This window comes from Varroa destructor, unplaced genomic scaffold, assembly GCF_002443255.2.
Source record: "Varroa destructor unplaced genomic scaffold, Vdes_3.0 BEIS01000006.1, whole genome shotgun sequence".
NCBI classification, from domain to species: Eukaryota; Metazoa; Arthropoda; class Arachnida; order Mesostigmata; family Varroidae; genus Varroa; species Varroa destructor.
Genome location: NW_019211459.1, coordinates 31,490,433 through 31,634,611, shown reverse-complemented (window position 1 = coordinate 31,634,611; position 144,179 = coordinate 31,490,433). Strand labels below are relative to the sequence as shown.

General features: G+C 41.4%; 4 protein-coding genes and 4 long non-coding RNA genes across 16 annotated transcripts; 1 reads left to right on the top strand and 7 right to left on the bottom strand.

Moving 5' to 3' along the window:
- Positions 1-10,180: 10,180 nt before the first annotated feature.
- LOC147755125 (uncharacterized) lies at positions 10,181-14,088 on the bottom strand. The gene is made up of 2 exons (XR_015330437.1): positions 12,834-14,088; positions 10,181-12,450 (listed from the first exon to the last, which is right to left on the bottom strand). It is a non-coding gene; the product is annotated as an uncharacterized LOC147755125 (long non-coding RNA).
- A 21,761-nt stretch (positions 14,089-35,849) lies between these two features.
- LOC111253306 (solute carrier family 25 member 35-like) lies at positions 35,850-46,681 on the bottom strand. Of its 2 annotated transcripts, none has more exons than XM_022812520.2 (5): positions 45,843-46,681; positions 42,222-42,506; positions 38,804-38,973; positions 38,145-38,284; positions 35,850-36,548 (listed from the first exon to the last, which is right to left on the bottom strand). In XM_022812520.2, the coding sequence occupies exons 1-5, from the start codon at positions 45,999-46,001 to the stop codon at positions 36,358-36,360; spliced, it is 945 nt and encodes a 314-aa protein (XP_022668255.1). In that variant the 5' UTR covers positions 46,002-46,681; the 3' UTR covers positions 35,850-36,357. The 2 variants fall into 2 exon arrangements, with proteins under 2 accessions (XP_022668255.1, XP_022668256.1); XM_022812521.2 differs by having other exon boundaries at positions 35,850-36,224.
- Positions 46,682-67,366: 20,685 nt separating this feature from the next.
- LOC111252964 (uncharacterized) lies at positions 67,367-76,453 on the bottom strand. 6 transcript variants are annotated; one of them, XR_015330005.1, is made up of 5 exons: positions 76,078-76,448; positions 74,015-75,899; positions 72,524-73,454; positions 71,528-71,620; positions 67,367-69,152 (listed from the first exon to the last, which is right to left on the bottom strand). It is a non-coding gene; the product is annotated as an uncharacterized LOC111252964 (long non-coding RNA). The 6 variants fall into 6 exon arrangements; XR_015330006.1 differs by having other exon boundaries at positions 67,367-67,716; XR_015330004.1 differs by having other exon boundaries at positions 71,528-73,454; positions 76,078-76,453.
- Positions 76,454-77,803: 1,350 nt separating this feature from the next.
- LOC147755124 (uncharacterized) lies at positions 77,804-79,686 on the top strand. The gene is made up of 2 exons (XR_015330120.1): positions 77,804-78,800; positions 79,438-79,686. It is a non-coding gene; the product is annotated as an uncharacterized LOC147755124 (long non-coding RNA).
- An 891-nt stretch (positions 79,687-80,577) lies between these two features.
- Positions 80,578-89,427, bottom strand: LOC111253421 (uncharacterized). 3 transcript variants are annotated; one of them, XR_002674646.2, is made up of 6 exons: positions 89,294-89,397; positions 88,765-89,030; positions 85,307-85,384; positions 84,390-85,206; positions 83,397-83,478; positions 80,578-82,900 (listed from the first exon to the last, which is right to left on the bottom strand). It is a non-coding gene; the product is annotated as an uncharacterized LOC111253421 (long non-coding RNA). The 3 variants fall into 3 exon arrangements; XR_002674644.2 differs by lacking the exon at positions 88,765-89,030 and having other exon boundaries at positions 89,294-89,427; XR_015330118.1 differs by lacking the exons at positions 88,765-89,030; positions 89,294-89,397 and adding an exon at positions 88,449-88,755.
- A 5,663-nt stretch (positions 89,428-95,090) lies between these two features.
- LOC111253255 (uncharacterized) lies at positions 95,091-106,931 on the bottom strand. Its single transcript, XM_022812401.2, has 10 exons — positions 106,107-106,931; positions 104,040-104,198; positions 103,271-103,578; positions 102,771-102,879; positions 102,118-102,267; positions 100,718-100,813; positions 100,238-100,363; positions 98,785-98,904; positions 98,396-98,509; positions 95,091-98,197 (listed from the first exon to the last, which is right to left on the bottom strand). The coding sequence occupies exons 1-10, from the start codon at positions 106,338-106,340 to the stop codon at positions 97,784-97,786; spliced, it is 1,830 nt and encodes a 609-aa protein (XP_022668136.1). The 5' UTR covers positions 106,341-106,931; the 3' UTR covers positions 95,091-97,783.
- A 1,800-nt stretch (positions 106,932-108,731) lies between these two features.
- Positions 108,732-111,814, bottom strand: LOC111253220 (muscle LIM protein 1-like). The gene is made up of 3 exons (XM_022812335.2): positions 111,655-111,814; positions 110,658-110,871; positions 108,732-109,835 (listed from the first exon to the last, which is right to left on the bottom strand). Exons 2-3 carry the CDS (start codon positions 110,869-110,871, stop codon positions 109,678-109,680), a joined length of 372 nt encoding a protein of 123 aa, XP_022668070.1. The 5' UTR covers positions 111,655-111,814; the 3' UTR covers positions 108,732-109,677.
- A 4,597-nt stretch (positions 111,815-116,411) lies between these two features.
- On the bottom strand, positions 116,412-126,973 carry peb (zinc finger protein pebbled). Its single transcript, XM_022812230.2, has 5 exons — positions 126,838-126,973; positions 124,441-124,752; positions 123,078-124,198; positions 121,701-122,933; positions 116,412-121,588 (listed from the first exon to the last, which is right to left on the bottom strand). The coding sequence occupies exons 1-5, from the start codon at positions 126,938-126,940 to the stop codon at positions 120,869-120,871; spliced, it is 3,489 nt and encodes a 1,162-aa protein (XP_022667965.1). The 5' UTR covers positions 126,941-126,973; the 3' UTR covers positions 116,412-120,868.
- Between the last annotated feature and the right edge of the window lie 17,206 nt (positions 126,974-144,179).

Sequence of the window (144,179 nt, the reverse complement as noted above, 5' to 3'; positions counted from 1 at the left end):
ATTATAATATAATAAACAGCTTGATGCTCTATCGACCAGAATGCTAAGCGATCGTAAATATGTTAAAATACTCGAAAATTTAGACTTTCTTGAAAATACGTAGAGTTTGTGGCATCGTATGCTAGCCAGTGACGACAATGAATTTCTACAAAGATTTTCTCAATAAGATATGATAGCGTATTTAAAAAAAAGGTCTTTTTTATGAAATATGAAATCAGTCAGAGCCGCTTCTGTTGCTTTCCTAAAATGAAAAAATATTATAGTTATAGAAAAAAGAATTGCACTGATTTAGTCGTAAATTTTCTGAAGTTTGTAACGCAATAGGCTAGGACGCTAATTAACGAACTTCAGGTCAAGGTTGTTAAGTGGCACAAAGTTAGAAAACAGTTTGTATCCCTGTCACTAAGAGGATCAGCTTTCTTGGTATCCAGTAATTTGCTGCATCAAAGTATTAGGCAGGCTATTATTATTCGCAAAGCAAAATTAGAAACAAATACGGGAAAGGGATATGCGGGGCCTCTAACTACTATTCAGATCCATACGACGATATGTTTAGTTAGAACGTAAAAAAGCAATAAACTTTAAGTAATTAGTTGGCTTGCGTCATTAACTAACTTAGATATAAGGTTTATACAGCAGTCGATAATGTCAGCGTGTTTTTTTTTTCTCGTAACAAAGTTACCTCGTATTTTTCGCCTAGTTCGAAATAGTGCTATATGCTTATTTTGAAATTCCTATTCAAGAAGCGCCTTCTACTGTCCTATAGCTGGCCTAATAGCTGGTATACAATTAGCGACTGCTGTCGTGGTTTGTTAAAATTTACCAAATGTCTCATTTTTCAGCAGTGCTTATAATAATCAAACAGACACTATATTCACTCGACTGTGTATACGGACGAACAAGCAGACAGCTTTGGTACTAACGCCAAGGCGCAAAGCTGTTTCTGGCGTAAACAATGCCGGTGGTTGTAGCTAACTGTAACTGAAACTATTGCCGCGATCCGTTCGACAGTAGTGTTCGGATCTGAAATAAGCTACAAACAATTCACTGTGATTTATTTATTAGTTATGCGCAACAACTATGGATAAGTTTCCGTAGATTGCAGCCTCCCAGCAGCGATTCCTGGAATCAGCCGAACGTCGCTGGCGAGGGCCCTACGCTGAATCTGCCCTAGCTAATTAAACCGCTGCTTATAAACGTCGGCTGTCTGCATTAAGAGATCAAGTCTGCTGTTGTTCTATACAGATCCACTTTAATTATCGAGTATTGTCGTAGTTCGTTCATACGTTTATACGTTCTTCATATGCTAGTAGGTTTTTTTTTCAGTAGAAAAGCTGCTAGGCAGGAATTGCGTACATAAGGCTAGTTCAGCCGCAAGAGGTGCGGTAATATCTTCTTATTAGAAAACGTATTCTTGTCCGACGGCGTAACTGCTAAGCAAACTGTTTCTACGAATACTTCGGACCATTTAGGAAGCCTTTTTTTAGTGACCAGCGATTGTTTAGAGGTCATAGCGCGACCCTTTCATTTTACGCAGGATATACGGTAGGTACGATACATTGGACGCACGAAAAGGTTACGGATCAAGGGGAAAACAGAAACTGCAGAGAAAAACAATCACAAGCTGTACAGTCGTAAGTTACTGCAACGGCACACTGCTGTTTCAACGGTTTTAAAGACGTAACTCTGAATGTGATTGATCGCATTCGTGGCACGAAATGCTGAGCGGGGGAATGGAGGTATATTATACGAACGTTGCCAGGTCATCCGGTTGATTCATTTAAAGAAATAAACACTGGTGAATCTAATTGACGTGGACTTTTTCGTTGTACATCGGGGCCTGTTTACATGTTCCCTTTTTTTATTTATGTGCGCCTGCTAGTGAACTTCGTTTCTCTCCCTTTGCATATGATTGCGGTCTTTGGCTGTGTATGTAAAGTTTTGCTTACGCATTACACTATATGCGCCAATAAGACGGTTGGTGTCCTTAAAGTGTTGTTTTGGATGATCTTGGGTGAACTCGGCTTCATCTTCAAGTTTAAGGACAAATGTTGACTCTTAGCGATGCGCATACGTTACCAGGGCTGCGACGTTTCCTACAAGGATTAGCGATGTGATGTACATACCCGGGTCTATAAAGTGCATTAACTCTCAGATTGGGCCATGGATATCATTTGGTAAAGGCATGCTTGCTGTGTGCCTAGGTTTATAGGCGAGAATAGAGGGACATTTAGTTAATGCCTTCAGATAACGCCCTGTGTAATGATGACACGCATAGTGGTAATTGGCAGTAGCGGGACTGGGTCGTAAAAGTACTTAAGTGGACGCTTTAATTGGTAATTATAAGACACTAAGACGGATCGACTTGTTTCGGCCGGTTAGAAAACGCAAGCTAGTATAGGCTGTAGCCGAGCGTCAGCGTATTGCACTAGACGCTAACGGATCTTTTATTTAATCCACGTTTCCTATGTAATAGATAGCCAGCTTTAGTGAAAGCCATTTTGCCTATCGTTTCTCGACGGTCTGCGCAGGGAGCAAGCAACAATATGCATAAGAAGTATACAGGGCCAGTCATCGCTGCAAAGCGCCGTCCAGTGGCGTTCATTCAAATAGAACAACTAGATCTTCAGAAAGATCACTCTCTTACGACGACAGGCTGATTGAGAGGCAAGGATATTTTGACATTGCCCTTCTTAGCCTTCATTGATTTGCGACCGAGCATGTGGCCAGTGTGGCTGATAAAAATGGAAGGCTAAAGCTATTGGGTGAACGCTTACTACCGCTATACAACTGTAGCTAGAGGTAAATATTTAGCATTGCTAGATTGGTGAGCTAGATATGCTGCGGTTTCAGTTGGCTATATTTACACGAAGGACGATATATTCACAAAAAATCCATTTGTATTATTATATTACTGCATGCTATTGAAGACTGATATATTTCGTCATACTGTGTTATTAGTATGACGAAATACATCAGTCATACATATTAATATATAATAAGGCAGAACGTATGCAACGGGCTAAAATACTATTTTTTTAGTACAGTTTCTGATCGAAATCAGCCTGCCTACTGATCCGCCTTGCATCAAGTCGCCTCGATACGTACCTCTGTGGATGAAACTTTGCGTTTTGCGGATCAACCAACAGTTGCTTTTAGAAAATCGAATTAGAATAGTACAATTAATGTAGAGGATATTAAAGAAGAAAGAAAAAAAAAAGCAGCTAATATGAGGAAGAGTCAACACAATTCCTGTTGCTTAGGGTGACGAGAAAACGCCAGGAATATAAGATAATTATTTCGAACCCAATATGTTTCTATATGAATATAATAGCAGAATATCTCCGCTGGTTAAATGCGACTTGCTTCAAAAATGATGCCGCAAAAATCTCGGAAGCAAGCGCGCAAAAGGTCGAGAAAGGTAAGGACATCGCGTTAGATACAAAATGTAATTCTAGGATCCCGAAAGGTCTACCACAGAACGATCGGTCTTTCACATCTAGCAAAAGGAAGTGGGGCTTGAGGAGATCATTTTTGCATTCACCATGATCTATAATACTCGAAGCAGCTGCAGAACCGAGTGACAGCTTAACGGAAGCATTAGGCTGGCTACAAATGCTCGCTGAAAAAATAATCATGTATTTTGAAAAAATCCAAACGACTCTGCTTGTATAAAAGTGTCTTTCGGCCATCTTTGTAACTCGGTGGTGCTATGAGTGATGATACGCTTCATGCCATTCCATAAAGTTAACTGCAACCGATCTCAAATGATTATTTGTTTAGCCCGTTTAGATAATCATAGAAACGAAACGAAGAATCGACTGGGAGACAAAAGGGGTTTGAAGTCATTCATCATAAGGTGCGGTCATTGTTAGAGGAAAACCGCCCCTACTTCACGAAGAGTATGTTTGTAACGTAACGACCAACCAAATTTTTTCATACTGGTATTATATTAAATGGTTTCGTGCTCAGTATATAAATACCCTGTTAGTTGGCAAAATCTTGCTAGCCCCTATGTTATTACAAACTGGATTGTGTTTGTAGCTTTATCATCGTAAGTGCTAAATGATAAAGGATGTAAGGGAGAAAATAGTTTATAATGGCGCCACTTTTAAATTAACAAATATAACACAGGTTAGATAATGATAGTATCTATAAAATTTCAAGTATAATGCTTAAATACGCCACGGACGTAACGTCTAATAAATATATATATATATATATATATATATATAAACACATATGTAAACATGGGAACTTCGATTTACAGGGGGAGTTAAAAGAACTTATACCTACACGAACAGATGCACGGGTGTATAGGCGTACCGTTGATGAATGTCTACCTCAATTCAATTTCGGTCAGGTTGTATAGTTTACATGTGTACCTTGTAAATAGTTCCTTCTAAATTTTTCCTTGCACTGGCCACTTCGTATTTACTCAGAGTCCAATTCGACGTACACTTTATTGGAATACATAGAAAATGTATGAATAGAAATACCGAAATCTTTCCGAAGCCGTGCCTTATGAAATGGGACCAGACAGCGTGCGTCATCAAAGATCAGAACTTGGATTTTAGAATGTTCTCGCTGCTAACGTGAGCGTTTGAAGAAGGCCGCAGAATGAGCCGGTGTTGAAAGCAGGTATCTCCTCGAATGACACCTAATGGGTAGTTTATTTCTATCAATAGCTGAACTGTAACCTAGAACAAAAAGAATTGCCATGAGTCTATCTTGAATGAAGTTACGCGGCCCCAAGCTGTCGTAACGTTTGAGCTGAGCTAGTGACAGTTACTCAAGTTTAATTCCTAGATAGTCACCAGGGGGTTAACACTTTAGAAGTTGTCAAAAACTGCACAACTTAAATCATATTATTTTATTTGCACAATCTTATTTTAGTCAGTTTACCATTAGGTCACACTTTAGCAAACTGAGCTAGACATTGTCGCCCTAAAATAACCTCAAAGTCACCGTTACTCAATCGCCTTACTGATCTGCATTAATCATCATAAATGCTCTGCATAGGCTCCATCTCGCGGGCTTGATGGGAACCGCGATTTCCATAATATATGTTTGCTATAGCTTTTACGAATTGAGCGGAACCTCAGCTCGTCGGTTTTCTCGGCCGGTTCACAACTCGGCCACACCGATATCCCTTGTGAATATTAATTATTTTTGTAGCCCAAAATCCAGCTCTTCTCAGGCTGTGCGGTCCTTACCTAGACATCCCACTGCTCGATCGTAAACTAAACTTTTCATCCGTTGGAAAACTCTACTGACGTTACCTTGTACCTAAGCACTTAGCCCTAATTACGGGGTAGATTTTCTATAGACGTCGAAATTTAAAATCTAACATATTAGTAAATTATTCCTAGGGTGCCGCTTCCGTAAGATTTTAGACTTCAATTTACTATCAGCCGAGTATTTTGAGCTACGTAGCAAGTGAAAAGGACGGAAACCCCCTATTACCCCTTCTAAGTCACGTTATATGTCTGCGAGGCGAACGTGGAGAGCGCTCCGGCTAAATAGGTTTAACCACTGGTTCTAGTGAGTCATATGAACTACAATCACTGGCCAAATGAACCTATGTTCGAATAACGGGAGTAATATATAGACGGGTACGCTCTGCGACCAGGGATGCAAGCGGCAAAACGTTCTTAATTTGCATACGCACGGATATATCAAAAGGACATCATAACAGATCCTTGGTATTCTATTTTAGTATTCTGCTTTTATCAAATGGACCTACCAAATTATTTGCCGTATTCAATTTTCAAGACTGTGCACATCAGACTGTTTCACAATTGCTTCGATATAGGAACGCTGCATGATGCCGTAACTTAGATTTAGTTTGGCCAAACTCGACGACAATTTTTCTTTATCTAACTTGAAGTGACTTTCTGTACTAGCAGAAGGAACTTACCCCTTGACTTGGCTGTTGAGTAATGAGATATCAGGCCATCAATACGATGTGTTAAAAAAAAGTATCGAATATGAGACTAAATTATGTGATTTCGAGTAGTTCGTGATAGACTTTAAGTAAAACACTCATTGTCGGTATGAACTGTGAAAAATTTAAATAGGACAATATGAATTTTTATTACGCCAATGTTTATTAATTAGTTCTGTTTCTACTCGCAATACTGGATACTTGTAAATATCTGAAGGCAGATAGGAGTGCACATAATGAGGAGTTCCATTAGGTGTCCGTGGTCCAATTGTCCATTAAGGGGCCATTTAATCCCTGATTCAATTAACGCTGAATGTAATTACCAATCGTGATATGTAAATCACTCCCAAGTAAACGACTTTGAATGGCCCAAAAGTAACTCAAAGTCTACGATAGAGAAGTCCTAATAGGACTTCTCCTTTTTGTTAGTTGTTTTTAACAGGGTTTCGACACTCACGATATGCGTTGTTGCGACACTGGTGTATGACACATTTCTCGTACAACAGGAACATTGAAGGAGATACTGAATATTTTACGTTAATCAGTGCTCGTAGCATTTATAAGAAAACTGATTGCTTCAATAATCGAATGGAAATCTCTATAAACACAAATGATGACAACGATGGATTAGGAGTAATGCGTGTCTTGAAACATTCGATGCGGTAGGATACACCGGGATTTTCAATTATCTGCAATCCCCACGGCATATCGTTTACAATTGTTCATCAAACTAGAAGTTATCATCCAACAAACAATCTCGCTCACAGTAAACATGACTGTAAAAGTTCGACTGGATGTGGTCCTATCATAGCCACATCCCGCTCAAGTTGAATTCGTCAAAGTTTATCCAATGCAGACAAGTACTGTTATGTAACCTTATAGAACCTAGTTCCTCGAATCAGGCAAGTGCAAACGAAAGCAACGCCTTAGAAAGCCAAGGGTTTTGTCCGCTACGTCGCGAAAACGAGTAAATTAAGAAGACTGCAATAATGTGCTAAACGGTTCCTGATAGTATCCTGACGAGGTTCAGCCTGATCAGGCCCATAATAGCCACATATATATATTTGTATATACACAGAGGTTAGCCATATTCTCGTTGAGCAATTGAAATTTCTTACGCTAGTTTAAGAAAAACTGTAACATTCTATGGTTTTATTAGACATTACAATTTTGATCATTTTCCGGTAACATAAATCAGCTTACCTTGAGAGGTCAGCTTATTTAGCTTTTAGGCTCGTCAGAAACAGGAAGACCAAGAACCCGTGAAGAAAAAAAATGCCTGATGTCAGGGTAACACATTCGTTGGGCCGCACCTTGCAGTTTACGTGTCCTTTCAGCTGTTTTTCGCTGAAGTGCTTTAAGACACAAGGTTCAGTAAATTTTCGAGCCTAACTCCATAGTAGATTTTTAAAGGGTAATTCGAGTACCGTGTTCGGTGAGACTTGATATAAATATTTGCCAAATTTTATTTTCTATTGGTACGTAGTTTGAGAGCAATTTAGCGTTTTTTTTTTTTAATCAAAAGTATATACTATATCTATATTCGGAATATTACACCGTTACCGAAGTTACCATCAGAAACGAAGATGTCCAATGAATCGAAATTAACTTGGCCAATGATCGCAACATTTTCCTTAATTATGCATTGTTAAAAGAGTCGTCCTCTTGCGACTCCAACTGGTGGGACAAGGCTCCAAAGGTCAAACTTTTCCTCCTACAACATTAAAAAATGGCAGTTGAATTAACTTGGCCTCATTTCCTTTTTCTGCCTTCATCGTCTGTGAACAATTGGCGCGTGATTTGTGAGTAGTTGCTTTTAAACAAACATTACCACCATAAAGACCAGTAGAATCACTCGGACTTACGGAGGGAAGTGTCTTAGAATATCAGCCGCTTTGCCACGTAGGGGAACGTTGCCATTGTGAACCCCCATTTCCGCTTTTGTCGTATCGCTGTATGCCACTTCGATATGGATTACAAGGTAATTTTTTAAGCTTTCGAGGATATGACGCAAAAAGTCTCATTACGAGTAGCCCAACGACTTTGTAATAGGCCCTCCATGAAGCCCACTCGCAGCAAAGCTGGTTTCTGTCTCCTTGATGTCACACGTTTAACGTACACTTATTGAGGGATATGTACACAACGACATGTACCGTTTATATTTATCATATTGTTGATTATATGTACTCCGTATAGATGATAATAGTGTGAACGTAAATATGGAGTAATTCAAAGACTAATCCTTTCGATTTTTTGACAGGACTTCTTTTTCTATTCTCCTTGCAGAAGAGTACAAAAAAAATCTGATAATCTATGGTGGCTTGTTACACAAGTAGCTGAGACTGCCCTTGATTTCAAAGAAAATCCGTTAAAATCTTTTGCGATTCAACTTTTCCCACGATTATAAGTAGACCTAAGAGACCAGGCGATGCGAGTAAAAACAAAAAATGTCTTTTAGCATTCGCAGAACCCTACCTAAATTTCAACTGCATATGCTAAGGATATACGAAGGCACCCATTGAGAAAAAGACCTCATCGAGCCTCAAAGTACAAAGTTTTTGTAAATAAAACAGGAAGAAGATATTGCCGAAAGAAACCGCCTGCAAAACGGTTTCGCGGCAAATAGGGAGGCAAAAGGCGAACAGAAGAAAAGGCTCAAGCGTACACACAAAGTACAGTTGTAGAATGTGAACGTGTTAGCTTTAAAGGTCTAACCCTGTGAAACCACTCAATATTACCGAAATATATACAATACAAGAACTTTATCTATATGTATCTTGGTATTGGCTTATAACCACAGGCGTTCTGCTAATTATACTTGGAAAGCACGAACGTTTAAAGAAGATCTGAAGCAGTCCAACAATTTAAACCGAAGTTATTGCCAAAACGTGTTTGAGATTTTATGATTTAGCAAAGCATATGACCCCCATTTCTCGTCGAAAATCATATTCATACTGAGATTTGGTAATTCTCCTTTCAAGTTAGTCTCGAATAGGCCACTGTTTATGGAGTACAGTAAAAAACAATGAGACATTTTCTATAATAAACACTTCGACATTATTTCCAAAACTTTTCGGTAATTTTTGAGCTGCGCTTGATGGCAAGGTCAAATCGACCTCCAGTACAAGTTCTTGCGACATTCAAGTTATAACTAAATTATTCAATCAAAAGACGATCGGCGAGACTGCGCTGAATTTTAGATTATTCATAAACATGATATATATATATATATATATATATATATTTTTTTTTTACTATAGTTTCCACTGAATATTAAAAGACCTGAATAAATTGGCCACAACTCTATAGATCATCTCGGATCAAAGAGAGCTTTTATGAGCAATATATAAAAATGCACTTCATGTTCTCTTAAATCTGAGTCCGAGAGAAAGGTAATAGCTAATCCAGTTAGTTTTTATAAAACCATAAAACTCGAGATTTGTTCCAGCGTTAAGTGTTTTTAGAGAATTTTTAGGATAATTTTAAAAAATGCTTTTCGTTAGCAATAGTCGGTCGTAGCGGTGTGAGAATTCGTCGTCGTCCTCTATTTCAACAACAAATAGCTACATTCGCGTTCACGGACGATGGCGGCAACGAGAATGATGGCAAGTGCGTTGTCGATTGAAAACGTTGGTAGACTTTCGAAAAATCCTCTGTACGTGTTGAAAATATTTAGTTTTACGCTTCTGAAGCTGAAAGGATTTTACCTAGGAGAACAATAATGCCTCTGGCGAGCGGATCGAGATATGTATGTATAGCTGAAGTAGAGGCCAGCACAGTCTCGTCGAGTGAATCAAGTCAGACGGCGGAATAGTGCTGAAGGACACCCCATACTTTACTCAGCTCTCCTAGACACCCGTTTACGTTTTGCACGCTCGCGCGAAACAAGCGTCTCCTAACAGCTCTTGATTTTTTTGAGACTTGCATATAGGAATATAAAACAAAGCTCCAAGTGTGTATACTCGCCTTAGAGATGAACGAAGCATCACAAGACTCTACAAAAAGGGAGAGTCCATAGATAGAAGGCCTATATTTTCTTTCACTTGTCTCCATTCTTCCTTTTTCTAGAGAATCGGAGAAAAAAAAACGTTGCAGCGAAGCGTAACGATCGATTTAATCAAATGGTGTCTTTTCGACATCATGAAGGAGCGAATATTTGTCGTTAGTACATTTTTATATCAGGCGTTGTTTTTAGCAAACGCAGATAAATTTGCAGATAAACTGAACGGCAAATGCTAACACAGAGAAGGTAATTTTATTTTTTTTTTTTTTAAGTTTTGAATGTGCTTCCGAACATGAAGCATGACAAAGCAATTGGCTGCAAAATGTTTGTTGACACTTTTTTCTATTTTCAATAAAGCGGTAATAAATTACTCAGTGAGCATTTCTGGAAGGTTATGGTCAATATAAAATGTTGTTGTTGTTATTTGATCCAGACTTGTGCCTTTTTTTGTTCATGATATTATTGGCCGTCCGACTTCGCTATGGCTCAGAACGACAGAGTCAAGCAAAGGATAACGTTGCACCGCCCACCTTTGTATATCCTGCTGCTGTATTTTTGCTCCTTTTTTTGATTTACTCTTTGTTGCTTTTCCCCCCATGTCGCTATTCGTCGTAGCGTGTCGAAGTCATTCTCCCTTCTTTGTTATGTCAGCCTTTTCGATATCTTTCTATGTCCTAAAGCGGTCCTCCTGCTTGACGCTTTCCGATGTTGGGAACGAGACTCGAGTGTGGATCTCTGATAGACCAACCTAGAGCCTCGCTGAGAGCAGTTGCTAAATTGATTTGAGGCTCTCCTCTTTCGATCGTCTTGGGCTCCAACACGATTGCGATCTGTGTCCTTTCGAGCTTTTGTCTGCCCGATACGATTTATTTCTGTCTACCTCACAAGTAAGTCGACTCGAATATTGCCCTACCGCTGGCAAACAGCGCATGTCTACCACAACACTGTTACAATGACTAGTTTTCGTACACTGCCTAAATGCGCCACCTTCCGAGGTTCTGAAGATTTCTGTAGACGAACCGCTGACAGCAACGGTTGCCCCAACTGCTACACTAGGTACAGTAACCTCTCGCTTCATCGACGCTGCGTGAATTGCGCACTGTGATAAGGGCAGCAGGCCATTGTGTGCCATTAAGAGAGAAGCGCAAGGATAGAAGGACTTAGAAGAAGGGAGTTGTGTTGGGTGGCAGCTGCAATTCACAGTCAATGATTTCGGGTCTCGTTTCCTTTCCGAATCTTTGGCGCTCCGGGCGCGCTGTTTCCGTGCTTGCAGAGAGCCGACAGTGTGATAGGGGTCGAAGACCCAACGTGGATAAGCCTACTGGCATCTTTCGTTCTCTACCCTACGTCGTGGCCGCCAACGTCAACGTTTCTATCGTGCTTAGTCTCCAGTGGATGATGCCAGCTAGCTGTCTGTTCTAACGATGGCTGTAGTCATGGTGACGACAGCGTAAGTGAAGTGCTTTGTCTTTTGCTGCCTAACTGTCACTTCCGGCGGTGTGAATTTTACTTCCGCGTGACTGACAGCAAACGGAGGTTCCTGCAGGAAACCTTTTTTCGAGGGCGCTTCTTGGGGGGGGGGACAGTCAATGCTTGTCCGTGGGTCGTTTCTCTTACCGGCCCAGAGGCGCCAAAAGAATGTATTTTTTTCGCCGTTTGGAAGATAAAGTGTGGTGGGCAAAAGGGAACTTAAAAAGGGGTCGCTCAGATTGTCTCGTCAACATCGCGATTCGTCTTGATTAGATTGTCATCGATGTTCAACCGAATGTCGTTGAATGCCAGCTGCCTGAACTCAAGCAGGCAGCAGTAGTGTCCGGCAGTATTGGCAGTCCGGCATTCGATGAAGCAGACCCCACTTCTTTCTGTAGAGAAGAAAAGCCTCCACTCAGTAGTGGGAACACCGAGGGGATTCGATATTGATGTTGATCTTATCAGACACTCCTTGAAAATACCAGACCCGCGATAATATCATACTTAGCCAATGGTCATCATTATAAACTCTGATAGCGATGGTATTATACTATATTATGGTACCAAGGCAGTGGTAAAAGACCAAAGTGGGCACTAGTCTAAATGGCCAGAGATTGTAGAAGTGAATCGCCTGATCGAATTGGGCCTTAACAGTATTAAATTACCGGTTTTCAGAATATAGAGCAGAGAAATGAAAGATCGTGTAGATACCGAATCTGATCTGATAATAATTGGCTAGTAGACTTGGAGAGGTTTAAACGCGTTGAATTCAGATTAATTTGTATGCACCCAACGGAGCAGGTTTAGCATGTTTAGAACACCTTTTGATGGACTAGATGATTCAATTAAAGTTGATCACCATCAGTCAGCGACCATAAAAGCGTTTTCTACATGCTTCAGTTAGGAAGATATCTTAGGTAAACGTCTGCATGCGGCGCAAAGATAGTATTTGCTGATAGACAACGACACTCTGCCGATTTCTCTTGGAGTGATTACGCCTCACCACTCTCTCAGTATAGCTGGAAGCCTCCTGTTACGAACAAACAAGAATTCCTTGTTAGTTTCCGGTTCTGGGTTGCGAGACCCGTATACACTGCCCATTTACTTGTGTGGGAACAAGGCGGCAATTCTGTTGACATGTTCGATTAAGTGAAACCATTTGCTGGGCCATATTTATGTCTGACATAAACATTAGATGTATATATATATATATATATGTTCCCGGTCGATTTAAATCAGATATATTGAAATGCTTTTTACCGCAAAGGGGTATCATCACTTGGGTTCAACTCTATACTATGCATAAAGTTATAAAACTGAAATGGTTGTTGGTACTTTGTTACAATTCGGTAATTTGCGATTTACAGCATAACGTCGTATAGATTATCTCTTGATGAAACTTCTATAGCTGACCTGTTTACTAAAAATAGGAATATTGGAGACACATCGCACACATCGTCCGTGACAGGAGTACGCCAGTACCTAAGGTAGTACTTAGGAACGGTGCCGGACCTACACGCTAGAACCATTTAGTTAGAGCCTTAGCAGCGCTGTGTAGAGTTAGCCAAAAAGTGAACTCGCAATAATGGAATGTATAGGGCTTCATAAAGGAGATGTTATAGGCCATGTGCCTCTTTCACTTTACACATCTTGTGTTGCACAGATCGACGACGCAGCTTAAGCAGACAACTTAAATGAAAGTTTCTGTTAGCTTTTCTTAACACCCCGACCTATCTAGAACAAAAAAAACACAATCAAGTGATCTATTAGTGACGATTGCATAACAAAATGTTAATGAGTAGAGAGAAAAACATTCAACTATAATCATGTGCCTATTTTTATTTTTTCGAAACCCAGTAACATCCCGTCACGAAGTAGAGCATTATGGTACACGATATCTCCAATAACACATACGAGGAATTGTAAACTGCGTTTGAAAAACACATTTACACAACAGCAGCAGCATTACTATCAGTCAACAATGAATTGTTTAGGCCATCGATACTTGTCCTAACACATCATCAAATATGGTTCGGATGAATAGTTGGGAAATGATAGGTTTCCTGATGAAAATTCAAGTGAATGGTCAATCAGACGACGTTGATCAGGAAGACTACGGATAGAACTGCCACTATAAGTTGGACGTGTATAAATAGCATTAGTGAGAAAGTTTCTTCTAAGTATAGCCTTAATACGTTGAATGCTCTATGGTACAATAAACTGTAGCTACGCAGACATTAGATATGCAAATGCTCTCATTGCACATAAGGATATCTACCCGGACGACAACTTCAAAGAAATACAACAAGCCTTATTTTAAATAGCTCTGCCCTGCTGGTTACGTAGATAAAATTTTAGATTATAGAAATATATGCCGCCTCCAGCTCCCTACCCCTGGGCCTGATCTTCACGGTGTAACGACCAGTACTATATAGCTCCATCATAGCCGACCTCTTTTGTAAAAAAATTTAGTGACGACGTCGCGCTGCGTCAGTCTAAAGCCGCAATCTGATCAAAAATGTAGATGCCGGTATTGCTAACGATTACTACTTCCCCCTCTATCACACACAAGCTCTCTCTCTCTCTCTTTCTATATATATATAATTGTTATTATGTCATGCAATAGTTATTTTTTTTGTCATATCTATGTCAAGAATAAATGTCTGTGGACTGCGTAAGTATTTCAACATATGACTAACCTTAAAAGCGAAAGAGGTATGATTTATACTAAGGTTCACATGGCCTTTGGTTCGGTAGACACGGACGCATTGGCACTGCATTATCGCTGCGATCAAATCCATACTAAAGTATCACTTTAGAAGCTTATTTCTCAACTTTGTCCTTTACTTCTGCACAGTTTGTCTTCTAGTGCCGCCTGCACGGATAGGAAGAGGCGTAACTTAGCAATACAAGATATGAGCTATAATTTTAGCGCAAGAGGATTTTTGTTTAAGCTTTCCGCGTCACCAGCACGGGACGGTGTGGCAGGTAACTCTATACATGGCTTCACAGAGAATCGTTAGGTGAAATAGGTCAAGCTAAACAAACTGTCTGTTACACGCACCAAAATCTGAAGTTCATAGTGACTCACTATGTTCGGCCATCCAGAGCGTGAATAGCCATTCGGATAATAAAAACAGCTACCTTTAGCTCTAAACGATTGAAGTGAGCATCAGCAAAGACTATTTAATACTGGCTATATCTTTTCAGCCATAATCATTTACGCCAGTTACAATCATTGCCAGATGGGAAATAACGACGGGGACAAACGTAGATCTCAGTGTAGATCTTATGATTTATTCCTGCTCGGAACACTGCTACTGACGCAGTCGGACAAAGTCTGAGCAGTTTCGCAAGCGTAATATCGTTTAGGCAAAGACCTTACGGAGTTGAAGACGAAACGGGTAAATATACAGACAGCGAAGTTACCGAAGTTCGTTATATCAACGAGTTTATCGAAATTTCCAAAAATAGCATAGGGATACTAAATACGAAAATTTTTACTCGCTAGAATTAACCGATAATAACAGATGACGGTTGATAAGAATATAGAATATCCTGGTTATTTTTTAACTCGGTTTTGTTTGCACGAAGTTCAATGGCATTGGTTAGTTTTTACAACGCTTATCCGTCTTCTCCCAAAGTTTTTATATTAAGTAAGAAGGCATGAAAAATAATTCTGGGGATAAAACGTATACACATTTATTTTGACGGTATTTTCTATTAAAAGAAAAACACCCGTAATTCTATAAGAAGTTGCATTTGTCATAAACACTCAGCGAGTCAATAGAGATAAGCAAAAGTTTTAATAAAGATCAAAGTTATAATAAAAAGTGCTTGTTTTAAAAAGCCAATGAAAGCTTGTGCAAAAATCGAATTATTCCGCCACCAATGGCTCAATGGGGAGCTCACCCCTTAAGTTTATCGTATGGATATTCGATGGTATTTAAGTTTGCAGATCTTTTTGGTTTGAACATTGCAACAGAACTGGCCATTTTTTTACTCTCTGGGCAGTAATATTAACGCTAGTAATGCAATTACAGCCCTTAGCGAGTATACTGGGGGTACTTATATATCACAAAGATCCTACATCATACATCGTGTGCATGACGAATAGACGTATCGTGCACTAGTTAGCCCTGCTGGTTCAATATGCTTAATTCAAGTACATCAACTTGCACTTTCTCTTCATAACTTAATTCTACTTTTATAACTTCTACACTCAACGGCAGCGAGCTAAAAGGTTATCCCAACTATTATCTATCGATTGATTATGAGAATGTTTTTTTTTTTCTATGTTATTTCGTTACAATTGCCGCCTATTAAACATGTCTGGTCCCTTCCTCAGTATCGTTGTATGCTGGTTTACAATGAACAGGTCGCAATGTTTCGCGAGCCTAAAACCTTGGATTGTTTTGGCTATGACTAACGTATGGAACTCCTTCCACACGCGAAAGTCACCTCGTGAACAGCTGTCATTAATTCAGTTCCTATTTATAAGCTGGATTTTATTTAGGTTCATTTGAGGCGTGCCTGTTGTCTTGAACCCTTTTAGGAGAACAATACCTGGCTTGATTTCTCTTTTTTTTTTTTTTTTTTATATAATTCCCTTCCTCGATCTGGTATACCAATACTAATACCATTAAAACTGCTCGAGCCGTTGCGGACGATGCGCGTGCACTCGCTAAGATCAATAAATATTTTGTGGCCCCAAATCTCAAATAAATGAACTCGATCACGTACATAGGTTGTCTTTAAACGTCTCTAAAGTCATAGTGATATTACATGGTCCATATTTCTGATTTATTATTACTCTGAGATCGACCTTCGCAGTGCGAAAGAGTTTTGCTCAATGCTCTACTTCAGCCTAAACTATTCTCTACTTAAAGGTGTACTAGTTCTACCTTACAAATTCTTCATGACGCATGCAAATCTTTATTTGTGTTTAGCATATCTCGCTGAATTACGGTGGGGTGGGGGTGGGGGGAGAACAGGACAACTATTCTTCCACATGGGCGCCCGCGGGGAATGATATCTTGTATAGAATATTCAGTATCTATTAGTAGGCGTCAGCACTATTCCTTTCCTGATATCCAGCGTCCTAAATGCAGGTTCTCTCTTATAGCATTTTATAATATAACGTTGATAAATGTGAGCCTCCTGCCCACTTTCCTAAGTCTAGGACAAATAGTATTTTGCGATTCATAAATTATAGGCAAGTAACGTCTGCGAGAATATGCCGAAACTTCCAGTTATTCCGCATTCGGAACTTCCAGGCCGAATCGCTGAGTCGTATTGAGAAAGCTACTCTTTATTCAAAGCAATTCCCCTTTCCGTTTCTCTTATGGTTCAATTGGTTCGGTACTTAGCCTAGTTCATCACTTTATACCAGCGTTAACACAGATGTCGATAAATGTAATGGCTTCAGACGCCATGCCTTAGACAATCTGCATATCGATCCATATCTCCCTATTGTATCTATATTAACAGAGAAAATTGTACGAAGCGAGGCTAAGAAACTATGGAGATTCCTCTAGAGCGACTGATTCATGCTAAATTTAGATGGTCGTACTGTATGGGTAATGAGGGTAAGAAACACCTTTAAACGGATCGTTATCCCCAAGGCGCCGTACGCCCTACGAACATACAGCTAAAGTAACGATTTTTCCAATGCTTATAATTATTGTTTCTGGATTGCTTCGGTGCGATAGTAGTTTGAAACACTGTAAAAGAACATACGAAGCAGCACTAAGCTGTTCCAAAACCTATTATTAGGCTTTTCTGAACCTTCTTAGACAAAACGGCTTCCTTAGGTAAGGTTGTTGAGTTCGCTTGAAATGGCTGAGTTACTTATGATTGTTTAGTTGTATGCCTACCGTTACATAATGTACTACACTATAACATCTAACTTTTCCAAGTCGACATATACAGGTCTACGATCTGTAACTGCCAAAAGTTTGAAGTTGAATTCTTGAAAGGTAATTCTGTTAGTGTTGTTATTTATGGCTCTTAAACGCTGTACAGATGAATAACCTGTGGTAATCGTACAACACGATCCAAGTATAACGTATAATTTGGATGGATACTACATAACCCCTGGGTGCTGCTCTGGAAAATTTAAACGCAGATTTGAACAGTGAAAATTTGTAAGTCGAGATTTAGCACCCATTCCGGGCCTTACAAGGATTAATCGAAACAAACGGATCTCCATTGTCAGAGTCGTTCCACGAATGCACAGTCTGCTCAGCCCGTTTTATCGACTGGGAAACGCCTACATCCATATATTACATACGTACGCAGTATCCTATAATACTCTCTTTTCGGTCTCGTATCCTGAACTGACGCACCCTTCACAACATTAGTAGACATTATTTCATAGATTCTATTTCAATGCACTTCCTGATATTGTATAATAATACGAGAATATCTTGAGCATGTTTTACCTCCTAACATCACTAATGAGTATCGTTGTTCTAAGACGTCTTTCTGGAATTAAAGCCATCTACTGGAACCTACTGAGCTGACGACTACAACGGTATAGTACTATTGAAGTAAGCAACCTACTATTTGCCGCTTCTTACTCGTAGCCGATATTATTCATATATATCTGTAATCTTGCCGATACAGCAGACGACGCCTTCGGGTTACCCTGAATAGGGGTTTGCCAAGATGACACTATTGTTGATTGGTCGCGAAAGGTGAGTTGACTTAGGGTGGAAGGCGTGAGATGTGAGGTGAAAATATAGGTCCAAATTGCTTTTTCTTCACGTTGATATAACAGCCACAAACAGGATCGTTGAACCGCCAAAGTACTCGTAACATTTTCACCGTCATCGCTTCATTGTGTGGGTACGTTATACAAAACCAGGTATTATATCAGAGCTCTGGCAAAACGGAGTGAAACGAGCCGGAACAGAAAAAGATGGAGACAGATCTCGCGGCTAGAAGCCGTTGAGATAGAACAAGGCAGATACGAGCTGTGTAAGAGAGGGGCTTCTGCAACCGCCTGCCGTACGTTGCAGTGTGCGGAAGTGGGTGTCGAACACCGCGGTTGGTAAATGCGGGCCCGGGGGGCACAATCTCAGCCACGGAGCATGTCTCGACCACCGTGCTAGCCTTGGTTGACTGTAGGCTCGCTTGATCGGTTCGGTTGGGCCTTACTTAGCCTTGCCTTTGGCGTCGGCATCAATTCTGTATGCTGAATGGTTCCGTGTGTGTATGTTCCACCAGTCACCGGTCCTTTAACCATCCTTCCGGTAAGTAGCATCCAATCATCGCAAATCCCTAGTGGCCTTTGGATCGCAAATGTATCCCTTAGCCAGGTAACGAGCCGGCAGCCTGCACATCTTCCAGCATGACCCGCGTTTTCTCACCAGTCAACTAATCCTCGTGGCGATTCTCCCTTCTCCTCGTCGCTTGCTGGCGTCAGTTGTACTGGGTTACACGCGAGAGACGGTATGAGCACAATTCTATTCCATCGTGGTCCCTCTTTCACTACTCAGTCCTAGTTACTCACCCGTAGCTTTGAAAACCCAGGCTTTTCTGCAGAACTCATTAGAGAGAAGGGGGTATAGAAGATCTTTGCGGCTCGGGCAGTCCTTTCTGCAATTGTAGCCTCCGCCGCACTGATCCATCGAGCCATAGCCTAGACGCGCACGGCCTTTGAGACGGTGATATGACCCGCCAAAGCCTGTAAGTCACCTTAGTGGTCCAAGCGAAACTGTGTCTCTGTCGCTCGCTGTCATTTCTATCGGTTTCGGACCAATAGGAATTTGAGTGTGAAGATACATCGTTTTTGCTGCCCTCGGCTTCATTGACACATATTGTATTTCTTACGTCCCATGCCGCATGGCGTACACACTTGCGTAGGAGTATAACCCGCATCGACGCGGCGATGGTCGCAACGACGACATCAACGCCAAATAGGCACAATAACTAGCTACCTTCCATATTGTCAAAAGTATAAAATTCTAGTATAATCGATCTGCAGTACTAAATTGCTGTAAACGGCAATAGGATGGAAAAATATGCACTAGTCTGTCCGCCTCCCTATGGATCTGTCTACTTTTAAAGGCTAACAATTCACTGGCTTCTTGTTATATAAGACACCATCGATCAAATGTATGTTCTTTTTTTTTGCACAGATATGTTGCAAATCAGTTGGAAGGTGCCTGTCTAGTGTTCGTTCTCTGTATGAGCATGTAAAATTAGATTAAAGAACGACAAGTCGTCGTTTGGCACCTGGACAAATACACTAAAACCCTCCTAGCACCCCCTCCCCGCTACTTCTAGAACAGTTCAAAGTCGAAAGTGGAATTAACACTATATACTGTGGAAAGAATAGTTGATACCTACGATCTGAGATTTCCATTAAGCGTACGAATAAATGGTGGGCGATATAGATACATGCTTTATCCGTTCTATTCTAGAGAATCGTCTACATTGATTGGCGAAACCACTGCTCCTAAAATCCGCATAGCTCATTTGAGACAGCGTTGAATAGGGTTAGTTGAAAAATACGTCATCCCAACTGGCTTTTGCTTTTAGTAAGCTGGGCGGCCTTTACTGTATTTGAACAAATGTAATAATGATAGCAGAGCGTAAATGATGTCATCTTTTATCTGCTATTTTTCTCACGCTGTTATCGTATTCTACTGGTGGCAGAAAAGGCCGGGTCCTACTTTCAATCCTGTACATAATACTAATGAACGCAGTAGTTGTATTAGAGAATTTAGCAAAGCTTGTTAGAGTAAACATTGTTAATGCTTCAGACTTGTTTTGAAAAAGGTGGACCTCAGACATCTTTGACAACGAAAGCGTTTATCAAAAAAAGAAGTTTCAGCATACTTTCTATGAAAAAAACGAATGCCGACGTTAGTCTTCAGCTTCGTGGTATTACCAAATAGGGAATACGAAAAATTCACGATTAAAAGTTAGTAAACTTCAGTGGCGTAGACGCGCGATCCCTAAATCTATTTTCCCGCCTTTTCTCAACTGTCAAACGCAGCAAATACCCCCTAGTTTCCATTCAGTGACGTACCGTAGCTACCCTGCTAGTGTCGCATAGAACCATGCTTTGAGAGCATTAGCACCAGTTTTTTCATTTATGTGTCCTCGATCAAACAAAGGAGTGGCTGGAGCAGCAACACGAGAGAGCAGGAAGCTTTGCCTGTTTGCTTCCCGGCGTGTCTTGACTGTCGGGCTGTATATGTACATGTATTTTAGTTATTGGTTTGCCAGGCTGCTGACCGGGTAGCGTAGCGCGTTGGCCAATAGAGGGCAACGCTTTGTGCAAGAAGAAAGAACAACAGAGCGCCCTCGCACTCTCGTCTTTTTCTGGGAGACTCAGTCAAATTGCCGCTTGCTCATTCTCGGCTTAAGGGGTTCGTCAGGCGTATGTAGCAACGGTAGTAGCCAGTAAGTAGGGGAGGCGAGAAGAAGGACGAGCTGAGAGGAGGTTCAATTTAACCCCACAAGGCGAATGGTAAACGACCGGAGGAGAGACAAACAACCGTGAGAGAGAACGGAAACAAGGGCAGCGAGGCAAAGCAAACTGAAGGCAGCTTTCTTTTACTGTATGGTCTAGCGGCCGTGCGACGGCCAGCTCGATAAGCGAAATCCCACTTCAGACAAACGACTTCGAAAGGTCGAAGAAGCTGCCGTGCTTTTGCTGCTACCGTTGCTGCAATTACAGCCATCGCCGCCGCAGGCGGACTCTGCTCTCGACGAGCCACCAGGGAGGCTTTCGGCAGTCAGCCGCTCGCTGGCCAATACCTTAATACTTCTGCTTTTGGCTGGTCCTGCCGTCCCCAAGATTCTCTGTTCCTGTCGAATCTCGCTTTCTGCTTTACCCCTGAAACATCCGCTCATCCCAACTTGCGCGTTCCTTGGCTCCGTTTTCTCGGCTTTTGCTACTTTCCCGCCCGCCATCGGCGCCGCCGCCGCCGCCGCCGTCATCTTGTCGTCTTACTAGGAGGCACCGACGACCACCGCTACGACCGTTACTGTTCGCTCGTATATTATGATTTGGCAAGATGACGTTTCCTCGAAGGACAGTCGCTTTGTCGCTTGGTCATCGCAACTACCCAAGCATCAGCAGTTCGTAGATAGCTTGATTCGTTGGTTGCTCGCTCGGGGGCAGGTGTACAGAGTGTGGGGCGCCTGGACACCAAAAGGCCAAGCCAAGATCCAAAGGGAGCCAGCCTGGCCATTTAACGAGATCGGAAAACCTCCAGATCCCTCGGTTACTTTAGACAGCAGTGGACAGAACAGATGCTCCTGCGGAGCTTCGGTGCTTTTCCTATAATTCGACGTTCATTGGCATCGCTTACTGCGTTGACATCGCTCGTCTCTTGACGGTAGCAGTGACCTGTGCCCGAAAGAGACAAAGAACAAGTGGGTAGCAAACTAAAGGAATGCGATTGGGGAGACATTATAGACATGTATGCTCCATTTCGGTGTCTTTGTGCATTATGTTGTATGGACGCGCGTAACGTGGCGTTCCTCAGGGAGTAGCCATGACAACGGCCACGAAGTGAGCGAGGCGCGAACGAACAACCGAACGCACGCACATCGATCTCAATTAAAAGAAAGATTCGCCGTATCGCTGCGTGTTGTCAAATCTTTACCCCCTTTGCTCGACTCTCATAGGCCTATAGTACGACCAGATGTAATTAGCAGAATACTTAGTATACCTATCTGATGACTCGAGCGGAGCCAAAATGCGTCCCGTTGACGGCCGAACCGAGGTGGGCCAAATGCGCAGATTTACAGGCCCCTTAGGAGCTTCTAGATAAACGAATAGACCGGAGATTTTTCCTAGTCATGGACAAGCACGGCCGTCACTGTGTTTTGCGGTAGGTTCGCTGGACGCTGCCAAGGTTGTTGACGACTCAAGAGCGTGCTCCAATTTTCTCCTTATCCTTGCCTATCTGCTACCTTCAACATCGAAACATAGCATTAAGCAAGTCACAATTTATCTCGAGGCAGGCCAATGCAGCCAGAGACCTGAAGGACAAAATCGACAATACATCTTTCATTTTTGTTTGGAATATTCATAAATCACATATAAGTACGTGTATCGGTGGACAAGTATAGATGATGATAAATATTTGCTAGTAATTGAAGTTTCAGATCGGCCTGTGGCTAGCTGAATGAAGAACGTCCTAATGAAGGATCGAAGACCACTCGAAAGCAGCACGTACATGAAAAATTCTAGGTAAAAAATAATGTTAAATAGGTAAAATTTGTCTGTAAGCTACGTTCATTAACATCCTACTCATACATATAGATCTATTGGTTCCCAGTGCTGTAGTAGAAACGCTCGTCATGCTTCATTACGTTTTAGAATTCTAATGTTTTTCTTAGCAATTTATACTTTTGATTTAGCACGCTACTTAGAACGTTTGCAATTCGCGGCTGTTGAGTGCGGGAACAACTTCTTTTCATATAAACAAGTATATTATTACGTTCACTATAGCAAAAAAATAAAAAAAAAAAAAAAAAACATAGGCTGAAATGGTCAGGAGATCAAGACATTTCACATAGAATACGTTATTTGATTTTGTGGAGGTCGACGGCCCCCGTATTTGAAAACAAATTGCATGCACTAATGTTTACTGGTGATATTCAATTAATCAATGGTAAAATACTGCATAGCCAAACAGTAGATCGGTGAACATTATTTCGATTTATCGAGTATAAACTACGGCAAAGGTTCATCTGTTGGTAACAAGCCACAACTGGAGCCCATTGGCAGCGGCAGAAAAGGACATCGTTCCCACACAGCAAGATTGCCAGGTAATTTTTCTTCGACTAGTAGATATGACTGAGAAGGCTCCTGGACGAATGCGCTCGACCCTTGAGTGTTTAGGACACTCTTGTGCAATATGAAATTCTGCAATAGGAAGATAGTTGCTTTGTTTTCCTGTTACAGAACAGTGTTCAATGCCATAAAAACAGGTCCATATTCTATTCAACTGATCGAGTGGAAAAGAGGGCAAGCAACGAATTCCTAGTGTCAATCTCAACAATCGTCTGTGGCGCTTAGTAGTCTGCTGGCTAATAGGGTGTAGCCGAGTACATCTAGGGATTTTCCGAGACGAAGCCAAATATATGGAAACGACATGTTGGGTAAGCGGCTCATAGGAACAAACTCGCTACCCAGCTTCTTGTACATCAGTAGCATCGTGTCGTCCTTGACGTAAAACGATTTCGCCTTGACAACAGACCAAATCGAAGCCTAGCTACCATGATCGTATTAAGCACACAATTATCATACTAGCAACTAGTAAACGCTACACTTGGTTGGGATCGATGGAAGTTTACCTAGTACGGGCAGACTAAGTGGTTGCCATGATGGCGCAGTGTGGTTGCCTACGATATTTAAGCACGTCTGGAATGGCCCTTAAGTACATCTGGAAAACCAAGCGTAGACATACTTTGTCCCCTGCTGTAATTTTCTACAGGATCGAACGTAGACGTAAGGAAAAAGCAGGCTAAACAAGACCGGCATATTGTAACGTAGGTGGCGTCCATAGCTCCATGAAACGATCAACTCAAGTGTTCGTTAGCATAGTACGTTCTTTGTGATATAGACGCCAGAATTCGCAACTTACTTACGCAGTCGATGATTGAACTTACAATAGGGAAAAGGAAAGCAGGCGAGTTTTTTTTGACGTATTTGAAAAAAAAAAATTATCCGTAACTACGATAACCTGTTGGCTTTGAACTTCATGGAATCGTTGTAATTACATGTTTTTATTACTCCTTATCAATTACTTAGCTTGGTCCTGTTGACGAATGGACAATTTGTTGTCAGTCGATATTGCGCGACGACAACAGATTATGTATAAAATGATTATTTTTAAAGTAACCCTGTTCAGTCTGCTGTTTGCGTGCGTTTGTTTCTCTATCGCCGCTTTTTTTGTTCGTTCACTTTTTTGAGTTATGTTTAGAATTAGGACTCGGCGAAATTTTTTGAACGGAACACAACAGGCTTATCAGCGTCCGAAACGAAACCAGCCCCAATAGCAGATAGTAGCATGTTGCAAGCGTTTGCTCGCCGATTCAGTAGCACTCGAAAATAGCGTCTAGCTATTATCCGATAACGATTTCCTCTCCAGGTTCTCGTTCCTTGCTTCTAGCCGTATCGTTCGTCCACTCCAAAAGTCCCACTTCTTCGAACATGTTACAATAGAGGTAAACTGGTTTGCTTTTTCTGTGACTGCTGTGGCCAAACTAACGAAAAATGCTAGTATGGCATGTTGGATGGTCGTGGGGGTATGGTGGTTTTAAATAATTACGGCGGTACGGAAAACCCCGACGGAACTTAAGGCACAATATGTGTAAATACCTGTGTTCTATAAACACCGTATATCCTCTGCGGCAAACCCATTACCAATGAAACCGAGCAGGATGAATTCGCGCCTGGTGACCTCCATTGGGTATTACAGCATTAGAGGATCAGCGGTATTGATAACGACAAAACGGTAACGTATTTCCTAGGTGTATTGGCTGGAACGGACGAATCGCGAAAAAAGAAACCAGCAAGCTGAAAAGCTACGTTCGAACGCTGACCTGTCGTCGGAATATGATCGGACGCCGACCTCGATATCCTGCGGACACTGCGATAAACTATAGTTTCACATTAAAGCTATAATATGCGTTTACTTATCAAAACTTCTATAACCACGGTTTGAACCTACATTACTTTGTCGGCAAAAGCGGAAAAAGAGAGCGGAACGTAAAGCTAAATTGAGCAAATGTTCTCAGGGCCCGCCACAGTACCACGCCAGTTAACTTATTTTAAAGGGCTTGTAATCTTATCAAGCAGACAGCGGGCGATGGTAGTGCATACAACAAAACACTTAATCGGATTTTCTCAGTCTTCAGTCAGCACCTTTTCAGTGAAGCTTTACCAAACGTTAACAAATGCCGGGGAGGCTAGTTTTAACTTGGCGACCTCTGTCAGTTCCACAAAAGTTCTGTCGTACCTATTCTCCTACACGATCACGTTACTGAGCTAAGCAACTTAGTCTATATACAGAAACAGGCATTATATAATACGTTTTCCTAGCGAGCGTTTCTCTCTATTCCTACGTCAATGTTCAATCATGCGGTAGGTAAAATGTTTCAAAATGTCTTTTATGGGCCATTTCGTAAATGCATTAATAAGCATCCCTGTTCTACAGTACAAAAGTTAAGGCCTTATCGATGAGCTTGTCAGCCAATCGATTCGAGTTCCTCAATCCACTGCCTGCAAATATAATAACTAAAAATGAAACGGCACAGCCTCTCGTGTATTGGACGCGACACAATGGGTAGTTTGCGCCACGCGTGATTTAGCTGTCCCGTTGTCGCATGAAGCGATCGAACTAGCCGCTTATATCTGACCGACCGTTTATATGCTGTCATTCTTGTACAATGATACGCAAGGATGGTTCGTGTAGACTAGCCACAGCGGAATCTATGACGTGCTGGGTCGTCTATAGTTTTCACGTCCTTCTTTGTGATAGAAACAGTGGATCCTAGGCAAAGAGACCAACTTTCCGTCGCGTCCTGCTTTCACTTCCCAATGCTTTCTTCTTCCGTCCTCGCGTTACAAGGCAGCCAGACCGTTGGAGCAACGCATGTACCTAGTACCTAGTAGCGGTACCTAGTCGCGGAACGGCGGCGCGGGGGGCTACGTTTCGCAAAAGGGGTTCTTGCGCCCTCTTTCCAAATTGCCGTAGCATTGTCTTGAGCGGTTTACTCACCTGGAAAGAGCGGCCCGCAAATGGTTCCACCCAAAGGTATAAATGACGGGAAGGCTAACGAACGACACAAACGGAGATGGACGCTGTACGTATTTCTGGTAGAGACTAGCGGGCTAGCTTTTATAATGTTCGAGGATTGTGGAATGGGTTTTCGACTGATGGATGACGGGGGCAGGAGAGCGACTGAAAGGGAAGTAATGCAAGGGGAACACAGTTAGTCCTGCCGGAGGTAGTAGTAATGGTGTACAGCCGGAGTGGAGGTGGGGTTCATGGCTCGCTTCATCAATCAGTGACAAAGGATGCTACGCCGAGTCAAGGCGGTGTCCAAGGTCACGCAGAGAGGCGAAAAACGACGGAGACGTTGGCGCTAGGGACGGAGGTGGCTGGCCTGGCCACCGCAGAGAGTGCCTTAGTGAGAAGTGAGTTCCTTTATGTCATTGCAGGCGCCGCCGTGGCTCTTTCCTTCGATTTCGCTTAAACTGTTCACCTGGATCCAAAGGAAGAAGGAGACAACGGCTAAAATGAAAAGCAAGCAGCGGCAGTAAGGGAAGCGGCTGAGGCACACCGCTTCCAACTTTACACAGAGCGACGTGAACCAGGAACAAAATAGCTAGGTCCAAAGGTCTGACCTGACGACCAGCTAGTCATCATCATCATCGTCAACAAGCGGCGGCGGCGGCGGCAGCAACAACAACAACAGCAGCAGCAGCAGCAGCAGGCTTTGACTCGAGGCTTTTTTATGCCGTTGCCTAAAGTCTACTCCTGTGTACTTGCTTTTTTGTTATCGTGCCATACACAAAGGATGGAGGAGTCGAACATCCAAGATGAAATGATGATAATCACTGTCATCATCACCGTGATAGTGCTGATGATGGAATTTCTCAGTTTCGTCGCAAACCACAAGAACTACTCGACACATCGGAGGGGCTGGGGATAGCGGAAAAGAAACGTCTTCGTCCACTTTATATTAGCGTCGGCATAACCCTTCCAGGGCTGCGCTGACGACAATGCAAAGAAATGCTGAGATTGATAGTAGATCACGATAATGGTATGATTAATGATAGGCGGCGGCTGCAGAGGCATGCCGGTGTACGTAGTATATGATGTCCTTCGACCCTCATTTTGGTAGAAAGCATGGCCTATCTCGATCCAGTTAACTGCCGCGTAGAAAGAAACAATATATTTGAGCACTACCAAACGCCATGTGTTGTGTAGTTAGCGCAAGCTGACTCTATATTGCGAGTTTTATGTCCGTCAGATGGTTGGCTCTCAGCACGAGGCAAAGTGTATCTATGCCGGGGTTCGAACCTAGACCACAATGTGTCCCTAAGATTAGCAGGCAAACGCGTTACTCATTAAGCTATTACTTTATAAAGAAAACTTCTATAAAAAGATTCCTGTATTGGGAAGCTAATACTTGCGAGCACATTAATGGTAAGAGACCTTAAAATACTGATCGCTCAGGGGTTAATCAACATCGCTAGCGCTAGAGTTACCTATATAAATAGCGGTCCAATAGAATCCTGTGAGCAGAAATTACCTGTTTATTTCCTAGTTGAAACAATTTAATGGCATTTGAGTTTGCAGACTCAGGTTTCCTTTTCTGAACATCGTTCTCAGAAGTCAGAGATGCGCTAAGGAACCAGGTTCGCCCGCAATAAAGGATCTCATGCAGAAGAGCGATAATTCTTCGAATGTATATATCTACACACATGTGTTGCACCACTGTGAAATTGAATTTACTCCGATATCTACTCTTTAGTAGCCAAAACAGGCATCCCAAAATGAATCCACCTATTTATCCAAATATCTAATTATACTATTTACATTATTTAATCCAAATATTTCACCATCTTTAAAGAAATATATTTTAGTTCTTATGAATTCTTTACTATTTTGTTCATCCTTATCATAAGGTTATCTAACGCATTCCATAAGCTCTACGTAAATTATTTATGGTAAATAGGCTTATTTATTAAAAATTATTATATAGCTATTATTATAAAATAGGATAAAATTCTTTATGACAGGCAAATTTTGATAGTAAGCTCGATAATATTTCCCATAATATTTCTTCATTTTATCTATATAGTACTGTGGACTTTATAATAGACAAGGAAGCAAAATAAGCATCCAGGATTCATAAAGAGCCTTACATCTTGCCATTATTCCATTTATTATACCATTCCTCTACAATACCAAACAAACCTTTGACATTTACTTGTTCTTACTTTTTAAAGTAAATATATGTATATAGAGTTCCCTTCTAAACTACCAAACTTTCGTTAATCTCTTAGGATTGCACAAGTTTCTAAATTTCTATGTCTTGCAAATGCCTATAGCGTTTAAAAACGATATAAGTTCGTGCACGCAGTCAGGGGTTTTAAGCTTATCAAGCTTCTTTTGTAAACTTAAACTTGTGGTAAATTTAAAAATACTTTTTTCATGCCTTACTGAGACGATTCCTGTATAGTTAACGGACACTCCACTCATTGCAGGAGTGTCAATAAACTTTACATTAAGTATCAAACAGACCTAGGCACAGTATACGTAGACAAATAATATATTCAGTGTGTTCTACTGATAATAGAAATTAACCAAGTGTTTACAACGCGCGGATATAAATATATCTATGTTTTTATTTGCTGACACACAATCCTGTCCTTACTACCACTTGCCGTATATTTAAGTTTGTAAACATACAACCTTAGCATTAATCCAATAGTAATGGCAGTAACGTTACTGTTCTCCTTGGATGTGGCTTAACCGATTGGGCACCCGGCAACCCAAAAAGATGGGCCTGCTTGCCTCCAGGCCGACATCGCCGTTACATCATACAGGTAACCCTATCTGTGCAGTATGATCCCACAGCGCTCGTTGCTAGTTCTCACTGCTCCTAAATATGTCGTCCACAAGAAGATGCAACGGCTGCCCCGGAGCCAGGGTTGACTACGGCGCTGGACCTATCATCGTAGTACCACCTATCGCTTGCCGCATGGGGCATAGATGATGCTGCCAGCCTTCAGCCAATTCATCTTTTGGCCCCTATTTCAGTCGAAATAACTGGTCGACAGTGTGAGAGGAAACTCGCGATTGAAGCAAATAAAGGAACACGTCTTATGCATAATAAGCCCACACTCTTCCAATAACAGTTTAACTACACTCTTTACTAATTATTATATGCTTGCAAGAATTGGGATTCTGCCGCTGCCATATAATAATCGTCCTTTACTTTTTCGTTCATAAAGTAAAAAAATGGTCATCATATACAAGAACTGGGGTCTGTCAGCGGCCGGTCATATGACTGCCCGTATATGTAAGTCGTCTAGATCGTTCAACCGCTCGCCGTAGGGAATCATCCACTGGCACTAAATAATCCTCACAGATGACTTCCTCATCGAGGTTTCGTATGCGAGAAACAGGGGCAGAAAGCAAGTACAGAAATATGGCCGCTATTTCACTGAATTAGCGGAATCTCTTATATTCTGTTATACTACAGAGTAGAAAATTCATACGTTAATAATATATATCTTGATTTTAGTGAGTCAAAATTTACGCTGCTTCAGAGAGATAACGTGCAGTATATATAATACGCGCGCTTCTGGGTCAATTAAGATGAGCAGTTACTATTAAACAACTACGGATACGGGTCTTATTTTATTAAACGATAACGATTATATTCCAAAATTGTGACCTGTAGCTATCCCAGCTACGATGAGCTATGGGTTGATGTACCTTACCTTGTAAGTTAAAAAGTTCATTGAGCCGTTCAAAGTCATTAGCAATGAAGGTCCAAAGCCTATATTGGTCAGATAAAGCATCCATAGAAAGTGTTGTATAGAGATAGTTTCCGCTGGACATCGAGAGACGAGGGTCGTTTCCTAAATGAATCGCTTAACCCGTGCCTATTGAAGAGCGGACTTAATGATGCACGATCCCAAAAAGGTAAGTCTCACCCCCAATGCACAATTCCTGAGTAGGGTAAGTTGAAATCTTCAAAGCGGTATCAGATGTCATTTATCAAAGAGACGAACAACAAGTTAAGAGGTTAATTAACTGAAGTAGCTTCTAAGTAGTTATTATTTTAACTTTCATGTAATGAATAGTGCGTTGTAGTTTGTGAAGGCCATTTTCCATATCGCAATTAGTGTAAATAATATTGTAATCGAGGAATATCTATTATTCCACGAAATCCTAATTTTTTCTTGAAGTCGACAGATTTCAGACGAGGGTAAAAAAAGTTTTTCAAAAGGCAAAAAAGGGATTTCACAACAGGCTATAACTTAACTGCAACATTATAATTGCTTTCATGCGCACAAGAACTTTATGACGAAAGAGAACAAAAACAAACGCGACGTTGCGACAATAATGATGGCAATCTATGGGTAACAGTCGAAAGAGCATCTGCCCGGGATTACGACGGGTGGCGCCTTTTACAAGCAACTGTCGTTGAAATTTTACGGCAATAGCAACACCACAAGTAGAGACATTATTGCGAGCCATATAGCACCGTATCTACCACGTGCGCTGTTGTTGTTGTTGTTGTTGCCACCACCGCGAACTTCCTGTGTAATCTTTTCGAGTCTATACATACGCGTATAGCCGTATAACAAATGGTAACTAGCCACGGCTCATCTCGCTCTTTTTACACTAGCCTCTAAGATCTCGTAGAGACGAAGCGAGGCGCATCATCCCGTAGTTGATGCTCGAGAAGGCGCTACCGCCGTCGACATGGGCGGCCCGCCTGGGGCGGCCACCAAGCTATCGCTACTACGTCGACGCCGTGTTGCCTCTACAACAAGATGAAGGGGGCAGAGGAGCAAAGATCTCTTTCAACAAAAGGATGGCTGTAAAAGGAATAAGAAAGGGAAAAAATGAATAAAAATGGCTGTATCCTTTCCTGCTTATTCTCTCTGGCTGAAGGAACGCGATGCAGGGGTGAAGGCAGATGTGTGAGAAGGAAGCAAAGCACTGAAAATAGGCTAAAGCAAGCTTAGACCAAACATACATGAAGCAGTAGGTTGTGACCCACGATGCTGCAGAATATGATAAACTTGCGAGTCGAGAAACTGCTGGATGCGTAAATTGGGCCAAAAAGGGGATAGCGGGCAAACGACGACGAAATTACTGCAACTGGGAAAGTACTAGGGCTCGACCCGGGTTTGACGCAGTGAGAAACGAATAAGTTTCAATGTATTGCCAGCGCCTGAAAAATTACGGACGCAGCGTGGCAGACAGCTAGGCCAATTGGTAGTACGAATACTCCACGGGCGAAGAACGCCTTGAAAGATTAAGCCAGACGGGGGGATGCTATGAAGCTTACAGTCTGAATCACCGGTTTAGAATGGAGTACAAGGAAAAGAAAACAGTCAATAAACTCGAAATGCTGCAGTGTACTTGTTATAGAGGAACCTTGCGTGATAGTCCTTCCAGAATAAGGCTAAACAGTCTAGCCAGGCGCCTGGTTAGTTGACGCCGTGTTCTGTGTATAGTCCATTAAGGTAACACGCGCAGATCATTAGAATGGGTATCAATATAAACCGAAACGCCTCGTATACAAGTTACTACTTTGTAACGTGTAAGGAAAGAAATAATGCCGTTTTTATTCTCCTCAGCTTTCTACGTATCCGAACGAGGGTATAAATGAACTATGTAAAGGCTACCCGGTAAAAGGCACGCACAGCGAGGCGCGTAAAAGATCGCTGTCCGCACGTTATTTCAGAGGACATTTTTGTTGAAACCAGCAGACTATTCAGCTGTATTAATAGCTCTGTCGTATGACTTCGAATCAACAGTATGGCACACTAAGGCAGAGAAAGAGAACATTATTCTGGTCGAATAGCGTTGAAAAGAAGATTACTTAAACTTCAGTTGTTTAAACTCCCAAAAACTCTGAGGTATTTTAAGGCGTAAAGTCTGCTCCATCCTGTTCAATCATAGTCGTGTCTACGGTTGAAGCGGTACTGCAATGCGCCTTGTCGATGGACGGCCTTTGCAACTCGAATGATTTAGGTAGTCGTCAAATTTCTTTTCCTCTATTATAGACGCTCTAGGGGGTATGTAAAATATATTCAACATCTTAAACATTAAGCAATAAAAGAGGTCTGTGTTTTGCAGCATTGACGATTTGTTCCGCTTAGATGGTTGAAGGCCCATAACATGATACTGCGATATAAGGCTCAAATGTACGAAGGGGTTGGATTGTTAAGCAGAATGATATGCAATACCTGTGCCCGATATTGCACTAATAATTTATCAATTGAAGTATCTGCTAGCAGCGTGAATGTATCACTTAGCCCGTTGAGCCCAATGAGCTCAATTCCTGGCCTTGGTTCTGGGCATCCTGAGCATGTCGGACTACCTCTGTGAACCCGACCGCCAATTGTGTCTATAATTTAGACATTAAACTACATAAACGATTACGTGGTAGCGGAATTGTGGATGAGGAATGTCTCCTGGCTTCCGTACCTGTGTACCTTTCAATTCAAATACCGCTTAGCACTATCTACAAAAAAAAAGTTTCGGTATGACCAAGTGGCAGTATTTCGAAGGACCTGAAGGAGTGAGTAATTAGATACAAGCGTTTTGCAGGGGCAGATTGGCAATAGGAAGCACAATACTACAAATGTGTCAATGTCCTGTTTGGGACCTAGACTACCCCATTAATCTAAGTTTGACGAGTTTCATCATAGCAACTAAATGCTGCCTATTCTCGCTCGAAGTTCCTCGGTTCAAACACGCAAGAACATATATGACCCAATGCAGGTATTGGACAGGCATATTAATGAACTATGGTTTATCAACATTTTGTAACTGAACCAGTACGCTTTTGATCCAACTCAGCGCCTTGCTACAATTTAGTGCAGGCCCTATAAAGCAATATGATTATACCTAGAAGAAGCAAAGGGATTAGAGTGATGACACGTGTATTGCCGGATACCAAATAATACGTTTACGGAATACAAAACGGGCCTGTTCTGTAAAGCGATACACGAATTCAACGAAGAATTGAAGAGTGACCAGATACCTTCATTCAGAAGTGTTCATGGTGCGTTTAGGAAAATTAATGGGAGCTGTTTGTTGAACGGATATGCGTTAATCCGCTACTCCTAGTACCAGACAAGGGCCGGTTGTTTCTAGAGCAGAACAACAAACAGCAGTTGATCGTTCTTCAATCAGAGCAAAGGTAACCTATTAAGGATTTTCTTCTATGCTAATAAATGTTCAGTTTCAGCATGTTTTTATGCAACGGCTACTTGTCATGTAGCGGCAATAACACTCCAATATTGAAATACTATCCACCGCTAGACCAGAGTAAGCTAACAGAGTGCTCGGGTCGAGAGGTGTGGGCGATTGAGCTACCGTGCCCATCGCGCCGCAGTTGGCGAGATAAAAACATAGCAAGACGCCATGGCTGATAGTGGTGGTAACAGGGGGTGGTTGAGTAAAAAGGTCTCTTACAGGGAAGACGCCGTGGCGTTGCTGGCGACAGGAACAACAATGAAGACTGCGTGCGACCTTAAGGGCATGCAAGGCGATCTGTTTATTCGAGTGTTGCCCATTGAATCTCTGAAATTTTCTAGCCTTATATTAACTCATCGGAGTACACGTGCTTGTGACTTTGAAAATATTACGCAATGTCTTGTTTTTATCAAATAAATACTACTAGAAGCACTAATGAGACTTTAGCCGAAATTTTTCTAAAGTATATATATCTGTGCAAAGTTTTGTCGGTTAGGTTCACAGAGTAAACATGTGGTGATTTTTTAGCTTTGGTGAAAAAAAATCAAACATGTGTTTATCTAGAAATAAAATATATTTGATCCTTATATAAAACAGAAAAACTTAGGTAAAAGGTATAGGAGCTATTGTGAAGCGACCTATACAGTGATTAAGGGAAAGATAATATCATTTTTACACAAAGTAAAGCCACGACCTGCCCGGCCGATATCTATAGGAGTATATTATAGCGGTAAAAGACTACATTATTCATCATTCCCGCTTACTCTGCACTATTTCAGAGTCTTTCCGCCATGAAACGCTTGAATCGATAGACGAAGTGACTGAGTGAATTGTGGATGTTAGAAAATCGTAAGTAAGCAATATATTATCGAAGTATTCGATCAATCGTATTATATACCACCCATAGCAGCAGAAGCTTATAACAATAAGCGGTTGCGCGTATCGTTTTGGCGTTTCTGTAGTTGGGGTGCCGTAGCTTTGAAGCTATCCGTCACGAAAATTTCTATGAAATATAACAAAGCTACACTCCTTTGAGAGATATAATAAAGCTTTTGCACCAAGTCCGCAAACTGAAGAAGACCGAACGATCTATTTTTCCTACAATTTACCGATTGTGTTTTAACGCAGCTGTTACTGGACCATGTTGCCCCCAAAGCTCTACAGTTGCTTTGGAAAACAATCGATCGGATTCGAAATCTACGAAACGACAGTCCATCTGAGCTAAGGCCCTGGACAAAGCTTTGTACAACTAGAAAGAAAGGAAGTTGACATTTTTCGTGTTTACGTCCAGTTTAAGCTGTCAGGCATCATTTGAGACGGCCGGCTCCTTGTACAAAATGAAGTGCATCTCCGAACGTAAAATAAGCGCTACGTAGCGTTTCACGCTGATCGTTAAGCCGAAACGATAATGTCAAACAGTTTGATGCGATGGTTTCACTCGAACAAATACTTCCGCACCACTACCAGCGTGCATGGTCTGATGCGTAAGTATTTAGATAGCAATGTAAAAAACAGCTCAAACATAGTATAGGTCGGTAACCATCTTGCGACTGACGACGTGCTTAGGTAATCGTAGATACTCATCTGTTCGTGTGCGCCGATAAATACTGAAAGCATCATGGCGGGCCATTCGTCTGAAATTTTTGCCGCTTTCTTACGATACGTTGGCCGTGTAGCGGTGTCGATCCGTCCTGAGCTGTTGTTGTAAATTTAGCTTCACTAACTTCTACACTACGGGACCATATCAATGCAGCGGCTTGACGCTCAACCACAACGTCTCCTTCGGTAAATGTGAACATACCAATGAAGTCTATTAAAAATTCGTCGCTTACTGTGCTTTCCTCTGTCGATACCCTCGGCTTATAAGCGCTCCTATTACGACGGCGCCGTATCCGGTTTGTTCTCTCGTGAGGTGCTGTGAAGCTGACGTCCCAGAAAAGACTGACGACACATATACGGTGAACTACCGTCCACTATCCCCACTAGTACCCGGCTGCCCGCATAATTTAAAAATAATTGCATCAATCTCGGCGGCAATGAAAAGTTTCGCCATTGCATTAGTTGAAATATTATGAAAAAACTAAGCATTTGCCATGCAACGAAGACTATTAAAGCTTCGAATAAAGTTTATACAAAGTAGATGCGTGGAACCAGAGAAGCCATTAGAGAAGTTCAAATAGAAACAAGCTACATACAGCTATGATGCTTTTGAGCAAAGAAAGACCATTTAAACTGTTAGTCTATAAAGGCAACCTATATTGGGAATACAGTGAATCATCCTTCAAACGTAGATGAAGAGTTCAATCGACGTTTGGAAAAACTTCCTACCATTCCACTACCTATCCACCTACCATCCACTACCTATCCACCTACCATCCACTAACTACCTACCTACCTACCTATCCATTGTTGAAAAAACGACCCAAGACTATATGTCAAAAATGGACGATTCATTCCTTTTTATTTCATATAATATACATTCATTGATAAGACTTGGCTCTTTGTAAATACTTCCCGAAAAATTACAGCCTTGAATGAAGTGTTGATTTCCCAATGAGCCAAATAGAGGCTTATCTCTTTGAGCTGCGTTTTAATCGTACCGTTGGCTTTCTATTAACCATTACCAAAAATAGGTAGCTTGTTACCGAAGTGCAAAACCGAAGATAGATCATTTTGTAAAACGCCTTGGTATTGTAGCAGTTTGAGTGTGATAACCGCTATTGTCGAGAGGCGAGTTCGGTGGGTGAAAGTGAAGTCGTCATAGGTCCTAGCGTAGGAGCATATGTCTGGGTCAGCCATGCACGTTCTGTTTCGACACATGATCACGAATTCGGTCAGTCGGCCTAGGCTCTGTATGGCGATAGATAACGCGCTGCAGTAGTTATTTGCGAACAGGTCGTATCGTGTTAGGAAGAAATTCTTTCTGTTTCTAACTGGTCTCACTGATAACCAAAATCGATGACATAGTCGCGTGAGTTGAGTCTTTCGTGACGAACGTGTTTAACTTCGTCCCACGATACAAGAGTAATCGTGGAAGTTAGTAGAACGTACAGGAAAGTACCTGTGCTGCCTTTCCAGAGACCGCTAAAGCCCTCATTATGAATTATTTGACGTGCGCAATCCCATATACCTGAACATCAAATCAATATGGCCGCGTATAATATTGATAGAAGGCTTACACCAAGTAATCTATCCAATTAACTATCTAGTTGATTGTAGAGTGTGTATATGAAATCAGACATGGCGAACACTTGCGTGCGTCATCCTTATACTCTCATTCGTTAGTAGTAAAGGTACATAGTAGTTACGGAAGAACCCAGGAAAGCGATACATTTACTATACGCTAGGGAGCACCAGCCCTTCAGGGCCCTAATCGAGCTCTGAGGCGTCAAATTGTCATAGATTATTTTCCTCGTTTTGAAACACAGCGCTATACAAGTATTCCAGAAAGAAAAAAAAACTATTACATACCTTCTAAGCCATGAAATTTCGTGTATTTCGAGATTGGGTATGCAGGCTACAAATACAAATTTTAGTTAGCTTTTAAATTTACTGAATCGTTCAATATAAGGTGGCAGGATCAATAATCTCGGATTTCAGGATGGTGCTATTTTATAGTGACGCAATATTATGCCACGCTTTCCTTTGTTTCTGAGACTCCCTGGTAGCCTTGAGAATGTGATGCCATTCGCTTGGATATTGTCATTTGGGCTTTTAGTGGGCGAGTTACAGCAGACGATAGAGAAGGAGGGAAATACGAGGCCCATTTTACAACAGAGACGGCGGTGACAGTTCGCCCCACATGCATTATATTCGATGAAGGCTCTACTTCTTCGATGTAGCTACTACTACGCAACTCGAGAAGGGAAATCTTGTGGAGTCTTATACGAAGCTCCTCGTAAAGGGGAATGACAAAGTGTTGAGAGGTTTGATAGAGGCCAAATGAGCCCAAGACACACGGACGATAGTTCTCCCATTTGGTGTGCATAAATATTCCACACTTATTAGTTTCGGTCAAATAAATAAGCTAAATAGGCGCCGCTTGAGTTAAACGAGGGCCAAAAACGTATTTTGTACGAATACGAATTGTAATTTGTGAAGAAAAAATAGGTCCTCTACGATAATCGCGGACGGTCACAGCGTGGGTCGGTGCCGCTGAACCGGCGGGGCTAGAGTTACCATAGTTCATGATGTTCATTTAATTACGTAATACAGGTTTTAACCACTAGTGCTAGACGTTTATTAATTAGGGCTAAAATGTATTATCAACGACTGGAAGAGATGATAAACTTCACTCTAAACAGTCAGGGCAGACGATTTACACAACAACGTTCGACGTCAAAAATCACAGCCGCGCTCATCAGGCACTACCTTTGCAGGCTATCATTTTTTGTTTTTTTTTTTTGCAAAAGCTCGTTAAGTTCTGCAAATCTCAATCTAATATCAAAAAACTGTCTTTAGAGACTTCATCGACTCGTACAGAAACAGAGCTAGGCTTGTGAAAAAACTTCAATGACTAGCCTTCGTTGTATTGTCCTTTATACTAAATGATTTAATATGTGAAAGTTTATTGAAAAGTTTAAAATAGGTCATGCCAGAGGTAGAATTTTCTCTCTACAAAGCTCATTATGAACTTTAGTCGTCAATTATGTGACAAGCCATGCTTTGATTTGCTGTTGTTTTTACTGATTTAAGTAAAAATATTTATAACTAATAGTTGTCCTACCTTTGTAGTAGGCGCCCCGACCATTGTGTTGAATTGGTTGCACGTAAATACGCGCCCGTATCAGGTCTAAAGACGCAATAATTGGTGAGGTAATCAATGACGATACGAAGGCCGCAAGTAGCGTATTAAACAGTAAATATCTGACAATTAGAACAAGAGAAACGTACAGGTATATGTCTCATGTTCGTTGATCCACGATCCAGTGAAATCACCAGAACAATCAGCATAAATCTTTGACTTTCAGGAGCCAACTAAAAGAGTCCTGTTTTTTCTCGCTAAAAAAAATCATCATAAAGACTAACTTGAGCTCAATTGTTTCACTTGTCAATTTGTTCAACATGTCGGTAGTAGTATTGTCTGCTATAAAAAAAAATCGATTCCTGACTACTAGCTTCAAATTGACTTGAAATAAAAACAAAAATGCCTTTATGTTGCTAAATGATGGGTTATAGAGTTATTTTTATAAGTATTTGAAAAAAACTCGTCACAAAAGTTCGCTTTCACATGTCGTATATAGACTCTATGCTTGAACTACATTGTAATGTTTCAACCCAACAATGCACCTTTTATGGTGAAAGGACCTACGGAAATCCAGTGATGAACAGCACATAATTATACAATTTAGGCATCGTATGGTCTAGCCATACTTTCAGCGTTACCTTTCATTGTAGTCGACCGACAGAAAAAGTAGATCTTTCATCCCGACATAGGTGCTAAGTTGGAGCGATGAACCCACGGCGATTCGAAGCACATTTGAAACAGTGCCTCGCCAGAGGCCTACTCGTAGGCGATGTGTTCCATAGATATCCCGAAGGGCATGCATTGTTCCCTAGAGGAAAGTTTATTCAAGAGTTCCGTAAACCTGCGTAATGTTTGCCTAGGCATCAAGATAATACATAGAGTTAGATCTGCACGCGTCTGCTGTCATACCGTCTAACGGCCGTTTCGGGCTCAAAATCCGCAACACAAGACTCGGATATGTATATATAGTATCTATTTACAGATCATTCTTTGAAAACGCGAAGACACAATTCCTTGAACTCGAAACTGCTTTAGTAACTGATTAGTTGGGTATCTCAAGCAAGTGCATGTTATCAAACATAGTATCCGCAAAAAATTTACCGCCTAATAGCCTGTAATGTCAAGTTAATCCTTAATAATTTTCTTTTCTAAATAAGCTGTGAGAGATGGAATTATGAGAATGATTATCAACCTTAAACGAGCAGGCCATATGTCACTTACCTTACAAGGCATTAGCAAACACATTTGAATTTACTATGGAGCATGTCAACTTTGAGACCTGCAATGGAATGAAACTGGCCTTCCTGAGCTGACTACCTGCAAGGCCGCCATTCCTATTGGACCGTAGACGGGAACCTATATGCCTCGCAGTTAACGTTTCTTAGTTATGACACACAACACCTGATTTTCGACCTAGCGTCTCAATAATGGTATACGTAAAGCGGTGTTTTTCCAATACATAACAGCTAGGAACCGAAAAAGGACAAACCTTTATTATCCTAAATACCTATGGCTATATATCCATTACGCAAATGCCTCAAACTTGTAAGCGAACTTCTATATCTATAAATAATCGCGGCGTCTTGGCTGGCTGAACCAAACAAACCGCCATGGCCCTATAGACCAAGGTAGGATCCACTATTTTCAGGATAATTGCGCACAGAAGGAACACGCCACTAATTTTTTCGCCGTGCTCTATGCTTGGCTGCAGCACTAGGTCCTGCTTGTGGGCCCTCTGTTCGACACGAGTCGAGTGCTACACAGGATATCTATACTGTTGTGGATAGACGTGGCTAGTACTCGGTTCACAAAGATATCATTAGTAAACTTCGGGGAACTAGTAAAGCGAAAAACAGGCATCGGGCAGCCCATAACGTCTGCTAACAAACATCTGTGTCGCACTTGTTCAAATGGTTGTACCATTTTTGTAGGACTTAATTGTTTGACTTATAAGTCATCACCCCAGTCAGCCCAATTGCCGATCCACGAAGCATTTTTATGCCGAAAAAGGACTAGTGTAAAAAGCGTTCTACGCTGTCGACTATTTTTAGCTAGACGTGTGCCGCTCTGTATATGCGTGTGTGTGGCACCGATATCCGGCGGTGAGACACGCTATTGTAAGCATACGCAGCGTGCAAGCTGCTGTCAACGGATTTGATCAGAGCATAAGGATTTTTGCCTAAAATCGTCTCTACGATTACAATGTACAACTATAATGAATGTTAAGACGCACCCTGGAAATCGTGATTGTTCCTCGAAAAATCAGTTCACACCGGGTTATTCTCAGCTGGCCATCTCTGGACCATTTGCCTATTTTGGCCCAGCCAGTAAGCCTTCTAGACAACAAATTTCGCTTACGGAATCTCATTGTACGACACACTAATACAATCATAAAAAGTAACGTAACAAGTTATAAGTATGTATTCCTGAACCACAGCTGGACATCTGTTCATCCGGCGGATGTTTCCTATACCGAGACTTAGAGAAATTTTACATTTTTTTTTAGGGGAGATAAGCCTTTCTTGTTAGCTTCTAACTAAATGTTAGGTTGTTTTTGAACTGATCAGTATACACTTTACTAGAAAACCGCTAGTGGATGGGGTGTCAGGGAACATAGTAGTAGTAAAGGCCAAGTTTTTTAAATATCTGTTCTTATGAATCAACTACGCTCAGTCTTCAGACGAACCGAACGGACTACTCAAAGCATTTTGTGACAATTTTCAAAGTATTCAGCCACAATATAGTTGATGCTATCTATTCGGGTTAGTGACAGGTTGGCAATACAACCCTTAACCCATTCACTAGTATGCGCACTAAATACGCAAAAATACAATCCTAGTCTGAAGGAAACGTCAGCAGATTTTAAAGGATATCTTGCGAGCGGGTCAGGAAATCCGACCTAAGATAGAGCCTGCTCATAGGACCTGAAATTCTCAACCTCGATTATAGGTTAAGGCAAAAATAGATGTTTGTAATGAGCGGACAGGAAATGCACAGGTATTAAGTACATATGGCGTGTCGGCTGTGCACTTAGATTGATCCACACAAACGATGCTATAAAAGTACGACTTACGAACAAGCCGCTCTGCGGTGTACGCTACAGGGGTAAAATGATCAAATAATATCCACTAATGAAATGGGCCGAGTCCTTCGAAGGGAGGCCGTTTATGAATTTTTCCGACCCGCAAATAAAGTTGCTTTGATTTAGGCTTACGGTCTGAAAAACAAGCGGTCGCAGGAAATGCCCCATTACGAGAACTAGTTGTTCCGTCAAATAAATCATGTATATAGCGGACAGTTTATTTTGGCAGCATAATGCCACCCATACGGCATCTGGCATAAACGGTCCGTGAAAACGCTGAGTGATGACAAAAGCCGCGTCCAAGCATATAAATGCACCGCAGCCATATATGAAATAAGCTAAACAAATTCAATGATGAGCAATTCAGTTAAAACAAACCGTTAACGAAACATTTCGTACTTCTAAAGCTACAGTGAAATGTGGAAATTATAGGTAACAAATACGAAGCAAATTACGGCTTCATCTCTTGGCTCCATCTGCCATCAAGCATTGGTCCAGACGGCTCGCTTCTAGTACAGGCGTAAGTGTTCCCGCTTTCAGACCTAGACCACTCCATGTACCAAGACGAAGGTTGATTTGACTCAATTTGTCCGGTTCATGGGCACCTGTGTCATTGAAGAGCGTTGTTCAGTTTGTTTTAGGATTATACACTCAGAGAAGCTACAATCGTCTCTATCGAACAACGGTCGATAGGCCTATCCAAGGTTTTAGGGTATTGATGTATATATATATATATATATATATATATGTGTACACTCTGCGTCAGCTTTCTTCTATAACTAAATGAGAAACTAATTTCCAATATTCCGGCTGAGCTAATTTGCCCTGTTACATAACCCAAAACTAGACTTTCGGGCGTGAAATCGAATGATCGGCTGTGTAACATGTCTAGTCTTGAGCAGCGATAATAATAGTTCTAATAATGTATATTCCGCTCCCAAAAAAAGCGATTGTTGTGGGGTTCAGGTCCGTACTGTGTAGTTTCGCTGGTAGCCGACCGCAATCTTGCTGGCAGACCGTATCATCATGAGGCTTTTAACCATAAACAGGGGGCTGGCGATAAAGGCGCTTATTGCTCCACACGCAGCCCCAGATAGTGCTGACAGCGGTATCGATGATTCCATGTTTTCGTTCCTAGTTAAACCCAAATCTTCGATGGATTGGAAAAGTCCAAGACGGAGGCCCTGTGAGATCAGCTGATACCCTGCGGCTGGAAAAATACCCCGATATATCGCACGTATTCCGTCATACTTGATCACCTGGAAAGAGATGTAGAGAAATTGAAGGACACATTTTACTTTTTGATATTATTCTCCAATTTGTATAGGAGTCTTGAACTGTTGCGCTAATTGTTTTGAGATCTGGGTCCCACGTAGATTTCGCGCACGGACCTATGGCAGACGGTGTGATTTAGTTGACTGGAAAGAAGCGTCTTATGGAAAAGAGGCGTCGACCTGTGCCTATTTAACGCTAAGCTACCCGTCAATCTTTGTTATGATCGTTAATATAAAGCTATCGTTGTCACATGGTCACAGTAAAGAGTATCGACTGGTTCGCATTGCTTTGCGGTGATGAAGAATAGAAGCAGGTCAAACATATCCTAGTAAATAATAAGCGGAAAGTATTTCTCCATTCATTTCCCAAAACATCTCCAAACAGCAGAATTATTTTTGCCAATCTGTATCTAAAGAAAATTCAATAAAAAATAAAATAAATTTAAAAAAAAAAAATCTTATTAGCGTGTTTGTAAAACTCTATGGTGTTGAATTTCTAATGAAAACAATTTTCTATTGATTCTACCTGTTCAACAAATGACGCAATGAAACAATCTATAGGTTGAATTCTTTATTCAAAACTATATTGTATCAGAGAGGCAAATAGCTATAGCAGTAATCCTTGAGGAACATACTTCGGAGCTGAATTCTATAGTAGAAACGTTCGAAGTAGACTTATGTGAAGAGATTCTTCTCACGGTTGTAGTATTTGACAAAACGCGTAATTCACAAATAATATAGCCAATCCGCCGCTGTCACGACCTTCGAGAGTTTCGTACCACGAATCACACGAGCTTTTAGAGCAAGAGTTACTTTTTGAACTTACGCGTATACATGGTCAATCCGCTCTCGATCGGTAACATTGATTCAAAAGTACTGAAAGTTCATTCCAGTCGTTCCCAACTTTTAGAACTAAGAATAAGCCCAATGCGTTTTTCCACCATAACAAACAGAACAAAATTTTCAGTTTTCAGAGATGCTCATCCGAAAATGTGTCGGCCAGAGCGACAGTGTATAGCGCTTAAGTGCTAACTTACAACATGAGTAGCTATCAAAAATAGACTGCTAAATTTGGCCAGCTGTGCAAATGCGTATGCGCTCAGGTTGTACTTTTGACATTTGCCTCTGGTGTTCCTTTAGAAATAGGCAGAATTAGGAACAACAAAAAAGCCCCGCTCGCAGATGATTTATTATTTTTACGGATGCACGAAAAGCCTTCGTATTCGGAACGCAGGCCTACTATAAACAACTAGTTTGTAATTTTGGCCGTCGTTTATAACTTTACAATTAAGTTGATATTTTTAAATAACGTATATTTTCCAGCGAGTTTCTAGCGGGGTATCTGGTGATAGAACGAAACAATTTTGCACTTTAAGTATTAATGCAATGTCACCTAACACGCGAAGTTGTTACTTGTGAAACTAGGTAACATCGAATGCTCAAAGCAGGACAAGATCGGCCAGTTCAACGGTATACCATCTACGAATCGGTGCGGATTGAATCTGCCTTGTGGAAAAGTTAACAGTGGTACAATATGAAGACTAATCAGATGAAGTTACATTAAATGATGCGCTGGTGCATTTCAAGGAATTCTATCAGCACGGACTTTTCGTACAAAGATTCGTTTGAGGTACGCTTAAAAAACACTCTAGATAGGGATGATCACACAGGCCCTATCCTCTCATGTGGTTCTGGTCAGAGATCTAGCGAGCATCGTTTAGTAAGACCTCATTGGGACAATGCGACAAAAGCGACCAATAGGCCAACTGTTAGCGCAAGGCTGACACAGATATCAGGCCAGGACATTGTCGCACTGCTGGTGATTTGCTACTAGAATAGAGACGCATCGTCAGCTAACGAGATGAAGATTTACCTAAAGAGTCGAATCAGCGTGAGCAGGTTAGGATCGATATACAGATGTGTGCGACAAAACGAATTCCTTTCGTAATTGCCGGTGCTACAGGTTTGATTCTATGAATGAATAAACAGAATACCGAAACCAGATTTAAACTGTCTTTAGCAGGTGCTTGAACATTGTTTGTATGGGATTTTTATACGGCGCATTCAATTCGGCCAGGAACTGACGCAAAACGACAGGATAATCTTAATAAAGTAATAAACTGCGATCGAAGAACGAAATAATTAACGTGGACGATTGAGACAACAGCTGCAAGGTAACGGGGTGGGTAAAGTGTGACAGTAAAAGAGCGGACTCAGGACATTTATTAATCGTCGCAAAGTAGCAAAATCAATGGGGAACGTATCCGAATACGCCGTTGTCGCCGCAGCGTGGACGCCTGAACCCATCTCTGAAAGCACCAGATGTTACTGGTTCATTGCGAGTGAAACTGGGTAACACGATAACTGCAATAAAGTAACTATAATATGTATTCGACTAAAGGAAACTGGGCACACAATTATAAAAGGACGACAATAGTCACTGCAGCCCGGTGATGAGAGCCATAGGACTATTGCGATTAACTTCCATGAAAATTCGTATCGATAAGATCCGGATCAGAATTTAAATCATTAGTCGGAGTCGACTTGTTGTATCGCTTCCGATACACATGTCAGAAAGTGAGTAAGGTGCCTGACTCCAGTTGTTCATACTCTTTGACGAATCTCCGAACGCAGCGGGTGCGGGTTCTCATCGTCTATATTCACTGATTCACAGGCGTCGTTTCTACAATGTGGCGTAGTTGTGGCAACGTTTATTGTACTCGGCCTCGAGGTGACCGAGCAGAAGTATATGTACTTAATTAGCAGGTCCCTTAGGCGACAAGGATGCTGGATTTGTGAATTTTTACTGATAGTTCGCTAACCAGTCACTAAAACCTACCGAGTTATTTGACATCGTACATTGAGCGCACGCGGTTCGATTGAAGGGGCTCTTGGACAGAGCCCAGTTCATTTCATCTGTTTTTGCCTGTCGCGCGCTTTTGCAGGGCTTGACCTTGAAATAAGTAAATTTTAGAGCCTTCGTAAAGAGACTTACGTAATTCTTGATATTAGGTAGTGGGTCGCAAAAGCTTTCGGCAGTTTTCTATATTTATTTCGATTAGCTCCCTGAGTAGAATCGTCCGTGATCCTTTTGCCATCATAAAAAAAACTTTGCAAGCTTCGGCCGCTGGAAAATAGGCACAAGTTGAGTTGAACAGACAGTCGGAAAGCGAAACGGATAGGACTGGTCTGTTTTCAATAATCTTACGTACGGGCGTACATTGCTAAAGAACACCTATCTCTGTTTCGGATTTATTTATTCATCCATATTAATATCATCAGTGAATCACAGCTACGATTTTATCCAATCGCGCAACTTACTTGTGTTATAGCGTGTGGTACACTGCGGTAATATACTTTGTATTGACCCCTTCTCTTGAGTTCACCTTGCATTTGAATCCGTATCTTGACAACATCAACCGGATGCACTACTACCGTAGCGATAATCGACGCGCAGGAGCCAATAACAATATCTGCCATTGTGTTTGTCTACATTATCTCAGTAGGCTCTCACGTTTGATTAACATAGCAATATTCAATTTATAGCAGAAGGGCCATTTCGACCGATGATTTAATGCTAGTTGCAAGTTAAATAAGTTAATGAAAAACTAATCAACTTCCGCCATGTTTTCTAACCATGTCGCACTTGTTGCACACACGATCATCACATCGTTAACACCAATTTGATTAACTCCATTCAAATATTCCCTTTGTGAGGGCCTAGTTAGCTGCCGAGAGCAGTGATAAAAGCACGGGGCAATTTTACTTCTCCACCGATGGCCATCCTTAACCGGCCGTTGTCTAGCTTCGCTGTTGTTCGTACAAATCTCTAAGCAAACGGCCATTTAAGCGTCGACCGTGTAACTGGAGGAAAGTTCATACTCATAGAACAAAACAATACTGTTATGGCAAGCTAGTGAACCAAAAAGCATACGCTCTAGAGAACGCGTCTAGAACGCCGATCAGCGTCCTATCCAGCGGCGCTGCCGGCTTTCTACTGGCTAACTGCTAACACAGCTGACGCGGCTTGCAGCTACATCGGCGGCCCGAAGTAGATCTCATCCTGCCAGACAAACTTAAGGGCTAAGGACCTTGTCGTGCACGGCGGGCACATCCGCGTTCAGTGCACAGGGCATCGGCCATATTACGGACTACAGTGCTCGTCCCTAGCCCGAGTAGCAGCCGGTGAGCTCGACAGCAAGCGACTGTGCAATGGCCAGGCGATCAATGAAGGCGCTAATGGCCATAAACTATTGTGGCGCTCAACGGTTGCTTTAGCGCTGTGTCTTTTTACCTATCCCGTTTTATATCTTACCGTGACTTCTTTGTTTTCATTCGCAGTAGAATCGTCGTAGGGCGAGGTAAGACTCTAAAAGTGACCTGTAGCAGGACGTTTATGGAAACTTTGTGAGAGGACCTTTACCTAGTGCCGAAGCGCTGTCCTTTACACCTAGAGCCAAGGTTGGCCGACGATCTATTTGGTGGGTTGACAGCAGTCGAAAATTAGTTTAATAACAAGATTCATATGTGTCCAATTCAACCTGCAGCTTTGTTTAAGACAGAAAACCAATTCATTCTTAGCAGTACCACATATAGATAGCTAAGGGCCATACGGGCTTTCAATCGAAATTTAAGGTATACATTATTACTGTGAAGATAAAGGCAAAATTAAAATAACAATGAAAAATGTCAACGACTATCGAACGTTACCATATAATACACGCACAGAATAACATGACAGCATACAAGATTAGGCTATTTCGGAACTGACTGAAATAATTCTAGCTTTTGTCGTCCACACGCGCCCACCCAATGATCGATAAGTGTGGACGCTGAGATAAAAACCAGGAAAAGTAAAAACCGACACAGCCACCCCGCGTCCAAAAGCTATCCAAAACAGACTGTATGGCTTTATCTACGGTATAGTAATTTTTACTGCTACACAATTGATACATACCTATTAGTTATGTGCGGACAATTCGTCATTTCACCAACATATCTCTTATAAAATTTGCGATATCGGCTTATGATACAACCCTTATAGAATGCAACATGTCAACTTTGAAGCCCTTCTTTAGACACCGTTTGATCTCAGTGGGGGCGTACTAATTGACGGACTGATACAATAACTATTGTGGTTCAATGATCGTCAGAAAGACGTCTATCAGTACGATGACATACATATCACTCAACAAATCATACATATATATGCACTACACATTGTAGCTTTCAGGTCGAATTAGTGATGGGGGGCAACAGTGAAATAGGATTGTGACGAACCCATTTTGCAACAGGTCGCTAATTGAGGTTCATGCTCCTAGCAGCTAGTCCCCTTAATACGACTTCCGTGATTGTTAACAGCATTTTTATATGCTACGAGAGCGGGGACGGATATATTAGTTGGCGGCTAACGCCACTCCGCGTACTATTTTCTTCTTGTTTTTGTGTATGTTATTTTTTCCGTTTTTTCATTTTTCGTATTTTTTTGTTTAATACAATAGTGCGGTGATCGCTCTGCTTAACAGTAAGGTATAACCGCGCCTCAAAATAGTATTTTACCTCTATATACTTGAAGTATGCCACTCGAATTCCCTTCGACTCTGAGATATATTCTCAAACAAGCATCAATGGTTTTTTTTACGATAATAGCTAAAATGTCCCATAGTAACCACTATCGGGATATAAAGACCGACCCACAAACAGATGTGTCCCGTTTATGTTGTGTTTGCTTTGCACAGGAAAAAACAAGGCTGGAAGTTCAGACGCATTTTAAATTAATGTTTAACTTGACCAAGCCAAGTTACACCATGGGAAGGAAAATTGATATTTTTTTCCACTTCGTTTTTTTCTGACCCTTACAGATATGCAGTATGATGTTGAATAGGTCCAATAAATGAAGAAAAAAAACGTAATGGTTTATGGCAGTATTTCACCCTGTAGGTCAATATAAATAAAGAAGAAATAAAGAATTACTGCTTTGGTAAAAGAACCATAAAGTGTGCTTGTTTTGACGTTAGAAGGAACGACATAGTAGACGTCTAGCTTAGCTGACTTATATTACGAGCTATTAATACCATGTTTTCCAATACTTCATTGTGATTCCTGTCGAAACCGTAGCATCTTAACTAGTCTAAAAATGCTTTCCGGAATTGTTTATAAAAAAATATATAAACGAAATGTTATTTTGTAATAGCCTTTTACATGTGACACACACATAAACATGTGGGCGCGCACACCTACGCATTGACATCTCGCCAAGGTGTCAGTACCTCTCCTTGGCAAACTGTCTATCCAGATTTTGCCTTATGACGCCTCATCTCGTCCACTTGCCTTGTCATTTCTCAATCGGGTCCTCCGTCTAGTCGAGTTATATTGATGACGCAGTCGGGGCGTATACGGTCGCCGTTTGCCATGCAGCCTCCTGTATTTAGACATATTAATAAGCGACAGTCTGGTTATAACCGCGACGCTAGCCTTGCCGCCTTTTTGAAGCTTTACGACGACCGTTCTCCTTTCTTTACCTCGCCTCCTGTTTCTTTCGCACTCGCCGCCGTTTTACCGTTATCCGATTCTCGCGCTCTGCTGCTTGGCCTTTGTGCGAATTGTGCTTGTATCCCTGCCCTTTCGTACGTTGCTAGATGCGCTAGGGCGTCCTAATACTGCTTTTTCCACGCACCTCGTTTCGTCTTCCAACACTCGTCGCTATGATTTTCGCTGAACATATGCTATTGTACGTGGTGCCTGAAACTTTCTGGTTGTATTTGTCTGCCTGTGTGCATATGTCTGTTTTTCTCTTTGGGGCCTCACCCGGCCCAGGGCTGCGAAAAGACGTGTCTCGAAATTTAAAACGCATGCACATGTGCTCCTTATGCTGCTGTTAAGGAAGTTATACAGCAGCGCGATAGTGGATAGTATTATAATATTGCCACCATCAACAGTAGCAGGAAGGACAGTGGCGGCAGACGTGCGCTGGGCTGTTGTTAAGGTAAAAAAACCCAAGATGAACGTAAATGGACGCTAGCATCACACGTGATGCCAGCCTACGCTAGGAACATGCATTTGCTGTCGTTGCGGTAATGGGCTTGCTTTTTTTCGCTTTTTGCCATTACTTGTAATAGGAACTATAATTTGATAAGATCATGTACCAGTATTCTTTGCCCCTGCACGCCCACATACACGTACGCCACATATACAGACACACGCACATACACATTTATATGTATATATATATATATATATATATATATATGTATGTAGCTATACACATGTGGCGACCGGAAATGATCGCAGCCATGACATGTGGATGTGTATCTCAACACGGGGTTTCATTTTAACTTAGAGAAGTTAAAACGATTCTTTAGTTCTTGCTCAAACGACTAATTAGATGTCATTAGAAAAGTACAATTTAAGAAGAAGAAGAATGAACTGAAAGCCAGCTTGCATAATGTTAGTTGAGTGATAGATACTTGATGTACATACATTTCCTGTGATAGAAACATTTAAATATTTATTTAGTGCTATTTGAGCCATTCAGAGCTGTATCATTCTATAATTTTTGTTATTGTTATTCTTATTGGCGGGGATTTTTAACTTCAAATCTACTGTAATTAAAAGTACGAGTTAGTAGAAGCCTGTTTGCTTCTCTCCGATACAGGTCCGCCATATAACATTAGAAACCTTTTTCCACATTGGGAAAGTAAATAGTGCTACATCACCTCATTATATAGATCGTTTCTGCTAGCCAATAACAATAAAATTGTGTCTTACATAAATCCTTTGTAGAAGAACTAACAAAAAAACACCGCCTACGTTGTCATGCCCAACAAGTGTACTCCTATGGAATACAGGAGGTAACATTGCAATAAGTTAAGTCTGGCTGTACTCTGTTCCACGTAAAAGTGGGGAATATTTTGTTTCCGTTTATCCTTCTGCTACAACTGTTTCCATAGTCGTTCCTCGTTTTCTTCTAGGAAGCTTCGAAGTTTTCCGAGACTTGGTTTCTTAGGCTGCTTACGGACTTCCGCCTGCGCATCATTTTGGCAACGTCTTTTCGTCCTTTTACAACCCCGCAACGTTCCATATAGCTAGCCCTAGTCACTTTGCAAGCCTCTCGCTGAAAAAAGCTCGGACTAAAAAGAAGCTCGGTTGGTGCGCGCAGATGTGAAACCAGCAAATCCTCAAGTCTCTCGTCGCATACGGAAGCACAATCAACTTTTCACTGCTCCCTCAATTTAGTCGACATCCAGCACGAAGGTATAGCTATACGAAACTGCAGCAGGGGCTGGTTCGGAGGCACAAGCCACCGCTTGGTCGTCAGAGCGAAAAAAATTGTGGACGATGGGTGGACGACTGCACGTATGAGCGACGACGTAAAGACAGACTGTGTTGGGTAACGAACGCAGTGAAAGAGGAACGATGTAGTATGAAGGCGTGCAACTATGCTAAGGCGTTGCGGGACATTTACCTCTAGCTGGTCTCCCACTTGGTACCCCCGCGTGCGATGCTGCTTCATCCGCTCAGTCTTTTCGATTCTTACCTTCCTTACTTTCGGCTCTTTGGGAGAGTGTACGAACCGCTTAAGGAAGGCAACTTTTTCATTTGTGTTAAAAGTCGGACGACTCTCAGCAGCTGATCAGTCGCTAGCAAGCTGAAGGACTAACTGTTGTGAAAGCTAAAGGATGTGGACACTTATCACACAGATACACACAGAAGGACAGACACTTGTATACAGAAGGACGCACGTATTGCTAGACAAGAAGACGGACCCTGATAGAAATAACCGCTAAGCAAACCACAGTGGTGGGATTTGCAAAACGATTTAGACCGTCTGCCCACAAGTTTTTGTCGACTCTGCTCCTTCCGCAACGTCATGCATGCATGAAAAAAGCACCCCAATATGTTTTTATGTGGGTACCGGGAGCCATCTTCGTGATGGCGCATGTCTCCATAGCAAAAACTTTTGCGGAGGGAAAGAAAACCAGCGTTCTAAAGGATTCGTTCTCACCTTGGTTTCATACTTTTATCCCATGAAGGTCTTCTTTACTTCTGTACAGCACTTTGTTTATGTTTTATACGCCTTTTTGCGTGCGTGACGCCCAACATCTTCAAATACCCTACCTTGCTAACACTTGTACGCTTGAGGGGGTTTTAAATGTAACGTGTGATTTACGAAATTGTATTATACCTGTTGTTAGTTTTCAAAGCACCAAATCGATTGTACGATGAAATATGCAGTTTTCTGACACGTTGAAGATCAAGTCTTGAGACAGTCTTAATACTGTGAACACTAGTGTGGTGCTAAGCCCCGTATTAGGGCGAGATTCCGGCGAGGGCATTTATTTGCCTGAAGGAATATATTTTAACGAGAACTCGCCCGCCTCTGACAAATCCGTTATAATTACAGCATAAACGTTTCGAGCAGAAGTTTATTTTTTCTAAATAATTATACATCGACTACACAGATCACTTTCGCAAAAACAAACGTCACCTATCACCGTATACAGCCTCGTATATAGTCGTTTTCGATGTAGTGCTCCGAAAAAATGTTTGGGTTATTACATGGAGAACTATATGTAAACTAGCAAATCAGAGGTAGAACTGGCTTTAGTGTAGACAAAAAAAAATGAGGTAAAGGCATGGTCACTGTTTTATGCTAGAAAACTATCGTCGTCATCTTGTACATTTAGCCGTTATGTAGAGTTGATGCGCGTCCCCTGTCATTGGCGTCGTCTGCTGCAACTCATCAGCTTCGACAAGATATAACGAACAGCATAACTAGATGTTCGCGTCAATGTCTTTGACCAGCGTTGTAGCAGCGGCTATTGACGCCGTCGCCATTTCAACTAACAGTGCATATCCAAGTGAATCTCATTTTCTCCCGTCAGTTAAGGGTGCCAATATGCTGATTCGTTCTTTGTAAAAGCTGAGTACGCACCATAAGTCGCCACCAGCAACGCAGAGGGCCATTGCGTTATGATGCGCGTAGTAAATTACAATCCGGAAGCACAGCAACCGCTCGCGTTTCACCTAGTGTTATTCTAAAATAATGGTATGGGAAAGAGCAATGGAAAGATTAACTGCGTAACAGAAGTGGGCTAAGAGTCCAACGAGCTACTCTGTGTCCATCGGATGACCAGCAGGCTCGTCCGGATGGCGTCCCATTTGCGCGATGTCCTTAACCTCGACAATAGTGGGCGGCATCAACAGGAGACGCTCAACAGGCGCCAGCCAGAAAAGGGAAAATCACCCGCTGGAAGCGCATAGGATGGTGAACGAGCGTGAATAAAAGAAACCAAGGTTCAGGGAGGGCGTGGAAAATTTCCTTCTTCGTTGTAAGCCTTTGTTGCCTTGCCCTTCCGTTCCTCGCTTTCATCCTCGCATTTCTCTAAAGTCTTCATCTTGGCCTTCCTGTTCGCTTATTAATGCCGCGGTTGAATACATCTGTGGGCGTCTGTTTTTATGAAACAGCCGAACAGGCTCTAACTCTACCCACCGTTGCATACGTAGTGAGAGACCGTTTTTTTCTCTGTAGCACATAGAAGCCTTGATGTAGCTTAACGCTGTTACTGCGCTATTGTAAGGACCACGTGCTGAGAAAAACGTGCGACTCCCACTTCTTGCGCGGTCTCTGACATTATAATGCTGTTACTGCCGCTGCTACTGCCGTGGCTAAATTTGATGCGAGCCGCTATCATCAGTGGTTTCGTGAAAGCGGTTGGTAGGGCGGGGCAGAGTGGATTGTTGATCGTCGACATGTTGTTGCTGCAGTGACTTCGTTGAAGATATATAGAACGAGTAAGCCAAAGCGAACGTGAGTTCAGCGGGTGGATAGTGGGTGCAGGGCCCCATATCGCTAAACTCTGTTCGACAAGTTAGGCGAGCAGGCGGGTGGGCGGGCGGGCGGAAGATAGTGGCAGTAGCACAACGCCCATCTTTCTTTCGTTTTCTTTTTCCTCTGCTTTTTCTCCGTTCTCCTGAAGAGAAAGACTTGAATCGCAGATGGAGCCAGCTGCTGCCCCACCAGCGCTTGCCGTTGCTTCGGACCTTGCCGCAAAAATTGCGCAGAGCACGCCCAGGTGCACCAGCCGCTTCCCTATTTGATCCATCGCTGTTGTTGTTGCCGCCAGAACTAAACAACGCCAAACGGCGACTGGTCGGAAGAACGGAACAGTGCGGGCGTTCGGCTTGCGAATGCAACGTTGTGTGAGGAAGATCTTGTTCGCTCGTTTTGCTTCATACAGCCCTTGTTTTTCAGTCTCTCCTGAATCTAAGCGTTCATACGGTGCAGCAGGACGCGTGGCCTGCTGCAAAGAGAGCGTAGAATTTACCACTGATATTGGATATGGAGGAAAGCAGTCTGAAAAGAGGTGCAAGCCAAATCAAATCGATCACAACAATCAACTGATCGCCTACCTATTCGTAGTGGAAAGTTGAATTTAAAGGAAAAACGCCAATGAGAACGAGATCGCCGATGTAAAATGAAGTTAAAAACACTACGGGTTCACGCCAATAAATTTAACAAGAGTCTAATAGCAACAAACAGTATTAGTAATTTTGTCATTAACAATATTCCTCGTATTACCGTTTCTAAAACTATCTTTAACTCTACTTTCCCTCAGACTTGAATCGTATGCGCCGTCGCTTTGCTTGAATGCCTTTTTAATGCATTGGCTATCATGGTATAGGATTTTGGATTATGCCGTGTTGCAAGACTTGCTAAAGCCAAATCTAACGTATATATGCGATCGTTTGATTATGGAAAAACGAAGTGACCGATTGTGGCTAAAATAGCATCACGTTTTTCAGTTAAAACTTATGGCACTTCCGAATTTCCTTCTAGCAGACCCTATCTTCGACAATGGTACTTGCTAACAAAGTGAGTGAGAAAAATCGCCAAAAGCTCGAATAGTTCTCGCAGTAGCGTTAGTGATGGTGAGTAACTAAATATTCAACCGTGGTCTACTGGCCTGGTTATCATTATCTACTTACACCGTCATAAATATATGTGTGAGTGTATGTGCATATATATGCCGCCTGCTTTTCTGTTATACTAGTTTGCCTGGACCGCACTAGCCGCATTCACTTTTTTCTTTACTTAAGCATAGCTTTTGCTCCTTGCTGTCGTCCGGCCAACTAGGCCCATCCTGGCTTGTCCAGGCGGCAGCCACGTCCTTTATTCTAGAAAATGGGCACGCAAAAAGTTTAGCGGCATCCATCCAGCAGGCCAAGCAGGAAGGCACGCAGCTACATAGCTGTCCCGATGCGTCGCAGTCTCTTCCGTCGACCGACCGACCAACCGATCGATCGATCGACCGACCGACCGACCGGACTGGCAAACAGCCAGTTTTCTAGGCGGTTTACGGCAGCACTATACCGCTTAGTATAGTAGTTCATAGTGAGTGACACGATGACGATGTACGGATACGAGAGGCCGAAACGAACTGGGGAAAAGAAGTGAGAAAGTAAGCGCGGTAACGACAGCAGTCGCACCAAGATTATTTTTTCGTTGTGAGCTCGAAAGTAAAAAATGGAAAGTGGGCGAAAAAGCTAGGGCAGCAAAGGTTCTCCTCGAACTTGGCCCAGCACCGCTTTTCGTCCGGGTATCGTTTGAAGGAACCATGACGACAAGCGAGGCCTTTGCTGGTACACTTCGTGCTCTTTGCGCCTATGTGTTCCGCCATCTTTTGTTCTTGTTTATCCGTCATCGTTGTTCGCGGATAATCATATCGGCAAGAGCAGTAGACTTGTAGCTATGCAAGACCAACCCACATCACCTGCCCCTGCGTCTTTTAACCGTAAGCCTCGGTTAATTTTTACGGGCAGTGGTTATGAGCCCCATAAGGACGCCGGGGATGCGGCGACGGCTGCCGTTGGCGTGAGCCACGCTTATATAAGTTGAAGCTATGCATTGCTCATGGTTACCATGCTCTACAGCGATCTAATGGAAGACTTTCGAGGACATGGGCGCGCCTTGGCTGTGCAATGAGACTTAGGGTGACGCCACACGAGGAATGGGTGTCAAGGCATCATCCCGGTTTATTTTTTTGCTAAATCCTATCATCACTACTACCACTAGGAAAATCGCATCATGGTCATGACTGGGTTCGTCCGTCTAGTTGTTACTCATCGAACCTTAGACAGCTGATATTGGCAAAAATCAGAGTTAGTTTTGTGAGTTGCGTGGAATCGCTGGCTGCCTGTCTATCCGAACAGAACATGGAACGGGGGACGAGCGAATGAACAAGTATGGCCGCCGTTTGTCTTGTACGGACAGTTCCAGCCCAGCTCAGCGTTGCCACCGTCTGCAGCGATCCGTGAAATGTCTACTTGTCTGTAGCGTAGACTGCACAAGCAGCGGTAGCTTGGCAGCAGGTTGTGCCCTCGCTTCTCGTACTGTAGGGACGGGGGGCGAGAGAAGGTACTGGCTGCGTGGAAAAAAAATTTGCCTATATCTAACTCGATAGATCATAGTGCAGCAGAAAGAGCAGAGAAGCGCCATATCTGCCATAGGCACCGACGAACCGAACCACTATCTCGATCGTCGACACTCCATATGCTCTTGGCCCGCACTCTCTATGCACCCGCTGGCAGTTTATTAGAACGAAGATTATGAGCAGACTCGTCGTTTGCGCGAAACGAGATACACTGGAGACATGTATGGTATGCACTCTGCTTATGAAACAGCGAAAATATACCACGGAAAGAAAATGCTGTTTGGACGCTGACATATTGGTACCTCGATAAACTCAGTTATTAATCTGAGGGAGCAAAGTTACGGACCTTATAATTAGCATAGTATTTTCTTTTACTCAAGTAGATGAATCAGAAATTGCTTTTAAATTCACTGTCTCTATTATTACTTAACTTCACCTAAGTACGCACTTTAAGATGTGATTATATATTTATTATGTTCATATATACATAACACGTAATTTCTTTGTGAAATTTTGATTATTAATTGTAGTAAGTTTCTAAGTAAGAGTATAGTTACGGCAATTTTGTTCCATAGAATAATGGCGTGAAGCCTCCTTTTAATATTGCTAGGTCGTTTTTACTACCTTGATGAGATCTCCTTTTATCAGCAGATCCTCAGGGTAGTAATAGATAAATTGCCTTGCGATATAAGACTCATTAAACACTGTGATTTCTGGCCAAGGAAATCTACCCAAAGACCGAACGGATGTCGAAGGCCATCTTTTGCTTACCATAGTTCTGCCAATTCTGAGTGCACGTAATTTTCGAAGTTTTCATTTTTATCAAGAAGGGAATCATTTTTGAGGGACGCAATTTGAAGCAAATTTGCAATCCATAATTTCTACGTAATTTTATAATTAATGTTTATATGTAAACACAATTGGTTAACGGGCTGCAAATTTTGGACACCAGGTACTATAAGGCTTATGATTTTTCATATTTACAAATTTCTTCAAATGCATAGTTTTTTTTTTATAGGTTGAAAGATTCAAAGCTATTTTTCGTGCCTATTTGAATTTGCCGCTGTAAATTCCAAATCACCTATGGAAGCGAAATTTAAATAAATGCGCGATAAAATTATAGTTAAGCGTTTACATGATTGGTATGCAAGATGTGGTTTGCTGATGGCGCGTATTTCAAATGCCAAATTGCCCTGAGGCTAACTGCTTGGAACGGCATGTATTAGATAAGTAATAGCTATTTTTGTTTACCCTTTTCCTTTTGTGCTTTTTTTTTATAGCCAGATTTTCTAGACTGTCGGAAAGCTCTTTCTTTTTTCGCTCTGCAAAGCTACCGTTTCCGTTCTGATTTCATTGTTAGCTCGAATTTCAAAATGGGTCCGTCAAACGGAACATAAAATGAAAAAACAGCATTTTCATTCATCATTCGTCAAGGTCGAAACAACCCGGGATAAATATGGCGTGTACGATGAGGTCTTTACAGCTGAGGGGCATATTCAAAAATAGCTTGATGATTTGAGACATTTTTCATTTAAATTTGTTCAGGACAAACCACTATAAAGTAGTCGCGAAGGCGCATTACTGTGACGCAGGTTTACGTTGTTTAGTTATAGTATTTTCTATAGTATAGCTATAGTAGAAAAAATACCTTGAGTGTGCCTCGAACGGTGTTTTTTTTTTGTTACCCTTTTCTATTTCTAATTTGAGCCTGAAGCATAAAGAGCCTGAACTGGGTAGCCTGGCGAAAGAAATTATAGCCAGTAAAAGAAATCATCTACCAATGAGTTTAATGTCATATGTATGAGCTCACCTGACATTATTGTCCTTTGGGAAAGCTCAGCCTAGTGATCGTTAGGCAAACAGGATTAGGACGAGGAAAATGGAAAAATGTCTGACGTCGCTGTTTCACGTGTGGCAACGTAAAATTACTCGTTGAAGCTATGCATTGCTCATGGTTACCATACTCTACAGCGGTCTAATGGAAGACTTTCGAGGACATTGGGGAATTTAAGCTCCTTGGCAAAAATTTACCTGTTGCATCTTTTTTCTTAAAAAAGCAAAATTTATGTTAACTTAAAATACCCATTTACATGTCGAAATTATGCATTTCAATGTCGCTTACTCATAGACAACAGCGAGTGTTTAACATTTAGCTAGGTTGACCTAGAGCTAAGGAAAAACTCTAAAGCACTTTGTCTTTTTTTAGTGTAGTGTACATCGTATAACAGAATCAAGCTGAAAACAATACGCCGTTTGGTAGAAGAACACTGACTTTTAAATTTGGCATGCACACAAAGATTGAATTACGCTCTACTAAGAAGATTCGCTGTGCAATGTAATGCTCCGTGTGGTCATGGCTGGGCATGAATATTCTCATATGGGTAAACATATAGCACGCTTCGTTGCCCTTCGGCGGCTAGAACTGCAGTCATCGTGTACACATCTGCCTAGTCACAATGACATTGGATAATTGATAGATCTCCTCGAATACCATCTATCAACTTCTGTTAAATTAGTAAATTCAGTCTCTTTTAACCGCACGTCGTGGCAAAACTTCAAGGTCTTATACCCGTGCCAGCTCAGAGTCGACGGGAGACTTGTCGCGGAAGTGCTCTTGAAATTAGAGTAATTCATTGTTTTAACCCAGCTTTTACCAGGAAGGGACGAGCTAACGTAGGAACAGAAGCTTTATAACGGACGCAATCTCAGTTTACGCAACATCCTGAATCAAGTTTGGTACTTCTCAGACAGCAAATCTATCAACTTTCTAAGAACCCTTGGAACTATTAGCGCTAGGCTTTTTCACTGAGAAGCTTGATCTTTGTTTGCGATACACAGTAATGGTTGATAGTAGGCAGCAGATGTACGGATAAGGCATCTGAAAAAAAAACACCTATCAGCCGCCATTTTCGCTGTCAGGGCGTACACATAACCTGACCTTAGGTGGTTTTTTTAGGCGATTTTTCCTCGTTTACATCTACGATGTGGAGAAAGTAGCGACGAGCTTTTCACTGTATTGTCAGACCACATTGTTATCTTACATGCGGTCTGTACATACCCATAGCAAGGTTTTTTAACCTTGTAATAATAATAACCAATTGCTAACTATTTTCACGTGTCTTCCCTGTGCTCATCGACACGAACTAGACTGTTAATTTTAAGTCAGAAAATTTCCGATCTATTTTTTCAAAATGAGCAGCCTTTATCAGAGATAATCGGTGAATACCATTATGATCCTCAGGGTTTCGATCATTGGACGTCTGTACACTTATTTTGGCTTTACTTAGGGCAGATCTACAACAAGCTCTCGATCTATAACAATCGCCTTTGTGGCATAACTGGTCGGTGTCCCTCTGCTCGTATTTGCTGAATGAAAACTTTTCAGGTATTTCGCTTCCTGAAGGGGGGTATTCGAAACCATAACAACTAGCTAACGATGTGCGGGCCGATGATTTTTATTGAGACGCACACAGTTTTGTGTGTGTATATAAATATATCTGCCCTTGGTTGTTCTCGCGGATCCTCCCGACCCGGGACGCTGCAAATGCAATCGCTCGGTGTCCTCATGGCAGTCTAGCGCTCTTATTTTTGCAGTGCCCCAGGGCTCCTTTGAGGGGCCTGGCAGGCTTTCTAGGCCATGCTACTCGGCTCGACACTTTTGCCAAGAGACTAAAGTGCGTAGTCGTCCGACCACAAGCCAATGCCAGAGCCACATCATACAGACTATATGAGCTTATTACATCCTTGCGCATTAATGCGCAGCAAGACAGTATACAAACGCCTATATATGTGCGCTTGTGTGCGTTATTTCTCTCTATCTATGCGAAGAATGTAGTAACTTCTTTGTTCTCATTTTCGCACGATACATTTTGTTTGTCTCTGCAGCGCCTTCGGCCTTCGATCATCTCAAGGACAATGGGTCGATGGCGAGATATCTAAAGCCTAAAGATCCGTATAGTGTTCTGGAAGTAATCTAACGGTACGAAAAATCCGTGAAGAAAGCATGATACCGCAAGATACCTACTTCTAAGATACCTACCCTTCTACTGATACCTGAAAGGAGTCCGCTACTTGTTACTATGGTCAATATATGGATAATTCATATTTGCAAAAAATACTTGTCTAGATGCCTCTAGATTTGTGATTTTTACTAATTATACAGAACTTTAAATGCAAGCAGTGATTCGTTTGAACAAAAACTTATGGACTGCTGCAACGCGAAGCGAGGTCCGTGTGAGTTGGACTTCTAACCCGTTTTCCGATATTTAGATGATACTGCTTGCAGACATGGATATGTTATGTTGAAACCACGGTTTCAAAACGATGTGTTAACCTGTGTAATTTATTTAGCACTTAGCTATCAGCAATAAAGGCAGATGTATTCACACAGAAAAAGTTCACTGTAGAGGAGTGGTTCCAGACCATTGAGGAAAGATGGTCTCCATGGCCATCCTGGTAGCCCCATCAACCCCAAGTGGTTTCCACGCGTCTGCAGATGGCCTATGCAAGATTTTCTTGATATTTGTCTCGAATTAGTTTGTGCGCTCGTGACTATGATCTGTAGTGACCGGTGTAATTAATTAAGACATTTTCATACAGACCGTTCTATAGATAATTGTACATTCCTCAAAGCTTGTCGTATAAAGTCACCGAAAAACGTTTAAAATTTCAATTTTCAAAAGAAAATCAATAATCCAAACAGCTTATAATCATGCAATTCGAATACACTAATGATACATTTAATGGCATTTGGCATATTATAAGTCGTGGCGGTCCCTATAATTAAGGCATCGTAAATCAGTCATTGTAACAGGTGTAGTCAATCTGGATAAGCCTATTGTTATAGCTGATAAATTTCTACCGTGTAGTTAGGTAACCTCAGGCGACACTGTTGATACCTTTTGAATATTTCCTTCGATGACAAAAATTAACTAAGTAGAGGATAAACATTCGACAAAATGAATCACGGAATTTAACGAAAGCCTATTCTTTACTCCATTTCGCTCGAACAGAAAGTGTCCTTTTTGAGAAGGATCTCAGCGGAATGCGACGGGTATCGCCAGAACATGTTAGCATCGCCATTGTACGGAGCCAGCAAGAAGATGTCGGTCTGTAACAATGCTGGTTACTAGCCTACGCCCAGACAAGGCCAGGGATTGTCACAGATGTGTCTAAGAGGCGCCTGCGTCAGGAGGCAGTGCTGACAGAAATATGCGCTACAGGCGGACGAGGCCCAGCCGACACCTCATAGTCGTCCATTGTGCTCACGCGGCGAAGCCAATCAATCCAGCGAGATGATGTTTTGGCCTTGCACGTCTCAGTTGGACCACAGCCTGAGGCATCGCTCATAGGGAACACGAATAAGACCACAGCTGTGTGGCATAAAAAGATGTTGGCGAAAAGCAGAAGCTCGCTATCCAGCTGACTCAATAAACTTCGTTATATTCCCGTATACCTTACTTGCTCTCCTGTTATTCCCAGAGGTACATATGTGAAAAATCTGGGGGGGGGGGAAGGGGGCATTACATGTTTGTGCACTTCCATCATGTTAAGGTATCAGTAGTACGTATGCTGTAGTATTGTTACAGGGATAAGAAGTACAACGCCAGTGTTAGGCACTTTCTATGAATAAAGTGATAAAGTTTAGAAAATGGAAGAATTACATTTGTATGTATATACGTACATAATTTGTTATTTTAATAAAGTAGTGGCCTTTTGGGATTAAATTAGGACGAAATGTGAAAAAATTCATTTCTATGATGCCAGTTTGCGAATTTATAATATATTTGGGAGCAAATGACAATTGATGCAGGGAGCTAGCGCTGTTTTTATAAGAAAGAAAAAACCAAAGTTTTGACCGCAAAGCTCAATGGTTTTTATGCTAAAAACTCAGAGCTCTGAGACACAATGCAGGATTCGATGAAACTAAAGATGGTTTCAGCATCTTTACGTACCTTGAATGCTCTTTTCAGAATGTTGGCCATAGCCAGCTATGCAGCCTTGGATTTTTTGGGACTTGAATTGGAATTTTTTGACACGTCCTTCTAACACCATAACCAGGGAAAAAGGAGAAATCTGCATTGGGAGACACAGAAACCTTAGAGTGGGACTAAAAAATGTGCCTGCAATACGTTTAACTTAAACTTTCGCTTGTATTACTCTTCATTTAAGTGTTATTCGTTAATAACAGGAAATGTATATTCATGATAACGATACCTGAAAATAGAATGTGATGAGCTCAGTGGAGTCTCTAGAAAAAAAGAACGCTATTGATATAACGAGATTAGGGTAAGAATGCGAAAAGTAACTATTTAGGGAATTGGAAATCACAGACATCACTGTATGGATTCAATATCCATTGTATATTTCAAAAAGAAAGACATATGGGTATCCTTATTTATTAGCAAACATGATCCTAAAATTTTGTGTTGTTGTGTGCCAAGAGTAAAGGTACATTTGTATCAGAAATGCTATATAAAGTTGTTAGACTTACCTGGATGACACAGAAGGACATCTATTTACTGATACCAACGAAAAATCTTTTTGAGGATGATGTTTATAAAAAGATGTCTTTAAGCGAACAGATGCATCTTACTACAATGCGTAGTCGCACATACACGTGTTTAGCTAAACACCGTTGAATATTTATACGACGGTATCTATTTGTCCTGCAAGCCTAACAGAGGACAAACTGTGAGCCCGAGCGTGAGTTCCATTTTTGGAACAATGCATCTTGCGTTAGGTCGGCCAAGAGACACTTCTAAAATCGATCTTATATTGATTGCTGCAGAACTCGATCGACATTGATTCGATCTATTGTACATACTAATATAATTATACAGAACTGTACTACACAACCCGTGTAAATAAATAATGAATCTTTTGTACTGTCGAAGCACACTCAGACATATTCTGCCATCCAAGAATGTTAATGATTGAATAACACAGCCTTTGTCTACGTAAGACCTGAATCGTTATACCGAATTATAAGGACAAATTGTAGTTATATAGAAAGGCCTAACATGATCAAGATTCGTTTGAGTTCTTGTTATGTCTGAATGGACCTATAATGCCTAGAAGAACCTAGAATATTAGAGAAAGGCAAGTTAAATGGAAATATGCTTTGTTTTTTTTTAACACTTCCTGGCGTATTTTAACGATAAACAATGGAGAATTTTCTGTCTTTAAGTAAGAGGAACCATGTGGCCTTGTGGTCGATGCTTGAGGGAACATGATGGTAATACGGTAGTCATATTTTTCTGGAAAATGCAGGTAACCGGCAAGTCGTATTGGCCATAGATGTAAGTAGTAGAAGTTGTGTTATATGAAAGTGAGGTTCTGCTGGCACTCTGTGGAGAGTAAAGCAATATGCCTCACTTATTTATGATTAGGTAGCTTATTCTGATGGCGAGGCGCACTTTCGTTTCAAGGTGGTCTCTCAGGGAATAGCGGGCGGGTGTTTGCTATGATCTTGAGGTTATCAGAACACTTCGATGCTCCATTACAGGAGAGAAACACGGCAAAATAAGCAGAAAAAAAAAGCGCTAGTTACCCATTCGTACCTCTGCTGACGTTGATAAACTAAAGGAAGTATTCCGTTTTGAATCAATTATTATCTCTCTCCGGTGGTACAGAATCTGGTAAAAAGTAGCAAAATCTTTGACTGTTTATCGTCGATGTTATTCATCGAAAATGCCGACAAAATATACATGAAAGCCTATAGACTATCAAAAAGTGCGGCCATATATGCAGACAAACGAGAAAAAATGGGGTTTATTATATGTTTAATTTCCGTATATTGCATTAGTAATAATCATGGCTGATACTAATAGCAGCAAATCCTAGGACGGACGGTTTGGCCGAGATTAAATTTCACGAAACCTAAACGAAAATTTCAACTTTTGGTACACAGATCACTGCCCGCTTCAACAATGGTCTGCAAACGAATTGTGCTTGCTCTCGTGCCATCTCTCTTTTAGCAGAGGCATAATGAGAAAATGATGCGGTTAGTAACAAACGGAGTGAAGGTTATAGAAATATAGATTTGGTAGTACCGTTTCGGCTTACAAGCGGTAAAAGCGCATGCGTCGAATTTCGGTACCAGACACAGTGATGGGCTGGTAATCCTATCATTTAACGATACGTCAACTCGATATCAATATATCATCAAATGCCGGGACCAATCATCATTTGGGTCGAAATTCACAAAATGAAATTTTCTGAAAATCTGTAAAAATTTCGCATACTTGTCGAGGTTACCTTAACAATTGGCTTACTGTGCTTCACAGCTGTGCATATGCCTAACGTTGTGATACGGAGTAAATACTGTTTTCCGCCATATGGATATAGGGCAGATAACGAGAGCAGAACCTTTATATTCAAAGGGATCATCATAAAGAAAAATCCGTTGCATCGTGAAATCTGTATACACGTTCATAGCCGTAACTGGCCGCAAATTGTTCCTAGAACGGATTAACCGTGTATAGTGTTCAATTAGGTTAGCCGGTTCTATACATGTATGTTTGTATCTTCAAATAAAGATGCCTGTAGGCGGGGTTCTTCTACGTTCTTTTGCTCGGAAAGGCGACAGCTATTATTATTTATTAAAATTATTTATAAAATTGACCAGCATAGAAGTAATGCGGGATCAAAGTAGAATACGATCCCAGTCGACGCAGTCCCCCTAGCCGACAAAGTGGCTTGACTCATCCATCTTTAAATAGATAGGTTTGTCAGAAAGTTGTTGGCTATTTCTTCGATAACATTGCCAAGCAAATATTTTTGCTACGTTATAAAATAATATTATTAGGCTAAATATACACTACTTTGATCGATCACCTTTTGGTATAATCCTATCACTGTTGAGAAATCTGTAATTTCTGGGCGAAAAATGGTGACGAGTGATTTTTATACATTTTCATAGAAACGGAATGAACATTATTAAAGGAATTTTGCAGAAATGGAAACATGTGACAGTTTGATGATGCATGATCCGACCTATACGGAAGATGCGTTAAAATTTATTATCCATGTTGTCTTTAATTTTTGCCAGGTCCGTTGCGACGCGTGAAAGAAGACAAACTTTTAAAATATGCTCACAAAGTTTTCCCCGCACCTGACGTAGTCGACGAGGAGACTTATGCCTAACCTCTAGTTTCGAGTTTACAGTACACCCTTCCTTCTGTCCCCGGAAGCGTAGGTCCTGGTTCAACTCTAGTCCACATTCTTGCTTGGGGGCCTCAGATGACCTTCAGGATTATAGTCGAATTACAATCCGAATTTTATTCTTCGGCTTTCATTTTAAAACAGTTTGTTGAGGAATAAGACCCGTTTGATGGTCGATTCAAAGAGTAAATTATAAAAGTGGCTAACGCACCGCGGAAATTTACCGATTTGCCCGATGAACCTCTTATCCTTTGCAAATCACTTCTCGGGGTTGTATGGGTTAAAGGATACGATACAACGTGCAGTACCCCTTTTACCGCAGCATGAGAAAAGGGGATCTCAATACAACGCGAAATCTTTCAGCAAGACTTTACGGTCCAGGAACTGTGCGATGACAAAGCCTCCGACCCAGATAGAGTCTGCAACGAGCATCTGAAATGCGCCGTCATCCTGGCACCGTTCTAGACGACACCATTTATTAAATGTTTACATGCTCGTACGCTCCCAGCCCAATGGTGAGATGCTACCGTTTTAGTGATCCCTAAAGGAAAGAACGACCCAACTGTGCTCTCATTATGACGGGGAATAGCGAGCAAAAAAGGTTTTATTATAAACAGCTCTAGCTTGGACTAAGAGACTGAAACAGCTACTTAGAAAGCGTACACGTCATCTCAGTGAGCCACATGGGTTCCGAAGGGAACGCTCCACAAAAACAGCGCGCAGGACTCTAACGCCCGACGTCAAGACAGTACTGGTCACGCCGCATAATCCGCTATACGTGCTATTCGTCGACCTCAAAATAGCCTTCGGCTCGGCGCCCAGGAACAAAATCATGCTTACGCTGACCAAAATAGCTGTCCCTATGGATGTGCTCAACCACCTCGCTGCTATTTTACAAAAGAAAAGAATAGCAATTGGCGACAGAGTGGCCAAACCCCCGTCCTTTACACAGATAATCGGCCTGGCTTAGGGAAACAACTTAAGCCCACCCTTATTCAGCCTCAGTAACCAGGCAAAAAGGTTGAGGAAACCGGTCGAAATCATTTTGTATGCAAAGGATTAAGTGATATATGGTTCGAACGGAAGCCAAATGCAGCAAGCCCTGCTCTATGCGTCGGTGACAGATTTGGGACTGATCGTAAAACTGATCGAGATGGAAATTGATAAAGTTTAGAAGACGAGGAAAAACAGCGACCACTGACAGATACCGTGTACCCCTTGATCTCACCAGATCGTTTCTTGCCGGTTCCGAGTTTCCCTACACAGGTCACCGAAAGATGCAGGAAAGGCTGTGTTGGCTGGCTGGGCGATAAGACCATCTTGTCGCTTGTCCTCACACTAGTTCTAAGCTCCGATCGCAGCAACGTATGGGATATGTGTTGAGAAGATCTTACTGTAAAAATGTCGAAGCAAACTGCAACAGAGACTCCTTTTCTCGAAGAAAGCACTGAGACTATACATAGTGAGCCGAAATTGTCTTGCGTACGCCTTAGCCGACTTGTCGTTGTTGTTCGAGAGCGTACGTCATCGCTTTGAGCTTTCAGTAAACGAAGCCTTTAAGACGAACCTTAGGAATTGCGAGTCAAAAACAAGGAGATTGATAAAGGTTTCTTTGCCTCGAGTGCAATAGGGAACAATACATGGAAGGAGACGAACCGGTTGAACTTACAGCTTGTCATTCGCTTGGCCGTACATTGATTTCACACGAGACTCAGCAGGTAAGCAGGTTTCCACAAGGCTGACATTACATTCAGATACCTTAGATGAGGGGGAAATTGCGACAGATATTATGTCACCCGTTACCCCTCACCATCTGGCAAAACATCCGACAAATCCAATTTTATAAACTCAACGAAGCTCGTGTAACCCACATAACGCGTACTCTTTTAAATAGTTCTGTATACTCTCACTAATATTGGGACATTATGTGGTTGACCTGTGCTTACTAGTGCTTTGTGAAGTTTTTCACTACTAAAAGCAGAGGTAAACAAATAAAATGCGATTGAAAATTTTCTGCTAGGTAGCTAAAAATGCATGTAATCTGGTTATGTTATAGTGGGAGATTAGCTTCATAAATTTTCTGCTACCTAGTTCCGGTCGATTTTTTAATGGCTTGTTGTAATCTTGTTAGTTGTTGACAGTAGACAGGCACAAATCGATCGTTTTGACAAGGGGCAGCAACTCATAACGCACGAACCCTATCCAATATCACCAAATACGTAACATCGCCTTCTTTGGCGTCAGTCGGACTTTGATACAGATGATGGAACACTTCCTTTATTATTATTTTTTTAAATTTACGCATCATGATCGTATGTGATCCACTTTTCATCATAGCGGTTAACCGCTTCGGAAATAAATTTGTTTCATTGTATTCCTGTTGAGCTTTATCCAAATATATAAAAAATGTTTGATAATAAATGTTTAGTTCCGTATCGACGCCATAGCTATCTACGAGTCCAGATTTCCTATCGAAATTTCCAGAACGAAAGGGGCCGAACCATCCTTGAGCTGTTTCTCTCGAAAGCTCACCATGACCACAGATAACGCAGTTTTTTTTACGGGCTTGAACATCTTGCGCCTTTATCTTAGTCTACCTAAAAACAAACAGAATAAATTGTTATATATCGTGAATTTTTCTCATCTTTTTGTATTACGAGCTTAAATGAAGGCACTCCAACAGTGTTAACACACCTACTCCTGTCAAATATCAGGGGATGCTAACGACAACGCAACCCACACGACCTGAGATATGACCTTAATGAGATGTTTAACTATGGAAAGGCGGTCAGTGACTTTTTGACGACCTATTAAATACTAGCCGTCAAAATATACAATTAGAAACAAGTGACATCGTTGTTCACATCCTGAATTTAAAGTTGTCCCAGCAGCATGGCTCATTTGCTTAACTTAGCGTTCGTGGCCACTGTAGAACGCCCTCAATAGAGCACGAACTTCATGATATTGACATAATTCAACGAGAACCGTAAACAACATTGACATAAAATATTTAATTAGTCTGCACCTACAAACGGGGGTACGGTAACGGCGTCGTCTGATATAGAATTGGGAACTGTATGGTGCCAAAACGAATGTTTACGCACACCCAGGCAATTCAATTATATATATTATACTATATAAATTCGGTAGATGTCGAAGAATCTTCCGCTTGCATAGTCTAGACTGAACATAAGATAAATTTGTAAAAAAAAAAAGGTAAAAATATAGAAGACTCAATGCCGTACGCGCCATACTAGTGCAACACTAGACAGATAGCATCATGTTATTAACCTTAACGTTAAACATGTGTAGGTATAGGTCCACTAAACAGTGAGACAGCTAAAGATAGTTCATCCATTTAATGTGCATATAACTGGTTAGTAATTAACAGTACGATAAAAAAAAAAAGTAAATTTCTTGCTTGAAGTTTCTGCGGCCAGCTCTAGCCCAACGAAGTCTAGGAATTCTAACTGCTTTCGGTGTTTTTTTTGTTACTGCCTCGTTGTGACAGCAACAGGAATTCACTGGATTCCCACCCATGCATTTTTGCCCACATACGTTGTTCATGAACTGAAGATTCTTATTCTGTTTCTATTCCCTATTCTGCTAGTCCGCAGCTGAATAGCTTCAGTGAAAAAAAAGACGAACTGCGAAGTTCCCGTAAAAGCGGAGCCACGCAGACGTTTGCTGTACGACTGTGTACTGCGGACGCTCGCCGCACGCACGCACGCACGATTCCATTAGATCTTCTAGCAGAAGGCAGCCCCTTTGCGTGTTTGACTGTTGCCGGCCGCTGCATCTAAGTCCTGATCCGGGCTTGACAAGCACGACTGTTGCTTCCGCCTTTGCCGCAGTGTATTATGACACTGATGATGATGGTGGTGGCGTTGTTGTGCATGCGTATGTTGTCCTTCGCGAGCGGCTGCGAACGGCTTTCACGAACAGGGTGGCGAGTGATGGCTGAGGGAAGGGGTCGTTTGTATAGTATGACCCCACTGCTGGCATTAGTACTTCGAAGGGTGTTGCTCCTGCCCTAATTAAATATGCAAGCGGTGTTATTCTCTGATTAAATCACTTCTCACGTCGTCTTCACCAGGAAAATTCCATCGTCCGACTTATGAGAAAAGGTTCATTACGAAGATTTGCAGGCTGTGGATTTGCTTACATGATACTACATCGCTTAATTACTATTTCAGCTCATGGTTGAACTATGTTAAAATGCTATGCCGCTGAGCGTCTCAAAATTCAAGTGTGTACAGAAAGATGGGCATCATCGCGCCATTCGTAAATAACGAAGTGCCACTTCTTTATGCTTCGAGATTTCAGTAGCATTTGAAGAGACGGCGAGAAGGCAAACAGACTTCAACATAGCACAATTTCCTAGTATTCTCTCTCGTCGTTATGTAGGCTATAATCGTCTGCTTTGGACTAATAGCAAACATGCTGATGCACGTGGATATTATTGCTTGCAAAGTAATGGCGTATGTGGAAGATCACTGTGCGTATACTACTTGCACGGGCTCTAGCATAGCCTCATTTAACCATATCTGTAGTTCTCATATTTTCAATTAGTCCGACAGCTGTATCTTGGGTCGAGAATTTGAATTTGGACATAATACAGGACGAGAAATGGTGGAATTACGATGAAAACAAATTTTTGCCGCTAAGTGGTTTCAGTTACAAAGGTCCAATACTGAAAATACGAATTCATGTACTCGTTTTACTAACTGTTTCACTAACTTATGACTTAATAAAGAAAATCAGTTGGATAGGTACAAAGAGTATGACTCATAAAATTTGTTTTGTAATAAGGTTACGAATTAGTGACCAACTTTCGCCGGCAGGGTGTTGTTCCTCAGTTATTGTTTACCAGTTACAGGTTAGTCAGAATATAAGATGGTTGTGGTTTCAGCCACTTGATCACAAATTGAACTATATCTTAGAACTGGCAGCAAGCCTTTTATGGTATAAGTCTCTGGGAGCATTGTTATCAACAAGTAATATCACAAAATACCTTCTGCATCCCTGCAAAAACATCTATTTTGCCGCGTATTGCAATCCGATAGACGCATGCTCCGCTAAGATACATTGAAACGGGCAGATTATAAAAGAAAATTTGTTTTACAAATATTAAGGATTATAATATTGGACTATTCGCGCACACAGTTCTCAATAGGTTTCTGTCACTAGAATGGACATGAATACGTTAAGGGCATTACTTCAGAGAGATTCTTCTCAGCTTGCCTAGGTTTCCAACATCAGCGCCGAACGGGTTTATTACTGATAGAGTGAAAGTGACGAAAATACCATAAGAAAATAATCGATGTCCTTAAGCCTTCTCGTTTGCAGGAGACTGCCATTAGGTGACGTACCTATCACGCTGAGTCAAGTTCACAAGGCGACTTGTGCAAACAAAGACCTATGACTGACTACAATTTGCTATTAGATATACCGTATTGTAATTAAGAGGTTCGGCTTGAAAGCATTATCTTTTTTTCGGTCGAATAAACCGGCGTATACTTTTAGGCTCAGACTTATTTATAAAATACGAGAAAAGCCGTCTTTATTTCATCATCTAACATTCAAGCAATGAGACAGACCTTCAATGGTCGTTTTGACGAAGACTAAGTCCTTGATCCATCACATACCGACGGGTTTTATAATATTTAAGGAATTTTTGCTTTATAGATGTTTTATTTTTATCAACTGGGCAGTATGGTCAGTCAGGGTTTGAAAAGTGATATAAAAGCTGTGACTTAATGATCGGGCTTTAAGACAGCCTATTAGCAGACATGGTCGAAACTGCCGAGCTATTTTCCGTCTGCACGAGTATTATGTCGGTCATAAACACTCTGCCCCAACGGTTGTGTTATTTAGAGACACTTGAAAAGCCATCAGGCTTGAAAGGCTCGCCAAGCTGAGGGTTAACAAGAAGGAAAGATGCATCGCTGTCGAGCACGCAATACTGACATATTGCTAACTGTCGCTTGTATTTGGCCTAAAACTCGTAGCTATCCTTCATAGAACCTGGTATTCACAAATGGCAGCCTGAAGCTTGTTAATCTAATTTTCTCATACGCATAAGCTACCATCTGTAAACAGTTTACGTGTGGACTTAAATCTACTGCACTTCCAGCCAGAAAATGTTTGCTAAAGTGAACAAAATCTTCTATCATGTTTTGTATATGTGCGTGGTGTATCCTATGCAGCGACTTCATTGAATTACCACCGCCGGGTCGTTTGATGGAATCGATTTCGGCCTGCAACTTCATGTGGCGCCACCTCTACCACCATTGTCCTTAATGACTATTAGTCATCAGTTCATACAGTTCAACGTTTTACATTTCATTGTATGTTGTGTTGTATTTTACATTACTAGCTAAACTAACAATAATAAGCCTGACTCACAAGGCCTTGAATGAATGCACGAACGGTGTAGGACGTGATATCTGGAAATGCTCTCACGATAGGCACAAGTGTAGTACAGTGATCCAGTAGCAACTGATGGCAATACGAAAAATAAGCAAATGTTCATAATGAAAACAAGTCTTTAACAGCTAATAATGTTAAGGTAATACCTCTAAATACACCATCACCAAGTTAAGAGTATCGAATAAGTGTTACGATGAAGTGCTTGCGCAAAGTCAATCTTCACACGCTGCCAGCCTTCAGCCTTCAGAATTACGTTCAGATTGTTGCCGACCTTACCGCCGAGGAATATATTATAAAATACGGGTTTCCTCGAGTGTTTTCTACAAAACGTGTTCTGGTTCTGGGTCATTTTTAATAGCTTAATAACTCAGTTAGGGCTTTTCGCATTTTTCTATTGAGTATGTAGAAAGAAGTGTTACCCATTCTTGAGATACGCTGTACATGTAGTTTTTTAATTAATTAATATTAGTCGCAAGTTACAAGGCGATACTTTTTTACAGAAAAATTTACATGTTTATAGGCATGCTGTACCGCACAGCGATTAATTGATATTTATGGACACACGCATAAAAAAAAATGGAAAAAGTAAAATCATGACTATAAAGAACTCCGGATTGGTCGTGCCCACCCCACCTGGATGATGACAAAAAGCCCCCCACACACACATGTATGAAATTAGCCTACATTTCTGCCCGTAAACTTATTCTTGTGCATAATCGGTACCGCACATACACGGCAGATACGAGCCAACTTGAATCCGCTCGTTCTCCTTACTTAATATAAAGCGAGTTCAAATCTACTGAGTCCGATTTCCGAACCTTAACTTGTTACAGTTATGATATCACCCTATAAGTTAAACTTGTTGGGTCCACTTTGCTGTCTTACTACAGTGTTCCGGTTGCACTTTTTTCCATCAACTTCTCCTTCGGTAAGTTCGCTCGTTTATGCCATTGGCGTGTTAGAGCAACTTACCTTAGTAATACGGTTATCTCGCTGCTAGCGTCCAATTTTATTGATCCTGTGATCCTGTAATACCGTGTCAAGTGTCCCGCTCTTCTGCATCACTTGCTCCGTGCTTGCATTGCAAATAAGCAATGCATGTCTTATCGTTAGCCTGATACCCTTCTATGACGCTTCTGCTACCTCAAGGTGAGAAGTAAGTGAATCTTTAAAATTCTATCCAATTATAAGTTGTTTGACATACCTATTGATTAAGGAACAATTTTTTTTCTCTCCCATTAAGCCAAACCTGGACCTAAAAATATGCAACACTATTAGAATTAAATTTCGAAATGACCGCACATACATTTTTACTTAAGATAACAAATTTGTTGATCCTGTAATATGGCGGCTAAAGATTATAGGCCAATGAAAACAAAACACGAATATGTCAGTGAAATAATCAGAATAGCCGTTCTGCGCACCGAAGCGCAACGCATCTATGATGGAGGCTACGTGCGATAATTTGAAATGTTTTTACAAAAATTTACTATCTCAAATAGGGAAAACAGAAAATGTGTACCACAACAGGTATCTGAGGGCTATTCGAAATACATGAGCGTAATGCGTTTCGCTTCCTGCTCAAAGTTTCAAGCTGTACTTTGAGCCTTGTACATGTAACCTGCCCGGTGACAAATAAGTGAGTTAACGGAACTTATCTTTGGAGGACGCATCGGACTTTGGTAGTAACTCAGACAGCGAAGTTTCTTTCTATTGAGATATGAATCGCCACTTGACCATATGGGTAGCGCTTAAAAAACCGCGATTCGTAGCAATATGTGTACTCAGAAGTTATCAAACCCATTGATCTGAGGCGCGTTATTCTATATTGTTGTAAAGACTTTTAATGTGTCCCTCGAAAGAACATACTGACGGGTTCCAAGGCACATGTTTATAAGGGCTTCTGAAAGGTAGAAAAATGGAAATAAGCCAAAACGTTATTGTATCTGAATACTATATTACTTGTTTCAACGGTTTGATAATGAAATATTGAAGGGTGCCATGTAACCACGGGTCCCGAATGGTGTCGTCGTAAACAATAGCACATTAATTTAGGGGGTATTAGAATGGAAAGCTGTTGTTAAAGCAGCTATTACCAGAGCCGATTTGTTTAGAGCTTCGTACCTCACACCAAATAGTAACGAGCATTTGCATTAATGCTTTCCTTTCATCTAATTCGCTATAACAGACTAAAAAAATTTTATGATTATATTTACATTGGGTGATCGATTATTTTTACCTTGGCAATGAAAATGACGTTATTTAAACTTGCGATATTGTTCAACCTAATTGGCCATAATTGGCCCAAACAGAACCACGATAGGACTCGAGTGCTTAGGACCCTGCGCATGATCAGATGTCAGCTCATTCTTAAGTGGCCGATCTGCAAGACGCCAACAGTAATCACTCTTGTCTGGTTTACCCAGCTATAATGACGAAGCACATAATCTATAATTTATTTACCTTTTTGTCAAATAAAAGTCCAGCAGTCCTTTTGAAGATCGTACGCATCACTCTGTGCACGTCGGAGTTCGTTGAGCAAGGCTATGCTCAGCAGCTTTACCTCTTTCCATGTTTCGGTCAGGAGTATCACCAGCTTTACCTAAACTGCCCTGAAGATCTAGACAGAGACTAGTACATCGTCGACTCAAAGGATGTCGAATGCAAGGTTGGTATTTTATGAGTTCGATAACTCTCACTGCATTCTACAGATAAGGACAATTGCTAAAAGTACGCATTTTTCTGTGAATCGGATAAAAAAAAATACGCATCTATGTCTTTTATACTTACTTAAGAACAGTCCTTCTTTGTTTTTTCAATGACCTCGAAACAATTGTCTTATTTTTTAAATGATTCATTAACGCTGGACCGTGGTGCACTGACAACGATTGTACTCGGGCACAGGTATACCAAGTATACGGAATATGTCGACGGCAGAAAGGGGTAGTTATGAAAGTGCATACATTCAGAACTTTAAATGATAATACTGTTGTCTTCAACATAGATCTATTAAACATAAACTTTGGATTACCTGAAATTACTGATGAATGCGATACAATCCAAAAATCCTCGGCTCGGTGTAAATTTCGCTGAACGTCCGTGAGAATTTTTTTAACAGTTTGTATCAAATAGGATGCAACGCGCTTGAACGACCTACCCAAACCATTACGGATATTATAACCTAGGTCGTATTTAGAACCACGGGCTACGGGAGTCAATTTTATGACGCAAATCGATATCTAACATTTTGCATAGTCAAGTATATTCTATGAATTGAGTTGTCATTTTAAAGTCGTCACCTTCAATTGAAATGGTACAAATATCTAGGTTCAGCGTTTGTAATATCCTAATCTAAAAAGAGGGTAGTGTATCAAAAAACTATGACTGTGGCTCACTTTATGCATAATTTAGCCTATATCGCGTACGTTAAAGTGTTAATTTTGTGTAAACTTTCTGTTTTCCGCCACATCATTCAAAATATAGGACGTTTTACGGCAGATTATTTTCCAGTGTAAAGTAGGTTTAGGGCGAAAATCTGAAATTGTAAAATCCTTGCCTCGAATCTTCTAGGGGCATGTGCGTATCGGAGATTTTTATACCGTTGTATTTTCAGATTTGACGTATAAATTATGGTTATTACGATTTTAGTCCTTCTAGAAGAACCATCGGTTTTTATGCGGAACGTATTCGATAGCGACGTTTCCGGAAAAAGTAATAATATTTGGTTTCAAAGGCTTATAATTTCTTTATGAGGTTAACATTGACTGCAGGAGAATCTACAAATAAATGCTGAGTTTAGACAAAGGAAAAGCATTCGAAATTTTTCAACAAGGACGAAAACTTTTCGATGCCGATATATCTGCAGGGCGTCATCTCTATGCCATTTCTGCCAATCTATTATTGTATATCCGGAGTGGAGAGCATAATCATTATTTTTTCTCGTTCTTTGTTGACCATCGGCCTAAAGTGGTTCACAACTTCCAGCTTTTGGAATCATTGGTGTTCTGTTAGCCTCATAGTTGCGCAATGTTTCATGGCTAAAACATTAGTACACCGTAAGCTGAAAATAAAAACGCTAAGTCATTTTAAACAATCATTGAATTTCTGTTGAAAATATAGCTAGAGACGTTATCGTTTTGAGTCCGCGCCATACTCACCTTGCCACTGCAGCAGCCGAACTCCTACCTCAATGTTCCTATCCCTTGAAACTGAAGTAGCCTATACCTTTCGAAGTAGAGAAGAAAAGGCGATCAGACAGGAACAGAAGTCGATAGAAAATTTATCAGAACAAACGATGCTATCCGATGGTTAGGTTCCTCCATGGCTTCAATTTTCGACCTTTCGCAAACTGAAATTTTGTAAATGAAAAGCGATGAAAGCGATACGAAGCGTATTCGCCTTAATCAAACAGCGAAAGACTCTAAACTTGCTTGTTCAGCGTTAGCCAGGTAGCCAGAGCAGTCTATAAAAAGTGGACAGGTTTTTCCTGTCGACCTCATTAGGGACAACAACCATTGATTACTTACTCATTAGTTGACGGATGCGTTTAATGGCATGGTGGTGTCAGACAAGTTCGATCTCTGACAATATTGAAATTGAATATTTCGTTATGCAACAAATGTATTTGGCTATTTCGGACATATTGGCGTCGAATGTTTTCGAACTCCTTGCCAAAAATGAATCTTTAGTACTTCTTCTACGAGGCGTCTATGTAAAGCTTTAGCAATCGAACAGATTTCCATCGAAATTTGCATTAACTCTTTTTATATCATATTCTGTTGCAGACGATCAGACTATTTATCTTGGACGAAACACAATTAATTTTAATGCGTGCATCTATAAACTGAGCTGTCTGCTATGTAATTGATAATTATTTATCACTGAATCACGAATCTGTTAGACACTGAGTTACTCCATCATAAGCACGACGGAGCGGTACTTCGAAAATTTAGTGGACAAGTGTGAAGCTTTTTCGACTCCCCGACATGTACAGTTAATTGTTATATATATATATATATATATATAAATTAAAATAGTCTGGGTAAATATTATTATATATACTTTTCAAACATGTTCAAGGACACATATACATATAGTCTATGTTTAACGTTTGACGTTTAAACCGCTTGCGTCATAAAATTGTGGATTATCAATCATAGCTTTGTTATCTACAATGGCTGTAAAATTGATCGAATTTAAATGGAGAAAGAGAAAAGTGCAGTCTACCTTACAGTGGTTTAACGCAGAAAGTTGTACTCTAGGACTCGGTTAACAATTAACATAACATTTTTATTCTAGTCGAAATGTCCATCCGATTGCCCATTCTCGTAGGCCGTACCGAGTCACGACAACTTCACAACGGGCTTACAGGCATTTTTCTAGTATATATTTTCTTATAGCCTTTAAAACACCTCGTTGTAGCCATATCGATAACACAAACACTCGCCAGCTTTTTTACAAATGAATATGCTCGCATAGATCGGCAACGAACTGAGTCAAGGGTCAATAGCCTTAAAGCTATGACCTAGAGATCTAAAAATTCGCTTCATAAAATACAGAAAATCTAACTACAGGAAAGTGTCTCAATTTATTCATTTCGCCTTAGGCTGAGTGACGTTTCTCCTCCGCATGCTTACACAACCTGGCGACGTAACAGATGAGCTTTCGTGGGTCTATTCTGGTCGTAAATTCACTTCTTTTTTTTTTTTGCAGAACTTCATTAGTGCGCCTGTTTTATCCGGGTTGGGGACGGTTCTGGATTGAGTGCCTTATGGTCGCTTAGATACGCTAACTTTTCTGCTTTCGTTGCATTTAGCGAAGCTGAAGATGGTAGCACTCGGCGCGATAGATAATACGATTTCAAGAATTTAGCCAATCGGCCAAAAACTCTTTTGTGGCTAGATGTAGAATACTACTGGGACTTTTGTGTTAAAAGCTTCGGCAGGATAAAATGAAGAAACCAATATTTCCGCGGCAAGAGAAGACTGTTTAATCTACCAGTTCGGATGAAGTCCGACGGAGGATGACCCTGTTACACCCTCATATGAGATTTTATAACTAAGGTAATTGGTCGATGGCAATCTCAAGTCACTTTATTGTTTTACCATTACCTGTTTGACAAGACTATATATTACCGTGAAAAAGAGTGCATCTAGCCTCAAGGATCGTACAACTTAGACAAGCCAATACGGGTTCATGATCTGGATTAAGCAACAAAGCTACTCCGGCATAATTTTTCTCCGACAGGTGAACCTTCTCTAACTCGTTGCAGAATATAATATGGCTCTAAACAAACAGACTCGAAGGCGATACTTGTAGAAGAATGCAAATATCGTCTTTTTTTTTATTATATTGCAAAAATTCTTTCTAATATTTTATGCCACCCGAATGTATAGCACGTACCTAGAGCCAAAATGAACGTTCGTTTTCACCGATAAATTTTACCACTTGTGCACCATAAAACTTCGCTATAATCACCGATGCTATAACTTATTCGGAAGTATGCAATCAACAATTGAGCCGGTAATGCTTCTCTTATGTAGTAGCATTTCTGACCGCCGACGGGATACAAAGCCCTGAGGCAAGCTACATAGCATGTGGTGGTCTGATCAACAACCTATTTCTTCCGGAAATCGATGTCAACAACAAAGCTAAAGCTGCGGTTGACATTTTGTTGAGTCGTTCACCGATGAACGGTGGAATTATTCTACTGAACCCCTATAATAACTAGATGTGCAAACGGTGTAAGCCCGTAGTTGGTTGCAGATAGCAAGAAGAACGACGCCACAAGTGATTAGGCTTAAACAACATCACACTCGTTAATGCTTAGGCTATAACTTGAACATGATTTTCCAAGCCTCAGCTAGCTCAAGAGAATCATCTTTATTCTAACCGAACTGTGGCGTGTGCGTTACGCAATAACAGCAAGAACAAGTGGGCGCAGCAACGAATTGCTGCGCGTCCGTGAACTTCCGGTTCGTGGACCATAGGCAAGTAACCTCAATTGGTGTCGGTATTGAAAGGCCAGCAATAGTAGCAACAATGGCAGTCAAGGACGGCAGTTTTGGAATTTCGCTCGCCGGTTATAAGGCTCGATCGTACGCCGTACCGGGATATTAAAAGAAGGTTATAGCCGGCTGCGAGCAAGAGGCGGTAACACCGAATGAGTGAAGTGATAACCGTTTGGGTAGACCTCGGTCGTCGGTAACAATGGGTCAAGTATTTGTTGAAGAACTGCCAATATGTAGAAGTGAGTAGTTAAGCTTCGACACTGAATTGGTCGTCATCTAGGTCGCCAGGACATCTGCAATGTTGTTTTCCGAATATTTCCGACGCCGCGGGCGTTCCTAGTGGCAAGGCCTGGCATACATGCGGACGCGTAATGTAATGATTATATAAGCAATGAATATCTATGCATTTGGCGGCTACAAGGTGTACATATATATAGTCTCGCATAGGGCTGCCATGTAAAGAAACTTCGGGTCGATGACTTAGTTTTTTCATGATATGTTTTGGCTAAGAAGAAAATACGATAGAGGATAAGTTAAGTTAAATACTTCGACGCTCTGAAAGAACTTACATATCATATTCGTCTAAATACAATTGGCAGTATACTTTTTGATTTGGAATACACACTACACGGCCTGGATTATTTCGACTAAGCAGGCCATAAAGGAGAATCTATTAAAAACCTTGTTTATTTACCCACATCGTGTAATATCTATGTGTTACTGGTGGGAGATGACGTAACGATTTTTAGCTTCTTTCAACTAAAAGATTAATTGAACAAGCCACCCACAAAGATATTTAAATTACTAAATCACACTCATTCAATTTAAAATTACTAAATATCTAATATCCGGATGCTATTCTTGAAAAATCTTCAGGAAGAATCACGTAAATCGATTGGACATCGACTTTTCACCACGCCCCATCGAAAATCACATGATGATGGTTTGCGCTCTGGCAAGCGACGATTCATTCACTCTGCCTCTCCTTTTTTTTGAGGTTACTAATGATATGACCATAGTCTCAATGGTCGAACGCACGGGCTCCTTTCGAGAATTCGAAAGAAGTCTTCGATGGCACAATAGTTCGCTGAAATAAAAACAATTGTGACCGATTCATTTAAATAACACTTTGCTAATTACATACTTCTTTTTGATCCTGGACTTTGTTGACGCCTAAGCGACAGGGTGGGCCGGAGCCGTGGAGCACAATGCTTTTCCTCATGCACATTAGTTGTTTCTAGAGGTGCTACCCTTCTCCACCCCCCACCCCCCACCCCCGCCCGCACCATGGATATCGGCCAACCGCCCCGTAAAACTGAATCCTTTTAACCATCTCCAATGGTACGACTATTATTGCCCTCTTTCGAGTATGACTACTGCCCAAAACACGTTTCGGTCGCATTAGCGAAGTTCCTTAGAAGAGAGAAGAGTACTTTCGAATGTAATCATGCATAGTCACAAGGTATTACTGATTATCTTCATTTTTAGGCTAGTGAGCGAAAATTTGTTAATGCTTTTTTATTTGGCCCGGAGTGAACAGCACACGATTCCGCTAGTAAAACAAGCAAAACAGTAGGGCGTCGTTTTAAATATCAATTGTTCGTTGTTGCCGCATCTCGTGTCTGTATGTTTGTGTTTTACATATTCAAGGATGTATACATACATATCCAGGGACATAGTTACTTCGCCTTCGAAGGGCATATAAAAATGGACGCAACACGATAATCACTAATTGATTGATAACATGATAGCCGAACAAGCCGTACCAACTGTGATTATCGTTGATTGCAAAAAGGAAAACTTTGTTTATCAATCTGTCTTGTCTGGCCCATTAGGTGGGAAGCTTGACTCAGATAGTTGAATTCTTAATACATGGATAATCAAAATGGATAAATGTGAACTTTATAAGAACTGGAACATTTTCTAAAAAAAATTACGAATTCCTCTTCCTATATGTTGAAGAATAACAGGGCAGTGTGCACATAGTAAACCCAAAAAAATGAGTAGAAGGAAGAATTTTGATGAAAGATGTTTAGAGTAACTCAGAGGCCAAACACGTATGCTTTTTTATTACTTACTTAAATTTGACATAAATCAATTGAAGCTATACTAAATATATAACATTTCATAGTATCAGTAAGTCGTGTAAGTTGTCTGCTCAATGGAAGAAATGAACAGTGCCGTTAGAAGGCTGAAGAACATTCATCAGAACTTACTAGCTGTTATCTGTTTAGGGACAGATGGTCTTGAGCCAACACTGCAGAATTTGTGCATACACTATGTGCGAAAGTCTTTCATTTGTCCCATTTCTAAACAGAACATTCAAAGGTCGCACAGAGGCTCATACGAAGCGTGGTCGCATGTTTATCTCTTACGCTCTCCTTAGCTTCTCTGACGCTCACACAGAAGTCTCCATGTTACACGGAAAGCACACAAGTTTCAGGCTGAGTTCCTTCGTTTGTATTACGACTGGAGCACAGAGTCGTGTTTTTTCAATAGATTTAACACACATCTCAGACACAAACAGTGCAACATCCGCCTGCTAAGCGGATTAGGTATTTTTATCTCTACGAATATCGTCCTGATGCTAGCTTATTTACTGTTATAAAAAAATATCGTTTAAGACTTTGAAAATAACAAAATGCACTATAGTCGACGTTCGGACCCATTGGAAATGGATACTGATATTACCTGCAGCAGTTATTTCACGGAATTATTAATTTTCGCTTATATAGTAAATTTTGCCCTTAAATTTAGAAACAAATCAAATAAACGAACATTAATTGTTTTAATAGCTAAAGAGTAACTAGGAAAAGTTAATCCCACTGTTGATGCTCCTCTCTGGAATTACACCGCTTACTTGTTTTTCACCGCCTGCACGATATCAATAAACTTGTTTGCTTTAGTGCATAAGGTTTTAGTAACAAGGCATATTTATTCATCACCATCTTCGTCAAATAAATATATTATCGTCACTTTATGTCCTACTCGACACGTACACGCGCTCTTTCGTTAACGTTCACAAATATTCCTCTTCTAGAATTTTCCTTTGCTTTATTCAAAGTATACTCATACGTACACGTATTCATTCGTGACAGTTGCCAGATAAGACGTGCAGGCCAGTCACAATTGCCGTGCAAATCTTCTCCATTCAAAAGTTCCTTGTGTTCCTGATTGCACCTGTCTGTATGGGTTTGTATGGCGTATTTTAGACGGTCGTCGGCATCCAATCGTTAAAAGGAACCGCCAGAAGAGCGAGTGTCTTGGTAAAGCTTACGAGGCAACAGCGATACTTCTTGTCAGACTAAACTTTTCAAGTTGTTCGTAGGAGCGCATTGCCCTTTTCTCACATTCATACATACGTACAAATACTCAAAATGCTATACTCTGGCTGCTGTACCGGAGGTTTTGAGGAGACGATGCCCCATTCCACTCTTCACCCTCAGTCCTGCTACATCGGGACGATACTATTTCTTGCCCAAGAAAAAAGCTCCATTGTTCCTTCTTCGCTCGAAGCAACGAAGCCCCCACTCGTTTGACTGCAGCCGCTGTCCCATACCGCCACTCATCGACAAAGCAACGGTCAAGCGGTTACCGGCTTCTCCCTGAAGGACAAGCGGTGCCTCCGGTAGGTAGCCACAACAACACAATGAATGAGCCACCAAAAGGTTTTTCCTGTTCTATCTCTTTCAAACACCGTCCGCCTCCACGGCAAACCTAGTGTCTTTCCATTGCAGCTGCCGAAAGAAGAGTTGTACAATACTAGAGAAGTAATTGCGGATCCGGCGGCACCGAGCAGAAGCAGTTCGGTTACTTGGCGTACTGCAGACTGCTGACACCAGGAGTGGTTGGATGGCAAGCAGATTCGTTCACTGGCCAGCTGTGTGTATATTGGTACCGTTCGTTATTTTTTACTCTATCTTACTAGCTGTGGTGCTGTTTCAATTTGATCAAAAGGATTCAAGGAAAATGCCCCCTTAACCTCAGCAGCACCGCCTTTACCTCTTTGGCTTCCGAAGCCCTAAGCGGCAAGCACCCGCAGACTATACACGAACATGTGCAGCCGTACAGATTGACCCAACCAGGACGGCGTGAGGAACGTCTCTTCAAAGGATCTTCATTGAAACGCTTAGTAATTGGATCAACGCTCGACAGAGGAAGCGAAGCAGGCAGGCTGGGATCTTTGAGGCTGAAGGGGAGAACTCCGCACGTAGCTGCTGGAACAACGTGCGGGTGGTTGGTGGCAAAGTAATTGTCTGCGAGGAACTATTCGCTTGCTTGCGTGAAGTCGCGGTCCCTCATCCTCGGTCCAATATTCAGACGCCACAGCGGAAGCCAGCTGTAAATTTTGTTAGAATAACAAATATGAATAAACAGAATGCTCCTCTACAAGCTGAAAGGAGTACCTTTTCATACAGATTATCAACGTCTATGTTGTGCAATCTGGCTACAATAAAGGAGAAGTGTTATTCCTCGCATAAGCAGAGATGATGGAAGTGCTTAAGAAAGCACGCCATACTGAACATAGAGTAACGGCGATCCTTCTATCACTACTTAATCGTGTATCCTATTCCTGGTTTTCCTGAATCGTAAATATCTGTCTATTCTGGCTTTCTGTAATTGTGTTCTAGCAGATCGGGGTGAAGCAGGCGCCATCGCACCAACAAATCATCATTGGGGGTGGATACTGGCTAACTTCAGTAAGACTTAAAAGTTAAAGGCAGCATAAGTGCTTTCTATGAAAAAAATTATGGTTTTAAAGAAACATACTTTATATACTTTAGGTAAACTGACTGACTTTGACTTTAAAAGAAATCGTAAACTTGAATACCTACCTACTGGTACTTACAGACGTTGTCTCGAAAAGGGCATAGACTTCAGTGCCAATAATTTAGCTGAAGTTAACGCGTTTCCCCCCTAAATTGGATACATAAAATCAATAAATCGATTGGCGATGAAAAAAGATTTAATAAGTAACGGATGTATACTAGTTACTGTTCCTAGAATCGACATTTTCTTGTAAACAAAACATTAAAGAGCTATTATGCCTTTCACTCTTTAATTGGACTGAATTTACGTAAACTGGCTTAAAATCTCAATAACAATTGAATATTTAGTTTTTTTAGATGAGCAATCGCGGATGGCCCCGGTAAGATCAAAATTGTCTTGATCAGGCTTAACCAAAAAGTTGTTTTTTTCAAAAATAGAATGGTTGTAGGTAGACACCTTTAAAAAGTGTCTACATATATATAAAAAAAGCCATATGCTTCACATTATCGTGAGCGTCATATACCAAGCCTACAATAGGTTTTGATATGAAAATGTTACGTACATGATCGCTTTTCTTTTTATGAGTTAATGTTTTAGATTTTTTAGGGCACTACTGAAAACAACGTCATAATTCGATAATTGCTCTGATAGGACTGAACGGGCTGGTGGCGTACGGTATGAGGCATATCTCGGTTTTCGAAATTGGCAGTAGCTGAAGTCGGCGGATTTTACACATTTTAAAATAAACGAATGGACTTTTGTACAAAATGATCCGTGCCAATTCAGATACAGGTTAAACCAACTAAACTCAAGAGCATTATTTTTTTGTGAAAAGTAGGATTTTACGTAGTTGGAGATTAGCTAACAAATCAGACAAGTAAAGAAGGACAATAACAATACATTTTGTTCGATACACACAAAAGCAAACAGAACGTGAACGTTATATTGGATTATAACGCATGTCACGTCTTCTTATTTGAATGGACAGGACATTTCAGCAGGTATCATTAAGGTGAAAAAGGTTTTCCTATTGTATCAGTTTTACACATAGGCCGTACCTGTTCTATACTTAGTCCTATTATCCAGCTACCTGCTGGAGTCGTGAACCAAGCTGTTCACTAGATTGCTGCGGGGTGTTTAGGAAGGGTTCTAGTTTTAGCAATGATATGGAGGCGGGGCCTGTAGTGTGTGTGCGATGAGGCTAGTTGGGTATTAATGGACTGTTTGATGGTTCAAACGCTGAATTGAATTAGTCAGTTTCCAGTGAACACGGTTTCACCAGCAGTAAAACTGGCTTTGGTTTTGCAGATGTAAATGCTTTACGTCCTCACTTCAATTCATCTAAGTCTATTAGTTGCAGTCCAAGGAAAGGCGTGGGGGCAAGTCGAGGAACAAGTCGCCCTATCGTGGCTCCGATTGGAGAGTAGACTGCTATGACCCACGGGCACAAGAAGGCTGTGTCCAGGCAACAGGAAACGCGAAGATAAGACGAAACGCGGCACATGGTTGGCCTTCTCTGCTTTTGTGCCGTTCATGCTGCTTTAGGGGATCGTTGTATGGGGTTTGTTACTAGGGGCTTCTAGAAATCGAAGAAAGCTGTCAGTTTCTCTATTCGCGGCGCCTGTTTTCCCATCAAATATCGGGAGTTTCCGGCGGCGCGGATCGTCCTCTACCCACGCTCTTCCGGTCAGCGGGTGCATCTTCCTTACCAAAAGAAGTCTCCATCGAATTTATACAATTTTTCGTCAATTATACTCTGTTTTGTCCTTGACCAAATGGGGGCTGTGGTCTTGTCGGGCGTCTCCACATACACGCATTACGAAAGCATCCGGTATGTGGCCAACATTACCAGCAGTCGATATCACAAGACGGAAGCTGCAAGTGACAAGGAAGAGAACAGAAGCGTCGGTACGCTGTTATCAGAGAAGAACGCGTGAAATGGAGCATGTTTTGGATATTGGTGCTTGTCACTCACCTCTCGAGGTTGTAGGCAGGAGAACAAGACTAGAGTTGGAACTATCTGTATGTTCCTTCCGTTCGATAAACAGTAACTCTGGAGGTAACAGAGAAAGGTATAACTGTTAGCCAACGCACTTTAGAGGAGTTTGACTGGGTACACGAAGCCCCTCAGGCAAGGCTCTAGAAATATTATATTTCTTGAGTTTCACTCAATCAGAATAAAAGCTGTGAGGCATAGACAACTTTCACACACTCAAGGTTAGCGAAACGTGTCAAATATTTTGCCAATGATATTATACCTGATGTTGCTTCAGATATTATAGATTATAACTACAGTTAATTAGACTCATCATGAGTCAGAAAACATACGTCGGCGCAATGGCTCGTTGACAGAAAAGCTAGGAATAGCACATTTAAAGTTCACCGTCGATAGGTACGCATAGGTATGCACCGTGGGCCTAAACAAAGTTCATAAAACGCATGATACACATTTCCGTCGGGGATTACATCGAAGCTAGAGAATTTGTAGGGTAAATAAAAATAAGTCACCGACTCTGCGAAATTACTACGGCTATAGAGGCAATACTGTCCAGTTCTGGCCAACTATATTGAATTATTATACGTTTATTCAAAACGCAGAAGTGCAGAAACTGAGCTGCTTGGAATTTCTTCCTATTCAGGTGAAGATTTTGAAATCGTAGAGTTTTCGTAGTAACCTCACAAGACATAAACAATATATATCCTGCAGAATGCACTTATGCGATCTGAAACTTTTTTCTTTTAGATTTTACAATGGAGGGATTAACTTATCAAAAAGCCAAAATTGACAAGTTATAAACGCTGATGTAGATGGAAAACTAAGAAAGCAGCGTCACGTTTGAGAAAGTCTACCACGTAACGACAGTATCGTGCATAGAAATGTAACTCAAGCCTTTATTTTATTGCACGCTGGAGGTATGCGTTTAGCTTTTTTATCACCGATACAAACCAGTTCACCTTCTTTAAACCGCTAACGGCCAATTCGAATACATAACACTCACATATATTTGTTGAGTTACTCCCTTTGTTGATCCTTACATACTTACGCGAAAATGAGCTGTATGAGTAAAATCTGTTAACCTCGTTGCAAATGTAAACATTGTCAACGGAGGCAATCTATCAATAGAGCGCTAATTCAAGGTTGTAAGACGACCTAACCTTTGGACCTTTTTGGCTTGGGCCGGTTGATTGCTAGGGACGCTTATAAATCTATGCATACATAAAATACACAGACTTACAAAGCCAATTCAAACGCCTTCTAAGGCTCTTGTCTGTAATGGCGGCTGACCACTGCATCATTTGCATTGAGATTTATTTTACTTGTGATTCAACTCACCTAGATACATTAACGTATAAACGTAGCTTTTGTGGTACACGGCTGGTTACGAACATTTGAAATCTGTCCATCGGAATTTATATATCAAGGCCGCAGTTAGTATTATGATTCTTACTGAGTGTGCAGGGAATAAGTTAATTTGATTTAAGTCGTACCTAATGAGAAGTTTCAGTATAGCTTGTTGTTACAAAGCTATAATGCTGCAGACAATGGTCCTCCATAGGCACTGAAACTTGGTTCGATCCTGAACAATAGCTGTAGGTTGTGTTTCAGACCTGGGCATCGAATAGTGGCCATTTTCCAGATATAATCCATTTTTATAGACCACCAATGAAATGTGTTGCATGTAAACCTTCAATATGCAACGAGGCATATATAACCACCATGTGCAAAAAACACCATATATCATTATAACTGCCAGAAGAGGGCCTGTAGGTGAAAACCTGCACTAGAAGCAGATTAAAGGGAATCGGGGGGATGTATAGAGTGTACTCTTTTTTCGAGCACGATGATGACCGAAAATGACGAAAAAAGGAACCTAACGTTTTGTCAAACAGAAATAGGGATTTAAGAATAATAGTACCGTCGTAAAAAATCTGTACATTCGAACTGATGTGGATTTTCTCCTCTATTATCTATTTCTATAATCTTTAAAAACTTTGTCCGTTGGCAATCTGTTCTGTCACATTAGTACTGCTGAGTACAAACAAAAAAAAAAAACGTCCTGTCCTATTTGTTTAGTATATAGTATTCCACAATAGACTTCAGCGGATCGCTATCTAAGTTTACAACGGAAAAAAACACCCAGTTCTCATTGCTAGCACCTTCCTATTCAATGTCTTACAATAGGTACAGCACTGGCATGATCCCATCCATCGATCTCGTCCAAGTGATTGGACCCCGATTGTTATTGACGTCTTTTCTAAACCACAATAGAAAAAGTTGCATGGATTGAAATTTAGATTATTGAACAGAAATAACTCCACGAATGAACCGTAACAATTTTAATATTTTTGACATATCTCAAAAAAAAAACAACTGTAGAAATTATTTTTTCTTAATGCTACAGGATTTTGTAATTGTAAAAACTTCTCGAAAGCGTGTCTATTTAAGTTCGTTTAGTCAAACTGTACAGGATACATTTTTTTTTTTTTTTTTTTTGTCTATATTCATGTAACTTATGTTTCGAGTTTGTATGTCGTTGGCAAGACTGGAAGCAGCAACCGCTGGTCTCTGTGGTCTCCCTTAAAAGGAGTCTTGTATCCTGAAAGCGGTACCAGATCATGACAATAGACAGATCCGTATATGCCACTGACGGCTTTCACACATCTGGCTAGGAGATCGTAACGATCAAAGCTGCTCAGAATCTGCGGAGATTCGAAGTTGGCGTGCTGCCCAAGGTTAGCCCACAGCCCTCAAAAGCTATTCAATAATAAGTAAAAAAAAAAAACTGATAAATACTGTCTACTACTAGTCATCAATACAACTGGACACACCTAACTGCTACGAAAAAAGCATCGATAGCTTACTAAAACGTAATACTCATCTGCATAGACGACAGACAAGTGCTCATCCAGAAAACAAACGTACCATTTCGATCGATTTAGTCAAAACTGAAAGCACTTACTAACTTAGTTCTAAAACGGAAGCTCTGAAAATTCAAAGCGATGGTCATTACCTTGTACTACGGCACTAAGAAAACGCGTATTTTTATCTATGACGCTTAATATATTACGACAGCTGCACACGGCAAACAATTAATTGTACAAAAGCATTGCCCTACCAGCGAAAATCACAGATGAAGGGTTGTTCTTCTTGAAGCGACACGCAAGTATCGCTTAGCCACTCTCTCCTTTAAAATAGAGAACGAGGAGCTCGTCAAACCTGGCAGAATCGTCTGAATGGCATCGCGAGAACACCGCGTGTTCACGACGGTAGGAACATATCTAGCACCAGCCTCATACAATCAGGTATTGACAACTGTTCGTCGCTTTGTTACACTGTTGTCAAGCCGGACTAACCTCCATGGACACTTTCTTTCATAATCTACACTGTAATCAATCAATTATTATAAGTATATATGATGAATAAATACGTACACAAACGTACAAGCGTATAGCGAATTGCTATAAAGTGTTCATTCCTGTCACTCGACAACAAAACTAAACCAGTCTGCTTTATTGCCATGGCAACGATAAATTGGCTGGCTAGATGGAGACGTTGGTAAACCGATTCATCGAATGCTTGGGTCACTGGACGACGTCGCTAGAATTGGCGTTTGATGAACCCCGACCGGAGAAATGGATCGATGTATGGGGATTGCGGCTGAGCGACCGCCCAGAGAACACCGAAAGCACGGAAATACCTGCAAAGGATATCCTGAGTATGATTCGACTCGCGTACATGGGAAATGACTGCGTGGGATGAATTCGGGCACGAACTACACGAGTGTTTCCTTTCAGAGGAAGCCGACTTGCCTGAATCGTTATTTGCCGCTACAGGAGAAACGAGGAGACGCTTGTGTGTGCTACACGAGAATTGCTACATGAGTTGGAGATCAATTGCGAATTTAGTATTTTCCTGGCTAACGTTCGAAAAGCTGCAAACTACTCGGCTAGTTTCGCTAACCTTGTCGCAGTGGCAGAAGTCAATTATGCTGAAATAGTTCGATTGGTGTGAAACGGCAGGCCAAAGAAGTTCGACACTTGCTCCCGGAAGTTCACCCAGCAAAGAGAAAACACCCGTCGCTGTTCCAAGAAAAGGCGTAATGCTCGGCGTTTGCAGGTTGCATTTGTCAAGACGCGACAAAACAGATGCGTGGCAGGCCTCAACTTCGTTGATATTGTGAGACTCGAAGACCGCACTGCGGGTTTGCCAGCCCATACGTGCACCACCAAAAATACCCCTCTTAGGGCTTTAATGAAGGCGCAAAGCTAGCCAGTCTTTGGTGGGCAGCGGATTGATTTGCCTTTCTGAAAGGATGGGCGGTCAATGCGTTCATTCTCAACGATATCATACTCTGTCGGACCAATTCTAGATGATATGACGAAAATCTAGTTTTTCGGCCATAAGTTGTTAGTGATTAGTTAACAGGTTTTAGAGAGCCATATTGGGAAGCTAATCTCGAGCCATCTGCGAGTAAGCAAAATTTCTATGTTCTGTTTCAATTAACCTTGATAGATGATAGGGAAGATGAATTGTTCTTGAAAATAGATGGATAAAAAAAGTCTCAAATGTCAAAAAGAACGAAAAAAAATATTATTGCGATTACGGCATATACCATCCAACATATCCGCCAAACGATAAATGAAGATTGCTGCATTAGGATTAATGCCAATATGGCATTTTCTTAATGGGGATTTTCACTGTTGCCTATGTAAAATAGGTAAAAGTCCTCTCTATGAATACCGAAAGTAAATGTAGCTTTAGAAATTTGCAACATCATTTGGACTATGTTTCACCTCAAAGTCGACTCCTGCAGGTCTTTCTTGGTTTGGTCTAATAACGGCTATTCTTATGTGTCATTCATTGGCAGTGGCATTTTAGAAACGAATTTATCAGACGTCAAGCGTAAATAAACCTACGTAAAATTCAATGTGTACAGGATAGACTTTGGCAATAACAAAGAAAAATTGTACTTGCTGCGTGATTTAAATATATTTGTGAAGTGGGCCATCCATTTTTGGACTGTGAGTAGCCCAGCTTCTAGGATAAGACATAGCACGGGACAAAAAAAGCCGGTCGGTAGTATTCTTGATGTTTGTGAAGCCCAGCACATTTATGCCTATTTTGCGACAAAGTGCGTGCGTGGCGTACAGCATGGCCTTGTATATGTGTGATAGTTATTGACACAACACTCCGCCTTTCATTTCTGTGCTTACTCATTGCGAAGCTTTCTCTTTTTGGCACGGAGACCGTAGGCCTATTCGGGCCTTACTAGGGTTTTGGCAATGCTGGTGGCCTAAAATGCTTACTAAGCTTACCGGCAGAGATGTCTCCTTTCTACTGGAAGCTATTATCTCGCAGGGGCTTTACTGAAGCAGCCCACCGCCTCCCCACGAGATTCATCAGCTATCTAGCTCTTGTTTCTCCGTTGTGTTTATACGGACTATTCCTTTCGGGTTCCTTCCTTAAAGGCCTAAGAAGAGAAGAGCGTTCGGCAACTCCTCTAACGGCAACGATCAGTTTCTGTTCCCTCTCTGTCCAGCCCATGACGGTGAGCACTGTCTCACTGTATTTGTCCATCCAGTCGGCAGGGTTCCTTTCACGGTATCATCATGGCTCGTTCGCTAGCTGACTTTCTCCCTCACTGTCTGTGTAGTTCTGGGTCTCGTTCGCTAGCTTGTTGACGTATCTTTTGCCCACTGTCGGCAACCCATGCTCAAGCCACAAGCCCGCTTGCTGCTCGCTGCTTGTTGTTGTGACAGAAGAAAAAGAAGTAGAAGCTGGCTCATCCGATGCGCTGGAACGGTAAGCGAACAAGCCAGACTAACGAGCCAGGCCGCCCTTACGCTTTGCCAGGCTATGCGTCTCACGTACGCGCGTCGTACCGTTCACCTGCCGACATCTTCTCCTGCTGCTACCAGCATCAGTGCCTCTTTTCCGTGCCAGCGCTCTTCACATCATCTTCCTTCTGGTTTTTCTCGCAAACTTCCCCCGCATTTCCCGTCCAAACGTGGACTTACCCCTGGCGCTCGGTTGCCCCTGGATAACATTTGCTTTTACTCCTACGTCTGAAGCATCACATCTGAGAGGAGCACACTGGCTACTGTATACTACACGACGGAAAAGCCGACAGCAAACAAAAAGTGCCGCCGCATATATTATGTTGACAGCCATTGAGCATAGTGAGCTATATATAAGCTTATATATCGCCTTAGGGCGTTGTGAGCATTTTATAAAAATAAGTGAATATGTCTTTTTTGCTGACGGGGTGATGCCCCCTGGTTAAGGATACGTAGTCAGACATGTGAGCTAATCTCCACATTAAGATATATTGTGGAATGCATACACGTTTCGATATTGCTATAAGCAATGGTCTATAATAGATTATACCTAACTTTCAAATATATCATTAAAATCTATAAACTACATATATACAGCTACAAAAGTTGTTTCCATTGAGCAAAGCCTATTGAACAAAGACTCGAAATTCACGTTTCATTCAATAGGTCCTATGTCTATCATAAGAAAATATTCGTATGGAGATTTACCTTACAATATATTTAGCAGCTCGATCGATATTTGGACGCGCCAAAAGAAGTGTAGACCGTGGAAACAAATGGACCGGCAACTATTTCCAGTCATCCAGCGCCAAAACAAAACTGATTTTTAAAACATATGTACGCTCAGGCTCTCACTGTTGGTGAGATATTCAGAAAGGTCAAAGAACAAAAGTAAGAATAGCGGCTAATCCGGGTGGTACCGTCAGGCGTTGCTATAATTCAAAAGAATAGAGCGTTACTATAGTTTTTTTTGTTTTTTCTCAGAAAACTCGGCGGAGACGGAATTAGGCTGCACCGAAGCTCAGAACACTCCTTTTCATCTTAAAGACCCTGCCATTTCAGGATTTTTCTGCCATCTCTCCTGCTCTTTTCCCTCAGAGTTTCACTTCTCCCATCTTGGAGTCGAAGAATTTCTACGTTCAGAAGCAAGCAACGTAACCCCTTATATAGATCCCCATGCTACGGGGACGCTTCAGAAGTGCGGCGTTAGGTTCCTGCTGTCGGATGGCGTTGCTCTTGCCGTTCCGGTAGCTGGTGGCGGTACCATCCAACTGCAAATTTACCACTCTCACTTCATCGCCTCCAAGTCGCGCGCCATCGGAAATATCAGACAGAAAGCGGGGGCATATGGGGGACAGAGGCTGCTGGCACCACCTATTCAGCACCACTTACACTAGCACCGCCACCATCAGCAATAGTAGTTGTAGTAGTAGTCAGCGGCTGAGGCTCCCGGAAAGAGTAGGCGGCAGCAACCGAGGCAATGTCGGCGAATCTTTGGGTGAGCGGGCGTTTGTTCGTCCGAACGCAACGATCCAATGCTCAGCGTTCGGAGTAAACGGACGGGAAAAACGAAATAAAGAACCGAAGAGAGGTGTAGCTATCCAGCGGAAAAGAGATGGAGAATAAGAAAGAAGAACAACTAACCGAACACCGCGAAAAGCGACGCGCACAAGAATTCATTTAAGATCTGCGATAATGATGATGATGATGATGATTGCATAGCTGACGGGAAAGGCCATGGAGGATTGGAAAATGGGGCTGCGATGCCACGAGGGCAGGAAGATGAGTCGCAGTGACGACGAAATAGGGCGAGATAGAGAGCAAGGCAGCGTGCGACCTCAGGAGAACTTGGATTGGCACTTGACTGTGGGGTGGGAAAGAGCCTGAACACGTGTAGATGGTGGAATGGAAAGGCTGGACAAGTAGAAGCGCTGCCAAGGCGTTTTATGATGATTTCCGCCAACGAAACGACTCGATCTGCCTGAGGCTGGATCCATTAGCGCCAGCCACGGGCGCGCCTACCCTAGTAACGGGGCGAAAGACAGCCAGTGAGAGAAAGGCGTGGAGACGCATCAGAGATGTGCGTTTGCACCGCAGAACGCGCTCTGCGACGATCGCTAGTGATGATCCAACCAAGAAAGTCTTCGTCGTTCTCGATTAGGATTTAGCCACACCTTTCCAAATCAAAAACTTTTAAAGGACCTTCACTGGAACTCGATAAGATCTAAGATTGCGAGTATCCTGCGGCGACGACGACGATAGCGGCCACAAATGACCCTCGCGACGGCTTGTTCTGGATTTGATTTAGCTTGCTACTCAGTGGTCTCTCACTCCAATGAGTGATACGCTCCTCTATGTACTTCTTAAACAGGCAAAAGAACACACAGAATAGCGCTCCTGTGACTGATAATACTATTATAATGTTATTAACTTATATATAACAGTAAAAAATAATTAACAGAGTATTTGATGGGATTATATCCGATTGAACAAGAACGGCCTCAATATGTATTCAGTATGTAGGCACTAAAAAATGAGTTAATCCCAAAAATAAGTCCGTAAATGATGATAGATAGTAGTAATACGTAATAAAGAGCCTAAATATTCGCTCCTAATACGGTATGTTTCATTGCCATCAAAACATAACTAGAATTCGGCCGACTTTATTATAAGAAAAAACCTATAGACTATTGAAACCAATTACGGCTACGTCTGCGAAGTTTCGGTCGTATTGAAAGAAAAATTAGCTAAAAATATATCTTTGCTGTGGAATTCCTAATTCTCTTTTTAAATCTTTGATGTACATTTCTCAATATCTAGTTGAAATCTAAACAAATTTTAAAAACAGCTTTTTTTTTTGTCAAATCATGTGACTTATAGCGTAGACTTCTAAGGGCCATTACATGGTGAGCGTCGACTCCTTGATGAAGTCCACTCTGAGGCTTTAGTTGGAGTTAATATTTCTCATGAGCTGTGAATCAGATCTACGAAAGCCATTCTCAATCGAATTCAACCATGTCTATTCTGCTTAGGTCCAAATAATAATAATAATAATAATAATAATAAATCCAAATAATCTGATAACGCTAGTTGCTCTTTCGCTAAAAAATATGGTTTCAGATACCCCGCAATTGTTGTCTTCTCCATGTGAATGAGGGAAAAGCAGGTTCTTGCCAAAATATTAATGATTGGCCTTCTCTACGCCATTCTTCTATTAGTTTATTGAAAAAATTGAAGATTAGTTATGACACTATGCTTCAATGGACGGTGAAATGATACCTAGCGCTCTAATCTTCCGTAGGATTTTAATGCTTTTTGAAAAGTAGTGAGCACTCCAGGGCTTCCAGCTTGTGTTCTCCCTGACACAAGACGACCGTGTCCCATTTGAGCCTTATACTGAAAACAACGGGTTCCAAGGTGGTCAGAATCATCGATTTTTAGCTCTTTTAATTCGTTGTATTGCCCCGTTCTCGAAGCGTACACAACCTGCAGGACTTATCACCCAGAAACACTTACAGCCAAGCGTGGACTCAGCAATTACATTTTGCCGAAGTAGAAAGTTAAAATTAACGCAATAATTATAGAGCTACCGCTCAAAAAGCATCCCAGTATCTTAGACCCAAGATCTTTAAATAAATGTACAGCTCAAGTGGTATTAGCTTATTTTATTTGCAGGTCCAAAGGAAGATCGGAGCATAATATTTAATGATAGTCCTAATCGTTACCTATGATAGTATAGAATAAATTTGCTTAAAGAACGTAAAGGCTTTAAAAGTTTTATGTCTGGTAGGATAGGTATCGCTGTAGACCGCAGAGTTGCCCTGGACCTAGATTTCAAACCTAGATTGTTTTACTGATGGTCTGATGACTCAAACGCACTGTTATGGATCATCCAGCGTGACTTGATTTCACAACAGGCATTACATAATTCACAAGCCGAACTTCCAACAAGTCTTTATTATAATAAAATGCATTAGCTAATAAATACATTCTCATTGTTTAAGGTAACTTAATTCATTTACTAAATTTTATTTATGGTTCTTAAATCTTGTAGGCTTTTGATGAATTTGATGGTTTAGACCAGTGCCTAAAAGCAGGACATCTCCTATAGACAATACTTATTTATGGTACCTTATTTTGTTTGCATTATTTAGTCGTCGTGATATCCGTTTAACTGATTAATCGACGACTGGTTGCAAACCGAATTTCCTAGGGTTATGCGTTGAGCCAACAAAACGGCAGCCATAATAGTAGTAATAATAATAATGACCGACGTAAATATTTATAGAGTGATATTGTTGTACATTCCGTCATCTGTGGCTAATCTAACGTTTTTGTCTAAAATGAAAGCTGAAGATGAACTCCATGCACGTTCAGGGTGTTTTTTTTTTCCTAAACATATTTGTCATAGTGAAATACACGGATTCACTTATTCACACAGTTGCAATGGTTACAAATAATAATAATAATAATCATCATCATCATCATCATCACTTGTGTGATAGCTGCAATATAACAGTTTGTTTTTCCTTTTTTTTTCCTATTAATATACTGACACGCACCGTTTCGGCATCTATAGTGGTAACTATGTCACTATTGGCGTGGCAACTTTCTCTGACGTGCAAATCAGTTCTCAATTCCAATTCTTTCTTGTTTAATTTTCAACTAAGTTATCATGTTGCGGTCGTATTTTACCAGTTATTTGTTATAGCTGATATCTCTAATTTTCTTGATATGATAATAACGAAATTATGAAATATTTGATCTCTTAATTCTTTACAGGTAAAGATAACTAAGTATTCTGGAATTTCGATTTCGTAGTTACGCCATGCTTAGGATGGAGGCGAAACTCTTAACAATAACCTCATACCGGTTCGGATCCTGAGTCAACATGACCAATTGCTGTACAGATCCGGAGAAACTAAAATCTGACCTTACTGGGCCGATGTTCAAGGAAAATTTTCTTAAATCTAGCTGTTCATATTACTTATAAGAACACGAAATAAATAAGTGGCTTGGTGCAGAAAAAAGCGGTGAATAGTTGTATTGACTCAGATCCTTTTACAAAGCATTGAAAACGATCAACGAAATATTTCATCAATAGTCTTATCGTCGATTGATTTCTCTGCTCGTACTGCAAAATCCACTGCAAAAAAGAGCCAATTTTACGGCTTCGTTATGCTTAGTCCTTTTTTGTTTCGGCACTTGCTAGAGCGTATAGTCCACTCTGGCATTGGACAACGAAAGGCCTCGTACAAGATTGTGTTCAGGATCTAATCTAGGTCCTCTTTTCGATTCCGTGAAGCCCACAATTTCTATCCTCACTATATTCCAAAAAAAAATTCTATCGTTACGAAACCTTTGTGCAGTGCCGATAATAACCGAAAACGCCTGAGTAATAATATTGATATATTATATAATGGTAAAATATGGCAACTTTCAGATGATTGCAGCTCAAAATTCAAGCAGACCCCATGAGATAGCCATCGTTCACTGAATGCACAAGATGAAGTCAGTCACATTTTTCACCGCCAGTCCTATCTGGGTTATCTATTCTAGTAATGTCATCCCATTGTTTGTTATCATTTATTCCACCTGTCTAAAACGGGCTGTTGCACATCATTGAGCCATTGTTATTGATGGGTGAAGATCGTGTTGACCACTTTCTTAACCGGATTCGATGAGTCAGTCAAGTAGCAGAGTCAGACGACCTAACGGGAGATTGCGTAGGCACAACCCGACTAACATTGATCTCGTTATCCCATCAACATCTCTCTCTTTCTCGTTCTCTCTCAGCGCGACGGTCCGTCCAATAAATCTACATCTATACCTAAAGATATATCAACCGATCAGAGAGAGAGCATCGCTGTGTAAACACGGTTGGTGTATTAGATTTGCATATGGTAGCGGGTTCAAATAATGCTACAAATTAATTCGTCAGTCATATCAGAGTCGCCTCCTTAGTCTACGTTTTATCCCGTAGCATGAAGGCAAACGTTCACGCCTGTCTTGTAATGAAGTGTACAGTGCAGGATAGAAAGCATACATACAACCCGTCTATGCTTGTTTCAGGAGTTTCTCCTTTTTAATGGACTTCGTTTCGACATAGATCCAATATATCGAATTCAACGGACCAGTACTAGAGTTAGACGAATTTTCAGTACATTAGTTTAGTTTAATTTCTCTTTTTAACAAAGGTCAACATTTTGGGCACTCAGATATCAAACATTGTCACCTCATCTTTCGACCTGTATCATGAAGATGTCACGTCAGCTGACAGACGACTAGTTTATCCGCAATTTTCCAAATAGTCGTCCTTGAAAACATTAAGACATAGTTGTTCTTCTCTAAGAATACGCGTTGGTATGCCCGAAATAACTCTAGAAGCGTACACTTTCTTTTCTTGGCTTTACCATCTCTTTGAGACTTCATTAGCAGAGTTGTAACTGTAAACCATTTGTTGCTTTATAGAAGATGCCATCACCAACCTCAAGTCAACATCTTCACACATATTCATGGCATTATTATAGGCGAATATATATGCCTAGCATAATTTTCATCCTTTACGCATTAGCTTAAAGGACCCCTACGCCAACCGGCCGCTCTAACACGACTAACAGGATAGGAAACTTTGGTTGTTAACCCATTCGCCGGCTTGGCTATCAGCGTTTATCGAATGATTTACTTGGCCAAGTGGCTGCTGTTGGACTGACTGAAGCATTTGGCCTCCACCAGCGGGCACCTGGCGATGATCCTGGGCAGATAGGGTATCCGCATGGCTTGTCAGGCCTGAGCCAGCAGCAGGCTTTACCAACCGTTCGAGTGTATCCCTCTCGGCAACGGCCTGATGTGCGCTCTGCAACAGACTCTGCATGAGGGCATGAAGCTCGCTATCCTCACTTTGCAAATCTTTTATGTGTTGGACTAACGACTGCTTCTGACGTACGGCCTTCCGATAGCCCTGATTAAGTTGGTCTCTCTCGGCACGCAGTGACGCGACCTCTTCCTCGAGTTGCGACACACTTGCCTGTCGCAAAATACATATCAGAACAAGTGAAGAGCGGCAGTCAACGAGAGTTTAAGTAAATATAGATCAAGAAATGCATATCGTACCTTCTAATTAAGTCAATTTTATTGAACGATAAGAGAGCAGCATACATGAACTCTCTGCATGATATCACCCTTCATTTTAGAAAGATTTTCTTTCATTTATTTGATTTGTTACCTTCATGTTCACTTTATCCCGTTCAGCAGCCTCCACTCGAAGCAATAGAGCTTCCTTGTCGTTTTGATACTTATTTTTAAGTTCTTCCAGAAGTCTCTTTACTTCAAGCATGGCCTAAAAATAAAAAAGATATTGTAACAAAACGTCAGTGTCTACAAAGTCGCTACGCTCGCGTATGTCCTGATTGAGCCTATATAGGATATGCTTTGAAGAAAGAATTAACGTATTCAAATAGTCAACACTTGATATGATTATGAATGTTCCTTGTAGCCTACCAATATTGTACTGCATTTTAGGTATTTTTTGACGTGTCCCTTCACTGCTCGAGATATTTTGACCGCAGATTCAAAGCTAAGCAAAATCATAAATCATCAGACAAAAGATCCTACCTGTGAATGGTATTGAAATGATACTGAGTTTTGAGATGAAATCATGAGACAATCATGCTCCTCTTGAAGTTTTGCTAACGAACACTCGAGGTCGTTACGTTCCCCATCGAGAATCGCCACCTGAATAAGCCACATTGTAGCCAAATTTAGATCGTAAATTTTGCATATAATGAACTTTTTGCTCTATGCGGCAATTGTTGTTATAGTATTTCATGTTAGTATATGATATTTTCTTTCACAGTCTATACAATTTAAAGACTACAACAGGTGTTGCTTTTCAAGAAAGAAAAAAAAGAGGTTTAAACTATTTCTGTCCAGGTCAACGGCAGCTAAGGTAGGCCCATAATACAAATGGATGCGAAAATTCATCCTTGCCTCTCAGAAAGAGCTTAGGTTTGTCGGTTGAAATTGCTCCTTATGACTTCGATTTAAAGCTTTTAATAAGTAAGCACCGGTCATGAATACCGAGCCTCACTTCTGGGCATTTGCTATAGTAGTGTCTCTGCTTAATTTGCAGCTTCCTCTGAATCGGTACTTGTTTCAATATTAATTCCCTTTTTTATTCAGTGCAAGATGGGAGGCTGTATTTCCTCCTTGTGTCCTGCTTGCTCCTATTTGTTTCTACGCTACGCATTTACAGATTACTGCCGAGCTCACGTCACCTTGAAGAACTCAGCCACCATATTTTTCCTTCGACTTTTTCGTTTTAAAGGACGTGCAGTGCTCCAACGTGTGAAACATGTCGTAGCCCATTCCAGCGCTGCACATAGGGCTCGTGTCATCAGGCAGCTTTTCCTCAAGAAGGACGCACTTTGCACCAGTGGTCAGTGAAAGTTTCGGTAAGCTAGCAGGCCATTTCCTCAAGTTCTACTCTTTGATTCCTAGTATCAACGAAATTCAGATAGCAATCCTTGCCATGCTTACCTACTGCAGCCTTTCGAGGGTATCATCCTTAGCCTCCTCTCGGATAAGCGTCTGAAGAATTATACAATTCTTTACGCTCCCCAACCATGATGCACCATGGTTACACCATACACACTACCCTGGCGGCTAGGGTAATTCGATGTAGTCTACTTATGTATATTCCGGTTACCGGTGTGCGATTTTTCATAACCTTTATTTCTCGTCGCCTAGAGCCCCGATTTTGGATTATATATCGCATTGATGGCCTATTTGAAATATTGTAAAAGTTATTCAGCAGAGAACTAGGCTGATAATATCCTTACGGAAATTTTTACCAACCACTACTTATAAAGGTTAACAACGATGCCATTCCCGATTAACCCTTTATGACTCTGGTGAAACGAAATTACCTAATTAAGGCTCCGTAACCTTAAACATTGACGTTAAAAGCTTACTACCCTTACAGTTAAATGGCAGCGGTGCTTTTGAAATAGCTTTCTGAAGAAGATATTCTGAGCTATCGTTAAAATGTTTCCATGGAAAAACTAACCTGCGAGCTGAGTTGGTCCACGTCGAGTTTGTACTGACGCTGCGCTTCTTTAAGTTGTTCCTGCGCTTCGCGGTGCTCTCGTTCGAAGCATCGTAACCGCGCATTCTCCTGGCTAACTTTATCTACCTTTAATCCAAACAGTTCGAAATGAATTGTCGTATTTAGTTAGTGTATGACAAGTACTACGTATACTAAACCGTTCGGTTTCGATACTGCCAGACTTATATTAGCGACAATCCTTGCAAGTACACCCCTAACATAGTTTATCATTTCTTAGTTAAGCGATAGATCAGCTTCCGAATTAAAAGAAGTGTTGTTAGAGCAATATTAATATTCATCTGTAATGACATATCTCTTACGGCAGTGGTTAGGAAGGATAGTAATCACGTGCTAATTAGAAGCATCAATCATTTTAATTGGCTCTTAGCCGTAGAAATTGTCGACCTTCATTGATGTACTTTTTTTTTTTTTTTTTTTTACCTTTCCCTGAAGTTCTTCTACTATAGCTGAAATTCCGTCGAATTGCTCGAGTTTCATTGCCAGTGCTTTCATCCGTTCTCGATAGGCCAAAATTTCCTAAAATTTAAAATTAAATGAGTAAATCGTAAAGGCCTGTTTGCTACGCTGCTGCATCAGTATGCTAGAGTAATCAAAACCTCCGAACTTATAATTAGGGAAAAACATACAGCAATATTTAACGTAGATAAAATAACTAAATGGTCACTGTACTGAAATACATCGGTTTTAAATGTCAGATGCATTACCTAACATCACCTAAGTAGAAATAAAAATAGTTTTGCCTTTGACTCCTATACAGAGTTTCGAACTTCATGCAGGTTCTAAGGCTTTGGAAGACAAAAAATACATTTTCCGCGGATTATTATTTTTTTTTTATACACGCCGAAAATTTCGTAGTTAACAATATTGCTGATATCGCGCCGGGACTAATTTCGATTTCCGGTATCACTTCATTCACCGTTCAGCTAACCCAAAACGCCCGAATTGTGCCGAGGTCTTATATTATTATGGCAGTTCGTAAGGCCCAATGATACAAACTGTAATCATGATTAAAAAATGAGGCACTAACGCTTTTTCAATTAGTGTAAATATGTTTCAGTCACCAAAAGATACCATTTCAACAAAGTGTGAAATACGACTTGCTTCAATGTCCTGAATTTACCAGATGACGTCGTTTGTGCATTATTATTCCAAGAAGCTGTTTGTCAAGGAGTTGGCATCTATGTAATTTGATGGGGCTTGTCTCAAAAAGAGAAGTGGTGGTGGCCGCTTACATCCTTAAGTTAATTCATTTCCCTCGCATCAACATCGTACAAAAAAAATACATAGTTTGTTTTACGCGCGAGGGGATATCGCCTGTAGAGTCGTACAACTACATAGAGGCAAGCTCTCTTGGACCTTCCCTTCGGGTTCGAGTCTGTTTTCAGCCGAAGCAACAACAGTAGTTCGACTATCGATCGAGTCGATATCTAATTGATGTGTACAGGCAGAAGCGACACTCGGTTGACGTCAAACATGTGTACGATACTTCAAAAACCGGATTTATTTTCGAACAGAAATACGGATAGACATCAGCAACGGTAACCAATATATTAGACATTACAATAGTCAGTTCAATACATATCGTGCCTCTCTAAGTTTCAAGTTTTACGTCCGACATAGCCGTAAGACGTTTCGTTACATGGCTGGCTCCCAGCGCAAAACAAAGCGTGTCTATACCCGGAATCGAACCTACACCACAAGATTAGAAGGCAGATACGTTACCCACTAATCTATCAACGGGGCAATATACAATGCATCTACATTTCCTAAACTGGTGTTTATTTTGAACGTGCATCGTGCCTGCATGCATTCAGTTGTACCTGCTTCAGTGCATAGTTTTCCTGTTGGAGATCTCGCGTGTCCGACGAGGAGGTACCAGAACCGGACGAATCCTTATTTGGTGAAGGGGGCACGTTCTCGCGGCTTTTGTAGATTTTCAACGCAGCTCCCCCGTTCGATTTGGGGAACACCTTTACACATGACGAAAACCGTAAATAACATGGCTATAGTTCCAAAATGAAAGTGATATTCGTGAACCGTTTGAATTTTTTAATTTTCCGCGGCTAAAGTTATGACCGCTAATATCCAGGCGAACGACCTTAAATTTTAAGAAATTCAAATGCATTTCGACAACCGAAAAAAAAGTGTAACTGAATGTTGCACCGCTATAAAATAGCGCCATGCTAAAATGTGAGAGAACGATTTATAACATTTCGTATTTTGTAATATAATTTGACGCGAAATGATTCGATACCCTAAAATCCTAAAATTATTTTCTTCACAACAATACTTCGAAACATTAAAAAAAAAAATTATAGCCGTTTTAACTAACCAAACTATTAACTAACCAAACACTTCCACAAACGACCTGTTCCTGAATTTCGGAAAATAATAAATCATAGCGAAAAAAACGTATAGGTTATGTAAATCTGCATGCAACTCCGAAGTGACACGTTAGCTTTTGGTTTATTACCTTAGTAGGTTTTGTATAAAGAACCTCCATCTGTTTAGGAGGGACCGGTGGTGGGCACTCGTCTGGACATTCGTATACCCGCTCAGAAACATCACCAATCGTCGTATACCTTTGTCGCAATAGGCAACATCAATAACGTTAAAACTGACGCCACTTCAGTAAATGCATTCACAGCATTTTCCGACTGTAGGAGATGAACATGCAAATATTCTGGTACCGCTAAATAACCCGATATTATCTAATTGGCTTAAGTAAATACTTGTATAATTTATCCAGTCGATTTCGTATTATTAAAAAATAGTAATCGTATTATTGTTATTAAACTTGTTTCCTTCGATATAGATCCCAGGGGGATAAGCGGGCTTTGAAAAGCCTATGAGCACGTATATATCATTTATGTTTTATAGATAGTAGCTGTTTATGGAATAAAGCATTGGTACTTTGTTATTTCAAACACAAAAAGCACGTACTGCGTGTGAGGAAACTGAATTTCTACTTACAGGGAATCCTGACCCATCGGGTTTGCGACGATGTGAACGGGGGGACCAGATAAACACATACCGCCGCCGTTACCATTCGCATGGATGAGACCTGGTAGTGGTCCGTTTTGTGGTAAAATTCCACCTTGTTGCGCATTTGTAATGCTGCCTGTCGATTGACTTTGCAGATGCTGCAGGTGCGGAGCGGTTACCTGCATCTGACCCAGCTGGTTCAAATGGGCCATTGAAATCATCTCAAATGGGTCAAGAGTGATTATACTTTCATAAACGGCTTCACCGCTCGCACTGCCAGCACTACGACGGCCCTTCTAGAAAAACAAAGGGGACATAGAAAAAGCAACGACTATTATATCTTTGAAAACCATCCCTTATACGTTGGCCAAGGCAAATCCTTTACTCAATTGAGAAAAATCAAGGTTTAATGACCCGAACGTTTTGATGCAAAGTAAATGAATGGGTTTGAATATACGCCACTTCGAAATACTATTGCCATGTTTTCGCCCCTAATTGCATGCGAAGCAAAGAGAGATAAGGAAAGCTCGCGAATACTTCGATGCATTTGTAAAGAAGCGAACACATAAGTTGGCCGTCATTAAACGACCCCATAATCACCAATATATAACCTCATACAAATGTGCTATGGGAAACGTTGCCATAAAACTTATTATAATCGGCCTTTCATAAGAAAATACGCAAGATGTGCTTCTCGATGCTTGAGGAGCTATGAGTAACAATCGATACATATCTAGCCCCGAAAAAGATACGCTACCTTGTCAACACTTAGATCGTTCTCGTTATGGCGGTTCTCACGGGCCGGCTTCGAAACTCGCGAGTAGATTGATTCTTTGGCGAGCTGCTTCTCGCTGAGCGGATATCCGATGTTACCCTCAATGATATTTGCCGACTCTTGCGATTGAAGGAAGACACCCTAAAAATAACACGCGTGTCTCGTCACAGTTAATGATTAATAAATTACATTTTTGTACGCGTACATAATACATAATTTAGAGATTTCTAGCTAGAATTTTTCTCGCATCCATTTTTAACAATATTCTGTTCGATTCAAATGTACCATTATTAGAGGGCAGATATGATTTATTACATTATAAAATCACAGACAATAATTCGTGGTTATCGTTTAGTTACTGCCAGTGCTCTAATAGACGCGATAGGAAGGTCATAGATAGCGCTCCTAAGAACGTTCCCTATCAAGCTGTCCCCTCATAAAATAAAGTTGTTCATTTTTATGAGGATGATTATTATCAGTATTATTATTATTATGACACGGAGAAACAAAAAAAAATAGTTCCGTTTTCATTCTTGTGACCATTTCAAAGATACTATATTAAAACATTTCGAATCCTCACTTTATTTTAAATGGTACGCAGTAACTCAGGTTAGACATTATGATGTTTGATATTACTAGATATAAGGAAAATTCGTATACAACTGTATAGTATACGATTTGTGCTGTATGAAATCTCTAGTTCTTTTCCCGTCAGCAAAAGGCCCTAGAGGCGTTTCGATTTTGAGCCTATTAAGCGCTGGCGTTAGTTTTCGCTTATTTGACTAACAGAGTAACAAAGCACCAATATTTCATGCATATATTAGTGTTGCTATTTTTATCTTAATTTTAACCGTTGCTTAATAAATAACTGGTCGAATAGAAAATAAGCGACAAAAAGATACTAATAATGTAAGTACGAAAAGCAGATAATTCCAATGTCTCCCTACCCGGATACTCGTGTGCCTAAAAACAATTTATCCTATTATTTCTAAAAGTTTTCTCGAGTATTGACCTTCATCACGTATGTTTACTGATTTGATGTGAGTTTTAATAAAATCGCAGTGAAGGAATTGTTTCGTGCTTCAAATTCAGCATCGTCATGCGTCATTCCTACTATGGCTATAAACGTTACCGAAAAACAGAATTTTTCTTGGGTATGGATACTTAGCATGTCATCGACTGTGCCTTTGTTGCCCCCTCACGGTTAAATAGTTGTTGCCCTTTAAAATAAAACAAAATCAATGCGTCCAATTGGTTTTGTATGGAATCTTAATTCTGCAGTTGATTTGGAACGGAAGCTGACTGCCAGTCTAGGCAATACGATGACCGTAAACAGAATCTATGATACACTAATGTGACAACGAATAGCTCGCATTTTCGAAGAAGAAGGTTTGCCTACCACTAGGAAGACGATGACGCCAATAGATTTCCTCTGCTTAGGACTTGTAGAGACAGACACTTCATGGATTGCCTTTGACAAAGCGGCTGTCGTTGCATAGGGTTTGTAAGATGTTCATATTTGACCTTTTTATATAGTGGGATAAGATCATCTAAGGGAGTGTCCAATATGTTATACATAGAAAAAAAATGCCTTATTAAGAGCTGTCACTGTGGGGTTGACGTTACTGTGTGGAGGACACAATGGAGAGTTATTGCGTCTTTTTATAATAAAAATATTCGATACTCTCTAAATTTACATCGAATTACACCAGGAATTAGAGATTCCGCTGTCCGGGTTATATTTTTGGCAATATTCGGGTATGCAGTACATCTGGTGGATTGCCTTTCTATCCGCATGACGTTTCTAACATATTCCAGATGTCGATACCTTTGATATCTAATAACGGCGACACAAGTACAAGATTATCATAAACAAGACGATTTCCATCGAGTCGAAACGCTGTCTCTACTGCAGTTAAGTGATTATTGACGTCTGTATCAGGAATTGCAGTACCGCCCAGCCCTCAACGCCGTTGTGCCCCCAGTGTAACGTGTGTGTGTGTGTGTGTGTGTCTGTGTGTGTGTGTTTCGCATTGTCACAGTAGGCACCTTCAGTTCGGCCAATCGCGAAGTCTGCAAGCCGCCGCAGGTTTTACCCCAATCGATCGTCTTAACGTTCTCCCCGTAGGCCTGCTGCTGTTGCTGATGTTTCTGCAATTGTGGTTCGACAGTCTGGAGCTGACTGCAATCGGGTTGCGAGGTGCGGGAGTCCCTGCGCAGCGCGGGCAATTTGCCTGACAGACTCGAAAGGCTCCAGCACCAAAGCAATGCATTCTCAGGCATGTCCTCGCCCACCGCCACTGTACTCCGTCATCGGCGCCTCCGTAACAACTACAACCACAATCGACCGTTGATTCGATTTTATCCAGCCGTTGTTTTTTCGTTATTGAACCTTGACTATATTAGCGCACAATAAAACTACACCTTGCACTTTACTGTAGCCAGCGTCGTCTCGAGTCCGTTTCAGCTGATAACCGTTAGCTTGCACTATTTTTATTCTGATTTCGCACACTCATCGGCGGGATACACGCGCATTCGCTTTCACCACAATCCCCTCTTCTCTGTCGACCTGTTCGAAGTATTTATACAAACACACGTCGACACCGACGGCTCACGTTCCGATAACTGAAAGGCGCGTTGATCCGCCAGCTTGCGTCGATTGTTCGGACAAGACACGGAAAACACGCTCGTGAGGAACTAGTGCTTGGGTGAGGCACTGTCCGCTCTCTACAGCAGCTCTATAGAGGTCTCCGTGCTGTTGCTTGCCACTGCATTGACCGACTCATGGTTGAAACGCTGAGCTTGGCACCTGGATTGCGAGCAGAAAGCGACAGCCATCAGGGGGGGAGGGGGTTGTCTGCTTCTCCCAGCTGCAGTCAGTAAATGTTGTCGAGAGTGGACGAGAGCTCGGCAAACAGGAGTGCGCATGCGCCCTCTACAACGACACTCGTTCAACAGCGCGGTCTGCCTGCGCGACCAAGACAGAGAGAGGAGCTATCCAACAAAAATAATCTATCTAATAGAAGCAATAAAAGCTCCCCTCAAACGCAACCCGAAGAATCATTGTATTCAAGCTGAAAAATCATAGTATATTGAATATACCATAATAACAAAACAAGTTCTTTGAATTTGCGAATTCGTTATACAGAAGAATTATTGTGGCGGAAGAAGGCCACAATAAACTTACTTATCGATATTAAACAACGTGAAACGAAAAGGATGACACATTTCTTTGAAATTAACTAGGTTGACTTTATTAGACTTTCGAGTCGAGGCTTGAAGAGAAACACACATGAAAAGAATTGATTTTGGCCAAGTTTACGAAAATTTTATCGGAAAGGGAATTAAGCAGAGGAATTAATTACTAATAGTTGAATTATGTACCGTAAGAATCTGCGGTAACCCTGCTCTACCGATAAAGTACGGTATCTATTTGAGAAGTAGAAATATATATTTTATCGTTTTTAAAATATTCACGTGTTGAGATAACCCTGCAGCTTCGACACACGTGTGCGTTAGGGGGGCCTGGAAGACCGATGTTAGCGTCACAGTATGCACGTACATACGTTCTGTTGACCGGATTGTAGATCGGAGGGACTATAAAGTAACGGATAATTTCAACGATTCTCTCCTTCTTGATACGCGGGGCATAATTCACCGTAATGATTAATATCTGTTACAATACAGGGCGGTGCGAATGAAGAAACGTGTACGTAAAACTTGATCTTAGCATCTCACGCACCCCAGGCAGGCACGTTAAGACGACAGCAGCACCCTCAATGGACCCGATTCCGCATGTTGCCAGGTAATATTTTCGTTGAAATTGTGTATTCCAGTAAAGTTCTGTATTTGGTCAAAACGGACGTTCTACTTTACCGTGAGATAACGAGAGGTGTACCAGTTTAGGCTTTTACGATCCTGAAGCAGTTTTCAGCAGCAGTAGCTATCTGTAACCATGCTTCGAGATAAACGAAATGTTCACAGTTGCTATACATCTGAAAGCGATCCTCTTTTCTTACAAAGATATTCATCGATCGCGCGAGGCGACATGTGGTAGTAACTATATCTGTTAAAGGCTCCAATAGTTTGCGCCTATAATTTACCGAATCTCCACTGTTAGCAATAGCGTGACAGAAAATGAATGCCTTAATACAGTGGCCTCGACTAGAGCATTTTTGGATATCCTAAAACAGGCTATACCAATCTCCTATACATAAACTAAGTGTCACATACGGATTACATGGTGCTGTTGAGCAGGGAGGCTTTTTTTCAGTCGCAAAGGGTTCGAACCAGGTTGTGAAAGTTAGGGATTTTTGAAAATTTCGGAATATAAATGCACGATATGTAACTTTTCCCATTTAATTTTCTAACACTATAGCAGGAGGAAGAAGCGATAATTTCGAGTAAAAATAAATATTGCTACGATAGGCTAAACAATTCTAGCTAACGTTAAATAGAATGTCTTTTTTTTTTTGTTAATAAGATAAGACTCGTAATTTTCACATAAAACTATAGTTTGATAGATTATTAGCGCTGGCGCTGATACTGTATTAGTTTAGGTTGAGCCTGAGGCCTTCTGCAGTAAACATCTTGTGCGCGATAAGGCTGAGGACAAATATGCGTCATTTACTATACGATAGGGCAAGTAGGACATCATCGAAAACACTCGTCCGATATTGCATCTTGTCAATTTCATATGTATTGATCGCTTTGTATATTTTACAATAAATAGACTCCATCATCACTCGCATTTGTCGCTTGCATCACACACTTGTATGTGTGTATTGCGTTATTAACACAAATGAAAAAAAAAAATAGCTCGTATTAATGGTAATATGATTTCATCTGAATATCAATTCGGTACTCGGTAGCATTTCTCCTACATGCTCACTGCACGATGGATACGCCGATCAAAAGAGGCTGATATTTGCGGAACCTCTTTTGCAACTGATGGCAGGTACGGTGCGTATATTTGTAACAACCTCTAATAATCTATGGTGTAGTATATTATTACATGGCGGAATTATAACAGAACTAATAGTACTATATCACCTTGCGCGTTTCTATCTTAGTATACATTTCAATAGAAGGAAAGTTGACATTGTGCCTTAACGACCGATTTCTTCATCTATATATTGTAATGACATAGAGAAGACATATTGGGTCAAAGGCAGTACTGCCAATTCCTATCAGCGTTCGATCTTACTCGCAGAGACCCTACTTTGTTGAGATATGGCCCAATTAACTATGAATCATCGAATACTTCAACTGATAACTGTCTTTGCCGCGCCCTGTATCATTGGTTTAGCTGCACATAAATTAAAGCAACTATCCCCTTTTCTGCGTATTTTTCGTCTTGAAAAAACCTCGGATAGAGGAACTCGATCGGACCGGAAAACAAGTCTGCTGGGTATATCTGCATCCCCTAGCTGTGTAATGGATGCACCGAATGGCTGGGAGGGATAAACAGAAGAATAAAATGAGATAATTAAGGAAAAGCCCCGTTATTCTATCATCTTGTTTGTTTTGTATCTATCTGTCGGACGCCCTTCTCTCTCGGATTCGCTCACTCTGCGGGTAAGTTTATCATCGCGATCGTTATTTAGTCGGGAGTGCCGGTCTAGTTATTACTGGGGTGGAAGGCCCGAGTTGGCCTCTGCCACCCGCCAGCCTGGCCATAGTACGGGTCGAGGGGTTTGTTGCGTGCAGACTCAGTATTGCCGAACACCTCGCCCTTATCCATCGACAGGCAGCCCGCGCCTCCACCGAAACCGACTCCTGAAAATTTCAAAATGACCCAAGATATTGGGGATAGTAAACGATCTTTGAAATACACCACACAATTAGAGTTTTACGTTTTTTAGTATTTTACGATTGAACGATAATAATACCGGAAAGCGAAACTCTACCTAGGTTACCTTCTAGAGGAAGGTGTAGGAAACGAGCGATCTAGACATACAGAGATACGATACATTGATGAACAAAAACAATGAAGTTTTAATGTAGCGTTACAAAGCTATTACATTAGGAAAACCTATTGGTAGTTGTTTCCACAAATGGACGCGTATAGGGTTGCAGAGGATCGAATGCTGAAATTGCTTGTAAAGTAATTGTTGGAAAATAGAGTAAAATGCGTTTAGATAATTCTGTATTAAAATAACTGTTACCTAAGTTGCCTTTTCATGTGTCGAATTAAATAACTATGAGCTTTTTCTTTTGACGTAACAAAGCTAGTCTTAATTGATAAGTAGACGCTGGTAAAAATTAGGTTTCCATTAATGTGAACTATTCAAAGAGGACTCCTCAATTGCACAATGAATATTATGTCCTAAAAATCTACTAGTTGCTAATATGGACCACCTTAGTTCATGTTCATGCATCATTTGAAGGCTTCCTTCAAAAGGAGCGTAGTCACAGAGCGCCAGAAAAATTATTTTCAACTCGCTACTGAATATTTCCTCAGTATAAATTCCGGGAATTTGGTCCGGACCAGGAAACTGGTCCGAAAAAAAATATTTGAACATGTTTCAACTGCATATATCTTGCGTATTGATATTATATCATTGTAAAAGCGTGTTTTAGCGTAGTTTAGAGACTAACCTTTAGGACCAAATTTTCGTCCGTAACATTGCCTGCAGTAAACTTCTCCTTCGTGCTCAGTGGAACAGGTCGAGTCGAGTCGCTTCAGGCAGAGGCCGCAATAGAAGCAGATTTTATGCCATTTTTGGCCGCCAGCGAGAATCTCCTCGGCGTGGTAAACCACTTTGGCGCACTTCGGGCACCTGGACTGCTCCATTGTGGGATGGAAAGGCATCTACGACAATACGACAGAGCTCTTATGATCTAAGTGTTAGGAAACGGAGACTTCGCACTGTCAAAAGCGCGTACGATTTTGAGCGATCTGTTTCATTGAAGACGTACATCCATTTATCGTATCATCACATTATTGTCAGTTTTCCAATTGTTAAATTTTGTCTACCAATGTACAGCATCCACCTCTCTATAAAATGGCTTAAGGCACAAACGAAATGTCTAAATAAAATCAGCCACTGGTACAGGTTATTCGCGTATAAGTAAGGACATCTGAATGGCCTAAAGAGGCTATGAGACGCAATAGCTGATAGTGGAAAACGCTAAACTACATAACTACCATAGCCAAATATACCCTTTGAACAGCTGTAACCTATTCAAGTGAGAGTGTAACTTGAAAACAAAAGAGAAAGCTTCGATTTGAACAAGTGCGAGAATTATATTCACAATACAGGACTGTCTAGTTCTGTTAATGACTGATTATGGACTACTTTAGAAACGGTCGGCGTTACAAATTCACCAACAGCAGAATACACAGGCACTCGGGTTAAAAGCACTGTCCTGCACGATACTCTTCTATCCACTTGCGTATCTCCTTTGGCGTTTGCAGAGTCATCGCACGAGATAATCCATTTGATGAAGCTAGCCTCGTGCACAACTCACCCTGCCACACTTTGAGCTTATACATCTGGTAGTTTACTATGATGAACGTACAACTAAGCATACCTACTAGATGCGTCTGTTAAAGTAGTAACTCTGCGGAAGCATTGGGATAGAATGCACGTACTTTTTTCTGTCGCTTAGAAGTTTTTGGGATGTTGTTGAGGAGAAATCCGAAAGTAAATAGATGGAAGTGCTGCTGCTAGAGCTGAAGGTTTTCCGCAGTGCGTTACAGCTTTCTACGCGCTCCGCTGCCGAGTGTACGGCCCGGTCGGTAAGTGGCCGACTTTAAAGGGTGCCGGAGAACAAGCCGAGTTCAGGCCGGGTTTCGCCACCACCATCTCCACTCCCACGCGAGCTGTGCCCTCTGCCAGGCCACCGTACGGCCGTGGGAGAGGCACGATGCCTGCCTGGGAGAAAACCGGGGCAAACTTGGAAGAAGCAGCGATGGAAAGGTAAGAAATGTATAGAAAGACTACCAAAATTGCTGCTGGGAGAGAAATAAGAGGTTTACCATGCGAAATGTACATAATACTCGATGGGACCTCGCTATGTATTGCCATAATGCATATACTGATAGACCGTGGGTGAGTCATATGTTGAACATTCAGAAGACTCGTCAACATCGTATACGATTCGATCCTTTTTTGCCAACCGCACGGAGCCTTTATTCAAACTTATTCGGCAATGTACATTTAATAATCTGATAATAAGATTACGAGCCTGTACATTTTTATTAAGTCCACAAAAGCTCGTCCAGAAAGCAGAAATGATTTTCGTGAACGGGAATTGACTATATGTGTAGTGTCGTCGACACTTCGTTTAGAAGGAAACATTTTCGGGAATATTACGTAAGTCTTTGCCAGCTAGATGGCTGTACAGCTGAAAAAAATAATTAGATTTACTTTTTGGAAGAACAAGACAAACATCGTTCGTTGACGACTGTTCAAAAAGGGGTGTACATAGCCTACTCTAGATTTTTGTGTGTCTAATCTTGCAATCTGGTCTATATCAGCAGTTTCATTTCCTACATTTTGTAGATATTTTGAGTACTTTAATATATAGGTATTTGTGTTATGGCGCGAATTTTTGAATTCGTTAGATACGCCTACAGGCCTAATCAGATACCACAGCATTTGTCCGATAAGATTAGGGAAGCTGCAAGTTTACAGTAGAAAAGGTAGAACATAATATTCATCAGCGCTTAAAAAATGGTCTTAACTCGATTTGCGACTAATTCTGATGTAAACAGCAAACAAGTAAAAAAAAATATATATATATAATATTTTAAGAAAAAAGCACCAGAAGACATTTTATACATTTATATCCCACTATAACAGTTTATGAAGCATTCGAAATAATGTATTCCACGGTCCAATATTTTCTCCCGTTTGCAGATAAATATTTCTTGCAAGACAATAAGTACACCATTTCGACTGGATCTCGTGTATTTCGTGTATGAAATGGAACGCATTTCTAGTTTAGAGTCTATCTCTGAAGATCGGTCCGACGAATTTGTTCGTCGGACCAATCTTCAGAGATAGACCCATTGGATATTAGCAAAAATGTAACGACTTCATTTTTTGACGATCTTTCACAATAGTAGTCCTTGAACAAGGATATGATCCAAGGATGGGTATAAACTATGCTAATGGTGGGCTGACAATTTCGGATTTTCAATACGACCATAATCTTTGGGATTAAGGAAATAAATGTTTATGTGTTTTTTACCCTTAAAGGTCTGGTAGTTATGATGGAAAAATAGAGATACACGCTTTTCATGAACCATTTTGTGCAAATGCATCGTTTGCTTTGTTCAAACATAAAAACCCAGACACCTCATCGATGATGGTTCTTACAGGTATTATTTCAAAAAATCGCGGTTTTCATCTTCAATTTATTCTGCAGCGCCGGTGTAAAGCGTTTTCCATCCTGCCAACGACGCATATATATCACACAATTTGTGTAAGCAAGCAACGCTGTGAACGTTAAGGAATAAAAAGTGTAGGCATATTTCAGTCAACAACTTGTCAAAAAAACTGCTGAATTTCATTTCACCTTTCAACCATTTTTGTTATCTGCAGAAGCGCCTGTGTAACTAGCTAGATTCGTTAACGATAATCGACATCTGTTTTATTAACTTACATTGTTTCGTATTTCGAAATTAAACGTTTCACTGCGTTTGGTCTCCTTCGGCCACGCAAGCTCCTGCGAACAAAATGATTTTCATATATTTTCAATGAACGACAACTGTGCAGTTGCATAATAACTATTTTTCATCGGAAGCGTCCTCTCGGTGCGACAACTGAGATCTGACTGAAGTCGAATAGAGGTGAATGAAGCACCTAGTTCAGCTTCGTAAATCTACGTTCATTAGTGATACCGATCAACGTTACTTCTGCGAGAACAATCATCCCGTGGGAGCCCGCTTTGCAGTGTCTGAGCAGAGTTATACAGAGAAAAACGTTCCGTCTGATCTGCTCAGAAAATACCCTCGGTGCGAATATCCTTCACGCTGAGGATGTGGGAGTAAGCGTATAATGACGCCGTCGGCATCCGCTCTTGGTCGATTGCGAAAGAAGTACCTTTGACGATTGACTTTACCTTGACCCGCCAGATTGCTTCTACCTAGGCTCTAAGAAGACCGGCTGGCATCACACGTGACACACGGCCCTGTTCAGAGCGTTAGCTGGTTGTCAAAACGTCTCTGTTGAAAAGGTTCTTTGCCTAAAAGGCACATTTGCCTAGGTAAACGACTTAAATGAAAAAACGCCCATTTAGTTAGAGGCAAAACATGAACACTTCAGTAAACCATTGTTAATAACAAGTTTAGGCTGAATTAAGAGCGTAAGGCCCCTGTCAAACTCATATTGCTATTTACTGCACAAAGTTAATTCTACATCCACTGGAATGATATGAATATATTGCCGTTGTAACCCTCGTAGAAGATTTTCTCTCCATTCATTCTCTCCATCCATAATTGAAATAATTTCAAAGAGTTCAGTCAGCAAATTGAGATAGGCCTTAGGTTTGTAAGCGGTGTAATCGCAGAGATAATACTATTTGAAAATAATGACTTCTCATTTTATTCATTGCCAAAATAATAACAGAAATGAATTCAAGTAACACTTTTGTATTTGTTTCTTTTTGTTTGATGTCACTGATAAATAAACTTCATTCCGTGCAGCATGCCAGACGTCCAAAGTGAGCTATATGCTCTTGGCTAAGAAAGCTCTAATTCCAATTGATTATCCGCTGTGTTCTGTCATAGCCATTGTGTAAGCCAGCAAGCTCGGGCTAAGCCGACGGTGACCAATGTTGCGGCTCGTTCTTGGCCCTTTCCGCAGCCAGACGCGTCTGCCCCTTCTCAGTGCTTGCCCATACAAACACACACACGCACGCACACACAGTTTCGACCGTTCGATGGCGGCAGTACCGTCGAGTTGTCGAAGAAGAGTAGGAAGTAGTGGTTTAGAAGCAATCAAAACATGGGCAGCTTTTCGTCACCTCTTTCGGGCTTGTCGACCCTATCCTGTTATCTGTCCTGCCCCGCTTAATACTAACAGGAACGTTGCCACCGTTTTTACTTAAGAAATTCACCACTTTCCACCAGTGTCTGTGCGCACAGTGGCATAGCCCAACAGCGGCGATGGCTCTGCTCTAGGTTTTTGGCTCGTTGACCTTCAAGGCGGCGACCACAGCAGCAGAAGCTGCCACCGCCCCTGCCACCGTTGTCTGTGGCCTGCATTTGCTATGCGTCAGTAGTGATGCTTCCCACCCAGCTAGAGAACGACAACAACGGAGAATAGGAAACACCAAAAGAATGAGACATCGCCAAAAACTTGCCACACGGTTCAATTATGTCAGGATGGCGACTCTCGTGAGTCACTGCTCCCCTGGGTAGGGCGGTCAGTACTCGATACTATTGATGCCCCCTATTTACTAAACATATCTTCAGAACGGTATTTTTACAGCGGGCCATAATATTCTCATCCCTTCGTTGCCGTCCTGCAAGTGTCATGCCTCCCGCAGCTCGCTTCAACGCTCGTACGTCTCGTACGTGATTCATGCGAGAGCAAAGCTTATGGCCATTTTCAGAAATGTTATTGGGATTTGTCTCTCATTTTGTTTCTGCTATACTAAACGCTGTAGAATAGGCTCTGCGCTGGTAAAAAATAAGTGCTCTTAACATGCACAATAGGCCTAAAATACATAAGAAAATGGTAAAGCATGAAATAGCTGCTTTCGTTAGAGACAAATCAGCTTTTTCGTGGCGGGTAAATAACAAGCAAGAAAGACGAAAGTAGCGGTCCTAGTTGGTTTTTTAGGTGCTTTTTATTTATTATCATTAGTATTCTTATAACATCGTAATAGTTTACTGACGTTATTACAATCTTTCTGTTTCGGGTGTCTTAACATTACGCAGTTCTGGCATTTTACTTATTTATATTGGGTCCTACTTATGCGTTGGACACCTAAATTCTTTTTAACTATTTATAATAGTGTTCTCTGGATTCAGTATCGTTTTGTGAAAGGCTTACCTACTTCTATATGTATACTTTAGTAGACTTTGCATGTCGGCCATTCCGAACGCCAGCCGTCAAAATGTTCCTTTATTAGATAATCCGTCACTTCATTCCTTCAAATTATGTTACTGCCTTTGTTGTCGTCTACCTGTGCTGCCATTACTTCTGAACGATCGCTATTATCAATTGTTACCGACAATTGGTCTCCAATGGAGCTTTCAGTTCAAGATTAAAGGAAAAAACGAAGTATTTTGGTGGCGTTAATGAAATATATATCACACAATACGCATTTACAGTGAACATTTAGACCTTCGAAAATCACCATTCCGGATACTCCATATTCTCAATGATGGTACCACTTACAGGCAAGGAAAGCTTTTTCGTATTGATTACCTTACTAGATTGCAAATAACGTTCCTATAGGCAGAAATAGTGAGTCTTCCACTAACTTTATATAGTTCTATTAAATAAACTCAGTAATTATACGAGATAGTATAATATGGTGATGATGATAATGATGATCCCAATGCTATTTGTTACAATTATCATAAAATTAAAATTTATCAAAGCGTTCCTTATTTCCAGATACAAAATATCAACGTACGATTCAAAAGTCTGGGTGCGAACATCGAACGCTGAAGAGGCCAGTGCTATGCAGTAAAACTTCGGGACGGTAATATACTTGCTCTGCCTTGGCGTTACGACCATTGATCTCTGCCTTTAATGATATATTGTCTTCTATATAAAACGGATACTTCTAAACCATATTTGACACTTCTTAAGTAATTTTTTTTTGCCTCTCTTCTGCTTCTCAAACGTTTTAGGACCAATTAGAGACCCTACTAGATCTGCTTAGTTCAGCAGGGCTGTTCTGCTTTACGAAGTGCTTCTTTTGATTTGGAAAATGTCCGATTTAAAGAAGTACGTTATAGTGATGCCTATTTTGATATTGGCAAGCATTCGTACCTAATCCTTATACACATTTTTCAATGAATCCTGACGTTGGTTAATAATCATGGTGGGATAAATGTTCTCATTGAATTTATACTACGAAAGAGGTGATTTGTTCGATGCGCTTCGGCGACATTTCCTCTGTTACTCGTTCTATTCCCTAATGTTTCGTAATAATGCACACATGATGAGCGTATGGTATTCGTAAATCGGCATTTCATTATAACTAAATCCTTGTTCATTTATTTCTAAGTATATATATATATATATATATATACGGTCAAATCCCTGTGCGTTTATCGGGCACGCCATGTGTGTGAGGGTGTATTATTTACGTAGGGACAATGATACTGATTAGAATATTGATAGGTAGTAATTTTACGGCACGTCCTGAAAGAATGCTATCGGCACTCCCCACTAAGATATGCCCCTTGCATGGAAGGCAAACAAGATCCTCGACAAAAGCACGTGGGAGGGGAGATATTTTTAAACTTACACATCTTCCGCGCCTATAACGTATATGCGAAGCTGGCTTTTGACTGATTGTCGTAATTCGGACATTCGTAATTTATGCTGTTGGTATCATTTCATTGAATAGCGTTAGAAAATAGGCCAAATGAAAGAAAAAGGACGTTACTTTGTCTGTGTCTGGTCACTTCTCTTTCCCGACAGGGCGAGTCTTATAGGGAAGATATTTTGAATCGATACATTAACACAGTGGTAAAGGTTGACAAGCTAATTGTGCCAATGCAAGCAATAACATTTACCAGCGAATAGGAAGTTTCAGGCATTGAGGCACATATGGTTTGACCCCGTCATAGCTTGGTGGGTGACGCGTTTGCCCGCTAGTTAATCTAAATCTGGAGCCGGGAGCCAACCATCCGATAGAACACCTCGGAAGCTCGGAAATATAGAAGCACCTATGGTTTAGGCGCTGTACCGGTAAACGTTTCGGACGCTAGTCTAGCCGTTCGCCGTCATTGCGACACTACCACGTACAATCACATCACAGCAATAACTACCCTATTACCTTAAGGTCTTAAGAGGTCTTACCCTATTACCTTAAGAGTCTGACAGCTCTTTGCTTACTCCGTAATTTATTGATCATTTAGTTCATTTGCCCTGGCGAGCATTTCGAAGACTTTCTAGTCGTACACACGCAGGTAAGGCACTCAAGCGGATGGTGCATAGGGGGTACCCGACCGGTCCGCTGATTGAGTAAGGCACAGCGCGTGATGCCAACATCGAGTGACGCTGTCTATACATTTATACTATCGAAGGTAGAAACATAACAAAAGCCATAATTTCAGATATTTTTATGATTGAATGGTATTATTCTGTACTTTTTATCAACATAACACTTAATATCGAACAGTGTTCGACCGATTCCAATCATCGGTAGTATAGGGGTTCGGCGTGAATCTGTTTTGCTTGTATATGCTAACATCCGCTGAGGTTCATGGAATAGTCACAAAATAATATATTCATGATTTATATATTATATATATATAGATAATATGATTATATAGATATGGTGCGGCTTTTTTGTATCGCATCGATTGTTCGTTTTGCTGAAATGTATAAAGGCATAATCATAAAGTAACTTTCGAAAATAGATGTAGTTCAGGATTTTAATTCATGTCTTAGCTCCGGCAATCGATCGTAGAAATAGCTAAGAGCTTCACAGCGGGCGTGTCGAACTCACAGATCCTGAATAGCTGCTTCGTATTTAACAGAACTTCAAGGTGAACAGAGGAGTTCTATGGCGGGAAAATTTGAGTTTATCAACCTTCTAGACTACTCAAAATCGATGTGACGGCCGCAATAATCGTTGATGAATACAAGGAATAGCCAAACACAACGCATACATTATGTATTGACTTTATTTTTTTCCTACATTAGCGAAAAATGAAGCGTAAACGGCTTAATGTGTTTTTCCATTGATAAGCACAAGGTCGAGAAGCGTACACTTTTTTACGAATTACACGATATAAATGTGAGAAGTGACTCTTTCTTTACGATTTCATAGCAAACTGAGATGTTTAGCGTCTGTGCTCAAACCTCAGTTACAGTTAAGCAGAAATGATATCTTTCGGTTCAGAGAATGATTTGCTACCTCGTCATGTACTACCACAATAGGAAACGGTGAAACACGAAAAAAGGCCAACTACAAGTTCGAAAAAAACAAATGCAATTTATATATTTATATGGTGCTAACATAATTAAGTGATGCACAGCTTTAAATGTTCGGGAAACCATAACCATACTTTTCATAATAAATGCAAAGATTTCCACAACCCAGGACGTGGTTCATACATCGAAAGTTTTTCGAAGATATCGATTGAAATAAACACGCCCAATCGTTGACAGGGAGACAATATACACCGCGAAACGCGCAGTTAACGTTTGTAGAGGTTCGTAACTAGCTTTGACCGAGATAATTATGAATCGTTTCAGGATTCGGCAAGAAAACCATGATTCAAACTCGCTACTATGAGAGGCCATTTACCTTGATGTTTCGAAAACGAGAGCGCACGTAGACCTTATCATATTTGTGTGCGTGTATGTGTTTGTGTGTACGTGTATGATTGTTGTTGCATTGTCACGCATCATACGTGATAACTAGTAAATCAATGACGCAAACTTTGTGATGAAAGTCATCAATTGTCACCAGCCGCTACCATCAGTAATACTAACAATAGCCGTTTCGTGCCAGTCCAAAGTACTTTTTCATTAATTAATTCATTCACTGACGGTTAGATCGTTATGCAATACGTACCCGTAAAAGACCTTTCAAGAGATGTCCACTACCTGCAATTTATACGCGCAGGTGGAACAACTGGTAGTAAAAAAATATTTGGATTTAGTTATGGAAAAGAGTTCCGTTTAGCGTACTCGAAGGGGACCGCATTGAATAGTATAGCTAAGGAAGTCTCGATCTGACTTAATCTCAGACATACGAGCTGTTTGATTCTGGTCCTAGAAATAGACTGGTTTAGGTGATAACAGTATTATGCTTTTGAAAAATAAAAATAAAGTCTAGACATTGTGAAGTTGACACAGCTAATATAATAAAGTGTAACACAGTGACTGAGTTTTAATAGAAACCTCTTTTCGACTAGGAATCATCATTGTTCTATCTGAGTACCAGGCATTTCCGGCTATCTGGCAATCCGAAATTTTGGCAAAAAAACATACTTCGTAAGTGTTTGCCTTACTACCAGGTTTGCCGAATTCTGCCTAAATTCGACGACATTAACTTGTCTGTTCACGAGTTTTTATGTCTATGTGAACTGGTGATCATCGTTGTATCGACATATTTACAGACAAATAGGTCCTAAAAAACTAGAAAATATCACGGGTTGTGCTACTTTAAGGCTATGCTGTAGCACGCGACACAAAAAATTATAGCTTCGCCGAAAAGAGCCAGGTGTCAGGACGCGGTGTCAGGACGCGGCGTCAGTAACAGCTTTTTCGTATGGTCCCTCTCAGCTCTAACTCGAACCGAGTCATTGTAAGAAATCAATCAGGTCACTCTTCTTGTTTCCTCATATTGCCACCTCGGCTGTCAACGGCATTCTTCTATAAAAGTGAACTTACCCCTTTCCATCTACGTCACACCTCACTAGCGACGAATACAAACGTTCGAAGTATTATAGTGACTCTTCCTGGAGGAGAATTTGCGTTTTTCGCGTAAGTAATCTGGAGAGAGTCTGTTTCCGTTCTGCTATACAGTAACCGCCTGACGCCTGCACACGCAGGTCCACTAACCCACAGGTTAATGCATACATTCCTAATTCTCGTTTTTTTCGGGAATGTTTACTATGCAAAGACGATCATTCCTTCCAATCCCCGTAGAGCCTCTTATGTGGATGCCTTGACGGCTTCTTGCTCAGCTGCGCCTCCAGGGCCCATTTCTATAACGTCATGCTCATACACTCTACCACCATTGCTTCCATTGTTGCTGCTGTTGTTGCTATTGTTGTTGTTGTTATTGTTGTCATCGCTATCCAGGGTGTGCTCCGACCGAAAGTGTGACTGTAGAACAGCCGACTCCACAGGCTGAAGGCACACGAAGCATCGTGGACCTCCGTCACCTTCGGTGACTTCGGCAGAAGTAGAAACTGTGTGTAGGACATGTAGATCGTGGACGCGACGGACATGTTGAACGCATTCTTGTGCCTCTTTGAAGAGTTTACAACATATCACACAACGAAACGGTTTCCCTCGCTGACGAAGATGTTCCGTAAGCGAATCTTCGCTACGGAACGATCTGGAACAGCATGGACAAGGTACACGTAATCGGTGGCTTGGAACGTTCACAACCTTGTTACCGTTAGAAGTTGATGCACGAGTGGCCATTAGCACGCTTCCCCGTGCACGGGTAGCTTTGCCAAGTTTGTCGTGCTTACGCAACAGGTGGCGCTCACAGTTCGATTTAGTTGTGAAATAAATCGGACAATGCGGACATTTAAATGGTTTCTGTCCCGTATGAGTTAGCAAATGACGGCGCAAAGAACTTGTCCAAGGAAATTTTCGGCGGCAATATTTGCACGACACGGAGTTTGGTGAATCTTTACGGCTCTGAAAGATGGACACAGGAAACATGATCTACGATATTAAGGAGGCATGGGATCGACAAACCTGGTGACAGAATATGCTGAATGAAGAATGATTATGCGTGTAAAGGACTTACCCCATTATTATGTTCGGCCATTTCAGTGGTACCCTTTTTCGGTGTGATCTCGGGGTCCGTTCGACTAACCTTCACTGCCGTCATTTCTTTCTCATTTTCCCCAATCATATGTTGTAGCATAAGATGCGAGTTCGCTGCATTTAGCAAAGCCGAAACTGACGCCAAATCTTGCTGCTCCTGTTCATCAAAGCGCTCATCGGATTTTTTAGCATTCACGAGAATCTTTAACGCTGTTCGAGTTTTCTCAGAGAGAATGAATGTCTTTGTGAATGGAACACCTATTTTTTTCCTAACTGGCTCATTCGTGACCTTTGGAAAAACGACTTCATTTACAGGGGACGTCGTCGGTGTTTCAGGGACGTACTTTGCCGCTGTAAGAATGGCATCAATGAAGTTATTCTTTGGTGTACAGGGCACGGGCTTCGGGCGTTGGGCATCGTCCTTACGACTGAGATCGAGAGCGTGGACGGCGAGATCAAGCGGCTCGTCTTGTGGAGGAGGGGGCAGCTCGATCTTGCCAGGATGTTGCTCCTTAACCTTCTGATGAGCTGCCGGAATCACAGTGACCTTGGCCTCTGGTGTCGCGAAAGTTTTCTTGACCTCGACTTCAGCGGTTTTCACCGTCGTAAGTACGACAGGTGTAACGGACTTGACCACATCAATAGCGGCTGGGGACATCGTTACTTTATGTAGCGTTCCGATAACTTGATTCACCGGACCGAGGATCACAGCGGTCGGTTTCAATACTTCGGGCTTTGGGATCGTCTTTGCTTGACCTTTGTGCTGCTCGATACGTGGAACAATGTGGTCTGAGTTATGATCATCGTCCAAATCATCGACTTCAATATCGTTTTGCTCGTTAACAAGATCACTGTCGTTGTCGAATGTCAATGGTACAGGAGGGTCCTGACCACTAGCCTCGTCCATCGGTAGTGGCTTGGAGCTCACCGCTTCAGAAAGTTTATGCTGAAATTCTGGGTGCTGCTTAAGCACATGACGAATACAATTATTCTTTGTAGAGAAGCCCAGTTTGCACACGATGCAACAAAAAGGTTTCCTACTGCATGAATTATTCAAGGAGCGTAGATGGTGTCGAAGAACGCGATTAAATTTGAAGTCCTTATTGCAATATTTGCATACGGTGCTTCCCGAATCGCTGTGTGCCGAGAAAGTGGGAGATAACCGTTGGCTCTGCATATGCGGATTGTATTGCATAGCGGACCGGATTTCAGCCTGGAACAGTGGAAAAAAACCATTCTAGCAAGTCGCCATTCATCGTTTGAGGACCAATTGAATGTACCGGGATTAGATCTGCAATAGTAAATACCGTACTAGAAATAGGCTGATGATAATACGAGTATCGAAAGAGTCACTGACCTTGGTCTGTTTGTTGTGTCGTTTACGTACATGCCGTTCACAATTTGCCTTTGTAGTAAAGGCATATTTGCATATTGCACACTGAAATGGCCGTTCACCGTTGTGCGTTCGAAGATGGCGTACTAGAGTGCTCTTATCAGTGCTAACATACGGGCAAAGCGTACACGCGAATGGCGCATTTACGTGTATCTGCAGGTGGCGTTTGAGCAATTGGACGTTCTTAAATACCGTTCCACACATGGTGCATGTTGAATCGTCGGTGTCGCCCGCTCCAAAGCCCAGAACAGTCGAATCCGTGAACGAATCACACGAGTTCTCTGATGTCGGCTCTCCGACACTAGATGTTGACTTTACAGCCGGTATTGTATTAGCTAAACTAAGAAGTGTTTGGACGTCACTTAGATCATGTCGTGGAGTTGTGTTCGTTGCATGAAGGTGCAAGGCTGCCATCAAGCGCGCTTTGTCGTCAACAAGCTCCCGATGGAGTTCTGCCTGATGATTCTGTAGATCAACGCTTGATACATAGGAAGTTCGGCAGGCAACGCAGAACGTCTGGCGTTCGTCGTGTCGTTGTTTGTGGATGTCCAGGGCATCCTTCGATGGAAATGAACGGGCGCATCGCTCACAATCATGCTTACCAGCGATTGAAGGACAACGGCGGGGTCGACTGTCACATTCTACAGCGCAGATGAGGCTAAACTTACTGCAGGAAAAGTCGACATGAGTAAGATCTTCGAAGCTCAAATTTTCGGAGCCCTCCGTCTGTTCGATGCATGTGTGTAGGCCATTGATGAGTCCAGAGTACGAGACGCAGCGAGCGAAACACTTTGGACAAGATACTGGGGCGTCATCATGAGCCGTATGTGCATGCTTTTCCAAAGCTGTTTTGCTCAAAAAAAGACGTCCACAAATTAGACAGCGAAAATCCTGGGGCGCAAGCTGTCCATGAGAAGGCTGAGTAGTAGAGGTTGGTGAGCCGTGAACAGATGGATGCACCTGTAACAATTGGCCATGCACGTGCAACTGGCTAATAAGAGGCCCAATCAAAGGAGCACCGCTATGCGTGCGCATGTGACGATGCATGTTGCCATTTGTGGTAAAAGCCATCCCGCAGATCTTACCTGAAAATAGATAATAGGAGCGTAATGGACATACACTTTAGAAATTTTTGTTAACATCGATTTATTTCGCACTGTGAGCACATATGTGAGATTTGATCTAAACCTAACCAGATGACTTTCAATAGCTTGATCTTATAAATTTCCTAAAATTCTACTATTGTGGACGGTGAAATCATTGACTGGGAGGGAGTCAGCCGTAGGGATCGCTAGTTCAAGCTCTGCCATCGGCATGTGTCTCTTACATTTGAATGGACGCTCGCCAGAATGCACAAGCATGTGACGATCGAGGCTGCTGGCTGATGAAAGGCTTTTTCCGCACTGCTTGCAAGTATGCTGAGTTGGGTTGAGTTGTGAACTTGTGCACGAAATAACATCGTGCACTCTGCGTAGGTGGAGCGACAGGCCGTGGGCGGAGGCGGCCGCTTCACCGCAGAGATGACAGCGATTTATCGAAAGCGCCGGCGCTGCTGATGCTGCCCTGGTAGATGGTCCTGAGGAACATCCAGCTGGACTACGTTCTGGCTCTTCATTACTGACAGTCCCATAGTCCGTATCTAGGAAACGCATGGACGCACCTTCGTGTATATATATAGTTCTTTTATAGTATAAAAATGATACAGTACACTGCTGGGTCTATTGGGGTGACTGTACGGTAACCGAAGAACTCGTTGGGACAGTCCTCTCTGATTGGCCACTGAGTATTATTTCTATATGGGTACGCTTATTTGAGTACAAAAAGCATTTGGCTTGATTTCGTTTAGGATAGCAGTAGATGAATAGGCATTAGTATCACTTTTATTATGAAACTAACTTTTTGTGAAGTAATCAGCCGGCGTTAGTATTAGTTTTATAGGTTTTCGTCACGCGGTTGTAATTATTAGCGGCGATACTTCAACACACTGATAATTTTACTGCCATAACATTATATATCCTATTATATATATATATATATATTGACATAAGAAGTAGATGGGGCATAAACTCGTATATACTCGTGGCTGCTTTGAGTAACTTTGGGACATTTGCGGATTTCGTTGTTTCTTTAATTGACTCATCATCGTGGCGCGTTAACTACAAGCATAAACGAAGTATCCAAGCGTATCGAAAGTATAGCAAAGGAGCCCTTGCGTGAGCTCAGCCCCGTCAAAGCAATATATATAAACGCTTTTTGAGAAAGGCATTCATTTAGAAGATCTGCCTTATACCCTCACAAGCGCTTAATTAGATGTAACTACAACTGTTAAAAATAAATGTACCTTCTCCTTTACATTTAGGGATCTACATTAGTAGATCCGAGTATCACAGTCTACTAGATGTACAAACGTCAAGTTCTAAACCATTTTAATTTTTTCCCATAGGGTTAGCTCTTGAGGCTTGTGTATTACTTCTGAGGTACATCTGAGGTAAGATAAAAATATTGTGTGGTGGCTTTTTAAAAATAAGCCTGCCCACAGGATGCTGAGCGAACCTGGATCCCAGATTGAACGGTTCCAGCAATATGATTGATATTTCCATTTTATATCTAGCTCGACTATGCAAAGGTGAAGTATAACGTTAAAAAATAAACAGTCTGAAAAATCATTGACTATTTATGTGGCTCCGGTGATCAATACTTTAAAGAGAATCAATCCACTCAATCAATCCAGAGATCAATACACTTTAAAGAGAATATATATATAATTCCTGCTACGTATTTTTGTCACGTTGTACAGAGTACAGGTAATTCCATGGTATCGGGTTGGTTACCGACGGTTACAGAATTAATTTAAAAACTAAAAAAAAAGTATTGGACTTATAGCGGGCTATATCGGAAAAAATAGCTAATTTTGCACATCGCATGACTAGGCAAAAAAAAACGTAGTGTAGGTGACATAAGTTAATCTATAGGATGAGCAGGAATCTATAAAGTGGGTGATTCTTCAATCTATGTCTACCCTTTCACAAAATAATCTCGATCTTTTTAACTTGCCTATTTCAAGTAATTTAGCTTGGGTATTTTTTAACGAACCGCTGGGCCGAATCGAAAGAAAACCCAAAAAACCGATAGTCTTTAACGAAAATGAAGTTGCTTCCTTATTGAAATAATGCCGTGGACGATAGCTTCGGCTTCAAGTGCAAATAAGCCTTCCACTCCATGATGTTTATTAGGTATAACGATCACAGAATAATAGGTTTTTCCTTTCCGAGCTGTGAAATAAATGCTTGTCATTGTTTTGCTTTCAGGTGTTTACCCATAGCAACGGGCAGGAAGACACTCATCAAAACATCCTAATATGTCACGGGCACTTACACGTTTGACGCTTACACTCATCTACCACATTTTAAAGTCCTTTCAGATATGATGCAATTCCATTATATACGCTTAATCTCTTACACCGAACCCTATGTTCGTTGACCTTTCAGGTTTTGCACACTCTAAATCCATAAGCGGTCTGTTACACACATAAAATTTTAAACTAAATTATGAACACAAAGAAGTAATTGCACACGAATTATTTGCGCCAATAAAAATGATATACGGCTTTTCCAGTACTCTTCGAAAAAGGCGAATTTCTGGAAGACGGTAGCGGTGATAGCGGGCACATTTATCATCCATCATGTTACTTCAACGAATACCTGTTGCTATTCTTGGTACTCACCGGTGATAGTAAGCCTCATGTCATCATCATCTGATTCGTGGCCTTCGAATGGGGAGCCAGGTCCGGTTCGGGTGGCCTGGGCGCGTTCTGTCGTTGCTGCCATCCCGGCTTGTAGCCACAGTCGCTCCGACGACCGAAGCTCAACCGTTCTCTCCTAGGACCGCCGAGTGCGCTCTATGCGAGATTTAGAGTTCAATCCTTAGCTTCTGCTGCCGTTGCTGCTGGAGTTGATCCCAGCTCTCAAGGAACAACGACGAGCGCCCTTTCCGACCAGGAGACACTGCGCAACAACGGCCCGAAGCCACTCCTTTTCCTCCTCCTATAAACACAGGCCAAACACAGCACCCGCACTGAGTGTCAAGAGAAAGACACAAATGAAAGCAAGTAAATATAAGAAGACAATGGGGAAAAGACGTAAAGGAGCAACTGCACTTTCGTCACAGAGAGGAGACATTGATAGGTCGGTCCTCCGCTCGGCCTCAAAAGACAAAGCAATCTTGTGACTCATTTTTTGAAGATGGCAATGGCAGTATAAGCCAAATGAAAAAACGAAACGGGGCCGGACGTGTAGAAAGACGATCTCTTTCCTTTCTTTGCCTGCTTTCATCTGTCTTAGGTATCAACTAGTGAATATAAGCTCCATTACTTCAGGCCTCATTGTAGATGTCTTGCCTGGGCGCTCCGAAAGATCCAAGTGAGTTCTGGGATATAACGATGTCGAAGTATCCGCACTGCAGTACTTACGTTAGAAATTTCGACAGCAACAACTGTATTGCATAATAAATAACAACTGTTACATGTGAGCAGATAGCCTACGTTTGTTTGCTTGACAGAGTCGTTTCTGGCCGGATGAGTTGATGGTAAACTGCTCCGAATCTTCGCTGTCGTTCGTTGCTTGACGAAAGTTCAAAAGATACTCATAAGGATGGAGAGCGGCTACCTTGATCTCTAACGGCGGGAACTTTAAACAGCAACGATGCTACCAAACTTTGACCCGTCATAAAAAGCTGGCACTGTTTCAGGTAGATTCAACTATTCACTGTAACTTTACTTTAAATGGGTTCCCACAAAAACACCATGGCCTCACAGGTTCAGTCTGAATACGATATATTAGAGATGGGGACGGGTCGAAACCTACACGTGCTATAATGCGCAAACGCAAATCAGCAAATTAAACGGGGTAGAGACAATTACTGTTAACCTGATACTTTGCTTATGCCTCTTTCAGTAACGTATATGCCTAATATATACGTAAAGTCCACTGACGTTGGCTTGCCAAATATAGCTTCGGCTTACACCATCGTGATTCCATAGTCATCCAGCTGTAACCTCTAACGGCTTCTGACTTTGATAAAAACGAGGTTAATCTGTTCCTTTGGGCGATACTGGGTAGGAAGGGGGCAGGTATTTTCGGCCTTATGGAACCTCTTTTATTTAAACGCCCTATTAAAGAAAATCATAATTACACATTAGAAGCAAGTATTAGCATAAACACGATCAGTTATTGTAATTGGTTATGTTTGTCGAACGCCCGACACGACCGGAAGTTTTAACCGGCTTCGTCTTCCTCACTATTTTATATGAATAATCCAAAATATAGCATTAAACACGAAAATATAATAGGACCAAGATCATACTTCGTCTTCTAAATTTTTTCAAAGTAGGCCGAAATGGTTTGTGTCTCTATGCGGCGCTATGTTGGTTTGAGAGGACCAAAAGTTTCAATACGGTTCAATAATGAAACTGACATGTTTGATCAACAGCTGCCTACTTGCTACGACTATTAGTAAGGAATATCCTATAAAGTGGCCCATTTGCTTTGATAGCCCCATGGACTTGTGTACAACGTGTTCGTGGACCCGTCACAACGACAAGCGGATTACGTGTTAACGAAATACTGTCGTTTTATGTTGGCAAGGCGGAAATTATTAGATATGCCGTACCTGACCAAACAAACAGGCCCGAGCATAAATGGCCATGCGTCATTTCAATGATGGCTTTTGTTTAAGTATTGCAGATAATGTGTTGAAGGCCTGATAGGTAGACTGATCATGCAATCCACTAGAAGAAATAATCTGTTTAGGGTGATAATTTCGCTCTATGCCTGTACGGCCACGATTGACTGTAGTCCTTCTGGGCTTGCCACTGTGACGATGAGGCACGACGTCGTCCCCCAAGAACACCACATCTTGTTTATTATTACACAAATTATATCAACTGTAGCTTGCAAAACCGGCGCCGTTTCTTAAATTGCCAGTGATTCTTCGGTCCACCCAGATACTACTCTCGATTACATAAGCGCTCACTTAACAGAGAGAGAGTGCGAGACGTAATGCTGTTATGTGGTCCCGCGATTCGATAAATTTATTCGATCTTAACAACCTGTCATCGCCAATAATGGGGACGCTTGCTTGTTACCTAGAGTATTATCTCGCCTTCCAAAGTGGCCTAATACCTCTTAGAGGTAGTGCGGAACTTTCTACCAAAGGCCTCCCCTTTTCACAACACGCTTGACTCTCTCCCTTGACAGCGGAGATATTTGTCCTCTGCCATTCTGGTTTCTACTGACAATTGATTTCGTGGTAACTGGAGGACGTAGTGCATCTTGAGATGAACAAACAATAACTGAAAGAAATTACTATCATTGGCCTGAAAGGACCCTTAAGGAGACGCCCCCACGTCTCTGCCTCTTCCAAACGGAGTAGGCACAGATAGGCTGCTACTAGAAACATACGCCAAGAGAACGCCCGAATCCAGGCAACCTGAATCGCACCGCATCTCATCTATTGATAAATGTAGCCGTATAAATAATACACAGTGTAGCTATTGAGATGACGCTATAGGATAAAAGAAATGTCTGGCGAAGAGACAAAAGAGCGTCGGTATTGACGCATGGCATTATGATATAGGCGTTTTTATTCATTTAGGACAGGAATGGAGGGTTGTGATCTAAATAGGACACTTTCAACAAATAGATGGCATTGATAGTACTTTGTTTTTTAGATATTCCGTAAACACATTCAATTTTTGTTGAAGAGTATGGTGGTGAGTGTCTTAAGGAAAGCTGTCCGCACGAAGCACACAAACTTCCGATTATTGAAAAAAAAGATAGATAACAAGAAATATTACATGTACACTCGTATTGTATGTATAATACGATACGTATATGTGTCTGTATTATCTAAAGTCGTAAAAGTTTTCAACTTTTATCACTACGACCAAGTTATCAATGAGGCGAATAAGCTGTTAATAATAGTTCACGCGGTTGCGTAATAAAATAGACACGTAAGTTAATGAAATTAATGCTTTTATGGCAGCTAATTGAAAATGCCCTCCTGAAAAACTGATTTCGACTTAATCAAAATACACAAAGTAAAAATCTTTAGATATTGTCGGTTGGCCAAAAAGTAAGTTCCGTTTTGTTTGTTGGCGTGTATCTAGAAACTACTTATTACTGTCTCTGTTTTATATCGGCATAGAGACAGATCCCAACCGTTTTCTATTTCGTACGCTGATCGAAATGGGATGTATCTCCCACATCCAGGATGTTATATTTGGTGAAAGCACATTTAAGCTATTCTGTTAACTATACAGTCTACCTCGTAGACAACACGAATGACCCAGGCTATTTCGGAAAATTATTGATTCCAGCAAATGTGGAACAAAATAATAAGAACGTCCATCCTTGCAATCTCAACTCGAAACGAACTTTCGCAAACGCAATATATATATATATATATACCGCGGGTTTATGCGGAAGAAAGGGTGCTTTCGAATGGTATTTACAAACAAAGAAAAAACAGTGGGTACATAAAATAGAAAAAAAAAAACAGCTTTGAAAAAGCTGACATGATCTTTCGACCCCAACACAGTTTCGTATTAGATCGGTCGACCTATTCTTTCACTGTTCACTTTATAAACTCACCGAAGGCTCAACTCTTAGTCTTCGAATTATAAAGTATATTTCCTTTTTCACGAAGCTTCTCTTCTAATGACTGTATATTGTTAATTCAATATAGTTGAAATCCATTCATTTTACCTATATAGTAGCATATTTTTCTATTTGCTCTTCTGCTAGAGAAAATCCGCTTGGGCCATACCCCCTGCAGCGCCGATAAATGTTCTTGAGAAGTCATCATAGATCAACATAGCCAATTTAAATTTCAAAAGCAGCGTCAAATTAGCATCACCGGGCCGTTGTGGCCAACGAACTAGTCACAATTGATGTTTTAACGATTCGGTTATGACTAGCAGCTGTCAGCTCGGAATCCGTTCGACATCTTATGGAGGTCGGCAGGCACGTGGCAACGAACGATCATGAGGTGGCCAGGGGGAACAGCTGCAAAACGATACCAATGCTCCTCCTGGAAGCACACTGGTCCCCGTAGCCTGTTACGCAGCGAGTAAACAGTCATTCGATCGCACTACGGCAGTCTCGGTCGAGACAACCAAGGCCCTTAAGACAACCCACGAGCGGTTTGCTTGCCAAATGGGTAGAAACCCGCGAAACAAACCTCTGCAGTAGGCTATGGAGTGATCGACGGAACAAGCCAAGAGCGACGACAAGCCACCAAACCCAGATTGCCGATTGGTCATCTATAATAGACAATCAAATCAGGATAAGTTACGAAAAGGGATAGCAGAGCAGGCGGGCTTACATAGCTTCCTATAGATACTGGTGCTATGCTATAGCTTCAAGCCAATTGTTTGCATGTCGACACAATGCAGTACGGCTGTGGTTTAATAGATTGAAATTCCTATTCAAAATGGCAGCAGTCCTTGATTTTTCATCGATATGAGATACTTTTAATTGTAAAATTAAGCAATAAATCTATACGATATACTTGCGCTCCGAGAATAAAGCAGTACTCACATTTACTTCATGGCTATTATCAATCGTCAATACGAAACAATATCCTAGTGTGTATAATTACTGCCGATGTTTGGTAATTTAAGCTTCTGTTTGTTGGGTCTATTTTGTGTCTAGTCTTACTTGAACCAACATAGTAAAAAGCAGGTTGAAACCCGTCAAAAAACGGAATACGTATTTGCTTATGAATACCTTACGATATATTGAATAAATAAGCAATTTGTATCGAGGAAACGCTAAGGATCGTAAGCTAGGTGGCATGCAATGTTCGTATTGTACCAGCAACTTCGGAGTAGAGCATCATCTAGATGGTGGATGACCTGCGATCCATAGACATGCCCACATATATCAATTTACCTGTAGACAGGGAGGCATTCAGAGGCTGCTCCGGAGTAGCTCCGTAGGGGTCAGGTAGTTCTGAACCGGCGGCGTTGTTATGGCAACCTCGTGGCAAACAGTTGTCGACTGCCCCCGGGCTCCGAACGGAGCAACGGGAGTGCTGCTGCTGCTGCTGCTGTTGCTTTGAGAACTCCTTTCAAAATGGCACCAGTAAAATTATCTTAACCTCCTCCGGCCTCACTACGGCTCTCGGGAAGCTAGATGGAAAAAAAAATCACATAGAGCCATATAACAGAATTCCTATCTAGATCGACTGAGACGGCCGGCATCAAATGAAGGTCGCGTAATTTTTTACGGACTAAGGAAACCTCGTGTTAATAGGCTAAGGCTATTGTTTTCGTTTTTTAATTAACGCTGCCCGTTTTTGCTTTATCAGTGAGTAATGCTTCATGCTGGAAAAGCAACAGGAACGGGAAAGGCCATTCTAGTTCTCATTCTAACTGCGCAACCTTGTTCTTTGATGACTTTCGTCCAAGTTAGCTGGCCGACCAAGTTAACTTATCCTGACGCCTCTACTAACTAACTCAGATATAGTTTATCGTCCATATGAAACCTCGTTCGGAGCTACTCCTATTTTACTGGACTGTGTCCCGACATCAAGAGGCGCTCCGATGCGTGTGGAAACCTAGTTATCAATTTCAATTCACCAAACGTTCATAAAATCAATAAATATATGTAAATAACTCAAAACATTCAGTAATACTTGGCTAAATGAATCAATTAAATTTTTTTTATCGAGGATATGCTAAAGCAAATTAGCGAATTGATCTTAACCGAATAATAATTATATAATTTTAATTTAATTATTTAAATTAATGCCTTACTCGAAAATTTACTACGAAATCGCAAAATAATAGTGTTATAACTGTCACTTAAAACGGTACAAAATGGAGTCTGCTAATTACAGATAAAGCCGGCTTGTTATGCCAATTTTTTTCATTTCCGCTTTTTATGGCGAATTGTCGTCTCGCCAGTGGAACCGAACGGACGGCACCTGCTTCGATCAATAGGCAGATCAGCTCGCACCATTCGTACGGTATACACGGCTAAAAAGAGCCATATTTGAGAGTCACATAAAACGCAACTATAATAACAATAGAATAAAAGAACAAATAAAAAAAGACGTCCATTATTAGACTAATACCGCGTCCTTAACATATGACCTACTGTAAAACAGATTCGAGCCACGTAACGAATTTCAGAAACTCAAACGTTACGGTAGCCGATAAGATAGCGGTCTCACAAGGGTAATCGTCTAACGATAACCTAATAACTATCAGCCAGTTAAAATTGCATGCCATCTTCTAGATTGGGTCTATGTAATGGCAGCGGGTTACCAACTGGGACTCACCATTCGATGTCCTAAGGTTTAATTTGTCGCATTTTCGCATTCGCCATAAGGGACTACGGGTAAACTTTTTAAGATAATTTGAATTTACTCTCTGTTTTACTGCAATCAATTATTCTACGGCTCTGAAATGGTTTCTCTATTGTAGTCAGTGTTACACGCAGTCTCTGCAACAACAAGCAAAACACCTCTGAAACCGAGGTGTTTTGCTTGTTCTTACGATATGTATTTGCACAACTGGGTATAACAAACTCGATTTTCAGTTCTAAGATACTCGATTTTTTTTAATTCCATTTCGAGGTAAATTTTTGAAAAGTTGCTTCAAAATCTGAATAGTAAGCCACGGAGATGGGATCACGGAGTTAGAAATACTGCCCTAGCTCGTTTTTGATTATCGGTAATTCAGGTCCAACGAACAGCGGGATGGAATGTTAGAGCCAATGCTACTAGTCAGGCAACACAAACTATTCACAGCTGTTTGCAGAAAACGATGTCGTATTCTTCAAATAGAAGAAGAATTATCCCTAATAATCACTTAGGGAGGTAATAGGTCTTCGTCAGTTAGTTTCGGTACTAGCATTAATTATACTAGGTTGGCCTTCTACATAGTGTAGCTTAAGCCCTATGTCTTATAAAGCTTAAGCCGCCTAATGGTTGTAGATGGTCCTCGAAGGCCAGCCTCAATTATATGCCTGTTGAGACCTCGTAACGATGCACTTACAGGTAGCGCATTACATTGGGCAAGACCCAAATAGGGGCACAGATAGATCAGCAGTTATTCCACGGTGTGTAACTAATATATTTTTCTTTTGAAGCTCGAGCTTGGCTCAAGCGCACCTAAACATCATCGTCTGTAAGCATAATATATTATGATTCGAGTAGCGCACATGGATGATTATTTCTTACCCATCAATAAACCAACTGATTTATAGCCATACTCTTCCTCGCTATCCTTAAGCGCTTTCTTTTACGTAGTACATTCGGTTCGTACCGTCATAAAATCTTTAAGGCGGTGATTTGAAAGCTCGTGAGCCTTTCTTATCCGTCATGTCTATGTTCTAAGGGAGCTTACTTTGGAAAAGCCTCGGAGTTAAGCTTCGGTATAGCGAAGTTCCTGTTAACAGATGAGGTGGACGTCGCAGAGACGCCTACGTCTGCGGGCACAGTACGAGAGACACGGAGATAATTCGACTTTTACGTTTGCTAATACATCTGTATGCAGCGCTTCTCGTAAACAGCTAATCCACAGAACAAAACAAAAAAAAATAATAAGAAACTGCCGTAAGGCCGATAAGGCGGTCGGAAGGAAAGGTCCCATTTTTAATATAATAATGCTTCAATGTAATCAGTTTTCGTACCCACGGTCGCCTGGCTTTAGGTACAAAACTATCAATATCTATAGAGAAATAACATTTTCGCAGGTTAAAGTCAACAGAACAATACCATCGGCCAAAGGTTTTTAATTAACAGATGGGCCAATAGCCGGCAAACGTTATAGATTCGGCTCGCTACGTGTTAAAATATAGAGTAATATCGGCCGGTTGCTTGCCAGTATCCAACAAGCGGTCTCATGCAATCGCATCTGGCAATATGGACGAAAGCTTTCATGCAAAGATATATAGTGCCCGAGATTAGATACAAAAACGAAATGCACCCATTCGGAAGACCAGTAACGCTTGAATCCCACATAACACATTAACAAATCAGCTCAGTCATATTCGGTTCGGTTTTTTTTTTTATCAAATGAGCGTTTATGAAAAATTACCTGAAAAGCAAAGGACTAAGATCGTGAAGTAAGGCAGTCATTCTTCCGCAAGCAGTATTCAAGTGTTAAAGAAAAGACAAAAGGAACAAGCGTATAACAATATCAGCTTTAAGAGGCTTAGTCATTACTAGAATTCTGTAAAATGCTTTAACAAACACAAATTTAAGAAAACGTTTAAAACCATCTCTAGTACGTTTACATTCGTCTTCGGCATCTTGCAAATGGCGGCAATTTGTCGCGAAATTTGCCGCGGGGTAATGTTTCAATTCAGTGCGTAACGCATGAGCAGGTCTCGTCTTCGTACCTTTTTCTATATCTAAAACCTATTTTTACCGTGTGTCCGTTGTCTTAAGGGTGTTTTTTTGAGTCTACGGAGACCTTTAAAACACTTTCAGCTTTGCATACTAACGTAGGTAGGTAATGTGTCGGTCGCCTATTCCGTCATCTTTAAGGCTTTTGTTTAGTCGTCTGATGTCGCCGGAGTTGACACCGTATCGATCAGCGCGGCGAGCAGACTCCTGTCCGAAGACCTGCGCGCGCTGCCCGCTCGTAGAGAACGGGGACAGCAGCTGATGTAGTGGTCCTAGTAGTCGTAGCTGTAGTACTAGTGCCTGTAGGCGCAGGAGCGACAACACCTAGTGGAACCTCGCGGTTGGTAGAACAGCAATAAGCAGTCCAGCAATCTGAACAAAGTATGAACCGCTCGTTGGCAGGCACCAACAGCAGCTCAGAATTGCTCACTACTATCCATGGGCCATGATTAGGACAGGCCACCGTTTCGGCCAAAGAAGTAAGTCAGGCCTACTCAGGCCTTAGGCTCGACCTCAACCTCACCCGCTTGTTCGCTCTGACGGTTGCTGTCTCTTCGTCTTCCAAGCGCTTGTGGCTGCTGATGTTGCCAACGTGGAGTGAGCGGGCAAGTCAGCCAACTCACGTTGAATCAGTTCTCATTTTATGTATCTTACTGTAGGTATCGCTATATTATATATAAAACAGCTTGTATTTCTGACCTTCTGATTACAACTGCTTAAGCTAACCTGGTATATATATATATATACATATATATATATATATATGCAGATTTGTGTATACATGCATGCTCATAACTTTTCAAGTTTATTTTGAAAAAGAAGTAATAGGTTATATATTTATATAATATTGTTATATGTGTAGAGTAGGTTACGTGTCCTTTCTTATCGATGTTACCGTGAAAGAATCAACGGATGCAGTAAACTTTTCCCACAGATGTAACATAGATTAGCGAACGCTGCTATTTCCTTAAATGAAAGACACATCATAAACGCTACGCCCTTCATACTGAACCCTCTGCGACTATGTTTCACGCACTGATTAAAACAACGTAATTTTTTTTAACGTTCTGAGAGCCGTAATATTTAATTTCGGCTCACAGATAAGAAAAAAGTAGTACCAAAACAACCTTGTAAAATGTCCCAGACAAGCGAATTTTTGACCAATGTATTGGCTAAGGACTGCGTCATAATCGATATCTCGGCTTAGCAATCAATCTTTTGAAAACAATTGATACTGTTCAATCAGTTGAAATCTCAGAGGCATCTTTCATAAGTATGTCACCCTTCCTGTTAGGGAGATTTTTGTATCTGTATTTTAAATCTGTAGATATTACTATATATTTTTACACACTGATATTCCACCTGGCTACTCATTACATACGAAAATAGGCAAAGTAATCACGTACAACGCAACTGAAAGGTTTAAAATGCTGCTAAGGCCTTTGTAAAATATACTACAACTTACCGCGCACGATGTCCATGAGGTTGTGATGTTTCCTTATGGAGAAAGTTTTTTACTTCAGAACTTCGCAGTCCGCCCGCAAACAAATAAGTTCGAAGGTAATATACTTTTGGGGGAGTGATAGCCTTTCAAGCAGTCGTAGGGGAAGTATCAGGTAGACACGGGATCTTCCGCTTGCCAGCGGCCTTATGTAAAACCCATAGCGTATCTCTTCATTATCTTTTCTTCATGTTTCCTGTATCACATGAACAATCAGTCAGCCTATTCGTCGCCGTCGCTAACCTGTGACTGCACAGATTTTGCCTCCAAATGGAAGATTGCAATGGTTTCTCACCGACTCCAATTGTCGACAGATAGCCGGTTTGAGCCGTCGTGGCCAGTACCTTTACAGCACTACGATTGAAGATGACGGGCTCGATAACTCGTTTTGACCGTCCTTGCTGCTGCTGTACGGGCTCTGTCTTTTTGGCTGATCAGAGATCCTGTGCTGAATCCAACTGGCGGCAGGCAGCAAACGGCCTCCCGGATTCTGCCTCCTTCCTGACTCCTGTCTCGCTCCTGGCCTCGGATGTGAGCCTGCTTTCTCGGCCGTCATATTGAAAGAGGAGGCTAGCTGGGCTCTCCCTCCGTGTTTTCACGATCTCCATGGCAACCAGCGGGACTCCACCGAGAGGATGGTACGGAGCAAACTCACGACTACTCCAGCGGCAGCAGTGGCGCCGCTCGGTAGCGGCGGCGCCGTCGACCCGACTACCCCACCCCCTCGCATCTCCTGTTCCCCCAAATCTCCAGGCCACTGCTCCGATAGCCGCCCTAGACTAACCTACCAGAGTCCTGACTAGTCCACTCTCCCTCGGCAGCCAACGGCAGCAGCGTCCGCCTGAGGCATTAAGTCTTAGGCTGCTTCCGCCGCTGCTACTGGCCCTTCCTTGCCTGTCGTGCACCCAACTTAGGCTTTAGTCGGTGCGAGTCACAACCCCAGACTCTAAAGCGGCGTTGGCCGCCATTACAGCCATAGAGGCCACCCAGCAATCGTCGGTCCATCGGTGTTGTCTCTCGTCTTGCCTCCGTTGTCCTGCGGCTTGCAGGCGGCTGGGGAGCCTGCGAGTCCTTTCGCCGCCCGAGCGGTCCCCCACCCCTAGATGCCGCCCCTGCGCGCTCACGGCACAACCCCTTCCCTATGATACCACCCACAGCCCCTACCTACTGTTCGGTTCAGCTTTGCTTCACTTCGTTATGTTTCTCTGCGTAGCGGCAGCTACCCAACAGATATCGTCAACGTTTCTATCATTCAGTCAGGATAACACACGGCCGCTCAGGCGGCTTTCTCTTGCGGCAGCTACAGCCTGCGAGCTCCGAGGACCACAGCATTGTATATGTCATTGTCCATAATAGCGCGAGTGCCCACAACAAATGCAGCATCTCGTGTCGTCGGATAAAGCTGATATGGCCATAGATAGAACGAGAGCACCGACGACAACGATAGCAACAGCGTACGACGGCTTGTTAAAGCCAGAGCCCGCCATAATTCTGATTTTGTCCACTTTGCATGCCATCAGCTAGCCACCTCCAGTTGCGCTATTTATTTGAGGCTCGCTAAGCTGCACTTGAAGCTAAATTGATATTCAATGATTACTTTTTTTTTATTACCCAGGGTATTTGCATACACTAATTTTTAAAACTCTAAAAAACAACTTCTAGAATAAAGTATAGCTGCTATTGAAATTCAACAGAGCAGCACGCTTCCTATACATCGCAAACCATGAATGTGGCAGGAGCGGATTGTATCGAGACTAGGATAATCAAATATAGGGATCTTCTCTATAAGATTGTCGTTAATATATAAAAGTTTACGAATGTTGTCGGAAGCATATATGAAACTTTTATATCCACATATTTATGCTCTGTGCAGTTAGTTGAGTGGTAAAGACCGTGCTCCTTTCCACGCTACGTTACATGTCTGATCCTAGCACACAACACCTATCGGCGTGAACATTAGTTAGATTTAAAGGGTTGCACATATTTACGGCCTGTTAATGTCTTTTTTGCGTAATTATATAATAGCGAACTAATTATTACTAATTATACGCAACGGCAACACTAGATCGTGAAACAAACACATGCATGTGCAACTGTCCAGAAGTACTGGCTACACGTCTACGCCTTGTTTGGGCATTGCATCATAAATACCAACAAAGGCTCCTAATCTGATAACTTGATGCTAGTTTTCGAAATATCTACGGTTCACTACGATATGGTGACTTTTAGAAGTTACTTAAGTGCTTTATACGAGCTTGCCATTTAGCTCTGCTAGAGACGCGTAATACGCATTCGACCCATAGTATGTCAGAACTGTTCTCCACCCTCTTAAGGCGAGGGGTTTTTACTCTGATAGTACCGCTCTAGTATTGGCTGTAAACAAGGGTATACCTAACAAAGAGAAAAAGCTTTTTCGACCTAATGTGGGGCATATTGATGGGGTTATTCGGGGGCTCCGGTAATCTTGAACGTGAATATTAAATAATGCGAGCAGGCACATCGAAGCTGACACTGGACCGATTATCCGTACAGCGGCATTTATTATTTATCCATTTAAGAAAGTGAGCAAAAAAATAATTTGTTTAATATGAATGTTTAAATTATAGTAACAATAATTCTTCTGTCATAATCAAACGAGATCGATCAGGCTATTTTCAATTTTTTTTTACAAAGCGTGTACGACGATTTTTTTTCCGACACAGCATCAACCAGTGGACCCATAACCAACAAAGTCTGTTTATAATAATTAACCTCTATTGTACACGAGAAAGAAAGGCCTCGCTTGTTCTTCTGTGATCTAGCGGGCATACAATAGCAATTGACAATCGACACAAGGGGCTAAGCCCTGAGCTTTGGATTTCGAATCAAACAGTCATTCTGTTATAAAAGCAATTTTTTTTTATAAGAAACTCATTAGGCACCCAAATCAGCGTTCACGTAACATTCGGTTCACGTAACATCACGTAACAATATTCTCATACAGAACCTAGACACTACTACTACTACTACTCGCTACTTTCAGAGGGGTCGAAACAAAGTTTGGCTTGTTTCTGCCAAAATTCGGTTAAGCGGTCCCCAGTGTAATTATTATAATAAACAAGTCTAGATTGCCGGCTGCTGATGAGGCCTGCCACAACTAAATTGAATAGCAATACCGCCAACTAAGTTTTTTTTTGGAAGGGCTCAATGTACCATCGTCGCAAGAAGGCACAGATTGACTATGAACAAACTTATCATTTGTCACAGTCTATCGTCGAAAAAAGCGTCGGAAACCTAGACAGTTCTAACGTTTGTTCCAGCGGAAACGTATATGTCGCTACGGGAAATTTCACTGTAAAACCAGCACTCGTGTCCACTTTGGTAGGAGCAATGTAGCGGAAATGAACGCGGCACACGTGACAAATGATATTGATATTTGTTTATTGATGTTCAACATGGGAATATGGCCAACGTACGACCAAATCGTCCTTCAAATTTCGCGCCTATGGTGACTTTAATCGTGGACTCACAGTTGTCATCGTATCGGCTGCTCGCTATAGAACTCCAACGACCTACTGGCGAGCAGAGGCTGCAGGGGCTTCCCAAGTCCTTCATGACTTGGGCGGCAGGGGCCATCGCTCTGTCAGACGCAGACACAGTACCGAACCGATCAGAATTATCGCGACAGGCCATTGAACAACAGAAGGAAAACAACAAATTATTATATCAGCAACTTTTCCACTAATTGTGGGCCTACGTATGTATGGCGCACCTCTTGTAAAATCTCTCGTCATGTATAATTGAAAGGCTGCATGTAAATATACGGGATATTTGTGGACGCGATAAGTTTCCGGAACTAAGCAGGTTAGCTTCTAATATATATCATCGAATCTTAGCTTGAAGCTATTGAAACACTAGTCACTCATGGCATCGACTTATCTTAACGGATATAGGACGCTGCGTAATGGTGGTGCAGTGTCGGTATTTTCATTCTTGGAAAGAGATTACTTTTGACTGGCGACCAGATTGTTTGGTTAGTTTAATAACGCCGGTCAGATTTTTTTGTTTTCAGCAACCAGAGCAATTCAACGAAGTGAATCAATAACCTTATTGCCATTGCCATGTTGATCTACTGCGTGATTCTGACGTTGTTATTACCTGATTTAGTTTCTTAGATTCGTTTAGCTGTACCACTATCATTGACCTTGCCCCTCGTCTCGAGCCAGATACGTCCCCTCATTATATATTCCTAACAAATTATAAAACAACTTTCGAGGTATGCATGCAATATAAACGAGATCATCAATATGCCGAAACCATTGTCCAATTGACAGGATTGACCAGCGTTATAAGGGCCGGGGTTAATTAGCAGATCCTCGAATAAAAAGCCATAACTACAAAAGTTCTAGCTTCATATAGTCTGGCGAATGAGATGCTGTGTTTGGAGAGGCAGACCCTCAATAAGCTCCTGAGCGCTTCATTGGACCTTTTGTTTTTAATCAAAACAGCTTTCCTGAAAGAGTGTAACGCGCGTCATGGCGTCCGTGGCTAGATAACTAGCTTGACTAGCCGATTTGGAAAGCTTGTGTGAGTATTGTGCTTGGTCGTACATACTTTTAATCAAAGCCTACGGTAAAACAAACCTTTGTGATCTTCAAGATCTAACCTTTTTAAATAAAAAAAAAAAAGGTTAAATGCGTTTTCTGGTGGACTCTTTGAATTAATACAGCACGTTTCTAATCCAACCGCGAAACCACAATCGCCTCTCGAAAAGCTTCGGGTTAACCAATGAGAATTCACAGATAAAAACGATAGAACGGACGGATCTGAAGTCACTCTAAATATGTTTTTAACTTTGAAGATGTCAGCTAAAGGAGTTCGACGGAAGATATTCCTGGTTAACTGTGCTCTTTTTTACCCACTTCATTGATCTGGTAGCGGTAGCGCTGATAAAGAAGGCGCGAAATATGAACGTTAACTTCAAGAATACTCTAAGCTATAATCTCTTCTGCTTGCAATAACACAGTGGGTAACGTGTGACTATCTACGAGAGCACGTGGTTCGAATCCGGAGATAGACACAGGTTGCTTCGTGATGAAGGCCACTCGTGTGAAGCAATAGCAAGACCAGGCATAAAACACGAAAAAATATATAAGAACGTCATATATAAAGTAATAAGATTGAAAGAGAATGTGATCTGTGCAATTGACATATGTCGTTATCCCTTCATTTTCATTTTTCACAGACGTTCTGCCCTATTTGCAGGAAGTCAATATAAATTCCTTTGATCGTGATTAACTCCCAGTGGCACAACAGTGGTCATTCGTCATGTAGGCAAGGACGGTAATGCCGTCGCTAGCGTCTTCCTCGATATTTGCATAACTTTACTCTAGTAAAACTTTCTTGCCTAGGAAGAACTGACGCCTTTTTTAGGTTACCCTTTCCTCATCTGTATAATAGACCTATAAAAATGTACATACAGCGTTATAATGTCAACAGGCGTTTTTCGAGGCTCTATGTTAGAAGTTTCGTGTTTTGTTCTCTATATCAATGTTATCTTATTTTCATTAACTTTTAAATGGAAACGTTTTCCTTATACTAGGACTTTTCCTTTTTCTATTACTCATCCGCAGCAGGTGGATAAATACTCAAGGTCAGAAGGCGTCCTAATCGATAAGACGCTATTAATCGACGTAAACATCAATTACAACAAAGTTTTCGTAGATCAATAACCACCAGTCTATAGAAAAATATGAAGCCCTTGGAGAGAACTGCTCCGATTACCACCAAATGGCATTGAATGCTGGGATGGCAACTAAATGCTTCTCCCGTCTTCAAAATGCTTCATTTGCCCCTGTGTTTGCTTATCATGCCTTTGTGCATTCGATTCTTCCGGATAAATAAAGTTATACGCGGCCTTTGCTTGTCAAGGCCAGTTTCTGGGACTCGATGTCAATGTACAATTCTTAGCCTTCAAAGCATATCTGAGCACTGAATAGAAACGACTGTCTTTGCATGGTTGCTGAGAAAATGACCGATTGTCTCTATGATTGACTGAATATTTATTCTCTGCACGTAATAAAACGCATATGATAAAGATATACGGTAATGCAAGATTTAGTTATTCTCAAAAAAAGTAGCTGCTATAGTGCCACATCCCAACTAATTAAGGATTTGAAAATAAAATCGGTTAAATTTGAAGTGGAAGCCAACAAACATAACTTGAGGATCTGACACAGCAGAAATGTAAATTCCATAAATTGTAGAAAAGCAAATACCATGTAACAAGAGCAATATTCCCGTGTACACATATGTTTATAATATGCGCATTTGAAATAAATCCATACTTGCTCTTTGGAATTAATACTAACCTTTTGAATAGATTAGTGTTCTTGCACTATAAAAGCCACTTAGCTAAGTATGTACATTCAGAATAGCTACTTAATGTGTTTATAAGGCCTTGCCACACGCGGAAACAACTAATAATACAAAGAACTTCTTTCAGCAAATACTTGGGGTAGAAACAAGTTTGCACTGTGGATATCATAATAAAGAAGTTAAATTCCATTTAACACCTTTGCTAGTAGTACTAGCACAAAAAAAGTAGCATGAAAACATCATAATAAAGGCGTATCCAAAGCGAAATCGAAAAGGTCCTCCAATGAACATCCTTTGAGGGCCCTATACAATAACATCGGTTCTCGGAAGATGTCGTTTGTCTATCTTCACACCTTCATGCACACGCCGTGCACTCCTATTAAGGCATCGTAAGTGTATGCGGAGTATGATCTTTTTTCGCCTGTAGGCTCCTCGTGCTCCGTGCTCAACCGCTTCATAGCTGCTGCTAAGCTTTTAGGTATCCGATTTGCTCAGAGGCTGATGGGTCGATTCTCGCGACGAAACAAGCGCCATCATCGCTTATGTTCACCAGATAGCTAGGCAAGGAAAAGGAGGAGGAGGAGGCGGCTCTTACTCCTTGGAACGCCCTTCCTCTCATAGGAACTGCAGCCGCCTAAGCTCAACCTTGGCGGTAGCAGCGATGTTCTTCTTGTCATTCCCGTTCCTTCTCGTTCGACACTCCTAGGTGGCCGTCGTGTCATCTTTTATCGTTTAACCAGTGGAGACAGGACACAAAACAGCGGCCATAGGCAGCCTTGAACTAAAAGGCC

What these genes read in the sequence shown, in the direction of transcription:
- LOC111253306 (XM_022812520.2), bottom strand. Translation starts at nt 46,001, where the DNA reads ATGGCAGATATTGTTATTGGCTCCTGCGCGTCGATTATCGCTACGGTA. An exon ending in GCTACCAGCGAAACTACACA is followed by an intron (nt 38,974 to 42,221) that starts GTACGGACCTGA and finishes ACTTTCCTCTAG; the next exon opens with GGAACAATGCATGCCCTTCG. An exon ending in TCGGGGCGCCTACTACAAAG is followed by an intron (nt 36,549 to 38,144) that starts GTAGGACAACTA and finishes TTTGATGTTCAG; the next exon opens with GTATATGGGATTGCGCACGT.
- LOC111253255 (XM_022812401.2), bottom strand. Translation starts at nt 106,340, where the DNA reads ATGCCTGAGAATGCATTGCTTTGGTGCTGGAGCCTTTCGAGTCTGTCA. An exon ending in TAGAAGAACTTCAGGGAAAG is followed by an intron (nt 100,364 to 100,717) that starts GTAAAAAAAAAA and finishes TTTGGATTAAAG; the next exon opens with GTAGATAAAGTTAGCCAGGA. An exon ending in GGGATAAAGTGAACATGAAG is followed by an intron (nt 98,198 to 98,395) that starts GTAACAAATCAA and finishes ATTTTGCGACAG; the next exon opens with GCAAGTGTGTCGCAACTCGA.
- LOC111253220 (XM_022812335.2), bottom strand. Translation starts at nt 110,871, where the DNA reads ATGCCTTTCCATCCCACAATGGAGCAGTCCAGGTGCCCGAAGTGCGCC. An exon ending in ACGAAAATTTGGTCCTAAAG is followed by an intron (nt 109,836 to 110,657) that starts GTTAGTCTCTAA and finishes TGAAATTTTCAG; the next exon opens with GAGTCGGTTTCGGTGGAGGC.
- peb (XM_022812230.2), bottom strand. Translation starts at nt 126,940, where the DNA reads ATGGCAGCAACGACAGAACGCGCCCAGGCCACCCGAACCGGACCTGGC. An exon ending in TGGCGAGCGTCCATTCAAAT is followed by an intron (nt 124,199 to 124,440) that starts GTAAGAGACACA and finishes ATCTATTTTCAG; the next exon opens with GTAAGATCTGCGGGATGGCT. An exon ending in GACACAACAAACAGACCAAG is followed by an intron (nt 122,934 to 123,077) that starts GTCAGTGACTCT and finishes CCACTGTTCCAG; the next exon opens with GCTGAAATCCGGTCCGCTAT.